Raw genomic sequence first — 144,179 nt, forward strand, 5'->3', positions numbered from 1 at the left:
ATATATATTCCACTGTGCCATAAATCCATGTTTGAATGATACTGTTTACAACAATAACAAAAATATGCAAATATTGATTTATGGGACAGTGGATATTTTTTTTTACAAAATTGAGTGCAGAGAAATCATTCAGAATGGGATTCTGATGTAATATGAGTTTAGAGTTTGTGTTTTCTAACATGCTTTAAACATTTTCATAACGCATTGTAGTCAAAGGCAAGTGATGACAACCAATTTTCTATGTAACAAAACAAAATACAAAAAAAACTACAAGGACAGAAGAGTGAAAATAAGTCCACAGGTAAAAAAAAAAAACGTTTAAATGAATTTTCCCCTTAAGTTGCAGTGTTGTGTTGTTCTTTGTAAGCATTTTCTTTCTGGTAAAACAGGAAGTGCAACTCCTTGAGAAATCAAAAACATCATCAGTGTCAAGTCAAAAATATTTATTTGTTTTGTTTAAAATACATTTTCAATAGAATTATGGAATACAGTACAATAGACACATAAAAAAATAAAGTTTATTAATACAAATTATTCAAAATATCATGTAATATAAAAAGACAATAGAATCTACTGGAATTGATATTCAATCAAAATGCTGGTGTCATTATCCAGTTACAGTATAGAGAAATTCTGTTTACAACAGATTCAATATGAAGTTATTTCAAGGGCCATACATACTGTACATAAAGCAAGGGCTTACGAAAATAACCCGATAACAATATTTTGGCCAGTATCCTTGTTCTAAACATGCAGTGACTGAGTACCAAAAATAGGAAATGGCAGTAGAGAACAACCCGTTGCAGAATCTCATAAATATACAGTAAGCCGATAAAGTGCTCATGAAGAAATCATTGCCAATCATGAAAGTTATGACGCTTTCTGTTTGGAAAAACTTTCACTTTTTGGTCTCACAATCAACGGTATTAGTTATCATCATGGTACATTCCAGACTGCAGTACATGTTCCCTATGGAAGGATGGCTCCTCAATGTGACATACATTAAGCTCTAGGACAGGAAGTGCTTGCAGAAAAACAATATAATGTTCTATTATTCTAATGTTCTAAAGAGCAAGGTAACCAGGATGTGTTTGCTATAGGATCCTGAGGGCCATGCTAGCATATCATACTGCAATGCAATATGGGGACTTTTGAACCATAGTCCAGGGTAGGGTAGGAAAGTCTACAGTACAGTATACACGGTTACTGCCAACCACACGCAAGATGCACACCAGTAACAAAGCAGCAAAGAGGTTTCAGCTTTAAACTTATCATAAACACACATTATACCCATTTAGTGTAAACATTATAGCACGAAAACAAAGATAGATACTTCATTTTCTTGAATGGATTAATCTAATTTACATCAGCCCTAAACTTTAGATTTTGGAAAATGCAAACTACAATGTGCCTTGGAACATGCACATGCTTGTTGACCTGTGTGCTTCATGGACCTTCACGTTCCCTGACACTGTGGCAATAGCTAAATGTTTGCTTGTACAGCTGAGTAATAACCTTGAGTTCATGCCGTCAAAGCCAGACTGTTGCCTAACTGACTATCTGAACAAATAATACAGTGCAGATGCTGATGAAACCATTTTTAACCTATCCACATCAGATATCTGCTCCTGTCTGGGTGGTTTCCCAGGAGTGAGATTTTTTAAAAGCTTTTACTGCTGTCTTGTGTTGTATAAATCATCAGAATTGCATGAGTCTCTAGAACGTAGCTCCTCTATGGCTCTCAAGACAGTTTAGAATTCAGAATCAGAACACCCAATTTGCCTTCTAAATTACAAAACAGTGGGGAAGTCCAAAATGCTCTACAATGTATGTAACTATACTTGTAATGGACTAGAAGGAGTTAGACAACTTTCAACTTAAGATTTGTATACTAGTGTATACAATGGCACTATATTATGATGGGCATTCTCAGTCGGATATGTACGTGGGATATGTGTGGAAATTGTCAATGCAACACACATCTTATTAGAAACAAAGAAAAAGAGTAAGCTCTACTCCATTTCCCTTAGGTCCAGGCACTGACTGCATAAATCTTACTGTCTTAGCTCACCTCACGCTCACCAGTAATACAAAAAAAAACAAAGTATAAAAGTAAATACAATAATAACAGCTCATAGTTTTACAGTAAATTAAAAAAGGAATGAAGGCGATACATGAATCTCTCTCCTCTTTCTGTCATGTGCTATCTGTGTATGACCAATTGACTGAACAAACCCCTTTGAGCACTCAGTACTATTCCCCATTGGCATTCAAAAACCCTCTATCGAATTGATGAAGACGGAATATCTTAAATTCTATACTACATGATCGTGAAGTATGTATGTATGTATGTGTTTGCATCTGTCTGTGCATGTGTGACACGTTCAATCTAGTCTTCTCAGACTAAAAGCATAACTAGCTGAATGTCTCGTCTTTCTCTTTCTTCCATTTCTTTACGTACAGCCGCAGGACTCTACGATCATGTCAGGGACGTCGGTCTTGACGATGCTGTGCTGTGAGTTGAAGTAGACCATAGACAGAGGCCTGCGCTGGATGGGCACACAGCAGGAAGACACTGCTGTATTGATGCCATTGGCTTTGAGCTGGCTGAAGACTGTAGCGTGGAAGGAAGACGCGATGCCTGGAGACCCAGCCAGGGCCTGGGGACACTGGCCCATACAGTAATTCATGTGGTACCCTTCTGGAGCTATTATCCAGTCCTGCCACTGGATATCCTTGAACTTCACGTAGAAGTCCTTCTTGCAGCAGACTGTAACATCATCTCCGCACTGCAGGGACCTCTTCTGGAGGATGTGTTTGGGGTCCTCGCGGAGCCGCACCTGGGCCACCATGAACGGCTGGTGGACCATGTCCACGGTCTTACCCAGCTCACACAGGTTCTGGCTAACGCCATTCTCCCCGGCTACCCCAGTCTCTGCGCAGGTGACTTCCAGCTGTAGCAGCCGCTGGCCCCCGTCCATGAACGCTTGCAGGGTGTGTGTAATGGGGAAGGTGTACCAGTTGCTCTTCTGCACATCCAGGATCTTCTCTAGGAGGAGGGTGCGGTTAGAGCAGCTTTCCCCAGGCCCGGAGAGGTAGATGTGGGCTGTGACGGTGGGGCGGGGCCCCGAGTTAGGGGCGTCAGAGGAGCGGACGTACAGCCACAGGGCTGACTGGAGCACCTGAATGCTGTGGCCTTGCTCCTGCAGGAACTGGAAGGTGAGGCGTGGCTGAGCACCAGTAGTGTCCATCTCATCTAGATCAAAGAGAGCAGATACAGAGTGTGAGGATTGGTTTGGCATTTTATCACAATAAACAGTATTACCTGTAGGTGTATATATAATTTACTGTAAATCACGTGTCAAACTCATTCCATGGAGGGCTGAGTGTCTGGGGTTTTCGCTCCTCCCTTGTACTTGATTGATGAATTAAGGTCACTAATTAGTAAGGAACTCCTCACATCTGGTTGTCTAGGGCTTAATTGAAAGGAAAAAACAAAAACAGGCAGAAACTAGGCCCTCCATGGAATGAGTTTGACAGCCCTGCTGTAACCCTGTACCAGTCTTTCAGGGTAGTTCTAAGTGATGCCAATATTTTTCATATAAGTTCACAAGTCAAAGTTACAGCATGTTATTTATTTAAGCAAAGATACAATCTCAAAATACGTAACATATCACACTAATTGAAGTGTCCTGGATTTACCTTACTATGTTACGTCATCCAGGTTCAAAATTGAAATCAAATCATTAATAGTTTCAATTGGAATGAGGTCAAATAGAAATGACATGAGCTAAAGCTCGAGGTACAGATGTCGGATCTTAATATTTAATCGCAGGAGGAAAATATTCCTGGAGGATTTTAATGGACATTTAATATTTAGAATTGCCGCCAGGGGGCAGCTGGAAGCAGTGTTTGGAGCTTATACAATTACTTAGACCGCAGGTTCACTGGGTGTCAGTTCAAGTAGCCTATGTAAGCTATGTGCAGGCTACAGCAGGTCTCATGTGAATTCTTATGTGGAATATAATAAATTGCCAATGTCTGTAGGGTGAAGATGTATTTTTCATTTGGGATAATCCGTTTTTTTAAAATAAATTGTTTTATTATATATTGAAGGCAAGTAATACGCGAGATAACCATTAATTTATCTTAGGTCCAGCGGGTACAGCCACTGACAATGGCACACATATGTAGGCATGGCTTCAAATCTGGCCCACTACTGCCCTTTAAATTGAAGGAACTAGTACTTTTCTAGTTACTCTCTGTAGGCTGTACTTTTACTCAAGTAATTTCTGAATGAAGCAACTTACATTTTACTCTGTTACATTATTTATACCAAATAACTTCAGTTACATAGTAATATAAATCTATATCGTCACTGTCAGATAACCTAACTCATTTTTTTTTTTTACACATTAATCGATACTATTGGTTCCCCTTTACGTCTGTATGAACGTTTCACAACCCCTTGACCGATGAAATGTATTCAAAATAGCTTGTCATCCAAACTCCTCAGTCCATTGGCTCTCCAAGTTGTCCGTTAAACCAAGTTTTATCTCCACCACCGCTCACTTCTCTCCTGAGGATATCTTTGTTCGTGGGTTCTTAGCCAGACTCAATCAGAGGAAAGTTACACTTTAATAATTACCTTCAGCGTTTGTAATATTATAGATTTCTGGAGTAAGATAAGTATTTATAAGATATATTTCTGCTATTGAAATTGTGTTTCGAGGACTAGTTAACTAGTTTTGGCTAATCCACAATCTGACAAAGTTTAATCTCCTGTTTTTAGCTCCCCATATGATCTGTTTGTTGGCCAACTAGTTATTGGCATAAAGAGTGAACAGATTAATCGAATGTGTGTGGCAATAGCTAACTAGCTATTACAGTAGGTTGCCAAGCTGACTAAGATGGCTAGCTGCAATGTCAACCATGTAGCTAGCTAAAAAAATATATCTATATCTACTTTTAACTTAAATTTAATTCCATGGTGAAACGTCTTTGATTTCCATATTAGTAACATGATTGAAAGTGACATTTCGGTATTGATTGTTTGACTGTTGTAACACTTGTAACAATTAAAACATCACACTTTAGTATGCATTCACCATCACATATACATGAAATCATATAGTGAACATTTTTTAATTAACGCTATTGAAATCGTAAAATTATTCCAATGTCTCGACTACCATATACAGTGCAAGTATTCAGACCCCTTGCCTTTTTTTTCGTTTTGTTACGTTACAGCCTTATTCTAAAATTGATTAAATAAATACAAATCCTCAATCTACACACAATACCCCATAATGACTTCTTTTAAAAATCCACATTTCCAGAAACAAGTCTCTCACCGTTGCCACTTGTTATAGACCACCGTCAGCCCCCAGCTGTGCCCTGGACACAATATGTGAATTGATCACCCCCAATCTATCTTCAGAGTGGTTCCTGTTAGGTGACCTAAACTGGGACTTGCTTAAAACCCCAGCCATCCTACAATCTAAGCTAGATGCCCTCAATCTCACAAATTATCAAGGAACCTACCAGGTACAACCCTAAATGCATAACCATGGACACCCTCTTAGAGATCATCCTGACCAGCTTGCCCTCTAAATACACATCTGCTGTCTTCAACCAGGATCTCAACGATCACTGCCTCATTGCATGCGTGGGTCAAATGCTCCCTAAAACACTTCAGCGGGCAAGCCTTTCTAACCAACCTGGCCTGGGTATCCTGGAAGGATATTGACCTCATCCCGTCAGTAGAGGATTCCTGGTTGCTCTTCAAAAGTGCTTTCCTATACATCTTAAATAAGCATGCCCCATTCAAAAAAATGTAGAACTAAGAGCAGATATAGCCCTTGGTTCACCCCACACTTGACTGCTCTTGAACAGCACAAAAACATCCTGTGGCGTTCTGCATTAGCATCGAATAGCCACCGCAAAATGCAACTCTTCAGGGAAGTCAAGAACCAATATACTCAGTCAGTTAGGAAAGCTAAGGCTAGCTTTTTGAAACCGAAATTTGCTTCCAGTAGCACTAATTCCAAAAAGTCATGGGACACTAAAGTCCATGGAGAATAAGAGCACCTCCTCCCAGCTGCCCACTGCACTGAGGATAGGAAACAATGTCACCACCGATAAATCTATGATAATCGATAATTTCAATAAGCATTTTATCCACGGCTGGCCATGCTTTCCACCTGGCAACCCCTACTCCGGCCTACACCTCAGCACCAACTGCAGCAACGTGCCCCCCATAACCGCCATCGATAAAAGACAGTACTGTGCAGCCGTATTCATCAACCTGGCCAAGGCTTTTGACTCTGCCAATCACAGCATTCCTATCGGCAGACTCAATAGCATTGGCTTCTCAAATGACTGTCTCGCCTGGTTAACCAACTACTTCTCAGACAGAGTTCAGTGTGTCAAATCGGAGGGCCTGTTGTCCGGACCTCTGGCAGTCTCTATGGGGGTGCCACAGGGCTCAATTCTCGGGCCGACTCTTTTCTCTGTATATATCAATGATGTCGCTCTTGCTGCTGGTGATTCTCTTATCCACCTCTACACAGACGACACCATTCTGTATACATCTGGCCCTTCTTTGGATACTGTGCTAACAAACCTCCGGGCGAGCTTCAACGCCACACAACACTCCTTCTGTGGCCTACAACTGCTTTTAAATGCTAGTAAAACTAAATGCATGCTTTTCAACCAATCGCTGCCCGAACCCGCCCGACCGACTAGCATCACTACTCTGGACGGTTCTGACTTAGAATATGTGGACAACTCCAAATACCTAGGTGTCTGGTTAGACTGTAAACTCTCCTTCCAGACTCACATTAAGCATCTCCAATCAGAAGTTAAGTCTAGAATCGCTTCCTATTTCGAAACTGAGCATCCTTCACTAATGCCGCCAAACATACCCTCGTAAAACTGACTATCCTACCAATCCTTGACTTTGGCGATGTTGTTTACAAAATAGCCCCCAACACTCTACTCAGCAAACTGGATGTAGTCTATCACAGTGCCATCCGTTTTGTCAACAAAGCACCATATACCACCCACCACTGTGACCTCTATGCTCTCATTGGCAGGCCATAACTACATATCCATCGCCAAACCCACTGGCTCCAGGTCATCTATAAGTCTTTGCTAGGTAAAGCCCCATCTTATCTCAGCTCACTGGTCACCATAGCAACACCCACTCATAGCACACCTCCAGCAGGTATATTGCACTGGTCATCCCCAAAGCCAACACTTCCTTTGGCTTTCTTTCCTTCCAGTTCTCTGCTGCCAACGACTGGAACGAATTGCAAAAATGTCTGAAGCTGGAGTCTTATATCTCCCTCTAACTTTAAGCATCAGCTGTCAGAGCAGCATACCGATCACTGTACCTGTACACAGACAATCTGTAAATAGCACACCCGACTACCTCAGCCCTGTGTTATTACTTACCCTTTTGCTCTTTTGCACCCCATTATCTCTACTTGCACATCGTCATCTGCATATCTATCACTCCAGTATTAATGCTAAATTGTAATTATTTTCGCCTCTATGGTCTATTTATTGCCTACCTCCCTACACTTCTACATTTGCACACACTTTATGTAGATCTTTCTATTTTTCATTTGTGTTATTGACTGTACATTTGTTCTGTAACTCTGTGTTGTTGTTGTTTTTGTCGCACTGCTATGCTTTATCTTGGCCAGGTCGCAGTTGTAAATGAGAACTTGTTCTCAACTAGCCTACCTGGTTAAATAAAAGGCAAAAATAACATAAAAAAATAAAATACAGAGATTTACAGAGGAGTATAGAGTGCAGTGATGTGTCCTTAAATTAGCATTGGTGGCAAATCTGATGGCGGAATATTAAAGAACATCTAGCAGCTCTACCTTACCTGCCGATGTATAATTTACATCTCTGAAATCTAGCATGGATAGGATGGCCATCTGATTAATAAATACAATAAGAAAGGTAGCTTATTAAACTAAATCGAGGGTCTTAAATTTAAATACAGAATAATACAAAATGTTCTGAGACCAGCTTGAATCACTAAGTTCATTTGAATTTCCTGAAGCATCTAGAAAAGTATTGCCAACAAAATAGTGATCAAGTTAAGATTAGACATCTGTAGGCCTACCTTGATATTCCCCAGTTATCTCAAGTCAGGGTTTCAATGTAAATGTCTGAGCTCAGTATTTTAATTGACCTGGCTTATTTCCAATTCTCCAAAAGCGCATTCGATTCAGTCAGTAGTCCACAATGGAGGTAATAACCAAACGCCCAATAAAGTCCATAAGAAAGTAAACAAAAGTGACACTAGTGTAGGCTACACTATAATGTTCAAAATAACTTAACTTACCCATTTCTGCGAAACTCACTATTTCATATCCCTGATCTTTTGTATCATTGATCTTCATTTCAAGTTCAATGGTGCCGTCCGGTCTGACTCGCCCCGCGTGCAGTTTGCGGAGAGCCGTGATAAGCGCAGCGCTGGGCACAGTCGAGGTGATGTTCGGTCTCTCTTTCAGGTGCAGCTTGTTCAAGATCTGTTGCTTGGCGATCTCAACCAGGAGCCTCTGCTCCGAATTCTTCTCCATCGGCGGAATGCCACAAGACGCGCAGCCAGACGTGGTCCCTGCGGTGGTCGCAGTCTCCAGTCCCTTCACCAGCAGAGACGTCATCAATGAAAACATTAGAAATGTGGAAGAAGAAAATAGCATGTTGGTGGGCTCTCTAGACACATGGATACTATGTATTTTAGAAGCAGGCGCAAGTTTAAGATCCGATAATATTAAAGAGAGCATGTTTGAAAAAGTTGTTCCCCGAGTTGCTTTGGATGTTGATCTATTTGCATTCATTCAGTTCCTGAACTGTTCCAGTCAGAGGGACCTTGTTCCTGCAGGTGGATACCTCGAAGACAAGGATGAGAGAGCGTGAGTGGTAATTCAACACCTAATGATGCTCCACAGAACTGGGGTAATCCACCAAAAGTTGTGACACGTTATAGGAACACACCAATGAGCGTATCAAGGAAATGACAGGCACTGTCTCTGACAACACACACACACACACACACAAAGCAGAGAGAGACGGCGGTTGAGCATGGCACATGCGCTTTAGCGCACAGTGATCAAATTGGCCACATTATTACGCACAGTGCTGTGAAGGACAAGAGAGGGTATATTATCGATCACAGTCATCACTACACTATATCACCGAATAATAAACTCCAGTTGCCAAACACTTGTGGCATGCCACGTAGCCCATAAGCGTAGGCAACTTTGACGCGTCATTATTTGAATAATGGCATGGAGCCAAGGTATTACTCAGCGCGACGCGTCACGAACTGTGAACTTTATCCCAGGTAGTTACCCCTCTTTTTACTCAAGCTCCATCTGGTCAGATAGCTTGATAATGTAAATCAGCACATGTAGGCCTACAATAAATATGATGCAATCAATTAGGCCTATTGCTCTGTCGGGAAGGTTTCTGCAGAGGGAGGGGCCAGTATTGATAACTGAAGTACTCTCTCAATTACAATTTGAAATTGTACTTATGTTAATCGAAGTCTTGTGTATTCTATTCTATGCTTTTTCTGTATCATGTATTTAACCATGTGAATCATTTGCTTTATCTTGGCAAGGTCACAGATGTAAATGAGAACTTGTTCTCAACTAGCCTACCTGGTTAAATAAAGGTGAACTAAAAATAAATAAAACCATTTTTGGCCTAATGCCTATTGCCAGGGTCTGAATTGGGTGGCCATTATTATGGGCTATGTGTACTGTAAAGCAAGGCTTGCGTTTTTAGCCAAAATGCAAAATGGTGTCCAATAAACTCACAATACACAGTTCAAAGTTATTAATGGCTCCATGGTGAACAAGCATTGCTGCAATTGGCTTGAAAGGGGATTGATAGAGATAAGCAGCTATTCATACAATGTTAGCACAATATTAGCCTGCATCTACAAGAAGAGATTATGAATAAAAGACAGATTTTGTACCAAGCATATTTCTGTGTATATAGGCCTTGGCCAATAGGCCTGCCTCTGCCTGCCCACTCACTGCACACTAACACATCTGAACCAGGTCAATGACATTCACAATAACAGCACAATAGAAGACACTCACATAGTGTAACCAATTATCCTAAATTGTAGGCCTATGTGAACCCTAGTGGAACCAGAGGTGTAGTTTTATAATAATTCACATGGTTATTTTATCACATCTCAATACTTGCCTTGCATGATTGCCATCTCTATTCAACTATTACATTCCACTCCTTGCCACTCCAGTCATTGGTCAAATGATTATTTGGCAAATGACAGGAATGGATTGGAGTGGAATGTTTGCTAAAAAGACTGGTACCCAGACTAGTACTTCCTCGCCACCATGTGGGGAGTTGTGGATACTAGAATGAAACTACAACAGGCATTGCAACACTAGAGGCTACAGTAAGGTGCACATTTTATTATTGTGGCTTGTGAAATGACATCTTTTGTTGCTCGCGCTAATCGGTCCGCTAATAGGTGACTAGTAAAGGCCTAGTGCAGAAGTGCACTAAGTTGTTGTCCTTTTTGTTTGCTGTCACAGTTTACCATAAGGTGTAAAACATTACCAAACTAAATATGTAACTAGTAGTTAAGTGGTTTTCTGACCGGGTACATTTTTGCTCTTACTTGAGTAGTTTAAGGCTATTTTACTTGAGTAAATTACAATCTAAGTCACTGCACTTTTACTTATAACTACACATTTTCAGTACTCTACCCACCTCTGCAAATTATTATTGGTCGGTCCCGCTCAGCTGCTCCCTAAATAAAGATGACTTCGGTGTTAGTCAGAGATATGTAAATAATGACGAGAAACTCATGTCTCCGCCCTAACAATGGAAGTCGTTCCAAAGGCAGTGAAGCAGGCAACAAGTTTAAGTTTGCATATTAAACGCATAGAAATGCATTGGTCTTATTTTGGTGAGAGTGAACCCTCTCGCTTCACTTCTTCCTCGTTGCTTTAGTCCTGCTTGCAACAAAAGTCTTTCAAGATATATTTACCCTCTGGTTGGTATCGTCATCGGAACAATTTAGTCCTTTTTTAACAGACTAAGGTTGATTGATCTATTTTACAAGCATGGCAAATCTACTGTGGCAATTTACCCAACACTTTGTATGAATGGAAACTGACATTGGTGTACTGTTATTTAATTTGTTTACTATTTATGTTTTCCAAAAGTGTATGGTATGATCATTTCTCAAAATTAGGGGTAAAATGACCTTGGACTGTCCTTCATTTTTAAAATGTGTAACTTTCTAGAGTCAATCGGGAGATTATGTTATTCCACTAGACCACGCCAAATCGTCCACCCATGACAGCAGAATCCTTGACAATGCTGGAAAGGGGGGCATATGAAGGCCACCTACTCGGTGACAATGGATATGCCTGTCGTGGGTACCTTATGACTCCCCTTTTAAAACCCCAGACATCTGAAGAGAGAGAATTACAACCCCTCTCATATCCTGGCAAGAAGTCTCATATAGAGAGTTTTTGGGAGTGTGGAAAAAAATGATTCCCCTGCCTAAAGGAGGGGCCCCGCACGAAGATGGACACTACCCTGACAATCATTATTGCAGTGGCGGTTCTGTATAACTTTGGCAAGAGACAAGGAGATGAGTCACCTGAGGAGGACCTACCTGAGGAGAATGAGGAAGATGGCCAGGTGCAAAATGCTGCCAATGCAAATGAGAATGCTGTGAGGAGAACCTTGATTGAGAACCATTTTGCAGCCAAAGGTGTGCATAATGTAACATTGGAAACATGTAAAAAGCAATATTATGTTTTGATCGAAACTCACAATTCCTAACTAGGCTATCTGTATTCAAATGTATTATTAAGACTTTGTTATTCTCAATACCATACAGGGTGGAACTGGAAGCACCAGAACACAAGAGTGGGGACAAGACTGGAGGACACAAAATTGCTTGGGAAAGCATTTGTTTTGATAAATTATTGTTTAAATAAATAAAAAGATCAGCATTCTTTACACAGTGGGCATGTGTTACTCTGCAGGAGTTTTTGTTTCTGAAATTGCAGTAGCTCTTTTTGTAAATTCAGGACCTCAATGTGCAGTAGAATTTTCTGTACATCTATCACTCCAGTGTTAATAATGCTAAATTGAAATTATTTCAGCTCTATGGCCTATTTATTGCCTTTCTTCCCTAATCTTACTACATTTGAACACACTGTATATATCTTTTTCTATTGTGTTTTTTTTTGTATTGTGTTTGTTTATCCCATGTGTAACTCTGTGTTGTTTGTGTCGCACTGCTTTGCTTCGTCTTGGCCAGGTCGCAGTTGTAAATGAAAACTTGTTCTCAACTGGCCTACCTGGTTAAATAAAGGTGAAATAAAATAAAATTAAAGATTGATCTCTCTCCAGCTCCAAAACTTCAATATGAGCACCTGTCTTGTGTTTTTGCTGCTGGCGCAATATCCAGGCACGGCTGTTTCTCCAGATCACAGGGTGTCGGCTCAACTAAAGGAAAGAAAATTAACTCATTTTTAGTAGGCAATTTACGTGCCAATTGTGTACAACAATTGAATTGGGGCTTATGATATGCCCAGCCTTGGTACGAATGATGATGTAACAGGCCTGATAACAGTCAGATTGTAGTAAAGTAGCATTAACGTTCATTATAGTCATTGATATTTACCAGTTCAATCAATCAATCAAATATATTTACAGTTGAAGTCAGAAGTTTACATACGAGTTTTAATGACTCCAACCGAAGTGTATTTCAACCACTCCACAAATGTCTTGTTAACAAACTATAGTTTTGGCAAGTCGGTTGGGACATCTACTTTGTGCATGACACAAGTAATTTTTCTAACAATTGTATACAGACAGATTATTTCACTTTTAATTCCCTGTATCACAATTCCAGTGGGTCAGAAGTTTACATCCACTAAGTTGACTGTGCCTTTAAACAGCTTGGAGAAATTCCAGAAAATTATGTCATGGCTTTAGAAGCTTCTGATAGACTAATTGACATAATTTGAGTAAATTGGAGGTGTACCTGTGGATGTATTTCAAGGCCTACCTTCAAACTCAGTGCCTCTTTGCTTGAAATCATGGGAAAATCAAAAGAAATCAGCTAAGACCTCAGAATTTCACAAATCTGGTTCATCCTTGGGAGCAATTTTCAAATGCCTGAAGGTACCACGTTCATCTGTACAAACAATAGTATGCAAGTAAAAACACCATGGGACCACGCAGTCGTCATACTGCTCAGGAAGGAAACGCGTTCTGTCTCCTAGAGATGAACGTACTTTGGTGCGAAAAGTGCAATTCAATTCCAGAACAACAGCAAAGGACCTTGTGAAGATGCTGGAGGAAACAGGTACAAAGTATCTATATCCACAGTGAAACGAGTCCTATATCGACATATCCTGAAAGGCCGCTCAACAAGGAAGAAGCCACTGCTCTAAAACTGCCATAAAAAAGACTACGGTTTGCAACTGCACATGGGGACAAAGATCGTACTTTTTTGAGAAATATCCTCTGGTCTGATGAAACAAAAATAGAACTGTTTGGCCATAATGACCATTGTTATGTTTGGAGGAAAAAGGGGGAGGCTTGCAAGCCAAAGAACACCATCCCAACTGTGAAGCATGGGATGGCAGCATCATGTTGTGGTGGTGCTTTGCTGCAGGAGGGACTGGTACACTTCACAAAATAGATGGCGTCATGAGGAAGAAAAATTATGTGGATATATTGAAGCAACATCTCAAGACATCAGTCAGGAAGTTAAAGCTTGGTCGCAAATGGGTCTTCCAAATGAACAATGACCCCAAGCATACTTCCAGAGTTGTGGAAAAATGGCTTAAGGACAACAAAGTCAAGTTATTGGAGTGGCCATCACAAAGCCCTCACCTCAATCATACAGAAAATGTGTGGGCAGAACTGAAAAAGTGTGTGCGAGCAAGGAGGCCTACAAACCTGACTCAGTTACACCAGCTCAGTCAGGAGGAATGGGTCAAAATTCACCCAACTTATTGCGGGAAGCTTGTGGAAGGCTACCCGAAATGTTTGATCCAAGTTAAACTATTTAAAGGCAATGCTACCAAATACTAATTGAGTGTATGTAAACTTCTGACCCACTGGGAATGTGATGAAAGAAATAAAAGCTTAAATAAATCACTCTCTACTATTATTCTGACATTTTTCATTCTTAAAATAAAGTGGTGATCCTAACTGACCAAAGACAGGGAGTTTTTACCAGAATTAAATGTCAGGAATTGTGAGCAATTGAGTTGAAATGTATTTGGCTAAGGTGTATGTAAACTTCCGACTTCAACTGTATAAAGCCCTTTTTACATCAGCCAATGTCACAAAGTGCTATACAGAAACCCCGCCTAAAACCCCAAACAGCAAGCAATGCAGATGTAGAAGCACGGTGGCTAGGAAAAACTCCCTAGAAAGGCAGGAACCTAGGAAAAAACATAGAGAGGAATCAGGCTCTGAGAGGTGGCCAGTCCTCTTCTGGCTGTGCCGGGTGGAGATTATAATAGTACATGACCAAGATGTTCAAACGTTCATAGATGACCAGCAGGGTTAAATAATAATAATCACAGTGGTTGTAGAGGGTGCAACAGGTCAGCACCTCAGGTGTAAATGTCAGTTGGCTTTTCATAGCCGATCATTCAGAGTTAGAGACAGCAGGTGCGGTAGAGTTATTTATGCTTACTAAGTATTGGTGGTTCTACAGTAGTTGTCTGCCGACATCATAGGGGTTAAGGAGAGGTGCAAACCGCTGGGGAATCATTTCACATATCTTCTGGGAGAGAGGATCAATTACCTTGGACGGAGCCCCCCCCCCCCCTCCGGTCTGAATTATCCCCCGCCTCTCCTCTGCCACATTCTTTTTGGCTTTCACTTTGAAGTTTTTCAAGCACATCTTCATCCGATTTGGGTCCATCTTCTCTTTAATCTGTGTCGATTCATTACATTTTCTTTATTTTTGACAGTTGTGTTGTCTGTCTTTTCATCCCCAAGTATGTTACTAAATTCCTCCATCAGCTCCGACAAGAGGTTTTTTTCATGAGCGGAGAAATGTGAACTTCTTTGACGTGCAATGATCAGGTGGCTAGCGGACAAATAATAAAATGCCTAAATAAAGTTAAGTAATGACAACAATAAATCATAAACTAGCTAGCTACAGTAGTTACCGTTAGCTAACAAATACATTTTTGGTCTAGTACAGGCAAATAACGGATTTTATTTCAAATCCGCCAACCCATGATAACCTTTCACGATGGAGTTGCAGTAGTTCTAACAACATTACATTGTTATTAATCACAGTTTAAAACCGTTAATCATATATTTACTAATCCAGATTTAAAATTAAGTGGTGCAACACATATCTGATTAATTATAAACCTAGATTTACAAAACCTAGATTAGCTCTAATCTTAGATTAATTTAAACCATGTTGGTGCAGCCCACCCAGAGTGTATGACATTTTCCTCTGATTTTCAAAACAGAATACATTTTAGCAATACCTTGTATCAATCAGTAGATAAATCTGTTTAATAACCCATTAACTGCTCTCTTTCTAGATTCAGCAAGTCATGTCAGAAACTAGCAGATTAACATTAGTTTACAGCTGTAAATTCCAATAAAACTACATCACGTTTTGAATTTCACATTCCTTGCGTTGTCTAACAACACTACCATGAATCTTGCAAATACGTTTTGTGGGTCAGAGTGCAGCATTTATTTAGTATTAAAGGCCAAAAATACTGTAAATTATCATGTTTCTTACACTTGCTTTAGCCATAGGGAGCAGTGTTGTCAAGACAATTGTTGCCTAGCAATGCTTGGGTCAGCAGGAGAGAACATTTTCATAGCTCGACAAAATCACATGATCGGTGAAACGGCTTTAGACCAAATAGCTATTGCAAAGATTTCGAATGCTTCCCCGGTCTGGATGACCTGGAATGATAAAGAGAAGATTTCTCATGCTCACTAGCTTAATCCTCCTTCTCAGGATCGTGCTCCGTGCTTTAAATAACTCAACTGTACCCCTCTGATTGGATAGAACGGATTAGGAATAGCTTCTACCAAAAAACAGTTACAGCTGTTTATCAGAGTTTAGAGTGACAAAAGTGGTTAGCTAACGTCTACTAACACCTCTCTGTGTCATCATTAATTAAGCAGCCCGAACAGAGCCGTTGCTATGGATACTCACAGACAGAGGGCAAAGATTATGACGAGGGTGAAGAGAGTGACCACAATCACACAACTACTGACCACACATCTAAATCACCACAACTACCTGGCCACAACACGACTGACCACAACCACAAAACTACTGGTCACAACAACAAACCTACTGACCACAACTACTGACCGCAATTACTGACCACAACCACACAACTACTTACCAAAACTACTGAACCACACACCTACTTACCAAAACTACTGACTACACAAATGCTGAACCACACAACTAAGGACCACAACCACATAATTATTGACCACAACAAAACAACTGACCACAACTACTGCTCAGCACTAGCTCTTGTCCAGCTCTGGTCCTGGGCATAGCTAGCTTACTCTGGCTCGCACTAGCTTTGGTCTAACTGGTTTGCACTATAAAATATAACTCGTTAATATGTATAAATTAGCATATAATACCTAACAATAATAATTGTAACTCTTGATTCGTTCAAGCTAGATACACCGATAAACTTTCATATTATTCATGCTATCCTAACTTTTCATGTACCTACTTTTTTAGCTATAACCAGTTACCACAATTACTACCGCAGACACTACCACTACTATAATGTTTTTCAAAACCATACATACTTTATTTTTTTGTTGCTTTAAATAGTAAAGTAAAAGGTTTTAAACTTCCACCACAAAAATAATTTTAAAGAGCTTTAGCAAGCCTCAAAACTTTACTTGTAAAAAGTTATTGTGAAGCTTGCAAATCAAAATCTCCAGCTTCAATCATTTGACATACCTCTTCTTCGTCTTCTTCTTCATATTTAGCACACTACTCCTCTTACACCGCTTAAGCTAGAAATGCAGCTCAAACTTTAAAATGTGCATAATGGTCACGCTTGAGTTGCTTGTATACAACTTTTTGAAATATTAAACTTTTTGTCCTTTTTGTCATCCATCAAAAAGGCATTATTGCAGGCCCTATTGTGACATTATCACTTCCAACTTCCATTTACTGTAAATGCAATAATGCAATTTTACACAATTCAGCTACTTTGAGCGCTTTGCAACAACGTAGACAAAATTTAGAGCGTTTACATCTTTGTTTACTTCTCTGTTACTCATATGGCGTTTCAACCCCCCAAAATATTCTGCTAAAACATTACAGCTGTTTTAGTAATCACATCAACAACATTTTCTGCAACGTTTTTGCAAACATCTGCCATTTTGACCACTACCCCAACAAGGCAGCAAAAAGAGAGCATTTGACATTTTAGGAATAGCTTGAATCAGATAGTAGATAGAGCTGTTTTAGTTAGCCATCAACTGCTCTTTTTCTAGATGCAGCAAGTCATGTCAACAACAGCTGCAACAACAGCTGCAAATTCCAATAAAACTACATCACACTTTGAAGGTCACTTTCGTTGCTTTGTCTAACAACAGTATCATGAATCTAACAAATACATTTTGTGCGTCAGAGTGCAGTATTTATTTAGTATTAAATCACAAACGTACTGTATGTTAGCATGTTTCTCACACTTGCTTTAGCCATAAGGGAGCAATGTTTCCAAGGCTACTGTTCCCTAGCAACGCTTTGCTCGGCAGGAGAGAATGTCTTCATAGCTCGACAAATTCCCATGATTTATGAATCTTTTTCAGACCGAACAGCTAGTGGTAAGATTTCAAATGCTTCCCGGGTCTGGACGACCTGGAATGATAAAGATAATATTTCTAAGGCTCAATTGCTTTGTCCTCCTTCTCAGGATCATGCATCAGCTCCATGCTCTATATAACCCAACTGGCTAGTTTACCTGTCTCTAAAGACACGGGTGGGCTGTACCCCTCTGATTGGATAGAGCGGATTAGGAATAGCTTCTAGGGTGACAAAAAGTGGCTAGTTAACATCTACTAACAGCTCTCTGTGTCATCATTGAGCAGCCTGAACCGAACCGTTACTATGGATACTCTATAGCCGCAGAAGGCAACAATAGCCGCAGAAGGCAACAATTATGATGAGGGTGAAGAGAGTGACCACAATTACTGACCACAACCACACAAATATTGACCACACAACTGCAGACTGCAGTCACACAACTACTCACCACAATTACTGAACACGTCCACACAACTACTGACCACTACTGACCACAGCCACAACTTCTGACCACATCAATACAAATACTGACCAGAACCACACAATGTCTGACCACAACCATACAACTACTGATGAAAACCACACAACTTCTGACCACATCTAGTGACCACAATCACATATCTCATCACCATAACCACTGATCACAACCACCTGGCCACATCTATTAACCACAATTAATACCACAACCACACAACTACTGATCACAACCACACAACTACTGATCATACACCTGCTTATATAAATTACTAACTGAACACTAACTGAACACAACTACTGACCACAACTAAACAATTACTGACCACAAAACTAAGGACCACAACCACTCAACTACTGACCACAACACTACTCAACACAATTACTGACAACTACTGAACACAACTACTGGTCATTTAGCTATTTGATTTGCAATTTTAGGACCCCTTTACATGCATCTCTAGGAGACAGAACGCATCTCCTTCCTGAGTGGTATTTATTATTTTGTATTTTTTTATTTAACCTTTATTTAACCAGGTAGGCTAGTTGAGAACAAGTTCTCATTTACAACTGCGACCTGGCCAAGATAAAGCAAATCAGTGCGACACAAACAACAACACAAAGTTACACATTAAATAAACAAGTGTACAGTCAATAACACAATAAAAAAAAGAAAGTCTATATACAGTGTGTGCAAATGGATTGAGCAGGTAAGGCAATAAATAGGCAAAAGTAGCAAAGTAATTAAAATTTAGCAAATTAACACTGGAGTGATAGATGTGCTGATGATGATGCTCAAGTAGAAATACTGGTGTGCAAAAGAGCAGAAAAAGTACATAAAAACAATATGGGGATGAGGTAGGTAGATTGGATGGGCTATTTACAGATAGACTATGTACAGCTGCAGCGATAGGTTTGCTGCTCAGATAGCTGATGTTTAAAGTTAGTAAAGGAAATATAAGTCTCCAGCTTCAGCGATTTTTGCAATTCGTTCCAGTAATTGGCAGCAGAGAACTGGAAGGAAAGGCGGCCAAATGAGGTGTTGGCTTTGGGGATGACCAGTGAGATATACCTGCTGGAGCGCGTGCTATGGGTGGGTGTTGTTATCGTGACCAGTGAGCTGAGATAAGGCGTAGCTTTACCTAGCAAAGACTTATAGATGACATGGAGCCAGTGGATCAGGCGACGAATATGTAGCGAGGGCCAGCCGACGAGAGCATACAGGTTGCAGTGGTGGGTGGTGTACGTGGTTTTGATGACAAAATGGCACTGTAATAGACTGCATCCAATTTGCTGAGTAGCGTGTTGGAGGCTATTTTGTAAATGACATCGCCAAAGTCAAGGATCGGTAGGATAGTCAGTTTTACGTGGGTATGTTTGGCGGCGTGAGTGAAGGAGGCTTTGTTGCGAAATAGGAAGCCGATTCTAGATGTAATTTTGGATTGGAGATGTTTAATATGAGTCTGGAAGGAGAGTTTACAGTCTAGCCAGACACAGGTATTTGTAGTTGTCCACATATTCTAAATCACAACCGTCCAGAGTAGTGATGATAGTCGGGCGGGCAGGTTCGGGCAGCGAACGGTTGAAAAGCATGCATTTCGTTTTACTAGCGTTTAAGAGCAGTTGGAGGCCACAGAAGGAGTGTTGTACGGCATTGAAGCTCGTTTGGAGGTTTGTTTAAACAGTGTCCAAAGAAGGGCCAGATGTATACAGAATGGTATCGTCTGCGTAGAGGTGGTTCAGGGAATCACCCGCAGCAAGAGCGACATCGTTGATGTATACAGAGAAAAGAGTCGGGCCGAGAATTGAACCCTGTGGCACCCCCATAGAGACTGCCAGAGGTTCAGACAACAGGCCCTCCTATTTGACACACTGAACTCTGTCTGAGAAGTAGTTGGTTAACCAGGCGAGGCAGTCATTTGTGAAACCAAGGCCGTTGAATCTGCCCATAAGATTACGGTGATTGACAGAGTCAAATGCCTTGGCCAGGTCGATGAAGATGGCTGCACAGTACTGTCTTTTATCGATGGCGTTTATGATATCGTTTAGTACCTTGAGCTTGGCTGAGGTGCACCCGTGACCAGCTCGGAAACCGGATTGCACAGCGGAGAAGGTAGGGTGGGATTCGAAATGGTCAGTGATCTGTTTATCAACTTGGCTTTCGAAGACTTTAGAAAGGCAGGGCAGGATGGATATAGGTCTGTAACAGTTTGGGTCTAGAGTGTCACCCCCTTTGAAGAGGGAAATGACTGCGGCAGTTTTCCAATCTTTAGAGATCTTGGACGATACGAAAGAGAGGTTGAACAGACTGGTAATAGGGGTTGCAACAATGGCAGTGGATAAATTTAGAAAGAGAGGGTCCAGATTGTCTAGCCCAGCTGATTTGTACGGGTCCAGGTTTTGCAGCTCTTTCAGAACATATGCTATCTGGATATGGGTGAAGGAGAAGCTGGGGAGGCTTGGGCAAGTAGCTGCGGACGGTGCGGAGCTATTGGCCAGGGTTGGGGTTGCCAGGAGGAAAGCATGGCCAGTCGTAGATAAATACTTATTGAAATTCTCGATTATCATGGATTTATCAGTGGTGACAGTGTTACCTAGCCTCAGTGCAGTGGGCAGCTGGGAGGAGGTGCTCTTATTCTCCATGGACTTTACAGTGTCCCAAAACTTTTGGGGAGTTAGAGTTATACATTTCTGTTTGAAAAAGCTAGCCTTTGTTTTCCTGACTGACTGCATGTATTGGTTCCTGACTTCCCTGAAAAGTTGCATATCGCGGGGACTATTCAATGCAAGTGCAGTCCGCCACAGGATGTTTTTGTGCTGGTCGAGGGCAGTCAGGTCTGCAGTGAACCAAGGGCTATATCTGTTCTTAGTTCTCCATTTTTTGAAAGGGGCATGCTTATTTAAGATGGCGAGGAAATTACTTTTAAAGAACAACCAGGCATCCTCGACTGACGGGATGAGGTCAATATCCTTCCAGGATACCTGGGCCAGGTCGACTAGAAAGCCTGCTCGCAGAAGAGTTTTAGAGAGCGTTTGACAGTGATGAGGGGTGGTTGTTTGACCGCGGACCCATAGCGGATGCAGGCAATGAGGCAATGATCGCGGAGATCCTGAATGAAAACATCAGAGGTGTATTTGGAGGGAAAGTTGGTCAGGATAATATATATGAGTGTGCCCATGTTTCCGGATTTAGGGTTGTACCTGGTGGGTTCCATGATAATTTGTGTGAGATTTAGGGCATCTAGCTTAGATTGTAGGACTGCCAGAGTGTTAAGCATATCCCAGTTTAGGTCACCTAACAGAACAAACTCTGAAGATAGCTGGGGGGGCAATCAATTCACATATGGTGTCCAGGGCACAGCTGGGAGCTGAGGGGGGTCTATAACAGGCGGCAACAGTGAGAGACTTATTTCTGGAGAGATTCATTTTTAAAAGAAGCTCGAACTGTTTGGGCATAGACCTGGAAAGGAAGACAGAAGTTTGCAGGCTAACTCCTCCCCCTTTGGCAGTTCTATCTTGACGGAGGTTGTGGACAGGTGTCTTTTATACTAATAACAAGTTCAAACAGGTGCCATTAATACAAGTAACGAGTGGAGGACAGAGGAGCCTCTTAAAGAAGAAGTTACAGGTCTGTGAGAGCCAGAAATCTTGCTTATTTGTAGGTGACCAAATACTTATTTTCCACCATAATTTTCAAATAAATTCATAAAAAATCCTACAATGTGATTTTCTGGATTTTTTTTCCAAATTTTGTCTGTCATAGTTGAAGTGTACCTATGATAAATTACAGGCCTCTCTCATCTTTTTAAGTGGGAGAACTTGCACAATTGGTGGCTGACTAAATACTTTTTTGCCCCACTGTATACTTGCGTACTATTGTTTGTACAGATGAACATGGTACCTTCAGGCGTTTATGAATGAACCAGACTTGTGGAGGTCTACATTTTTTTCTTAGGTATTTGCTGATTTCTTTTGATTTTCCCATGATGTCAAGCAAAGAGGCACTGAGTTTGAAGGTAGGCCTTGAAATACATCCACAGGAACACCACCAACTGTATGCGAACATGTTTACGCAGGGCCCAGCTGTAAAAGCCTCAGTGTTCCTTGTTGAAATGAAGGTATAATAATAATAAAAATCGACTCAAATGATGTCAATTAGCCTATCAGAAGCTTTTAAAGCCATGACATAATTTTCTGGAATTTTCCAAGCTGTTTAAAGGCACAGTCAACTTAGTGTATGTAAACTCCTGACCCACTGTAATTGTGATACTTTGAATTATAAGTGAAATAATCTGTCTGTAAACAATTGTTGGCAAAATGACTTTTGTCATGCACAAAGTAACAAAGATAACCGACTTGCCAAAACTTGTTAACAAGAGATTTGTGGAGTGGTTGAAAAACAAGTTTTAATGACTCCAACCTAAGTGTATGTAAACTTCAGACTTCAACTGTAGGTATATGAAAAGTTAGGATAGCCTGAACATACGAAAGTTGGTTTGGTGTCTCTAACTTGAATGGTTCAAGAGTTACTGTTTGTGGGTTATTTCATGCAGATGCATGCACATTTATTTAATGATAATTGATAAAAGTGTTAAAGAATTTGAAGTTAGGCTAGCCTGAACATGTGAAAGTTGGTTTTGTGTCTCTAGCTTGAACGGTTCAGGAGTTGGTTGGTTATTTTATGCGAATTTCTGCACATTTACACTACCGGTCAAAAGTTTGTTTTATTTTTTACTATTTTCTACATCGTAGAATAATAGTGAAGACATCAAAACTATGAAATAACACATATGGAATCATGTAACCAAAAAAGTTGAGTATGTATTTGAGATTCTTCAAATAGCCGCTCTTTGCCTTGATGACCGCTTGACACACTCTTGGTATTCTCTGATCTTGATACCTTTCAGTGTCCCTTGCTAGTTTCTGTCCCACAATCTTGTTGTGCTCCATAAGGTGTTTCCATTCCCTCATGCTTGTGTACACAAAATTCTGCCGCTCTGGGGTATTAAAACACATTAATCATTACTACCAACACACAAACAGCGAGTGAGTTAGCGGAATAGATGGGTACCAAATTGAATTACCAAATAAGAGTAACATGAGTTATCTGAAAAGATTTGGCATGGGTCCTCAGATCCTCAAAAATTTCTACAGCTACACCATTGAGAGCATCCTTGACCGGTTGCATCACTACCTGGTATGACAACTGCTCAGCCTCCGACCGCAAGGCGCTACAGAGGGTAGTGCATACGGCCCAGTACATCACTGGGGCAGAACTCCCTGCCATCCAGGACCTCTACATCAGTCAGTGTCAGAGGAAAGCCTTAAAAATTGCCAAAGACTACAGCCACATAGTCACTTTACCCCCACATTGACTCAGTACCGGCACCCCTGTATATTGCCTCTTTATTGTTATTTTATTGTTGCTCTTTTATTTGAAAATGTTTTACTTTAGTTGATTTAGTAAATATTTTGTTAATTCTTATTTTTCTTAAAACTGTATTGTTGGGCTTGTAAGTAAGCATTTCACGGTAAGGTCAACACCTGTTGTATTCGACGCATGTGACAAATGAAATTTGATTTAGGTGTCAAGCTTATGGTCATGTAGCAGCAGTGTGTAGGAGGGAGATTCCTAGATGTGAGAAGTGTGCAAGATGACATGAGACAAAGGAATGTATAGCATCGGTGGAAAAAGTGTGTGTAAACTGTAGGAGTAACCATGGTTCTGGAGATAAGCGGTGTCCGGTGAGAGAAAGGCTGGTTGATATTGCCAGGATCAGAGGAGTGTAGAATATGTTGTGTGCTGAGACAGTGATGAGAGTAGTAGAGAAAGTGCCAAGGCTCAGGAGAAGACCAAAGTTTATTACAGAAACAGCGGGGCAGGCAAATGACAGGTTAAGGGCAGGCAGAGGTCAGTAATCCAGAGCAGAGTCCGAAAGGTACAGAACGGCAGGAGGGCTCAGGGTCATGGCAGGCAGAGGTCAGTAGTCCAGTAGTCCAGAGTGGTGTGACAAGGCAGGCAGAATGGTCAAAAACCGGGAGAGCTAGAAATGAGGCGACTCCAGGATTCTGGTCTTCTAGGCAGAGTTGCAAAGAAAAAGGAATGTCTCATACTGGCCAATATAAAGAAATCTAAGAAGGGCAAAAGAACACAGACACAGGACAGAGGAACTCTGCCTAGAAGGCCAGCATCCCGGAGTCGCATCTTCACTGTTGATGTTGAGACTGGTGTTTTACGGGTACTATTTAATGAAGCTGCTAGTTGAGGACTTGTGAGGCATCTGTTTCTCAAACTAGACTTGTCCTCTTACTCAGTTGTGCACCGGGGCCTCCCACTCCTCTTTCTATTCTGGTTAGAGACAGTTTGCTCTGTTCTGTGAAGGGAGTAGTACACAGCGTTGAACGAGATCTTCAGTTTCTTGGCAATTTCTCTCATGGAATAGCCTTCATTTCTCAGAACAAGAATAGACTGACGCGTTTCAGAAGAAAGGTCTTTGTTTCTGGCCATTTTGAGCTTGTAATCAAACCCACAAATGCTGATGCTCCAGATACTCAACTAGTCTAAAGAAGGCCCGTTTTATTGCTCCTTCAGCTTCGTTTTCAGCTGTGCTAACATAATTGCAAAGGGTTTTCTAATGATCATTTAGCCTTTTAAAATGATAAACTTGGATTAGCTAACACAACGTGCCATTGGAACACAGGAGTGATGGTTTCTGATAATAGCCTACTATGTAGATATTCAATTTAAAAAAATCTGCCATTTCCAGCTGCAATATTAATTTACAACATTAACAACGTCTACACTGTATTTCTGATGTTAAAGGCGGTCAAGCAGGAACCAATTGGATGCTCGAGGGGGGGGGGGGGGGGGGGGGGCGTTCCTGCAGATGCAGGACTGCCCACATGCAGGAACACCCCGAATTGCGGGTCGCAATCACACAGTATTGGAAGCCGGAGCCGAAGGGAATCTCGTTTTTCTTTATTTTATCCAAAGTGTAAGGTTCTCGTTATTTTCATTTTAGAAGTTATTGGATGCGTTCTCTCTGATTTTATCTTCCACGTTCAATGTAGATACCTCTCACGTGTGTGCGGTTTTGAGTCGATTGCGTTTGACAGTGCAGTGGCTTTCACCGTGAGCCAACTCAGCGTTTGGTTAGCCATGGAGCCAACGTTACTAATTAGCTAGCGATTTATTCTTACCATTATTAGTTAGCATTGGGTAAACCATTCGGAGGGTGGTTGACAAGCGGTATCGCTAACTAACCGCATACATATCGGCATTTCTTCAATTGTCTCGTAACCCATGATCTTGTCATCGATATTTTTTTTAGTCGAATTTGTTACGTTAGCTAACGTTGAAGATAATTAGCTAGCTAAAAGGAGCAGGTGAGCTGACACCTTGTTTGACAGCTAAGTTAACGTTACTGTTAGCGCTAGATAATAAGAAAAGGCTAACTTGGTTGCTGCGTATTGTCAGTGTGAACTGTCCGTTTAGCTAGCTAACGTTAAACATTTGGGAACTCAGCACTGCACTAGCAGCTGCTAGCTTACCCTACACTAATGTTAGCCTGTCTGTGTACCAGCAGTAGCTAACGCGTTAGCAGCCTTCAACTCGAAAAAACACCTATCGAAGAAGCTTTCATTGAGAGAAGACTCATCTAAACGGTAAGCGAGAGTTTTTCAAATCTTCTACCAACCACTGTAAATTAGCTAACTAACTAGCTAGTCTACCTAATGTACTTGCCAGAATATACCGACCCTATCGTGAAGCTATTTTACACTGAGCTGCACTGAAGTCTGAACTCAATCATGGCTACATTAAGACACAATGGAGCTGGTGTGAGATATGGGTTGGAAAACGTACCTCAATGTAGGGATGGGATATGCCACTGTACTCCAAATCGTACCTTTTATCAACACTGCTCTTTAAATACTGCTAGTTTTCCCTGAAAACTGCCCTTTTTGTCCTCATGTTAACTAGCAGTAGCCAACAGCAGCCATTATGAAATTACATGTTGGGTTGAACAACAAATGAGCTGATTGGCTGACACTGCCATTCCAAAATGGTTGCGGTGGCTCCTGCTAGTTAGCATTATGACGAAAAGGGCAGTTTTCCTGGAAAACTAGCAGTATTTCAATCTTCTCGATGTGTCCGTGTGGATGAAGTTAACTTGGAGTACAGTGGCATATCCCATTCCTGCATTGAGGAAAGTTTTCTGACCCATATCTCCTGTCGGCTCCAGTGTATTTAATGTAAACATGATTGCACTCCGAACTCCGTGTATTGGCATGCGGCACTTGGGGTGGACACCCACCTCAATCAATGAGAGAAGATTTGAAATGGACAAGATGGTGGCGGAAACATTGGATTACTTCATGGAGCAAAACATTTATTTCATTTAATAACGTAGCATTTTTTTTCAATTCAAATTAATCCTCTGCAACAAGACATGGAAATTTAGAAGACGTGTTGTCTTCCAAGTCGCTGTGCTATGCTTTACACAAACTACCTTGTAACGGCTGTATGGAAGTGTAGCTATATTTTGTTATGGTCTCAACATATGCACAGTGCCAAGCACTGTGTGTGTGTGTGTGTGTGTTAGTCATTGCCCCTCTACCTGTATTTTTGGGAGAATTGTTGATTTCTGGATGCATTGTTGGATACCCTACATATCATACAGTTTACTAGGAACTGTGTTGTGGGATGGATTGAAAGCTTTACTGGAAATATAGCCTCAGCCTGAGCCTACATGTTTTGGGAAGCACTATTCAAATACTCTTAGTTGTAAAGGGGATCAAATACCCATCATAGACTATACAGCCTAAACTAACGGTACTCCACAATCTGGTTTGAATATCACAGAATAGCATGGTCTATTAGATTAGTTAATGTAGCCAACTTCAGTCCCCCCCCCCCCCCCCCAAACTCATCTTGCCTAATGAGCACATAAGAGATTGGATAGGAAAAGCATGTAGTGCAGATGAATGTACGCTGCTCACTCCCTGTGCAGCAGCAGCATATAGTAAATTGGTGTCAGAATGTTATGGGTGGGGCATGTGGTTTTTAGAGAGTAGCTTGTGTGGTTTTAGGGACAGGCTTGTCTTCAGAAGGTTAACCATTGATTCAACAGTCTGCTCCTAATGAAGCGGCAGTGTGGTGGGAGTTGCCTGCTGTGGCTGCCTGTCTCTGTCATCCACCTCAATTTGCTATTGCACTGGTGGCTGTACCCTAACTATCATTTGGTACATAAACACACGTAAATATGCAGTTTCCCTTATTTGAGCCTGTTTAGTTTAAATTTTTTTGTTGGAACATGAAAAGGCTCAAAAGAGACATCTGATTTTCTATCCTTAGTTTGTACCATGTGTTATCTAGCCACATTTAAAATGTTTATTTTAATTTATAGATGAACTGGTTTGACTAGATTAGACATACAATTGATAGGCCTATAGATGGAAGTTGTATATCATAAATATAATTCTTTGAGATGGTGATTTGATAGCCCTGAGTAATTGTGATTCAAAGTGATGAGTCATCTCATTCTGTTCTACCCTATTCAAAAACACTTACATATTGTGTCTTGCCTATTCTCCCTCTGAATGGCACACAATCCATGTCAAGGCTTAACAACTCTTCTTTAACCTGTCTCCTCCCCTTCATCTACACTGATTTGAAGTGGATTTAACAAGTGACATCAATAAGGGATCATAATATTCACCTGCTCAGTCTGTCATGGAAAGAGCATGTGTCCTAATGTTTTGTATCATATCTATCTGAGAACTAAAAATCACCTAAATTAAAGCTAGACAGGAAGATCTGAAAATACCCATATCAGTGTTAATTTTATGTTTGAGCAAAGAACACAGCATAAGCCATGGCAAAATTAATTGAATTCCATGAAACTTGCTTTAAAACTGCATTTTTCACTCAGCTGCATTGCAAAATGGGAGTAATTGCAGGAAATCAGCTTTAAAAACAGAAATAAAAAAAATCTTGGCTCCATGGATAAATTTGTAGAATTGCAGGAAGTTGGCTTAAAAATGCAACTGTTTCTATAACTTTTTGATCTGGATAAAATCCTGGGGTAGATTCACCGCCATAGAACCCTATCCCTACTCATCAGTTTGTCTACCTGAGATCTGCTTCTGTGTTTGCAGCAGCAGCGGCAGTGGAGATGGTGGCTTTTTCTAGAGAGACGTGAAGAGATATTTATAGATCTTTGCCTGAGCACAGATCTGGTGCTACTGCTGCTTCTCTCTTTCTCCTCCTCTTTCCCCCCTCTCTCTATTCATCCTCTCCCTCCCTCTCCTTCTATCTACCCCCTCGATTTATCTGTGTATCTCTCCTTCTCGCTGTCTTTCCCTCCACGCCTTGTTAGATGTATATAATCCTTCCACTGCTTGCTAGATGTAAATAATTGATCAGACCTGGAGGCTGGGAGGGAATAGGTGACTGGTTGCAGGGCTCTGGGTCCAGGTTTACATTGGGCGTGTGTGTGTTGGTTGCATGGCTGTGGGTCCAGACTGGATCAGACCTGCCATTGCTGTCAGTAGCTCGACTTCCATCCAATTGAGGACAAATTTGAATGCGAATATTCTAAAATCTGTATGAAAACAATATGCACATTGTCCCACAAGATGTTTCCATCAATTGTACTTTTTTGCGGATGAAAAGCTGTGCGTGATGATGTAGTGCACATGAAAATAACTTTTTAAATTCACATGTATGGAATTTACAAAATACAAGTTACTGGTTTTATCCCCAAAAAAGATTGTGTTATATAGCGACTGTTCCCACTCTGGTCTTGGCACGTGTGCTCTTGCCAACAGCTCCACAGATACAGTGCAGGTATAGCCTACATGATGACATTGTTATGGACAAAGTAGCAAGATCATTTTTTTTTGTCAAACTGCAGTCAAGAATCGATCATCATGTCACCAGAATAAGACCCTCAATATTTATTGGAAAGGAGCATCATCACTGTGCACTTTCACCACCCTGTGAAGTATATCACTTATTTAATCTGTAATTTTTAGCCTAATAAACTGCATGCTTTCCCAAATCGTAGGGGGAGGACCCCACAACATATGTTGGCATATGGCGTGACTCCAAGTTACTTTGGTATGATGGTTATTATATAAATATTTCACAAAATAATTTCTCACCGCCAATTCTAGCAATTCTATTTTACAGGCAGATTGTCTAGCATTGTCTAGCATATTTTATTTTGTCGACATTTGGTAAGTTTACAGACATTAGCTGTTTCAGTCAGGCCTGTCGTGACATTATTTTATTCAGTCAACATGTACTTTTATCGCAGAAAAAGGTTGGGGGGGGGGGGGGAACTGGTTTGTGCTGCAAAGGAGAGGATTGAGGCAGCAAACCACTCACTGGGAGAAGACATGAACCAGTATCGATGGGGAGAGAAACTGGATCATCAGTCATCACTATTAGAGCTGATATTTCAGTCACAAGATGTCCAAACAAAAGCACGCAATAAATCCATTGTTGTGAGATGTATACATTTGGGGCAGCAGGTTTTTTTTTTAATTTTGGAATATTGATAAGTGGCAGTTGATGTCAAGTGCGCGTTGTCTCTGCTAATTTAGGTTAAAACACTTAACAGACTAGATTGATCACTATTGAACACAAGGGCAAGTGGCAACTCGATAAAGGGGTTATGGGCCATGTGTTTGGTTTGAGATTCAGCCTGTGACTACATTTGATAGAACGTCATAGCCCCCTAGCGTTCATACGGAACTGGACTATCATACGCAATAGGACCAAAATCTGCACGTGGAGTTGTAATGTTTTGATTTTGTTTGAATTAAGCAACAATATTGTACATTTTAACTAGCCTAAAATTTGCCATATTTTTGTCATGAGAGCGTGTGCGCATGCATGCATACATAACGGTGTCTGCATGTGAGAGAGGTGCATGCAGTTCATACTAGAGGTCGACCGATTTAATCGGAATGGCTGAATAATTAGGGCCGATTTCAAGTTTTCAAAACAATCGGTAATCGGTATTTTTGGACACCGATTTGCCTTTTTTTATTTTATTATTATTATTATTATAATATATATATATTTTACACCTTTTATTTAACAAGGCAAGTCAGTTAAGAACATATTCTTATTTTCAATGACGGCCTAGGAACGGTGGGTTAACTGCCTCGTTCAGGGGCAGAACGACAGATTTTTACCATGTCAGCTCAGGGATTCGTTTTGCAACCTTCCGGTTACTAGTCCAACGCTCTAACCACCTGCCTTACATTGCACTCCACGAGGAGTCTGCGTGGCAGGCTTGATTACCTGTTACGCGAGGGCAGCAAGAAGCCAAGGTAAGTTGCTTGCTAGCATTAAACTTATCTTATAAAAAAACAATAAATCTTAACATAATCACTAGTTAACTACACATGGTTGATGATATTACTATGTTATCTAGCGTGTCCTGCGTTGCATATAATTGATGCAGAGCCTGTTAATTTCTCATTGAATCACAGCCTACTTCGACAAACGTGTGATGATTTAACAAGCGCGTTTGCGAAGAAAATCACTGTTGTTGCACCAACCATAAACATAAATGCCTTTCTTTAAAATCAATACACAAGTATATATTTTTTAACCTGCATATTTAGTTAATATTGCCTGCCAACATGAATTTCTTATAACTATGGAAATTGTCACTTCTCTTGCGTTCCGTGCAAGTATATGCAGCAGTTTGGGCAGCCTGGCTCATTGCGAACTGTGTGAAGTCCATTTATTCCTAACAAAGGCCATAATTATTTTGCCAGAATTGTACATAATTATGGCATAACAATGTAACAGCAATATTTAGACTTAGGGATGCCATCTGTTAGATAAAATATGGAACAATTCCGTATTTCACTGAAAGAATAAACGTTTTATTTTCAAAATGATAGTTTCCGGATTTGACCATATTAATGACCTAAGGCTCGTATTTCTGTGTGTTATGTTATAATTAAGTCTATGATTTGATAGAAGCATTCTGACTGAGCAGCGGCAGGCTCGTAAGCATTCATTCAAACAGCACTTTCGTGCGTTTGCCAGCAGCTCTTCGCAATGCTTCAAGCATTGCGCTGTTTATGACTTCAAGCCTATCAACTCCCGAGATTAGGCTGGTGTAACCGATGTGAAATGGCTATCTAGTTAGCGCTAATAGCATTTCAAACGTCACTTGCTCTGAGACTTGGAGTAGTTGTTCCCCTTGATCTGCAAGGGCCGCGGCTTTTGTGGAGCAATGGGTAACGATGCTTCGAGGGTGGCGGTTGTCGATGTGTTCCTGGTTCGAGCCCAGGTAGGGGCGAGGAGAGGGACGGAAGCTATACTGTTACACTGGCAATACTAAAGTGCCTATAAGAACATCCAATAGTCAAAGGTATATGAAATACAAATGGTATAGAGAGAAATATTCCTATAATAACTACAACCTAAAACTTCTTACCTGGGAATATTAAAGACTCATGTTAAAATGAACCACCAGCTTTCATATGTTCATAAGCTTTCATAGCTTTCTTACATGGCACATATTGCACTTTTACTTTGTTCTCCAACACTTTGTTTTTGCATTATTTAAACCAAATTGAACATGTTTCATTATTTATTTGAGGATAAATTGATTTGATGTATTATATTAAGTTAAAATAAGTGTTTGTTCAGTATTGTTGTAATTGTCATTATTACAAATAAATAAATACATTTAAAAAAGATAATCGGCTGAGTAATCGGTATTGGCTTTTTTGGCCCTCCAATAATTGGTATCGGTGTTGAAAAATCATAATCGGTCGACCTCTAGTTCATACCTGTGTGTGCGCGAGAGAGTGTTAGACCTGGGTGGTATCCAGATTGTCTTCCAACCGACCTTGTGCCATACCGGCATATTCGGTAATACCGGCACTGAACACAAGGGGTTCTTAAAAAAAAAAAACTGAGCCTTTGCTCCAAAGGTTAGCAGTGCTAACAAATGCATATAAAATGCAATAGAGCATGCTAACTAAATGCTAATGAGTGCATTGCAAACAATTTATATAGTGTCTGACCTAAAGTATTTGCAGGACAGACATCCCAGCTCATATTTATACAAGTAACCAAAAAATGATTTGCTGTTACCAAGCAATGCTTGGTTTTGGAAGAAGCCCACCACTAAATAGCATGTTATCAGCATGTTAAATGTGCAACTGTTGGGGAAAAAATTCTAGACCACCTTTACCTACATACCCCAACCAGAAGCCATGGATTACAGGCAACATCCACACTGAGCTAAAGGCTAGAGCTGCCACTTTCAAGGAGCGGGACTCTAACCCAGAAGCTTATAAGAAATCCTGCTATGCCCTTCGACGATCCATAAAACAGGCAAAGCATCAAAACAGGACTAAGATCGAATCATACTACATCGGCTCTGACGCTCGTCGAATGTGGCAGGGCCTGCAAGCCATTGCAGATTACAAAGGGAAGCACAGCCAAGAGCTGCCCAGTGACACATGCCAACAGACAAGCTAAACTACTTCTATGCTTGCTACGAGGCATGTAACACTGAAACATGCTTGGGAGCATCAGCTGGAAGACTGTGTGATCATTCTCTCCTCAGCCGATATAAGTAAGACCTTAAGACAGGTTAACATTCACAAGGCCGCAGGGCCAGACGGATTACCAGGACGTGAACTCCGAGCATGCGCTGACCAACTGGCAAGTCTCTTCACTGCCATTTTCAACCTCTCCCTGTCTGAGTCTGTAATACCAACATGTTTTTTAAGCAGACCACCATAGTGCCTGTGCCCAAGAACACTAAGGTAACCTGCCTAAATGACTACCGACCTGTAGCACTCACGTCTGTAGCCATGAAGTGCTTTGAAAGGCTGGTCATGGCTCACTTCAACACCATTATCCCAGAAACTGTAGACCCACTACAGTTTGCATACCGACCAACAGATCCACAGATGATGCAATCTCTATTGCACTCCGCACTGCCCTTTCCCACCTGGATAAAAGGAACACCTATGTGAGAATGCTATTCATTGACTACAGCTTAGCATTCAACACCATAGTGCCCTCAAAGCTTACCACTTTGTATGATATGTATGATTTTCTCCTTCCTTTTGAGCCCACGGCAAGAAGGCACCAGAGCCTACCGTTATAATGGGTTCTCTCTAGATAACACAGTACATGGAAAGCATGAGGTGTGGCTAACATTTGCAAGCTTGAGCTAGCATACACACTCCGTACCACAGAGTAGATCCTCCATATGACATTGAGAAATAGTGCATTGTAGGTAGTTTAGAAGATATCTGGAAATAAGTGAATAAATATGTAATAACGCAAAAACATAACTGTTTGTTCTACACTAACTTTTGTCTGAAAATTAAATGTACATTTTACTCTACTACGTTACCCACTCCAGTCAGCAGATGGCGGTGTGGGAATTTAAGGCAATGCTGTTGGTGTGATGTAAAATCTAGTGGACGGAACGCTTCTTTCAACAGCAGCAACAGTTTGTCCGCCACCTCGGTAGCTTGCTAGCCAAAATAGCCAAACCAATAAAGCTCTTTAGATGCTTTAGTGTATATTAGCCACGGTGTTTTAAACCCTCGTCTGTCGTCTAGTTAGTTATCCGATTTAAATTCATATTTACGGTGTTGTTGTTATTAGTCAGCTAGCGGGCTGGTTAAGTTAGCAATGACCTAGCTAGCTAACATCCTCGACCATGCGGTCACTAAACTACTCTCCTCCTGCTAAAGAAGAGGACGGAGGAAGAGGATATCACAGTAAAACAAGAAATAGAGTGAGGCTGTTACAGTTCAAAATTAAGACGCGTTGAGTGAAAGAAGGATTTTACTGTAAAAGAAGTGGAGGATGTAGTTTATGGAGTGAAAGAGGAGGAGGGGGAGATGATTGTTACATGGATAAAGGAGGAAGAAGAGGAGGAAACTGGATATCTGGGGCCCGTTTCCAAAACACATTTTAAGGCATCCAATGATGAACTTCGCCGTATGATGGTTTTGAGTACTGCACTTTGTGACATCAGATGATGTAAGAAGGGCTTTATAAATACACTGCTCAAAAAAATAAAGGGAACTCCAAGTCAATCACACTTCTGTGAAATCAAACTGTCCACTTAGGAAGCAACACTGATTGACAATAAATTTCACATGCTGTTGTGCAAATGGACTAGACAACAGGTGGAAATTATAGGCAATTAGCAAGACACCCCCAAAAAGGAGTGGTTCTGCAGGTGGTGACCACAGACCACTTCTCAGTTCCTATGCTTCCTGGCTGATGTTTTGGTCACTTTTGAATGCTGCCGGTGCTTTCACTCTAGTGGTAGCATGAGACGGAGTCTACAACCCACACAAGTGGCTCAGGTAGTGCAGCTCATCCAGGATGGCACATCAATGCGAGCTGTGGCAAGAAGGTTTGCTGTGTCTGTCAGCGTAGTGTCCAGAGCATGGAGGTGCTACCAGGAGACAGGCCAGTACATCAGGAGACATACACTTAGGTTGGAGTCATTAAAACTCCGACTTTGTGCAAGGAGGAGCAGGAGGAGCACTGCCAGAGCCCTGCAAAATGACCTCCAGCAGGCCACCAATGTGCATGTGTCTGCTCAAACGGTCAGAAACGGACTCCATGAGGGTGGTATGAGGGCCCGATGTCCACAGATGGGGGGTTGTGCTTACAGCCCAACACCGTGCAGGACGTTTGGCATTTGCCAGAGAACACCAAGATTGGCAAATTCGCCACTGGCGCCCTGTGCTCTTCACAGATGAAAGCAGGTTCACACTGAGCACATGTGAGAGACGTGACAGAGTCTGGAGACGCCGTGGAGAACGTTCTGCTGCCTGCAACATCCTCCAGCTTGCCGGTGGGTCAGTCATGGTGTCGGGTGGCATTTCTTTGGGGGGGCGCACAGCACTCCATGTGCTCGCCAGAGGTAGCCTGACTGCCATTAGGTACCGAGATGAGATCCTCAGACCCCTTGTGAGACCATATGCTGGTGCGGTTGGCCCTGGGTTCCTCCTAATGCAAGACCATGCAAGACCTCATGTGGCTGAAGTGTGTCAGCAGTTCCTGCAAGAGGAAGGCATTGATGCTATGGACTGGCCCGCCCGTTCCCCAGACCTGAATCCAATTGAGCACATCTGGGACATCATGTCTCGCTCCATCCACCAAAGCCACGTTGCACCACAGACTGTCCAGGAGTTGGCGGATGCTTTAGTCCAGGTCTGGGAGGAGATCCCCCAGGAGACCATCCGCCACCTCATCAGGAGCATGCCCAGGCGTTGTAGGGAGGTCATACAGGCACGGAGGCCACACACACTACTGAGCGTCATTTTGACTTGTTTGAAGGACATTACATCAAAGTTGGATCAGCCTGTAGTGTGGTTTTCCACTTTAATTTTGACTCCAAATCCAGACCTCCATGCGTTGATAAATTTGATTTCCATTGATAAGTTTTGTGTGATTTTGTTGTCAGCACATTACACTATGTAAAGAAAAAAGTATTTAATAAGAATATTTCATTCATTCTGATCTAGGATGTGTTATTTTAGTGTTCCCTTTATTTTTTTGAGCAGTGTACATTTGATTGATTGGTGAACAATCTAAGGACCCTGGGAGTAAACACCTCCCTCTGCAACTGGATCCTGGACTTCCTGACAGGCCACCCCCAGGTGGTAAGGGTAGTTAACAACACATCCGCAATGATGATCCTCAATAAGTGGGCCCCTCAGTTGGTGTGTGCTCAGTCCCTCTACTCCCTTTTCACTCATGACTGCACGACTCCAAGACCACCATTAAGTTAGCTGATGACACAACAGCTGTAGGCCTGATCACCGATAACGATGAGACAGCCTATAGGGAGGAGGTGTGAGACCTGACCGTGTGGTGCAAGGACAACAATCTCTCCCTCAACGTGACCAAGACAAAGGAGATGATTGTGGATTACAGTAAAGGGAGGACCGAGCACGCCCCCATTCTCATCGATGGGGCTGTAGTGGAGCAGGTTGAAAGCTTCTAGTTCCTTGGCGTCCACATCACCAACAAACTAACATGGTCCAAGCACTACAAGACAGTCGTGATGATGGCACGACAAAACGTATTCCCCCTCAGGAGACTGAAAATATTTGTCATGGGCTCTACAGCTGCACCATCGAGAGCATCCTGACAGGTTGCATCACTGCCTGGAATGGCAACTGCTCGGCCTCCAACCGCAAGGCACTACAGAGGGTGGTGCGTATTAGAGGTCGACTGATTATGATTTTTCAAAACCGATACCGATTATTGGAGTACCAAACAAAGCAGATACCGATTAATCTGCCGATTTTTATTTATTTGTATTAATGACAATTACAACAATACTGAATGAACACTTATTTTAACTTAATATAATACATCAATAAAATCAATTTAGCCTCAAATAATGAAACATGTTCAATTTGGTTTAAATAATGCAAAAACAAAGTGTTGGAGAAGAAAGTAAAAGTGCAATATTTGCCATGTAAGAAAGCTAACGTTTAAGTTCCTTGCGCAGAACATGAGAACATATGAAAGCTGGTGGTCCCTTTTAACATGAGTCTTCAATATTCCCTGGTAAGAAGTTTTAGGTTGTAGTTATTATCGTAATTATAGGACTATTTCTCTCTATACCATTTGTATTTCATTAACCTTTGACTATTGGATGTTCTTATAGGCACTTTAGTATTGCCAGTGTAACAGTATAGCTTCCGTCCCTATCCTCGCTCGAATCAGGAACACAACGACAACAGCCACCCTCGAAGCAGCGTTACCCATGCAGAGCAAGGGGAACAACCACTCCAAGGCTCAGAGCGAGCGAGTGACGTTTGAAACGCTATTAGCCCGCGCTAACTAGCCAGCCATTTCACTTCGGTTACACCAGCCTCATCTTGGGAGTTGATATGCTTGAAGTCATAAACAGCGCAATGCTTGACGCACAACGAAGAGCTGCTGGCAAAACGCACTAAAGTGCTGTTTGAAAGAATGTTTACGCGCCTGCTTCTGCCTACCACCACTCAGTCAGATACTTAGATACTTGTATGCTCACTCCGATTATACACGCTAGATAATATCTAGTAATATCATCAACCATGTGTAGTTAACTAGTGATTATGATTGATTGTTTTTTATAAGATAAGTTTAATGCTAGCTAGCAACTTACCTTGGCTTACTGCATCCACGTAATAGGCAGTCTCCTTGTGGAGCCGGGGCCGAGTTTCCTGCCTTCCAGGACCTCTATACTAGGCGGTGTCAGAGGAAGGTCCTAAAAATTGTCAGACTCCAGCCACCTTTGTCACTCCGTTTTCTCTGCTACCGCATGGCAAGCGGTACAGGAGTGCCAAGTCTAGGTCCAAATGGCTTCAAAACAACTTCCAAGCCATAAGACTCCTGAACATCTAATCAAATGGCTACCCAGACAATATTTTCATTGACCCTCCCCTCTGGAACGCTGCTGCTACTCTGTTATTATCTATGCATAGGCGCTTTAATACCTCTACCTACGTGTACTTATAACCTCGACACCCGCACATTGACTCTGTACTGGTACCCCCTGTATATAGCCCCGCTATTGTTATTAAATGCTGCTCTTTAATAATTTGTTATTCTTATCTGACTTTTGTTTGTTATTTTCTTAACTGCATTGTTGGTTAAGGGCTTGTAAGTAAGCATTGTATTCGGCGCATCTGACAAATACAATTAGATTTTATTTAAATTAGAAGAAATTTATGCACAACTGCAGAGAATTTAGCACATTTTATACAGTTAAAGTGGATCTGACAGCGTTTTAACTATGCAAATATTTAACAAACAGACAGCATGTAAGTAAAACATATCATATTCCCAGTTTATGCTACGAAACCAACTTTATAAGTGGTTTTAAAAATAGATTCTAATTGACTCAATTCCATGACGTACAGTAAGACATTGTTTGCAGAATAGGTAGATGCAGTTCAATGCATGAGTAATATAGTTCCCCAATACAATTCTTAGTAGTCCAAAAAATACTGCTATCAGGTTGTAAATCACAGCTGGCCTGGTGTATCGTTTGCTTCCTCCACCCATTCAGGATTCACTGTTTTAGTTTCAGTTTTCAGACAAGTGAAGAAGCCGAATGTGGAGGTCCTGGGCTGGCGTGGTTACACGTGGTCTGTGGTTGTGATGCCGGTTGGACGTGCTGCCAGGTTCTCTAAAACAATGTTGAATGCAGCTTATGGTAGAGAAATGAACATGCAATTCTCTGGCAACAGCTCTGGTGGACGTTTATTCATGCCAATTGCACCCTCCCTCAAAACTTGAGACATCTTTGGCATTGTTGAATGATAACTGCACTTTTTTAAAGTGGCCTTTTGTTGTCCCAAGCACAAGGTGCATCTGTGTAGTGTCCAGACTGTTTAATCCGCTCGTTGATATGCCAGTTGTTAGGTGGATGAATTATCGTTGCAAAGGAGAAATGCTCACTAAAAGGGTGTAAACAAATTTGTGCACATAGTATGAGGGGAAATAAGCTTTTTGTGCGTATGGAACATATTTGGTATTTTTTTTATTTCAGCTCATGAAACACTTTACATGTTGCTTTTATTTTTGTAGAAGGTAAATAAAAAATCCAAACTGTTCCATGAATCAATACCGGTATATAGTCAAATATGGTATATTGCCCAGCCCTATGTTACGCTGCATGTGGACATTGCACAAATATGGACAGCTTGAGTGTAGATGCATTTATTAACACAAGATTTTTGGGCCAAAGACAAAAAATGATGCTGTAAATTGGCTATCATAGTGATTTACAGCATGTTAACACTTCCCTAGAAAATCAAAATAAGTTGTTTGGAGTACAACCACAGAACAAGGAGAATAAATATCTTTGATACAACTTCAGCTGTCCCAGAACTAGTATGGCATTCTATTTTTATGGTCTATTAGGATTTGGCTGTCTAACCACACATTGACATACACAGCTCTCTGGGTGAGGTTCTGTCTTCTGTGCTCAAGTGGGTGATGAAGTCCATTCCTACTATTTAATGCAGAGGTCTCCAACCTTCTCTAGCTCTTTTCCATGTCCTTAGTGCACTACTTTCTCTTGTACACTCTTTTCTACCTAATATACCTGGGTAAAATAAAGATCAATAAACAACTCTGGAGGGGGGCAAAACAATTTGAATTCACACCCCCAAAATTGTTTTGTTTTCCCTGGTTTTAGACTTTTTTGTTAAATTACAATTGTTCATATAGACAATTGGATGTTCTGATTCCATGTCAATGCACAACTCAGACTACCAATTTTTTTTTTTTTTAGGTTTTCAAAGAAAACTAACATACAGTTGAAAGTCAGAAGTTTACATACGTTTTAAACTCAGTTTTTCACAATTCCTGACATTTAATCCTAGTAAAAATGCCCTGTCTGAGGTCAGTTAGGATCAACACCTTATTTTAAGGATGTGAAATGTCAAGGGGGTTGAGAACTTCCGCAAGCCACTGTACATACAGTTGAAGTTCACATACACTTAGGTTGGAGTCATTAAAACTAGTTTTTGAACCACTCCACAAATTTCTTGTTATCAAACTATACTTTTGGCAAGTCAGTTAGGACATCTACTTTGTGCATGACACGAGTAATATTTACAAAAATTGTTTACAGATGATTATTTCAGGTTTACCTGTGGTTCATCCTTGGGAGCAATTTTCAAATGCCTGAAGGTACCACGTTCATCTGTACAAACAATAGTATGCAAGTAAAAACACCATGGGACCACGCAGTCGTCATACTGCTCAGGAAGGAAACGCGTTCTGTCTCCTAGAGATGAATGTACTTTGGTGCGAAAAGTGCAATTCAATTCCAGAACAACAGCAAAGGACCTTGTGAAGATGCTGGAAGAAACAGGTACAAAGTATCTATATCCACAGTGAAACGAGTCCTATATAGACATATCCTGAAAGGCCGCTCAACAAGGAAGAAGCCACTGCTCTAAAACTGCCATAAAAAAGACTACGGTTTGCAACTGCACATGGGGACAAAGATCGTACTTTTTTGAGAAATAAAGAACACCATCCCAACTGTGAAGCACGGGGGTGGCAGCATCATGTTTTGTGGGTGCTTTGCTGCAGGAGGGACTGGTGCACTTAAAATAGATGCGATCATGAGGTAGGATAATTATGTGGATATATTGAAACAACATCCCGAAACATCAGTCAGGAAGTTAAAGCTTGGTCGCAAATGGGTCTTTCAAATGGACAATAACCCCAAACATACTTCCAAAGTTGTGGCAAAAGGGCTTAAGGACAACAAAGTCAAGGTATTGGAGTGGCCATAACAAACCCTGACCTCAATCCCTTAGAACATTTGTGGGCAGACCTGAAAAGGCGTGTGCGTGCAAGGAGGCCTACAAACCTGACTCAGGTACACCAGCTCTGTCAGGAGGAATGTGCCAAATTCACAACTTATTGTGGGAAGCTTGTGGAAGGCTTTTATTAGTGTATTGTCGTAGAAATTCTACACATGGACACTCAAAGTCAATCTTAAATGAATCATTGTTTATTAACAACAAGCTGGAGAGGTCACAGTCAAACTTAAATGCATAAAGTACCAGTCTGAAGTGAGCTCCCCCGGGGCAGTCCTGTTCTCTTTTATATACTGCTTACACATACGAGTTATATTTGCATGATTCATCGTTCTTAATTCATCATTATTGTTTGGTTCATGCATGTAACCGACCAATACTGGTTCATGCATGTGACAAACCAATACCTCACGAGGATTCTCCTCTCCAAGCTGAGACCTTGAAACTGAGATATACCTTTCCATTCTCAAAACAAAGATCTGGGCTTAATACTAAATTGAAACATACTGGTAGTGAGGATTCCTCCCAGGCACGTTCAATCAGTCACTTGCATGAACACAGAAATTGGTTATTAGAAAAGCACAAACATAACATTTTCCATCGCATTATTTTCATATCTGTTTTAGCACTTTGTATGTATATATTTTTCCACATGAGTATTTGGACAAATCCACTTACTGTATCAAAGTAGTCAAGAGTTTAGTATTTGGTTGCATATTCCTAGCACGCAATGATTACATCAAGCTTGTGACTCTACAAACTTGTTGGATGCCTTTGCAGTTACTTTTGGTTGTTTCAGATTGTTTTGCCCAATAGGAACAGAATAATTAATGTGTTGTCATTTGGAGTCACTTTTTATTGTAAATAAGAATGGGATCTTTTTCCACACTACATCTATGTGGATGCTACCATGATTATGGAGTATCATTAATGAATTGTGAATTATGATGAAAAATACCCCCAAAAGCTAACCTCTCCCCTTTGCCAACAACCAGGTGTATGATCTTTGTTCCTCTTTCTCACCGAAGCACAACCAAAACAAACTGTAAATGCATCCCAAAAATGTGTAGAGTCACACGCTTGATGTCAGGGGTCACGTTAATGCAGGATTCTGCATTTTTCACACAGAAAAGGAACGGAAATATCTTGCTGCTTTTTGTAAATGCAGATCTAAAATGCTTCTTATTTGTAAACTCTGCTCATGCTCAAAGGATTTAGCGCCAGATCATGTATGTAAAAGTGCAACTGAAGCATGAAATTAGGCCCATCTTTGCTCACATCATTGGATCACCAGACAGCGCTCTGAATGATGTGTAGGCTACTTTTCTCTGGTACTTTCCTCCATTGTAGTTTTTCTCCGGTAGCAAGTTAAATTGCAAAAATGTTAATGTAGCTGGCTACATTCTTTCAATGATCAACATTATAAATATGATGGCCATGCATCGTTTTTGCAAAAAACAACCTTGCTTTTTCGTTAGCTAGTTTACTTGTGACTGCTAGCCATATAGGCGGAGATGCAAAGAAAAAGCCATATCTCAGACTAGCCAATAAATATAAAAGACTAAGATGGGCAAAACAACACAGACACTGGACAGAGGAACTTTGCCTAGAAGGCCAGCATCCCAGAGTTGCCTCTTCACTGTTGACGTTGAGATTGGTGTTTTGCAGGTACTATTTAATGAAGCTGCCAGTTGAGGACTTGAGGCGTCTGTTTCTCAAACTAGACACTAATGTACTTGTCCTCTTGCTCAGTTGTGCACCGGGGCCTCCCACTCTTTCTATTCTGTTTAGAGACAGTTTGTGCTGTTCTGTGAAGGGAGTAGTACGTAGCGTTCTGCGAGATCTTCAGTTTTTTGGCACTTTCTCGCATGGAATAGCCTTCATTTCGCAGAACAAGCATAGACTGACGAGTTTCAGAAGAAAGGTCTTTGTTTCTGGCCATTTTGAGCCTGTAATCGAACCCACAAATGCTGATGCCCCAGATACTCAACTAGTCTGAAAAAGGCCAGATTTATTGCTTCTTTAATCAGAACAACAGTTTTCAGCTGTGCTAACATAATTGCAGAAGGGTTTTTCAAATGATCAACTTTCCTTTTATAATGATAAACTTGTTTTAATGATAAACTTGGATTAGCTAACACAACGTGCCATTGGAACACAGGAGTGATGGTTGTTGGTAATGGGCCTCTGTACGCCTACTATGTAGTATTTTCCATAAAATAATCTGCCGTTTCCAGCTATAATAGTCATTTACAACAATGTCTACACTGTATTTCTGATCAATTTGATGTTAATGGACAAAAAAATAAATAATAATGAGGACATTTCTAAGTGAACCCAAACGTTTGAACGGTAGGTTATATGGTTTAAAATGTGGTGCAATTTTGCCAGCCATTTCTGAAGTGCAAATTTCATCTCTAAGATGGTCCCTGCATTCAGTATAATGTTAAGTGGACATTCCTTCCCTTTCTCTTCATATTGGATATTTATCCAGCTCCTATGAACAGTTTGGATGTGTGTAAAACCCTCCAGTTTGTTGCCTTGTCTTTATTATTATGCGCCCACGGGGAGCAAATATGTTGCTTATAACTGTATTTAGACACAGCCTATTTAAAACAAGTTTTGTTTTTATTAGAATTATACTGTCTTTTTAGGTCTTATTTATAGCCTGGTGAATTGAATCTTGTTTATTGACTACGTTGGCAAATGTGGGACATTTAATGAACTAGGTTATTACGGACTAACAGATTTGAGAACGAAATGGGATGAAAGACCATAAATACGCAACTTGGAATAACCACATATTTAGCCATGGAGCATGTTCTGATTTGCCAGTGAGGGGGCAAGCTTTGACACACCCACCTCTTGTTTATAACCTCAACCCAGCCCTTTCGCGCCGCTACTGGTCCCGTAATTCCGGTGAAACATTTCATTTCAAATCCAAAATACTGGAGTGTCGAGCAAAATGTACAACTGATATCTTCACTGTCAAAAAATGTGTATGTTCTATGATATTTTTTTGTGCACACTTAATTCAGTGCATCGGTCTGATTATTTCTCAAGGTAAACTGAAATTCCAATTTTCTGAATTGACCCCAATCCTGCTGTTCTTCTGACCCTTTTCAAATCCAATCCAGCCTCTCTCTTTCTGATGCTGCTGAACTTTTGCCTGCCTTTACACATTCTGTGCTGCAGTGAGGGCTTGTTGCAGGCAGGGAGAACTAAGGAAGATGATTCAAATCCATTCATCCTGTCTAGGGAATGACCTTTTCCCCCTGCTAATGAGCTCTTTCTTGCAATCTTTTCTTTCTTTTTTTTCTTTATGCCCATCCATACCCCTGCAGTGCATTTCTTCTACCAACACCAGTTTGTTTTTCATCCAAACCCAAGGGCACTGAATGAGACTAGTGTAGCAGAGAATCTAGCGCTGTTGGTTGTAATTGAGGACTTGATGGTTAGAGATGGTCACATGGCTTGCTCTTGTGGATCTAGGTTATATGTGGCTTCCTATACATCAAGGAGGGATGCAATGCAAACCTTGAGTGGGTGAATGGAGGAATGAACATTTCATTGTCCGTTTCTCGTCATTGAAGTGTCTTGCCGTCGTGCTGCTCCCCCAGTGACATAGTCCTTTAAACAGCTGGGTTTCCTCACTAGCCCTGGGCTGCCTGTCAGCACAATTATATTGTTACTGAGAGAGAAAGGGAGAGGGAGTGCGAGGAAGGGAGGGTTGGTGAAGGAGTAGAGTAAGGCAGAGCAGTGTGCACATGATATAGTGAGAGGAGAGTGCTTGCTCGCTCTCTCGCTCACCGTCTCTGTGCTTGTACACTTCATTCAGAAAAAGGGGCAGTCAAAAGAGGGGTCCTTCCTTCCTCGTTTACAAAACCCTCGACATAGAATAGCTCCGACCATGTACAGCTAGCTAGAACGGACGGAGAGGACAGACCAGACCGTGTGTGCTCCCAGACCATAAAATAAGCTTTAGGCTAGATGACCGTGGGGGACGGATGGATTCTCCTCGGATACAGTCAGTTTTTATTGAGACTAAGGTTATGTCAGCGATCTACTAGCGTAGCGATATGTTGTAGCCTGTCGTTCCACCCGATCATTCATCCTGCAAAACCTCTGCATGGGAGCTGCAAATCTCTAAACACAGTAAGCAAGCGATGTGTGTTTGCGTGTGCGCCACTCTGTTTTGTATTATTCACATTTACCAGTTACGCCGGATGTGTCAAAGTTAAACTTCAAACTATTATTCAGTGGATTGCCTTAGCTTATCACCTCTTATCGGTCTCTGTTCATGTCCTGTCTTTTGTAACGTTGCTAAAGTATGATTTAGCTTCCTGCCTGGCTCTACGGTAGCTGACATCTATCTGGAGCTTAGAATAGCTTCTATAAAGTACAGTTTTCTAGGGCTGGGAATTGCCAGGCACCTCACAATACGATATTATCACGATACTTAGGTACCGGTTATGTATTTTTGATTCTGTGAATTCATTGTGATTCGATGTTCCAAACATATTGCTCACCATGTGTCTGCTGCAGGGAGATGAGAACATTAGAAAACAAGTTTTGATCAGTCAAGGAAATAAAAGTGCTGAAAACAAATTGGCTCCCTATTTTAAAAAGCTATTTTGGAAAATGTTGGTGCTGTTACAGCCAACTAGCGCAAAAAATATTATTACAATATTGTCAAAACGATAAGATATCATTAAAATAATATTCCGGTATGTAACTTTCCATTTGTCCCCATAACTACGGTTTTATAATTAATCTCTTTACCCTTCTGTAATCTGTTCACCTGCATTGGTTTTTAGATGGTTTGGATGTACTGGTTTTAATTGTGATGTTAATGAAATCACCGACTATCTATGGACTGTTACATTTTATTAGTGGTGCATGTAGGCTATGCTGCATAATTATGGCTTTATATATTGTGCTAGTGTGTGGATTGGCTAGTGTGAGAACACACACTTTGGTGAAGACGGTGCTGAGGTAATGAGGAATTCCCTGCTACTGTGTTGGCCTGCGGGTGGGAGGGAGGGGAGGCCGGGGCAGGGGTGGAGAGTTGACAGGAAGGGTCTGTCACTTTGGGACCTGTCATGGAGCAGAGAGGACGGAAGGGAGGTAGTAGAGGGAGGGATAACAGAGACTGAGCCAGGAGAGATGGAGACAGGGAGTGAAAGAAGTGGGGAGGAAGGGAGTGGGAGCGAGGTCACCCCATTGGTGGCTTAGTTGGTTTGTGCATCTACGCAGAGAAGAGGGGGGGGACACACAGACAGAATTCGTCATAAGGAGCCTGCTATCCATGGAGGTGTGTACTGTAGCTATATGTAACAGCAAATAGATGATTCTTACAAAACATTGGGTGGGAACATCTGGCTAACTGTTAAGACTAACACCGAACATAATGTGCTAGGAACAGAGAGAGGGGTGGAGAGATGGGGAGAAAGTGGGTGCAGGTGACAGAAGAAGAGAGGGTGGGTAGGAGATGGAGGGAGAAAAGAGTGTTTGCTAGAGGGAGACGGCGAGAGAGAAGAGCGCTTGCGAGAGAGGGGGAGAATCTCAATTGCGTACTCCCCGCATCCTTTCTCCTCGCCTCCTTCTCTCAAAACCTATTGGATGAGAAAGCCAGAGGTCCCTCCCCTGTGACCTTCTCCTACAATGGGTTTTGAGAAGGAGGTGAGGAGAGAGTATGCAATTGAGATCCTCCCTGAGACTGAGAAAGAGAGCGCAGCAGCAAAATCCTCTTGAATAAAAAAATGTGCTGCTATTTATAGCATAGTGTCTTCTCTCCTCCCTCACACCAATCGCTCTCTCTCTTGCGTCTCTTTCTGTCTCATTTGCTCTTTCAGGTGAATGCCTTCTTTACCCCGTAATGCTTGGTCTCGCCTCTTTATACTATAGCCATTTTACTGAGGCTTCTTTGTCAGCAGATGGTTTTTGTGACTGTCACTTTGTGTTACTGTCTGTTTCTATCTAATGTGGGGAGTGTTTAGCAAATCTATCTCTGGTGAGATATGTTGATGGGTGTGTATCAGATAGTATGGATTAAATAAGGTGTTGCCTAGGTTTTAGATGTCAATATCAGAGGCTTTTAAGCTGCTATTGATTTGCAATATGCACCCGAGAGCTTGACATTAACATTTTTAGCCACTTTGGACAAGTAGCAGGGCACTACGCTGACTTAAATGTTTAAAAAAAAATTTTTTACAAGGGGAGCACATGTGCACCTAAGTTGAATAATTTAGGCACACACAGATGTTTAGGAGCACAATGAAAACATTTTGAGGTAATAAAGCTAGAATCCTTAATTCTAGGTGCACTGGTGCTCCTAATTTAACATTCCCAGGTCACACATCAAAATATTTACTCGCACATTCGAGTAAAATGGTCGCAATGTAGAGCCCTGAGTATGCCAGATATAATTTAAATTTTTTACGTCTCCGAAAGCTAAAGTCACTTAAAAAGAATTGTCTGTAACACCATGGGCCAAAAGGGGGACTGTATGGTCGTTATCAAGACATGGCCAATGTTGAATAGAGGGAAATCCCAGTTTTCCAACGGTGTCAATTGTCCTCATATTGAGGATTTTACAACCAAAATATATAGGATTGTATAATTAACGCGCGTCAGTTCATCAACTGCGTGTTAGCCATTTGCGGTTATTCACGAGTGCCGACAGAGTTTTATCAGACATAACAATGACATTAATACATGCTATTAGCTAAATAGTTAAGTACCAACATAGCCAGCCCAGCTACACAATGTTTTAAATAGGGTATGTAGTAGACTATCCTTTAATTTATAAGAATACTGCTGCAATGTCTATCTCCTCGAGCCCACTGGCAGACATGCAGGTAATGCACACACCTTGACATTTCTAGGATTTTAATGACCGAACGAACCCTGTTTGCCTACCAAAAATGATATTGAGAAGGCACAACATGTCGTTTTCTTGTCACGGTTGGGCTATTGCAGCCGACGACCACACCGGGTTCCACTCCTATCAGATAAAAACAAGAAAAGGTGGCTCCAGTGGGCATACGATCACCAACAATGGACAACTGAAGAGCGCAAAAATCGGCGAATCCCGGTTCCTTTTGCATAATGCAGATGGCCATCAGGATTTGGCGTAAGCAGCATAAGTCCCCTTCCTGCTTGGTGTCAACGGTACAGGCTGGTGGTGTAATGGTGTGGGGAATGTTTTCCTGTCACATGTTTGGTCCCTTAATACCAATTGAGCATTTCCATCCCAGAAGAATTCCGGCTGTTCTGAAGGCAAAGCCTCAATTTCTCTGGGAATCGAATTCACAAGGTGTCAAGTATTCCACAGGGATACTGGCCCGTGTTGACTCATATGCTTTGAGTTGGCTGGATGTCCTTTGGGCCTTGGACCCTTCTTGATATACACAGGAAACTGTTGAGTGTGAAAAACCCAGCAGCGTTGCAGTTCTTGACCCAAACTGGTGTGCCTGTCGAGGGCTGTGGCGGTAATGAAATGTTGTCAGCCGGTTATTGTCATACACAATGCCACACATGTCTCAAGTTTTGAGGGAGCATGCAATTGGCATGCTGACTGCAGGAATGTTCACCAGAGCTTTTGCTGCTTGAGAATTGAATGTTCATTTCTCTACCATAAGCCGCCTACAACCTCATTTTAGGGAATTTGGCATTACGTCCAACCGGCCTCACAACCACCGCTCACGTGTTACCACGCTATCCCAGGACCTACACATCCGGCTTCTTCAACTACAGTGAGACCAGCCTCCCTGACTGCTGATGCAATTTAGGATTGTTTCTGTCTGTAATAAAGCCATTTTTATGGGGAAAAACTAATTCTGATTGGTTGGGCCTTGCTCCCATGTGGGTGCCCACCCTTGGCTGCGCCCCTGCCCAGTCATGTGAAATCCATAGATTAGGGCCTATTTATTTTATTTAAATTCAGATTTTCTACTATAAACTCAATAAAATCTTTAAATGTTGCATGTTGTGTTTCTATTTTTGTTCAATATATATTCCCGTCTCTTACATTGCGTGTTCTGATAGGGTTGATTCTCCAGGGGGCAGAGGGCTAGGCTGGTGGGAAGGGAGCAAAAGGAGTGGCTGAAGAACCTACAGGTTTATCTATGGGCTAGTGCTGAGCGATTAGTGTTTTTTGAGGTTGTTTCTGTTAGATAATACTCGTTGTTTTCCATTTTGGTTTTGATAACATTTTAAATGTGCGTTATGAAAAATGTACATTGAAATGATTTTACACCTTTTTAATTCAAAAACCCCAAATAGTGAAAATTAATTAATTTGCCAAAATATTCCATTTACTCTGTCAGGTCCACATTGTGTAGACATCAAATGAAAAATACTATAATATTTCAGTTGTGTATATTACTTAGTTTTTATTTGATGGCTTTATTATTATTATTATTATTATTATTTTAAACTCTGTTTATTAAGTTTTGAACATACACACACACACACACACACAGACGAGACAAAGCAATATAAATAATATACTCAACTAGAAAAAAAATACAAATACAAATAAAAATACAAATAAAAAAAAAATGCTTTAAAGATACCATACTTTAGACAAGTTAAACACACCAGGCAGAAGGCTACAGAGGTTAAAGGGCAATCTATAGTACAGGGACAGAGCAAACACCTCACCATTGTTCCTGTAAGCAGTCAAGGGATAAGGGTGGAGAAATGCAACCACTCACAGAGAGTCATGGCCACAGACCGACCATCCACTGGACAAAAAAAAAGTTTACAATGCTTTAAAATAAAAAAATAAAATGATTATTCATGTAGGCTTGAACAAAATGTAAAAATAACTGGGAAAAACAAGCTAACACTTCAGTCTCTGCCTGGGCAAGATGAACAAGGCATCTGCGGACCACAATCAATAATCACATGGACCTTAATACCCCCCCCCCCCCCAGCAAAAACACAGAGAGAAGCTCCTCCAACCCTTAAGTCAGACTTATTTTAGTATTAATTGGAATGCCATCAGAGGATGGACTGTTTAAAGTAAGACCGGAATGGAGCCCAAGCCTCATCAAACAGTTTGGGGTTCCCACGTGAATTTAATTTAATTTTTTCTAGTTTCAGAGAGCACAACACATCCCTCACCCAATATTTATAAGATGGGGGAGCTGCCATCTTCCAGTTCTGTAGTATTAGCCGTCTAGCTAAAAGAGTTGTATAAGCAACAGTGTCCGACTGGATTCTTGATAGGGGGGTACCCATGGGCAGTACTCCAAAAAGGGCTGTAAGGGGAGACGGATCTATAACAGTGTCATATATATCAGAGAAACATTTAAATATTAATTCCACACCTTTTGCCTAGGGACACTGGGAGAGACGAGCACAGCACAGAGGAAAGTGCTGCAGGTTTACACGATTCAGACTCCATCTGGGCCCAGAGTGGTCTAGGGCCAGTAGGATCAGTCTGCAGCCAGTACAGAACGGCTCTGAAATTTGCAGCCCAGTAGTATGTCTGAAAATTTGGTAAAGCTAAACCCCCCAATGACCTAGGCTTCTGTAAATGTTTTCTACCAATCCGTGGTACCTTGCCATTCCAAATAAAATGCATGAATGTTTGATCCAGTGAAATAAAAAAAGATTTTGGAATAAAAATGGGTAAACATTGAAATAAATATATAAATTTGGGCAACACATTCATTTTAATGACATTAATCCTTCCGATAAGAGAAAGGGGTAGCGAATTCCAAAAAGTAAAAGATTGTTTCAATCTGTCTGCTAGAGCAACAAAGTTTTCCTGAAACAAATTTGAATATTTCCTTGTCACTTTTACTCCCAAGTAAGTGAATTGATCCCGGACAATCCTAAACTGAGAACTTGTGAAAGAGCACTTTAAAGCAGCCTTGTTTACCGGAAAGAGCTCACTCTTGCCTAGATTCAGCTTGTACCCTGAGATTGATCCAAACTTTTTAAGAACAGATAGGGCACGTGGCAATGAGGTATCGGGGTTGGAGATAAACAAAAGGAGGTCGTCAGCATATAGCGAGACTTTCTGCTCCAAGCCCGCCCTGATTATGCCTTGAATGGCATCATTAGAGCGTAGTGCAATGGCGAGAGGCTCGATTGCCAAAGCAAACAACAAGGGGGAGAGTGGGCAACCCTGTCTGGATCCGCGGTGCAAGGGAAAATAGTCAGAGGACAAGTTATTGGTCCGTACCGAAGCCATGGGGGAAAAATAAAGAATCTTTATCCACGCAATGAATTTGGGGCCAAAGCCAAATCTATAAAGGGCAGCTGTTAGGTAATCCCACTCAACGCGGTCAAACGCTTTTTCGGCATCAAGTGAGACCACCACCTCCGGGTCCTCCGACGCTGGGGAGTACAGTATATTCATAAGGCGCCTAATATTGAAAAATAAATGCCTATTTCTCACAAAGCCAGTCTGGTCAGAGTGTATTACTTGGTGCAGCAAGCCTTCCATACGGATGGCTAAAAGCTTAGCTAGGATTTTGTAATCACAGTTTAAAAGCGAGATTGGGTGATAGGATCCACATTCCAGGGGGTCTTTGTTTTTCTTTAGTAGTAATGAAATTGAAGCCTGATAAAGACTAGGCGGCAGCTTTGAAGTATTGAGGCACTCTGCAAATAGTCGGGACAAGAATGGGCAAAGCAGACCAGAAAACGTCCTGTAAAATTTGGTTGGAAAACCGTCCGGACCTGGTGATTTACCACTTTTCATTGCAGACACTGCTGTTGCAATCTCCTCAAGCGTAAATTCTTCTTCTAGACAGTCATGGGAGTCTGTATCAATTGAAGGCATATTCAAGCCATTAAAGAAGGAGTCAATCAGCGAAGGGTCTTGAGGGGATTCAGAGGTGTATAGCGCAGAGTAAAATTGTTTAAATTGATCATTGATCTCTTTATGTATAACTGTGGTGGCACCAGACGGGGTCCTTATTTGTGGGATTAAACGTGAGGCCTCAGATTTACGGATCTGATGTGCAAGGAGTTTACTGGCCTTGTCGCCTTGTTCATAGACTTTGTATCGAGCTCGCAAGAGTAACTGTTCAGCTTGCCTGGTAGAAAGCTCATCAAATTCAGATTGGAGTAGTTGGCGCTCTTTATGCAGATCAGAGGAAGGATCCGTAGCATACTTCTCATCCAATGTGGCTATGGACTCGCTCAGGTCCCGAAGTCGCTGGGAGCGAACTCTGTTTTGGTTGGCTGTATAAGAAATAATTTGGCCACGTAGGTATGCTTTGAGAGACTCCCATATGGTAGAGCAGGACATACCTGGTGTTGAATTAATTTCTAGGAATAAGGTAATTTCAGAAGAAATGAAATTGACAAACTCCTTATCTGAGAGTAAAATGGGGTTGAGACGCCATTGATAACACCTAGGAGGTCGCTGGGGAAACTCTAGTTCAAGCACTAATGGTGAATGGTCAGAGATAACAATACTCTCGTAAGTACACTGCCGAAGGTTAGGCAGAAGTTTTTTGTCCAAAAATAAGTAATCAATCCGGGAGTATGTTTGATGAACATGAGAATAAAAGGAATTCTGTCTATCTGTAGGATGTAGGAAACGCCAGGCCTCAAACATAGCATATTTCTGAAGAAAGGATTGAATAAGTAGGGCACATTTAGATGGGCCTGTATTTGTTTGTGAGGACTTGTCAAGAACTGGGGACATTTTACAGTTGAAATCCCCCCCTAAAATCAACAAATGAGAATCTAAATTGGGAATAGCAGACAGAAAGGAAGAAATGAAACTTGTGTCATCCCAATTGGGAGCATAAACACTAGCCAAAACAAGAGGGGTAGAAAACAGTTCACCGGTTACTATGACGTATCGTCCCTTAGGATCAGCAATAACCTCAGAAGCTACAAAGGGAGTACCTTTATCAACCAGAATAGCAGCACCTCTTGATTTACTATGAACGTTTGAGTGGAACACTTGACCAACCCAGTCCTTAGGCATCCTAAAATGCTCACCAGTCCTCAAGTGAGTCTCTTGTAGAAATGCAATATTTGCATTCAAACCCTTTAAGTGTGTCAACACCCTCTTATGCTTCACCGGGTTGTTAACCCCTTTGGTATTCCAAGAAATGTACTTGATTGTATCATTTCGGCCCCTCTGGGCATTCCCGTTATTCAACCCTGTCATTAGAGCATAGAATGGAAAAGCAATGAGCGCCCAAAACCTCCAGAATAACTTGTCTCAGAGTAATAATGTACGGTGGTAAATGTTTGGAAAAAGTACAGAAAAAAAAACAGAAAAAAAAACTAAAAAGACAGAATGACAACATTAGAACTGAACAATTCAACCTGCCCCCCCACCCCTCCCCCCATCCCAGACAATACCTCCCCAAACGAGGTACAAGCCTAAATAGAACATGTTCTCTTCGCACAGTATGTCTGTGAGAGTGCGGTCTTAAACCTAAACCCACAGTCCCGCTCTTTAAAGTCGCGTTTTGTTAGTGGATCAAGCAGCAAAAAGAAAGATTTGTATGTATTTTTTTCAAATAAAAAAAAGGCGAATCCCCTGTGCAAACGGAATGACAAAAGCACCACTTGTAGATGTATATAATTGTATTCCCCGTCTTATAACAGGCATTGAGAGAAAATAAATAAAATGTATAAAGGCTCTCAGCCAAAAATCTAATTTGAAGTAAGGAAATCGTAGTAAGACAATCAAAAATAATAGTAATTATAATAGTAGTCTAATTGAAGCTGAGACAGCTTACAACCAATCCCCAAAAACTATGTCTGCGCATCGTTGAACGTTTGCTGGGCTTAAATGACGCTCAAAACTTTTAAAATTAAAGTGAGGCCCCAGAAACCGTGTAGCCTCGGGAGACATTTACTGTTTACTGGGTCAATGCAAACGGATGCAGTAAACAAATAACCAAAAATATTTTGAGTCACTGAGACAATGTGTAAACAAACTAAATAGGTGAGCGAGATAAGGCACGCACACTAGATGATCAAAACATTAGATCACATCAAATAAGCCTGAATAGTTTCACCAACTATACAAGACTAGCCTGTTATATCTAAACATAATTGTACCACAAGTGGGGTACTTACTATCCACAGTTCGCAAGCAACAGTTGCTAAACTGTGAGCATATTCAAGACTTCTTGATGTGACGTTGAATGTGAGCCATAGCCGCCTCTGGAGATTCAAATGTGTGGTCTTTACCCTCATGAGAGATCCATAAATGGGCCGGGAATCGCAGTCCATACTTCACACTTGGATGGTCCCGAAGTACTCGTTTGGCCTGTCCGAAAGCTGCGCGCTGCCTGGAAACAGTGGGGGAGTAGTCCTGGTATATGGAAAGCTCTGTCCTTGAAAGCTCAGAGTGGTATTGCGGGCTCGTCGGAGGATCTCCATCTTCTCATGAAAAAAGTGCACTCTAAGAATTATGTCACGGGGCCTCTCCCCATCCCGGGGCTTTGGGCGCAGCAACCGGTGGGCTCGATCAATCAGGGGCTTTTCATCTAAGGCAAGAACATCCTTCAGCAGCCCTGAAACGAAATCCGTGGCGCGATGCATTTCCGCGGACTCTGGGACTGATACAAGCCTCAGATTATTGCGGCGAGAGAATCCCTCTAAACTCACACAGCTCTCCCTCACCTTTTTCAAATCCGCAGCTAGGTGTTTAACTTCAGCCTCCAGGGATGTAGTTAAATCGGAGACATTAGTGGCGGAGGCCTCCAGTGCTGCAATTGTTGTAGTGTGTGACGCAGTTGTTGTTTTGAGTGATGTAATTGCCGGCACAGTCTCGTTCCGCAGGATGGTTAAATCTGCTTTTAAAGTATCAGAAACATCCTGTATTCTGGCCTCAATCGTAGCAACCACCTGTGTTTTCATTTCAACTATCTCAGAGCGTAGTAGTTTGATGGCCTCGAATGTTCATTTCAGCGCCGCCAGGCCAAGCCGCGCCCCCGGGTAAAGTGTGCGTCCCCGGGCCCTCAGACTCAGGAGAGGGCGGTGATGAGAGCGGGTCTTGTAGGCCGGGGTTTTCTCAAGGTCATGTTCTTGGCCTTATGTTTGGTCGACATGCTGACATTCGGAAGCAAAGTAGTCTTGTTTTTTACGGAAAGGGATCACCAAATTAATATTTGAAAATAAATACGGTTTTGCTGCAGAATTCACATAAACTTTAAGAATACCACGGGAGCAAACGGAAAACACGTCAGTCGCACATGGCGTCCCCTACCATCCCCGGCTTTATTATTTTTAACCTCATCTCATCTCTCCTTAGGGAGTGGCAGCCAGCCAGACAATGTTATCTCTGCTCAACGTACTGTCTTTAGTTATCCTATTTAGCTAGGCTAGCCTGCCTAAGTATGCAGCAGAGCTGTCTGACAATCATTTTACTAGTTCTTTAAAGTACACTGAACAAAAATGCTAATCATGGGCATTAATATGGAGTTGGTCACCCATTTTGTGCTGGAACAGCCTCTGCTATTCTGGGAATGCTTTCCACTAGATGTTGGAAGATTGCTGCCGGGACTTGCTGCCATTCTGCTACAAGCATTAGTGAGGTCGGGCACTGATGTTGGGAGATAAGGCCTGGCTTGCAGTCGGCGTTCCAGTTCATCCCAAAGGTGTTCGATGGGGTTGAGTTCAGGGCTCTGTGCAGGCCAGTCAAGTTCTTCCGCACCGATCTCGACAAACTATTTCTGTATGGGCCTCGATTTGTGCTCGGGGGCATTGTCATGCTGAAACAGGAAAGGGTCTTCCACAAAGTTAAAAGCACAGAATCGTCTAGAATGTCCTTTGTATGGTGTAGCGTTAAGATTTCCCGTTACTGGATTTAAGGGGCCTAGCCCAAACCATTATTCCTCCTCCACCAAACTTTACAGTTGGCAGTATGCATCGTGGCTGGTAGCGGTCTCCTGGCATCCTGGCATCATCACTCCAGAGAACACGTTTCCACTGCTCCAATGACTGCTAGCTTTATACTACTCCAGCCGACGCTTGGCATTGCGCATGGTGATTTTAGGCGCGTGTCCGTCTGCTAGGCCATGAAAACCCGTTTCATGAAGCTGCTGTCAAACAGTTATTGTGCGGACGTTACTTCTTCCAGAAGCAATTTGAAACTCTGAAGTAGAGCTGTGGCGGTCACAAAATGTAATCAGCCGGTGATTGTCAAGCGAATAACTTGGTCTCACGGTAATTGACCGTTAATTAACAAACACATTTAGCATCTCCTGTCTTCCGCGCATAGCCTACAAGCCACTGATGTAGACCTTTTTAGAACATCTACATTTAAAGTCTAATAAATAATATAGCCTACACTTTCACAATAAATCCATTATTTATTTTAGACAGGTCTAAAGAAACATAAGAAAATGTAGTCTATTTCAGAAGAATAGAATAGCATACTCTGCTTTGTCCTTATGTTTGATCCTGATCTGGCTATACTATATGGCTGTGAGCTATACCAGTTAATTTAGCAGACAAGATTTGGTTAGAATTACGTGGCATTATTGTATATGTTATAGTATGAAGAATACAATTGAACAAAGCTGAATAAAAGAGAGGATATTTTCTCCAAACGATTTGAGGGAGTGAGCACGTGGCTATTCTGTGTTCAGGGGTTAACAAAGAAATAGGTACTCCTATATGCCTTAGAGTTATTAATGTAACTTTAGTAAACTCAGCAAAAAAAGAAATGTCCTCTTATTTTTTAGCAAACTTAACTTGTGTAAATATTTGTATGAACATAACTGATACTTAAACTGAACAAGTTCCACAGACATGTGACTAACATAAATGGAATTTCTGTTTTTTTGTCCCTGAACAAAAGGGGGATCAAAATCAAAAGTAACAGTCAGTATCTGGAGTGGCCACCAGCTGCATTAAGTACTGCAGTTCATCTCCTCCTCATGGATTGCACTAGATTTGCCAGTTCTTGCTGTGAGATGTTACCCCACTCTTCCACCAAGGCAAGTTCCCAGACATTTCTGGGGGGAATGGCCCTAGCTCTCACCCTCCGATCCAACAGGTCCCAGACGTTAACTTTCACACATTAACAAGTCCAATACAGCAAATGAAAGATAAACATCTTGTTAATCTACCCATCGTGTCCGATTTTTAAAAATGTTTTACAGCGAAAACACAACATATATTTACGTAAAAAAAACACACAGCCATTTTTCCCAGCCAAAGATAGTAACAAAAGCGAATTAGAGATAAAATGAATCACTAACCTTTGATAATCTTCATCAGATGACACTCGTATGACATCATGTTACACAATACATTTGTTTTTTTTCGATAATATGCATATTTATATCCACAAATCTCGGTTTACATTGGCGCCATGTTCAGAAATGCCTCCAAAATATCCGGAGTAATTACAGAGAGCCACGTCAAATAACAGAAATACTCATCATAAACTTTGACGAAAGATACATGTTTTACATATAATTAAAGATACACTGGTTGTTAATGCAACCTCTGTGTCAGATTTTTTTTTTAAGTTTCGAAAAATGCATACCATGCAATAATCTGAGACGGCACTCAGAAGTAAATATATTTCTCCGCCAAGTTGGAGTCAACAGAAATACGAAATGACATCATAAATATTCCCTTACCTTTGATAATGTTTCATCAGAATGCAGTGCAAGGAATCCTAGTTCCGCAATAAATCATTGTTTTGTTCCATAATGTCCATTACTAGTGTCCAATTAGCTACTTTTGCTAGCACGTCTAGTTCACATGTTCAAAAGCTGGCGCTGGTCCAGGCGAACTCGGACAAAAACTTCAAAAAGTTATATTCCAGGTCGAATAAACTGGTCAAACTAAGTAGAGAATCAATCTTCAGGATGCTATTATCATATATATCCAATAACGTTCCAACCGGAGCATTCGTTTTTGTCTACAGAGTAATGGAACGCAAGGCGATATAATGACTACTGTGCATAACCAGGAACTGGCATTCTGCCAGACCAGATAGCTGCCATCCGGTCCCACATCACACTAGAGGCTTCATTCCACGTTCTACTGACTGTTGACATCTAATGGAAGGCGTAGGAAGTGTGAACAGATCCATATCTTATTTGGATGTGAATAGTCGATGAGTTGAAAATCAACCAACCCTAGAATTTCCACTTCCTGTTTGGAAGTTTGCCTGCCCTATGAGTTCTGTTATACTCACAGACATAAATCAAACAGTTTTAGAAACTTCAGAGTGTTTTCTATCCAATAGTAATAATAATATGCATATATTAGCATCTGGGACAGAGTAGGAGGCAGTTCACTATGGGCACGCAATTCATCCAAGGTGAAAATGCTGCCCCCTATCCCTAAAAGGTTGATGTTTATGGTTAGATGCATTCGTGCAACGATTGTGATTTTTTTTCTTCACAAATTCGCTTTTGTTAAATCATCGTTTGGCGAAGTTGGCTTTCTTTGTTAGGAAGAAATAGTCTTCACACAGTTCTCAACGAGCTAGGCGGCCCAAACTGCTGCATATACCCTGACTGTTGCACAGAATGCAAGAGAAGTGACACAATTTCCCTAGTTAAAAGAAATTCATGTTAGCAGACAATATTAACTAAATATGCAGGTTTAAAAATATATACACTTGTGTATTGATTTTAAGAAAGGTGTTGATGTTTATGGTTAGGTACACAATGGTGCAACGACAAGCGAATGCGCTTGTTAAATCACCCATTTGGCGAAGTAGGCTATGATTCAATGATAAATTAACAGGCATCGCATCGATTATATGCAACGCAGGACAAGCTTGATAACTACACATGGTTGATGATATTACTAATTTAACTAGTGATTATGTTAAGATTGATTGTTTTTTTTTGATAAGATACGTTTAATGCTAGGTAGCACCTTGGTTCCTTGCTGCACTCGCATAACAGGTGCCATGCAGTCTCCTCGCGGAGTGCAATGTAATCGGTGTCCAAAAATGCCGATTACCGATTGTTATGGAAACTTGAAATCGGTCCTAATTAATCGGCCATTCCGATGAATCGATCGACCTCCAGTTGTGATATAAACCTTATCAAAACATATAGGCCTATGGGCTAGGCTACATGAGGTGTGGGACTATGATTCCAAAAAGGCAATAAAAAAAATTGCATTGTACTTTGCCTTACATTGGGCATCATTCACAATTGATAATATATAATTTACTAGAGAGGCTAATATTGTCACCCATCAGGCTATTATTGATTTAATCTTGTCTTTACATATACTAAATGACGTGTGAAATTTGTTTTGATTGAATATGGACCATTATCATGCACCTGTCTCGAAATAGTGGTCGGTGAAAAAGAAATTGTCATCTATGCACTTAAATAGCGCATGGAAGACACTTTTTCAGTGGTTCATTTTCATGCCAGCCAGGTAGGCTGTACACCTGTTGTAATGAAGAGCAATGTGCTTAATATTAGGAAAGTTGAGGTATAAATATAGTAGGCCTAGAAAGCTGATGGCCTCTATTAAAAAGGGGATACCATCACTCTGTTTTGTCACGCAAATTGCATAGCCTATAGACACGTGCTACGTGTTTCGGCTGGCTGGTCTGATGATCCCGCAGGTGAAGAAGCCAAGGTGTGGAAGTCCTGAGCTGGGGTGGTTACACGTGGTCTGCGGTTTGAGACTGGTTAGACATACTGCCAAATTCTCTAAAATGACTTTGGAGAGGTGGGTTATGGAAGAGAAATTAACATTCAATTCTCTGGTACCAGCTCTGGTGGACATTCCTGTTGTGACACAACTGCACATTTTAATGGCTTTTTATTGTCCCCAGCAATAGCTGCACTTGTGTAACTATCATGCTGTTGAATCAGCTTCTTGGCAAAGGGGAAATGCTCACTAACAGGGATGTAAACAAATTTGTGCACAAAATTGACTTAGCCACAGAGGATCAATAAATAAAAATGGCTGTGAATTGTTTCAAATCAGATGCGTGTTGGCCTCTGCCTATTTTGGTAGCCCACAATATGTGCAGTGCATGTGGCAATATGTGTGAAGATGTCTGGAGTATAAAGGGAGGGGTGTTTGGCGCCGATATGGCGTGTTTCTCTCCAGAATGGGCAATATCGCAATATGATTTTTTGTGCAAGTTGTCTGTACCTTCACCAAAACTCCAGTATTTTTCCTGCGTTGCTTGTTCCCCATCTTTTAAATCAGGATGCCAATTTTGTTTTCAGCACTTTTGTTTGTGGCTGATCAACCCATTTTCTCCAGGCTGTCTTTTGTCCCTCTGCAGCAGACATATGGTGAGCGGTATGTTTTGACGATGGAGTCACAATACATATAGAATCGTTAGTATTGCAGTACATCTCGTATCGCCACCTATGATGATATCATATTGTGAGGTCCCTGGCAATTCCAAGCTCTACTGGACAGGTGTGCTGCCCAAGTCTGTAGCCCTATCTATTGTTGGATGTCTGGGGTTGAGAGGGAGGTAGCAGGGGGCCTGGCTGGATGGATGGATTGAGAAAGTGAAGGAGGATGGGAAGGGTGTGGCATGGTGCCTGGCTGGCTGAATGGTGTCCTCCATTCAAATCATCCCCTCTTTCCCTGGGGGCTGCAGTCTGGCTCAGGCATTCCTATAAAACCCCTGAATGGAAGGATGTGTAAAGGGAGGGAAGGAAGGAATTCCACACTGACCCCACACACTGAAGCCTACTGTATGAACTAACTTTGAGATAAATTATAAGGGCCATGTGTTTTAACTGGCAATGTTTGGAGAACTATAAGGTATTTATGAAACATTTGGTGAATGCTTTTGGCTACGTTGGCACAGTATGTGGAAAGTAGGGAATCAGCCTAATGATGTGTGGGGCTCAGGCTGGGCTGAGTAGGCTACTAGCTGTCCATATGCGAGTGCAGGACCCCGGAACAGGAAGTTCACCTCTCTATCTGTCGAGGTTTACTAGTTAGCTCTTCAGACCTCACTCCTTCTCCCTCTCTCTGTGTTTGTCTGCTCCTCAAATCTGCTAAGTTCAGGGTTCACTTGGAGCAGATCTGCTGCAGCCTGCACCAGTACGCTTATTCACCAACATAACACAGAACATAACAGAGCAGAGTGTGTGAGGGAGTCAACCATCTGTACCAGGATTTACATTAGCCGGTAATAGCCAGGTTTGGCCCAAAATAAATACTTTTTTTTTTAAATAGAAAAGACGATAAATGAAATTGGTGCCAGCCAATTGTCTGGGAGAAAAAGAAAAGGCTTTTAGCCTATTATTTGATGGAAATAGCAGTCTGTCAACACATTTGACTGGCCATGCTTATCAGTCTGTAGGTTAATTTGCATAGTTTAGTGGTATTAAATTGGCCTGTGTGTTCAGTATATTCGTTTATGTTTCTTATTTATCACACGAGTACAGATGGGGCCTTTGAGTGGGAAATCTGCCAGACAGCACGAGAGCTGCTGCTACAGCATCCCAAACACTAAATGCATAGGCAAATGGAAGGTAGGCTTCATCAGCACGTCACACACCACTTTGCAATGAGCTGGAGGCAGTATGCGTTTTCAAAACATATACTTAATTGTTTGAAACCTGCATTTTTTTTTTTACTTCATATTTTGAGGCATGTCTTACCTTGCTTCAAAGTAGCCTAGCCCAAATCAGACCAATTATTTGATATACACTTTCTTTCATTGTCCAGTAGCCAAACGCACAATCCTAGTCATATTAGCAACCCACGCTAGTTGTTTCATATTAGATCCCCTCTTCTTTCTAAATGTCGAAACGATATTTTACATCTGTCCCATGAAACTGTTCTCATGTGCTTTGTGGAACAAACATTTGCACTTGGCCTACTGCGTTTATAATGTGAATAAATATGTTTATCAACATTTTAAGCTAAACGTTCTGATCTGTTACGTCAGACTCTTGCTTTTTACTGTTTTTGGGCTGTAGCCTAGGCATACTGGTTGTATGAATGTGGGATCTATCATCCCACAACTGTAAATGTGGATAGAATAACTATCTTCAAAGTGCGCATGAGAATTTGGTAAAAAATGGGCTGCACATCGTTGCATCACCTTTTATGCCCTGTTAATATGAATTACCATAATCTAAAATGGGTTGATGTCATTCTGAGCACAGTGGGTGGACACTCTAATCAGGTTACGCACCCAATGCATATAAATGTCCGGTAAAATTAAAATGCGGCCTGTCAAATGTCCGGTGAAACCCTGATCTGTACATAAACCAGTGTGCGAAACCCTGATGTTTTTATCTCTCTCTGTGTGTGAGCTGAACTCCTTAAATGCACAGAGCCAGGTAATTGGGGAAGGAAGCAGGGTGATATAGCCTAAAAAGAGAGGTGTGTGTGTGTGTGTGTGTGTGGCAGGCAGGAAGGAAGGGGGTACGACAGAAAGTAGTCTTGGTGACAGAGCCTGTTGCCATGGAGCTGGGCCTCCCATTGGTGGAGGCATGGGCCAATCACACAGCAGCACAGTCCGTTTCATCATTGAGAAAAAAAAAATTCTGCTCTCTGCCATTTCTCTCTTTCTCCCTCTCATCACTGACTGCTCCTCCTTCCTGTACTATAAAAAGTGCTGAAATTACATAAGGTTTGTAATGGGAGCGGGACTAGCTTCTGATGTTTGTCTTGACACACATTTTGTGTGAGTGAATGAAAATGTAGCAACCGATCTGTTGCAGGCAGCATTTTTTGAATGAGGCTAATCAAGATACACACTCATTGGCACAGATTTATCCTAGATTTCAACACATGTAGCCTAGTCCTAACCTCATGCCTAACTCCAATGGGTGCAACTCCACTGGTATTTTAGTGTCTTGAATAATCTGCCCGTTTGTTAGGAAATGTGAATGTAAAGGCTTGTGGACATGAAAGGATGCTGCTGCATGGTGGAGTCCCCCTGTCTGTCCTCCGTGGGTAGCAGTGCTGAGAGGCGGTGACTCATACAGTTGTTTTTGGCTTAGGGTACATCCCGTCCCAGTAACACTCTTATGTGTACTTGTGACTTGCCCTTTCTCCTTATATTCTAATGGTGATGATGAATGATATTGACAAGTGTGGGTGAAAATAGTTGTGAGGTAGGCAATAGGCTAGTCGATTGTTAGTCATTCATAAAGAAATGCTCTCATGCTGTCTTGGCCTAAATAACCCCTGTCTTTCTCTCGCTCCCCCGCACACATTCCAGCACTCCTTCCCTTGTCAATAATGCATAGAAAGATCAGTATCCCCTCTTCCTTTCTTTCTCTCCTCTCTGTCATTCGTAATGAATGAGGGAGGTGTGACATCCTGGCCAACACCTTTTGCTCTCACGCACCATCTCTTCATATAACTCTCTCTCTTTCTCTCTCCCCCCCTCTCTCTCTCTCTCTCTCTCTCCTCTCTCCTCTCTCCTCTCTCCTCTCTCCTCTCTCCTCTCTCTCCTCTCTCTCCTCTCTCTCCTCTCTCTCCTCTCTCTCCTCTCTCTCCTCTCTCTCCTCTCTCTCCTCTCTCTCCTCTCTCTCCTCTCTCTCCTCTCTTCTCTCTCTCTCTCTCTCCTCTCTCTCCTCTCTCTCCTCTCTCTCCTCTCTCTCCTCTCTCTCCTCTCTCTCCTCTCTCTCCTCTCTCTCCTCTCTCTCCTCTCTCTCCTCTCTCTCCTCTCTCTCCTCTCTCTCCTCTCTCTCCTCTCTCTCCTCTCTCTCCTCTCTCTCCTCTCTCTCCTCTCTCTCCTCTCTCTTCTCTCTCTTCTCTCTCTTCTCTCTCTTCTCTCTTTCTCTCTCTCTCAATCCTGACCTGCCATACACTCTTTCCTCATATGTGTCATAGAGGATACCCCTGCTCTGTCCCTCCCCCTCTCTTTTCTCTGCAGTGTTCTTTTTTCCTCTTCCTCTTTTAATGTCTTCTTAAATTGTCAGCCTGCTGACGTCATCCTCCTCCTCTCTGCTCAGCCCACTCACTCCTGTGGGACACGCTCAGCTCTGACTCATTCACCCTCTTTCTCTCTCCCTCGCTCCATCACTCGCTCCCTCGCGCCATCACTCCACATAGCCTGGTTCCTCTCTAGGTTTCTTCCTAGGTTTTGGCCTTTCTAGGGAGTTTTTCCTAGCCACCGTGCTTCTTCACCTGCATTGCTTGCTGTTTGGGGTTTTAGGCTGGGTTTCTGTACAGCACTTTGAGATATCAGCTGATGTACGAAGGGCTATATAAAATAAATTTGATCACTCTCTTTCTATGAGACACACACACTCTCCAAACACTTTTTTCTATTACTCTTTCTCTTCTATTTTGTCAGACCAAGTCATTACACAATTAGACAGACATGAAAAACTACAAGCAATCTAGTAAAAACCATAGAAAACACAGGAGTTTAACTTAATCATAAAACGTCAAATTAAAAACGAGGCACAACAATAAATAACATCAGCATAACAGTGAAGTTACGTATTTTGCACATTTGTCTAAATTATTTATATAAATAGTGAATAAGATGGGACCATGTACAGAGCCCTGGGGCACACCATTAGACAGACAATTTAATATAACTCAGTGCACTCAATTATGGGCTATCAGACAGATAGTTAGCAAACGCAACTGCATGCTCCGAAAGACCTATGCTCGACAATCTCTGCCTCAGTATAGCATGATCAACTGTATCAAAAGCCTTAGAGATCAATACAAAGTGAGGCACAGTGCTGTTTTTTGTCAAGAGCTTCATTGTCAAAACCTTCATGGCTGCTGTAATTGTGCTATGCTTCTTCCTGAAGTCTGATTTGGTACATTGATAAAATAGTGTATAAAGTATAGTTGTTCACCTACAAGGGTTTCAAGTATTTTCGCCACGGGTGACGGCTTTGAGATTGGACTATAATTATTTAGGAGTTGGATCTCCCCCTTTTTGAAAGTGGTAGGACAAGTGCTGATTTCCAGATCCTTAGAATTTCATTACATTTCAGGGTTAGATTGAACAGATACATAAGTGTTTCAGCTATGACATCAGCAGCCAGTTTTAAAAAGCAAGGATCAGGAAATCTCTTATCTAAGGATTTCAGGGCTTTTTGTACCTCCTGCACTGAAAATGGCAAAAAAGCCAGAAGGCTGTATCACATCCGGCTGTGATTGGGAGTCCCATAGTGCGGTGCACAATTGGCCCAGCGTCGTCCGGGCCGTCATTGTAAATAAGAATTAGTTCTTAACTGACTTGCCTAGTTAAATAAAGGTTACACCACACTGACCAAAATGTTATTTTGTATGCATTTACGTATGTCCCCATTTCCAGTAAAACATAATCAAACCATATTTATTTCACTTTCTTGCTGTGCTGTTTCGTTGTTCATTTGTTTCCTTCTCAACCAGGACTTCTTTGGAATGCTGTTTTGGGTTTTTACGTGTCAAAAAAATAACAATCTGTTTCAGTAGCTGTAGTTAGCTAACTATATAGCTAAATGTAATCTAAAATTTCCCTAATTTATAAGACAGTTCTTATTTGATTAATGGTGGTCGGACCCATCTATGTGAAGCTTGCCACAATAGTGGATTTTGCGGTTAGCCTTCAAAATAAATGTTTGGCATAATTCTAATTTGTATTCATTTGCATCACTGTCAATGACATACTTTTATTTTGAAGCCAGTACGCAAATTCAACTTGTGCCTAATGCTTATTGTGGCTAGCTTCACAACACATAACCCGGTCTGGTCTAACCTCACTAGCAAGATTAAGCTAGCTGGCTGCTTATTACATTAGCTTTGGGCAACAGGGTTAAGTAGCTGGCTAGCTATTTATTTTCATTAACTGAAGTTCAATTTCAATAGACTAACAACAAGTGGCAACCTAGCTAATTCTTACAATGATTCCTAAATCATTGCTAAGAATAATGAAAATAACTGCAGTTTCTACTGGTCATTGTTTTCAGGCTGGTTGTCAAATCAAATTTTATTGGTCACATACACATGGTTAGCAGATGTTAATGCGAGTGTAGCAAAATGCTTGTGCTTCTACTTCCGACTATGCACTAATATCTAACAAGTAATCTAACAAATTCACAACTACCTTATACACACAAATGAAAAGGGATGAATAGAATATGTACATATAAATATATGGATGACTGATGGCGTGTGGCATAGGCAAGATGGTATAGAATACAGTATATACACATGAGATGAGTAATGTGGGATATGTAAACATTATTAAAGTGGTGTTATTTATTGAAGTGGCTAGAGATTGAGTCTATGTTGGCAGCAGCCTCTGTTAGTGATGGCTGTTTAACAGTCTGATGGCCTTGAGATAGAAGCTGTTTTTCAGTCTCTCGGTCCCAGCTTTGATGCACCTGTACTGACCTCGCCTTCTGGATGATAGCGGGGTGAACAAGCAGTGGCTCGGGTGGTTGTTGTCCTTGATCTTTTTGTCCTTCCTCTGACATCGGGTAATGTATTGGTGCTAGCTAGGTACCAAGCTAAAGCTGGCTACCCCAGAAGTTGCGGTCAAACAAATTACGCTTTATTACCAACGCAATATTGTAAACACATCGTTCGTGGCCGGCGTTTGCTTGTTTGCAGACTTCTTTGTACAGCTTTGACAGTGCAGCTGTATCTTTTTGGACACGCGAAGACCCAAACGGCTTTCCATAGTTTGTATGTCTTGGAAGCTAATAGCAGTGACGCTATTACTGTGTAACTCCGGTAGGGCAATGTCTGAAAAATAGTGCACTTGGTAGTGTGTACCGGTGCTCGACCAGTCGGCAAAAGCCAACATCACCCACGACAGAACGGTTGATTGTCAAGGGCAATGAATTCCATTATCTTGGCTTTAATGGATTTTGCCTTTTAGTTGTCTCACTGAAATGTTCTTACTCTTTCAAATGACTGCTCGACTCGTTGACTGCTCGATCCACACAGAAGACATTGTGGGCTAGGTTAGGAATGCTGTGTTGCATGTGTAGCGCAACATTTTACACTGCGTTATTATGTCACCTACCTTATATAGGTATGCACAGTAGCTTTGACATCGTTTTTTAACTAGACATATGATACCTGATACCGATGTTTGCATTTTTAGCTAATATCGTCCGATTCCGATATGTTCACCGCTATATCGTGCATCCCTAATGACCGGTTCATCCACACAGGGTTGTACAGAGCAGGGGTATGACAGGACATGTTGCTTGTTAACCCTTCTCCTACAATTTCCCAGGCCTTTGTAAATCGAATCAAAATCTGTCTAAAAAGCAAGATGTGTTTTATTTTGCATGGGTTGCGCATCTATGGTGAAAGGTGACAGAGCTAGAGCAGTGTTGGACCATAAGACATCCCGAAAATCTGTCTTCTTAGGACGCTTTAGACGTTATCGTCACAGTTTGGCCTACAAAACTATTGAGACTAAAGATGACTCACAAAGTCAGATATTAGCATTTTTCACACATGTTCAAATCATCTATGAGGGGCTTTTGAGCTTCACAATCAATTTGAGATACTTTCGGTTGATTTGGACATGCTAATATCGGTCCAGTGAATTGAATTGGATTTGTGTGACAAATGGAAACAAACGTTAGCGTGTGGGGATAGTGCCAGGGAAACGAAACCATAGAAAGGATTGTCCATAGACTGCTTGCAGGGTAAGGAAAATAATATAATTTAGGATTTTGAGTGAACTATCCCTTTAAAGGATGCTGTGTAGGCTTTTATTAACTATTGCAAATGTCTAGTGTTGACCATTGAGACCATTTCATGTGTCTTTCATTCGTTTTTAGAAAGCTGTTATGTGACGTTGATGATTCGGGTCTCTTCTTCCTGCTCTCCTCGGCTCCGTTTTCTCTAATCTACATATTTATTTCTAAAATCAATCTTCCTTTTGCTCTCTCCATCTCTCCCCCCCCCCCATACCAATGGCAGCAGCTGAGAATGACGTCACCGTCTCCCAGGCAACTCTGCCTGTGAAGAAGGGAGGAAAAAGCAAGTGGGAGAGCGAGGAAATGGTAGCTGAGAATAGGCTGGCAGGGGTAGCCCGTTTCATTCATAAGCACCTCAAATTCACACTCATTCAGTTTTTCTGGCAGAGAGAGACAAATAAGTGTTATTTTTAGCACAGCATGTCCCTCTCTTCTGCCCATTAGAGCCACAGTCTCTCAGCCATGTTATTCTCCAAACAAAAAATTACACATTTGTTCTGCTCAGACCTTTATCTAGTCATTCGATAATGTTGACGTGTGTGTGTTTGACTGTGTGAGAGTTTTGCAACGTGTCCGTGTCTCCCTGTCTTTATCTGCGTAGATATAAGGCTGTTCTGTGGATAAGCCGGGACTCCTCAGCGCCGAGTGTAGTTGGTTGGCGTTCATCCGTGTGCGTGCCCTGGTCATTGATGACGCTGTTGCTGTGCCTGGGTCTTCCCTTGCTGTGGGAATCCCTGCTTGCCATACTGCTGCAGCACCACACACACACACACACACACACACACACACACACACACATACTCTCCCAAACACGCACACACACTATCTCTCAAACACAGCCTCCTGATGATGTCAGAGGAAACTGTGTTAAAGCTGGAGTGTGTGTTTGTGGGACAGATGGTGCGTTTTTCTAAGCTTCTGGTATTAGTCTTCCTGTGTGTGTGTGTGTTGTTGAGTAGTGAGAGCGCTGCCTGTCCTGAAGATGTTAGCAGTATGTCGTCATGGTAATGTTTAATGGAGTGCTGTTTATGAGTGGGAGAGAGAAACACGCCATCTCACCTGTCAGTTTGTGTAAATTGGTTAAAAAAACAAATGTTTCTGAGCGAAAACCATACTTTTTTCAGCTCTGGTCTGCAAGTGGTCATTCATGCATTGGCTGAATTCCTACTTCCACAGCTAGCCCTATGGTTTACTCATCCCACGCTTTGAGCAGTGAGTCAGACTGGACCCAGTCAGAGAGCCAGTGTGTTGTAACTGTTAGTGAAGTCATTGTCTTCCTGTTATCCCCAGGGGTCGTGGCTGGTGGAACTATCTTCAACATGCTGCTTCACTGATACGCACAGACGGAAGGATCGACAGACAGACCCAGTCAGCGGGTGCAACCCCCTTCTTCCCTGTGTCAGCTGTTTCTCCCACCGGCTACCTCCCCCCTGTACAGAACTTGCTATGGAATGCCCTCACCTAGCGGACCAGCACAGTCCTCTTTAGGACCCTTTCCTGGGAACCCACTCCATAAGGAATCAGCATAGCTGATCTGTCTCAGGTACTGTTCACTGTATACATTAACCACATTGTCCGTGTCTCCTGATTCTTACCATGTTTAGGGTTTTCCTTGGCCCTGTACTGCATTTGAAACTCAGGACCATTTAATGGATCTATCCTCTCTCTCCCTCCTCATCTTGAAGTAGTCTCTGGATCCTCCTACCCTCCACCCTCCCCTGAGAAGATGTCTGTGAGCCTGGCTGGGGAGGATATCCAGACGGAGGGTGAGAGTGGAAGTAGTGGAGTGCTCCATGATGACTCCAGTAACAGAGGGAAGCTCTCCCCATCCCCCGAGCCCTGCCAGTGGAAAGAGGGCACTGGGACTGGAGGCACTGGGGAGGGCATGGAGGCAGAGGAGAGTGCCACACAGGACTCACAGGTAACTGACCTCCAGGCAACTTTGGATGTGTCCCAATAATCTCTCCTTTCTCCCGAAGTGTGAACTTGTTCACTTTTCTTCATAGGTTTGAAAAGGAAATGACTGGTATATGGAAACTCTAGTCCATGCCAACATTAATCCAATGCTTTTAAATGTGTGGGCTGTCGTGAACAGGTGCACACTTCTGGAGGAAAGAGAGATTATTGAGAAGCACCCTTTGTCTCCTCTGCACTGCACTCCAGTTCCAATTTCTGGAAAGGTTTTTAAGGAATACTACAGTCCAGAATTCAATGTCAGTGAATTTTGTGGCTATTTAGATTAGAACATATTCAGCCATTTATATTGTGATGACAAAGTATATTTTTGCAGACAAGGGTTTTTTCCTGCTCTGTTTGAACTGAATCTCCCATCATGCATTACGTAGTTGCTTATGGCCATGATGCGTATGTGCTGCAAGCTTGTGAAAGGAGTGTAGTGGGGGTGGGTTGGCAGGGATGGATGTCTTTACAGTTGAGACAAATTGAACCCTTCTTTGGAATGCCTGTCATTGAAACATTACAAACAAATTGAATGTTATCTTCATGCCTTGTTTGAATATTGAATTTGAAGCATAGGTGTCTATTTAGCTAGGTCGATTCACTGTAGGTAGCTGCTACCTGCTCTGTCTGGCTTGCTGACTAGCTAGCTAGTGACTATGCTGTTACCAGACAAGCACTCCAAACTAGTTAACAGGTTAGACTGCATAACTACATATTATGGCATGTCAGTCAGTTTGCAAGAGTATCTAGCTAGTTGTGTTTCTGCTTGCTTAATGCATGCAGCTGACTAGTACTACTAGCAAATTGTTACACTTGGTCCAGTCAAAGGTAGCTAGCTAGCTTGACTGTAGCTAGCTAGTAGAAACAGTAAAATATGTTGCTAGCTGTGCTTCTAGCTTCAAACACTATCTGCATCTTAATGGAGTAGAAATGTCAGGTGAACAGTACTTTATCAGCAACGTTATATTCCATCTTGTGCCAATCCAGTGGTTTCGCCTACCAGCTGTGCAGCGCGGGCTACACGGAGAAGCAGAACAATTGGTAGGCGGAAACCACTTGATTCGCACAAAATGGAATAGAAGCTTGCAGATAAAGTTCGTCATTACACAATTTCATGTTTACAACATCTAAAGACCCGCAGCACTACACTGAGAACTTCGCCATTTCTAAAAGGATGTATTTGGGTGTTTATTTATGTTTCTCCGGAGACCCCATACTGCAGAATGAGCAATGGGGAAGTATATTGCGGGTGCGGTTCGTGTTTGGACCCTTCCATAACATGCCATTTACATTAATAGAGATTTGGTTCTAAAATAGTGAACCAATCCTTTTAACTTTTTTCTCTCACTAAAATATGGTTTTCACAAACGTTATTTAACGTTGTAAATCTTAAGAAATTGTAATTTTGAGTGTAGCTAGTATTCTTAGTATTACCACGTTTTCTCCCCTTGCAGAGAAGGGCTCAGAACCACGGCCATGGGAGGAAAAGGGCCAGGGTAAGGACTGCATTATTCTGTCTGTTGCATTTAAGTTTGCATATCGTGATCCTAATCCAGGAACTTAAGTCCACCCGTTAGGACTAGTAGGACCCTTTCTATCATCCACAAAGTTCGCTCATGCTAGTTAGAAGGTTAGATAGACCAGGAGAAGTCGCAGAGGTGAGGCCCCCCAAGCCATGAGCTCAGCTTACCGAGTGTATTTATGGAAGTCGGCTTTTGTGTGTGTACTCACAATTTCCTTGCTAATAGGATAATACATGTTCTCTTCCCTTACATCTCATTTCTGTCTGTGCACACCACACACACACCACACTCAGACGCACACCCTCCTTGCAGCTGGGTTCGGTCTTTGCATCAAACCGCTTTCCCTCTGTCTGTCCCTACATTATTTCTAGTGTAGGCTTCATCATGACATCATCTGCTCTCTCACTAGATTGAGACGATGGGAAGTGGGTTAGCCCTTCCACCAAATGAAATCCTTCCCAACGTTTGGATTATGAAGGCTATACATCTCAAAAGGATCACATGCATGTCTGCTGGTGCTGAGCGATTAGTGGGTAGTTCTTCAAAGTAGATCAGGCATACTGCTCAATACAAGCGATCTATCAATTAGATGTATTGTCGGGTAGACACGATTGCATTCGTGAAGTATTCAGACCCCATCACTTTTTCCACGTTTTGTTACGTTAAGGCTTTTTTAATTAAATGGATTAAATCATTTTTTCCCCCACCTCATCAATCCACACAACCCCATAATGACAAAGCAAAAACAGTTTTTTAGAAAGCAATCGGGGGAGTAGTGCTTAGGTCAGGGAGGTGACCAAGAACCCAATGGTCACTTTGACAGAGCTCCAGAGTTCCTCTGTGGAGATGGGAGAACCTTCTAGAAGGACAACGATCTCTGCAGCACTCCACCAATCAGGCCTTGGTAGTGGCCAGAGGGAAGCCACTCCTCAGTAAAAGGCACATGACAGCCCGCTTGAGTTTGCCAAAAGGCACCTGAAGGACTCTGACCATGAGAAACAAGATTCTCTGCGGGGGGGTGGATGAATGTAGCAAAGTACAGAAAGATCATTGATGAAAACCTGCTCCAGAGCGCTCAGGACTTCAGACTGGGGAGAAGGTTCACAATTCCAACAAAGCTTGAGAGGGTCTGCAGAGAAGAATGGGAGATACTCCCCAAATACAGGTGTGCCAAAACTTGTAGCGTTATACCCAAGAAGACTCTGCTGTAATCGCTGCCAAAGGGGCTTCAACAAAGTACTGAGTAAAGGGTCTGAATATTTATATAAATGTGATATTTCCTTTTTTTTTAATGTGGGCTATTGTGTGTGGATTGATGAGGGGGAAAAATCTATTTAATCCATTTTAGAATAAGGCTGTAATGTAACAAAGTGGAAAAAGTGGAGCGGTCTGAATACTTTCCGAATGCACTGTACCTAAGCAACTGTCTATATCCCTCTCGTTCTTGAAGCATTCTGTCACTCCTTTCCTCGTCTGTCTGCCGGCCCCACAGGCTTGCCCGGGCAAGAACCCATGAGAACAGGCTAGGTGCAATGGATTCCCGTCATTGTAGTTAAGTGCAGAAAACGTGGTGATTAACTATGAATATTGGCCTGTTGAAGACAACACCTTCCTGCAACGTCACAGTTTATGCCTGATATGATTTCTCTCCACAGAAAAGGCGCATTGAGCTCACAAAAAAACACAAAAAGTAAATGGTTTTCATATAATTGAGCTAACGTAAATAAACTGACATTTCAGCTAATCGCTCAGCACTGCCGGCATGCAGCTTTTTTTCTCTCACATCAGTTAACTTTTACCTACTTTACACTACAACATTTAACATATGTTTAAAAATATTTACAGTGTGCAATGTTGTTTGGTCTATTTGTATCTAAGGACCACAGTACACTAAGTTTCTCCTATCTGGTTGTGTGTATGATAGTCCAATGCCAAGCTGAAGCTGGTGAGGAGCCTGGCGGTGTGTGAGGAGTCATCAGGTCCGTTCTGTACTGACGGACCTCCAGACCAGGACATCATCCAGCTACACATCAGCTGCCCATCAGACAAGGAGGAGGAGAAGTCCTCTAAGGATGAGTACGAGAACGAGGAGAAGAACAAGGACAAGACTCCACGCAAGATGCTTTCTCGAGGTAAGCTACCTACCTGAGGGAAAAAATGGTTGTCCTTACAATGAATATCAGTTCAGGAGTTAAGGTTTTTAAATGTAGCGCTGAAGAGGGTTATGCAGGGAGTGTTTTTATTATTATTATTATTATTATTATTAGGGAGAGTGTGTGTAAAAAAAGCTCTTCCATTCGTGTGTTCAGAAACAACACACTGTGAGCCAAGCAACTCTGACCGTGTGCGTGCACACGAGCGTAATGTATACGTTTGTGTTTGTGCGTAGCAGAAAATAGTTGACATGGAAACAATCCTCTAAGTGCGTTTTGAAACAACACCCTCTCTGACTCCTCTGACGCTTTGTGTGTGTGTAGATGCTCCTGATTGCATGCGTGCGGTTTGTAGATGGTGTGTGTGTGGTGTCATTTTTTTCTGTCTCTTTCCCCTCCAGACTCCAGCCAGGAGTACACAGACTCCACCGGCATCGACGTGCACGAGTTCCTGGTCAACACACTGAAAAACAACCCCAGGTAACACACATACACACACTTAAAAACAACCTGAGGCAGAGGAACCTTATCGATCTCCTATCACAGCCACATCACTAAATGGTATCTAGATGTAGTCTGTTGCCATATGAGCTTGCAGGTCCCCCTAGTAATGGAAATGGATTGAGAAATTCTGCTCTAAGGGCCGAATCGCAACAAGTTTTTTTCCACAAATCTATCATCAATGCATGACTGAAGTGAAAATCCAAGTTACGTGCACAGATCTCAAGTTGGGTTCCGGCTGTAAGCGAATGCTGCTGCAGTTGTAGTAATCCTGCGGTGGTCTGGACGCTACAGTAGCTGCCCAGCCTCAGTTTGCTGGAGTATTCACTGCGGTGAATGGAGCCTTTGCTCTTTGTATGAGTAGTTGCCACTCTCTCCGTCTCCCTCACTCTCCCTCTCTTTCTCCCCAACAGGGATCGAATGATGCTGCTGAAACTAGAACAAGATATCCTGGAGTTCATTAATGACGACGAGTGAGACACATTCCCTATATATATAGTACACTAAAGTAGCGCTCTAGATAGGGAACAGGATGCCATTTGGGATGCATACACATTCTCTACTGCAACTCAACTCACTCTACTTACATTTTAGCTTTCTATGCCTCTCCGTCACAGTATTTTTAGATGGTATATTGTACTGTAGTTGGTATATCAGCCTGGAAATCTGTGTCCTCCTGTCAATTGGATGGTATACAGGGTTGGAAATTAACACCCGCCAAATGTTGGGAGATTTGGTCATTGGAGGAATGTAAGAATGTATATTTTGTATATTGTATATTTTACCAGCCACATTGGCAGCTGGTCACACAGACCATTTGGGAACATTGTTTGTTTTTTTAAAATCTAAATGCCGCATGTAGAAGAAGTTGGTAAAATTGACAAGGAAGGCTACTAAAATGTGACTTTGTCCTCGTGTTTCATGGCCAGTTATATTGTTTTGTTCAATGCCACTAGGAAGACGGAATTCTTTCATCAGAGACAAGCGAGTACCCAAGTTACCATGGTAACTGCTCGTCCCTTAAGGGGGCAGCTTTACATTTTTGGTCTCACCTAAGGTTTGAGCATGGATCACTCCTAAAAACTTTTATTCATGAACTTTTAGTAATTTCTTATCATTAAAACACTCAAATACTTTTGTTCTCCTAGATGTATTTGTGTGCTGCTACATTTCTACTCGGGAGCACATCGTGAACTCCAGCGTGGTGCCCTGGGGCCGGATTCACAAAACCTTAAGAACAAATTTCTTAACGTCCATTTTTTCCCTAAACTATAGACAAAGTTGCTATTTCTCAGTAAAGTTATTGGAAATGTTCTTAATTTTTTCCCTATATTTCTTCCTAAGAGTATACGCAAGAAATTGGGTTCTTCTAAATAATGTTTTAGGTTTCTTCTTGGAAATGTACTTAACTTTAGGGCAGCTAAACCCTTGTCTTGAGACGAATGGATACTTTTGTAACCATTAACATTTTCTTGCGTCACAGACAGTTGGCTACCGGGTATTTAAGTACAGCAAGAAAACAAATTAAACGCACATTATCTAGCTAGCTAGAAATTAACAATATTCTAGACGTGTTTAATAGCTTGCGCTATCTCGTCAATTTGCAAAGAAACACTTGGCTAACTCGGCTTACGACGTTAACGTTAGCTATGTTGGCTATAAAGTTGTTACATGTGAGCTAACTTACTTACCGGTCGCGCAGTCCCTCTACCACCATCTCTTCTATCATGGATGACAATCTTCTCCTCCAGCTGCTCCACATGAATTGTCTCTCATCTTCCTTCTTCTTAGCAGCCGACTTGATGTTCGACCACTTCTTTTTTACGGCTTCACTGTCCCTTGCCATACGCCGGAATACAGAGTCAGACTCTGCCAATCTCGCCCATCCTCTCTTTTTTGGTCTCTGCAGTGACCCCGCAGTTATCAAGTCTCCCCAACAGCAACCTTTTCCTGGCTGCCATTTCCTCCACCGTCACTTCAAGCTCTTGTTTGCTGAAGTTTTTATTGCACTTTCCTTGATTATCCACTTTTGACTTTGATATAGCTAGTCTGATGCCTATAATGTGTGAAAAATAACAAAATAACAATCCTATCATTCCTGTCGCATAGGCTTATTAATTGGTTTCAAGCACGTCACGAATGTCAATGCCACATAAGATATTTACGAAGTTCCTTAGAAAATTTGAGGAACTGCATTTACGAAATATCTTATGAACTTCTTATTTTTTTCTTTAAAATACTTTATATATTTGTTCTGAAAAAACATTTTGTGAATCCGGACCCTGAACTTTTGTGCACTTTGTTTATTTTTGAAATTCAGTTGTAGAACTAAATGATTGTAGAACTAAATGATCTAAATTATTTATTTGTACCCCATTTACTTCTTACTAGTAATACATTTATTGTTTTAGAAAAACAGAAAGCACGGTCATCTGGATTTTTTTATATATAGAATATATATGACCTGTATTGCGGAAAACCTATTTTGGCAGGTAAAGAATCTTGAATGGCGGCTGGTGGACCAAAACGTTTATTTACCACACAGATGGTGTCTTTACTCTCATCTCGAGTTTATTTAGTCTTTTTTACAATTTTATCTAAGAAAGATGTGTAGAGACACTGTACTTCCACAAGGGTATCATTACTCAACTGATAGGATATCTGTGATGGACACCAACCTATTAAATTAGTTATAATATGTAGTTAATATAATATGTAGTTCTATGGTGTCATCTTCTCCTTTCCCATCCAGTAACCAGTACAAGAAGTTCCCCCAGATGACATCGTACCACCGCATGCTGCTGCACCGTGTAGCTGCCTATTTTGGCATGGACCACAACGTAGACCAGACTGGCAAGGCCGTCATCATCAACAAGACTGGCAACACACGCATGTGAGTGGGAGAATGGTAGAAGTTAGAAGACCATGAGTGGAACTTAAATGGCAATGAATAGAAGTTGGAGGACAATTAGTAGAACTTTGTAAGACAAAGAAACAAATAGCTTCCATTGTTCGACCAAGAGTTGCTGAATATGTTTTCTTCTTCAGCCCAGATCAAAGGTTCTCCGAGCACATCAAGGATGAAAGGAATTTGGACTTCCAGAAGAAGTTTATCCTCAAGAGAGACGATGTTAGTATGGACAAGGATGATAATCAGGTGATGATAGACACTACTTCAAGTGTAGCTTTTTATAATGTAGTGATTTTAAAATACTTTAATCATTTTAAAAAGTATTTCTTGCTCTCTTTAGCTTTGTTGATCTTTCTACAACACGAGATATGAGAAGGCTGAATATCATATATCCCATTGACTTTAGTATTGATAACAAATTGTTGAATAATAAATTGCATGTTTTTCCTCACACTTACTGTATTTTTGTGAAGATGCTCTGAAGAGTATTCAGTGAATACCACTTCTGTCCAATGAGGTTGCTGATCCCGCCCCTCTTTCCTCTTGTCCAATCGCAGATCCGTGTGCCGCTGCAGGATGGGCGGCGCAGCAAGTCAATAGAAGAGAGGGAGGAGGAGTATCAGAGGGTACGAGACCGGATCTTCGCCCGAGAAGTAAGTGGTGGGGCACACTCAACAGTGGAGATGGGCAGTTGGACTAACTTGTTAACTTGTCCCCCACTGTCTGTTCCACTAACCATTCCTCCCATTGTATAAACTAACAGCTAATTGTATTAACTTATGGGTGGAGAGAGAACGGCTTACTTCATACAGTAGAGTCTATTCAGGTGGAATAGAATTAGACGGGAGAGTAATAAGTGAAGTTAATATTTTTGGAGGTCATCGGTGAACCTTAGGTAACCTTAGCTTATACAGTACTTGACAGAATTGACATGAGTCAGTTTTCACTGTCCAGGCAGTTACTGTAAATGAGAATATGTTCTCAATAAACTACCCGGTCCAATTATTGCTAATAAATAAATATAGTTTTGGGATCGACTAGCTGTAGCTATTCGTAATGTACAGGTGTCTCTTCCTTTTCAGTCCTCTCAAAATGGATACATCAACGACAACAGGTAAGCTCACAGTAACAGTACAGTATGCATCACAATGGACAGCTTCATGTGTGCACTTGTAAAGGGAGTATGGAGTTAGTCCCCAGCCAGTTTACTCCCCTAGGTGGGTAGGAGAAGTAGTCAGGGGGTGGCCTGGTCACATCAGGGCTCCTAACCCTGTTCCAACCCCCCTGGCACCATCAAACTATGCCACCAAGTTACATTTAGGTGTATTTCAAGACATCAAGGTTCACATGCAATAATGCTGGCAATATAATCATGCTGGCAGTATGTTGAAGTTTCACGGACCAGGGTTAGGTTTTGTTGAGTTGGAATTAATGATGTGTATAAACCCTGGATTGCTGATGCTATGTATTGGCCATTGAGAGGCTTTGTAGCAACCAGTCGGCCATATTGGCACTCCCCAGTAGGTAACAGTCCTCCACAGGAACGAAAGGAATTTTATAGTATTTCAATGAAATGTTACAAGACAATTAAAGGTATTTTAGATATTTTGTTGTAGTGGGGACAGTAACATTAGTGATCTTTAAAAATGATACTTTAATGACATTTTTAAAATATTTTATTGCTAGCTCACATAATATAATTTAATAGTCTGAATTAAGGTGTCTGTAATAGAATAAATGTGGCAAAAATTAATTTAGACATTAATAAATGCATTTCTATAACTTCCTAAATATGTTTTACAACGGTGGGGGAGTTCCAAGATGGGAGCCATGGTAGCTTCAACACAGCGCTCCCTATCAGTCATCTAGTGTATAATTAATTGGTTGGAATGTGGGGTGAATTGATATTCATGTGTAGCTGAGAATAGTTTTCCAAATATATTCCAAACAAATAAGTACAGCTTTCAACCCCTCTCCCTTTCTGATAGACATGAACGATTATTAAACAGATGTACTGAGAGAAGGAAAGAAGTATGATAACTTTGTTCCTTGTTTTGAGCTGTCTACATTTTTGCTCTGTGTGCATTATTTCTCTGTCCTGGGGGTTAGATACAGTGCAGCACTGTTACCTACCTACCTACCTGGCCCCCTCTCCTATACCCACCCACTAACACCCGGCCTTGCCTTTCTCTCCTTCCACTATCACCCAACAGACTTTCCACTGAAGGCTACTCCTCTAGCTCTCAAAAGAGGAGACAGATCTTTAGGTACTGACACAACCTGGTGATGTGTGATTAGTAGCCTGTGATTGTGTTGCCATGCCCATCTACCCTCTATCTAGTGGTGATTTTATGACTGACTGGTTGCGTCCGGAATGGCACCTTATTCCCTAGATAGTGCACTACTTTTTGACCAGAGGTCTGGTCAAAAGTAGTGGACAATAAAGGGCATAGGGTGCCATTTCGGATGTAGCCACCGGGTGTTCTTGCTTGGCGTGGGGTTGGCACTGTGAGGTCCACTGCATGGCTGCTTTGTGGTTGGTTTTTCTGGGAGTGGGTACTACTTATTATCTACCTGTCATCACCACTACTACATATTTTATAGTACTGTACTACTGCATTGCATCCCCCTATTTTTTGTTGTTGATTTGGTGGTTGTTAATCTGGTTTGGTTTTGTAACCCCTTCATCTTTGCTCTACTACTTGCACAGCAGTTGTCTCTACTACTACTACTACTGTCTGTGGTATCCTAAGGAGAGATCTCTCTGTGTTTGGTTGTGATCTGCAGCAGTGAAACAATCATACTGAAACGTCTTTAGCCGACTTAGCTCAGTAATGTTGAAAAAGGGATTTGAGGTAGGTTGTAATTAGTTCCATAGACATTTGTGAAAGGAAGTTTGACTTTTTACTGACTCAGATCTTTTCACGTCGTTCAGTCAAAAAGAATGACTCTTCAACTCATTTTGTTAATTTGATTCAGTAATGCCCAGAGCTCACAGGCGAAAGACGAACTAAAAACTCTGAAATACTCATGATTCTACAAGCCTCTCGTTCACTATAGCGGGCTTATTGGAGCTGTTGTTTGTGACTGAGACACAAGTGTGCTTTAAACAATGTACTGTACAAATACGATTGTTTCTTGAAACGAGGTCTAGTTGTGGCCACAACCGGCCTAGATTGTAAACAACTTTTGGCGGAATGACTTGACTGCCGCGAACAGCAGGTGTTCTTAATGTTTGGTATTCTCAGTGTAGTTATGGTCTGATTTTCCAGAGGGAGGGCCTTGTATGCGTTTCTGTGTGTGGATGTGCATTTTCTTGTTTGCCTATGGCCCTATACAGCTCGTTGCGTGCGGTCTTAGTGCCAGCATTGATTTGTGGTGGTAAATGAACAGCTACAGTATAAAAATGTGTATTAACTATCTTGGTAAATAGTATGGTCTGCAGCTTATTGTATTCTGAAAAAAAACTTCAGTCTTCCTTAACATTAGAGATCGTGCACTAGCTGTTGTTAACAAAGGGGCACGCCCCTCCCTTCGTCTTACTCGAATCTGCCATCTGGTCTTGATGCATAGAAAAACCAGCAAGATGTATACTGAACAAAAATATAAACGGAACGTTCATTGATTTTACTGAGATACAGTTCATATGAGGGAATCAGTCATTTGAAATAAATTAATTATGCCCTAATCTATGAATTTCACATTACTTGGAATACAGATATGCATCTGTTGGTCACAGATATAGATACCGGTTGGGTGTACGGCCAAATTGATAAATTAACATTCAATTATCTGGCAACAGCTCTGGTGGACATTCCTGCAGTCAGCATGCCAATTGCATGCTCCTGTGGTATTGTGTTGTGACACAACTGCACATTTTAATGGCCTTTTATTGTCCCCAGCACAAGGTGCACCTGTGTAATGATCCCGCTGTTTAATCAGCTTCTTGATATGCCACATCTGTCAGGTGGATGGATTATCTTGGCAAAGGAGAAACCGGGATGTTAACAAATTTGTGCACAAAATTTGAGAGTTACTCATTTTGTGCATATGGATCATTTCTGGGATCTTTTATTTCAGCTCATGAAACATGGGACCAACACTTTACATGTAGCGTTTATATTTTTGCTCAATGTAAATGATCCATGTCCTCGTTCAGCCATGACTCTTGTCCCGTTGATAGAATAGTCTCGAATGGAGCTCATCCCGTTTTTCTCCAGTGACTGCATGCTTGCCAATTGAACAGAGGGCAACGGCGGTCTATTTTGTCAGCCGGTAATTGTCAAGCAAATTACTGCCGGTCTCACGATAATTGACCTTTTAATTAACATACACGTTTAGCATCTAATGGCTTCCACGGGTAACCTACAAGCTACTGATGCAAACGTTTTGTAACATCTACATTTTAAAAAGTCTAAAAAAATCTGTTTTAATATAGCCTATACCTTCACAATAAATGCATTATTTATTTTAGACAGGTCTAAAGAAACACGATATGAAGAAAATGTAGTCTCTTTCAGAAGAACAGAATAGCATACTGAGTCTTTGTTAGGTCCTGATCTGGCTGTGCCATATGGATGTGGGCTGCGCTCATATTTTATAGTATGAAGAATACAATTGAACAAAGCTTAAAAAAAATAAAGGATATTTTCTCCAAACAATTTGAGGGCTTGCTATTCTATGTTGAGCGGTTAACAAAGAAACAGGTACTCCTATATGCTTAATTTAGAGTTATTAATGTAACTTTAGTTGTGATACAAACGTTGGGCTATATGTTTAGATTTTTTAAATACATTCTCAGGCTGTGTTATGTGACTAATGATGATTTTAAAAAAGTTGTATGAAAGGCTTGAGCCCTGCTTGGTTTTTGTGCAGGCTGTACACACTTCATCAGTCTCTCATTTACAATTTCACAAGCACTTAATAATGCCTCAAATTTCCCAGCGGCATCCCCTTTGTGTGGCCGTAATGCCCCCTAAAAGAATCCATACCTTTGGTGGCCATTGTGCCCTTGGGCTGAATATAACTTTAATTCCCTTCTTTCTTCGTGCTCCGACATACCTCTCACTCACATGGCTGTCCGTCATGTGATCGGATCTTTCTCACAGGCTACAAGTGAAGACGAGACACATTGGGGACGCAACTGCGCACATCCTTATCCAATTCCGAGGTGCCCATTGATGATATTGGAAGAACTGTCCACATACTTTTCAACAGCCAACAAGAGGCCTAACGAACATCAAAAGCACTAGCCTATGTCAATCCACTATCCCCCATAATACAAAATTTGACCTATTCTGTGCGAGAAATAAATATTCCAAACATAGTCTGGGACAGTTGTGGGATGTGATAGATTAATACAACCACATTTTTATCTCTTCATTCATAGACTCAATTATGGACACTCTTACTGACAGTTGTGGCTGCTTGGTCGTTATGTATTATTGCCTCTACCCTCTTGCCCTTTGTGCTGTTGTCTGTGCCCGATAATGTTTGTACCATGTTTTGTGCTGTTGCCATGTTCTGTTGCTACCATGCTGTGTTGTCGTAGGTCTCTCCTTGTGTAGTGTTGTGGTCTCTCGTCATGATGTGTGTTTTTGTCCTATATTTAAAAATAAAAAAAAATATCCCAGCCCTCGTCCCCGCAGGAGGTCTTTTGGTAGGCTGTCATTGTAAATAAGAATTTGTTCTTAACTGACTTGCCTACTTAAATAAAAAACTCACATGCTGCTTATGTATGCCAGTTAGGCTCTACACCAATTGTAAAGCGGATTAATGCTTTGTTTTAAGATTTTTGGGGGGGCCATTTTAGTTGTGATACAAACCTTATCAAAACATATAGGCCTATGGGCTAGGCTACATGAGGTGTGGGACTGATTTTAAAAAGTCACCAAAAAATATGTATGCTTTCTTTCCTTACACTGGGCATCATTCACAAGTGATATTATATAAATCACAGGTGATAGGCTAATATTGTCACCCATTAGACTATTCTTGATTTAATCTGGGCTTTACATACACAAAATAGAATGTGTCTAATTTGTTTTAATTTAGAATGGACCATTAACATGCAGCTGTATCAATAAGGGGTAGAAGGGGGGGGGGGCATGTCATCTATGCACTTAAATAACAAATGGAGGACGCTTTTCCCGTGGTCCATTTTATGCCAGCCAAGTAGGCAATACTGTTGTAAAGACGAGCAATGTGCTTAATACTAGGAAAGTTGATAAATATAGTAGGCCTAGCCTATAGATAGCTGATGGGATCCTCTTTCTAATAGAGGCCATCACAGTTTTCGCACATAATTTCATAGTCTATAGAAATGCTGTGCAACATGGGCTCTCGTGAAGTGTTTGATTAGATTTTTGCCTACATTTGCATTGACGTCAGAGTGATTAGAGGGACAATAGTGCTGAGTACCAGGCATTTAGCAAGTTTACTAATGACCATCAGCAGTTTCAGAGCTTGGAGAAAGCTAATTACTGTGACTAAACGTCATGTGAAATTTGACTTCTTTCATGACTCGTGACCGCCGGTGTGGCGGTAATGCGGTCACCGTAACAGCCCTGGTCCGGAGTAAGCAGAACATCCAGAGCTGCAGACTCTTTGAAGTAGACATTTTCTTCCCAAATCAAGGTTGGTGATCGCTGTTCCGATGTCCAGAAGCTGTTTTAGGTTATAGGAAATGATGGCAGAGACAAAGTTCAAATCCGCTTTAGGATACCTCAGTCATTTCTCAGAATATCTGGCACAGACGAGTTTAGCAGACTTGGCCGTTTTGCCTGCCAGCGATGTCTTGTGGTGGTATAGCTTGTTATTGTTCTGTGGATATTCCCCTCCAATAGGGTACCACAGTATGTGCAGTCATCGCACCCCACTGTATTTCAGTTGAGTTTAATTTTCTATTGTTAGTCAAAAATCCAAGCATTTGTTGTCAGCATTTTAGGTGATGAGTCTGAATGCTCAAACACTGTCATCAAGTTACTGTCCCGAACTTGCATTTGTCAAATTTGATTGAAATGCAATAAAATCCATATTAGATTAAGATAGAAGTAAGAAAAGGTAAGCCGTAGAACGTAAACATAGCGACAGTGAGCCGATGTTGGGGTAGGACAGTAGGTTATGACAAGTTGATAGCGTCCTGGTCGTCGCTGGATGCATTCTAATAATGCCAAATGTGATTGATAATCTTGGCAGCAGCCCTCATCCAGGGTGACAGCACCTTATGAATATTGCAATGAGACGGTGTGTTTCTATCATAGACATTAAGACCCGGTAGATGGTGATAGCGCTGACATATTCCTATTGGGGAAACTCCCGACGGCGCATGAAGGTGGAAGAATTTGAAGCGCACCATATTGATGAGTGGGGCTGAATGGCACCAGGAAAAGCACTAAGGATCACGCCGAACGGGTGATGGAGGCCAAAACTAGCAAAGGATCATTGTCGATGTAGTAGTTTTCATCCTAGTCTGAGAGATCCTTGATGTCTATGGCATGAGGGCGTGAGCCTCTTCGTAGCTTGCCGGCCCGCGATTGGTCGGTGTCAGCACGTGGAACTTTGCAATGGATCGCTATTTAATTAAAATAGGCATCACTAGGTTGCTACACAGTAGCCGACCAGCAGCGCTTGTGACTTCACGCTTCAGACCGCACCCGCGGGGGGCCTGGTTTCTATATATATATATGTGTCTGTGTGTGTGTGTGTGTCTATGCGCAGGCGTGTTTTGTCCATTGGCCTTATTGTATTTGTAGTGGTGTGTCAGGTGTGAGTTATGGACCTTGTCTCACACCCTCATTCTGCTGTCCTTATGTCTTCTTCTCGTCCTTTGTTCTTTCACCTTGGTGTTGATTGGATAAAGCATCAGTCACCTGCATGTGGTTCTCTGTGTTGGTTTTTGTTGTGTGTGTGCTGGTTGGGGGAGGGTGCACTACAGTGTGTGGTGGTAACTGTGTGGTTTGTTGCCTGAATTTTGGTTTCACCAGCCAGTCGACGTCTTTATTGCATTTGCATTTTGGTTTGTTGAATGCTGTGCGGTTTACTGATGTCAACGTTGTGAACGGAGAGTGCCCCATGGAGGCGGTGGGGTTATAGCGTTCTCACGCCCTGTCAACGTGCATGCTCTTAACCTGTTGCTGATCACCCTGTGCCTCTTTACCCTGTTTCTCTCTCCTTCCCTCTTTCTCGCCACCTCTCTGTTCCTCTCTTTCTCATCTACCCTACCCCCTCATCTTCCCCTTTCTCCCTCTGTCCTTCTCTACGCTGCCCCTTTCACTCTTTCTCTTCCCCTTCACTTCCCTCTCTCCTCTCTCCCCTTTCTAGGGGTAACCGTGAGAGCTCCAGTCGTGCTTCCAGCAGCCGCCAGAGCAGTACGGACAGTGAAATGAAGTGCCTGGAGCCAAGGCCCTGGAGCAGTACAGACTCAGACAGCTCCAATAGGACCCTGCGGCCCCCGGTCACAAAGGCATCCAGCTTCTCTGGCATCTCCATTCTGACCAGAGGAGATAGTCTGGGCAGCAACAAGAGCTCACAGGGTTCCTGCAGGGGCTCACGCACTGGTGCGTATTTTACGCTGCGTGCGCACACACATACATTTCCATACTGAACAGAGGAGACAGTCTGGGGAGTAACGACAGCTCACAAGTTGTAGAGGAAAGAAATGCTGAAGAGAGTGCGGAAATGTTGAGGAAGCAGACAGTGCGGTTTCTGTGTTTTGACTTTAATCTCCTGCAGGTCTGCCCCTGGTGAGTCCAGATGGGTGTCCTCAGCCCCCGGCCCCCCAGCCTGGCCCCTGCCCTGGGGGTCGCAGCCTGCTGCCCTGCCCCTCCCAACAGGTCCAGACCCAGCCTCCCCAGACCGCCCTGCTGCCCACCCCTCTGCAACACCCCTTGGGCAACCACAACCATAATCACAACCACATGATGGCTCAGGTGAGGGAGAAGCTCATGGCATGAACTTAATTTACATTTTTTGTAGAAAAATGTAACTGGAAATTAGTATATTCTTGCATTTTTCCTCTTCTTTTGCCCAATAACTGCCCTCTGTGTCCTTACCTGAACTCTGTCTGCGTCTCCTCCTCTCCTTCTCCCTCCATCTCTCCCTCTGTTCGCCGGTGGGGTCTCTGCAGCCAGCTCAGCCTGTGTCCTACTCCTCATCCTCCTGTCCCCAGGTTCTGCTGCCTGTCTCTCCTCCCCAGCAGTACATGGTACTACTACCATCCTGCCTCACCACATGCACTAACAGATACACAATGAACACAGGCTGTTTGTAAGGCCGTTGGTGTAAATGGGGAATTATCATGTTACCATGTCATTCGTCTAATGACTAATAGTGATTTGTTTGTGAGACTGAGAGAGAGAAAGGCAAGGTATGGGAGGCTCACTAGCAGTGGAGTGTACTGTAGCCATTATATACTTACCGTTCAGTTTTAGGTACAGCACCCCATTCACAAATGCATGAGTCACATGGCTTGTCACATAAAGCAGGCAGAATGCATCGAGGCATTAGAATGGGCAAAACGAGTCACCTAAGAGACTTTGAGCGTGGTATGATTGTTGGTGTCAGGCGCGCCGGATCCAGCATCTCAGAAACGTCCTCCTTCCTGGGATTTTCACGCAAGACAGTGTTTAGGGTTTACTGAGAATGGTGCGACCAAACAAAAAAACATCCAGTCAGTGGCAGGGCTGTTGTCGAAAACAGCTCGTTGATGAGAGAGGTCGAAGGAGAATGGCAAGAGTCGTGCAAGCTAACAGGCGAGCCACAAACAGACAAATAACGATGTAGTACAACAGTGGGGTGCAGAACGGCATCTCGGAATGCCCTTTTTGTTAGGGGGCATGCACATTCGCTAGACCCTCAACCCAAAAGCACATTTTAGCACGAGATGGAGAACTGTCTGTTCACAGCATGAACGTACCGCTGTCCAAGCTGCAGCAACTGCGTGATGAATGAACTAACATCCCTGTGGAACGCTTCCGACACCTTGTAGAATGCCCCGAATAATTCGGGCTGTTCTGGAGGCAAAGGGGGGTCCGAACCAGTACTAGGTGGGTGTACATAATAAACTGGCCGGTGAGTGTATATACTGTTATACAGTGGGGTTCAAAATTATTGACACCCTCGATAAGGATGATCAAAAAAAAATGTAATATACTGAACAGCGTAGCCTAGTGGTTAGAGCGTTGGATTAGTAACTGAAAGGTTTCAATCAAATTCAAATCCCTGAGCTGACAAGGTACAAATCTGTCGTTCTGCCCCTGAACAAGGCAGTTAACCCACCGCTCCTAGGCCGCCATTGAAAATAAGAATTTGTTCTTAACTGACTTCCCTATTTAAATAAAGCTAAATAAAATAATAATAATTCTATGCGCACTTTTTTATTGTATTATTTTATACTACTACTCATAGAAAGTAATACAAATAATTCTCTAAAGGCTAGGGGTCAATTGACGCCCCTCTTTTCAATACCACACCTTGCGAGGATAGGTAATTTTCTAAAACATTTTATGAGATTGGAGAACACGTTGGGAGGGATTTTAGATAGGATTCCATACAGAATCCTTCCAGATCCTTGATATCCCTTGTGAACTTTACCCAGTATGTTTACGGTTTTCAACCCACTAGTAACCCTCGTCTCTCTCTCAGGGTGAGGAACTGGCTCCCCAGTTCAGCCAGATGACTCTGAGTAGACAGGGTTCCAGCGAGGCCCCGGAGCCCCCCACTATGTACCAGACCCAGGGGCCCACTGTCCTCACCCAACACCCTCCACCCCAGACTGGCTACATCATGGCCACCACAAGCCAGCCCCTGGCCCCTCCGTCTGGCTACCAGCCTAACACTGGACACCCCCACCCCCCTCCTCTTCCACCACCTCCCTCCCAGACCGTCATGCAGCCCCCTCCACCGCCACAGGGATACATGCAGACACCTCCCCCGCAACAGGTATTATATCGTTTTTTTGTTGATGCAATCAGATGTTTGTCAAGCCCTTTTTACATCAGCAGCTGTGCACAAATATAATGAACACAGAGCTGAAGTTGGAATATAAGTTGACCGAAAGTACACACACAGCTTGAGAAGCTAGAGCGAGTCAAACACTTTTTGTTAGACAACTTTACCATCAAATGTAAGAAAGTGTCAATGGTGTGATTCCTGTGAAATCGCAGCTGGATTCACACACGGCGACGGTGTGACAGTGTCTCTCTCCCACTCAGTGCTGTGTGACTGGCTGTGAAGTCTGCGCTCTCTCTGTGCTATCTTTTCTCTACCTCTATCTCTCTCTACACATCTCTACCTCTACCCCTCGCTATATGTCTCTCTACGTCTCCCTGCCTCCACCGCTGCGTCTCCCTGCCTCCACCGCTGCGTCTCCCTGCCTCCACCGCTGCGTCTCCCTGCCTCCACCGCTGCGTCTCCCTGCCTCCACCGCTGCGTCTCCCTGCCTCCACCGCTGCGTCTCCCTGCCTCCACCGCTGCGTCTCTCTCGGTCTATCTCTCCCTGCCTCTACCTCTCTCTTCTCATCACACTGCCCTCCAGCCAAGTCAGTAACGAGGCGTTTGGATCCATAAAATATATTCTGGAGGACAAAACCTCCACGTCATTGATCCTACACTGGGGTTCCTACAATGCCCAAGTAGGAATTTGGCAAATAGCTGCACTGATGTCTCGTGCTGGCTTCATGAGGAAGTGGCAGTTCTTTCAGCAGTTTGTAAGGTAGCTAGTAGCAGTGCTTTCACAGTAAGGAGAATACCATGGGTAGAGTGAGATTTCTCTAGAGTGTTAGTAGTGCACTAGTAGTTCCTGTAGTGTGCCCTTCATGACAGCCACTAAAGCTTTAAGGCAGCATGGCTCACAGCTTACAGATCTGTCTCTCTCGCAGAACTAAACAATAGGGAGCTAACTCCGACGGAGTCAAGCTCGTAGGGTGGAAAGCAAACACCCTGCACTGCCTGGGATAGTTTGTTGGATGTGCAATAGTTGATTTCTAGTTTTCTTCTCTATTTATGCACCTTGGTTGGAATATTTTCTTTTAAAACTGAACTGTGTATTTCTCCCTCCCTCCCTCTACCAAACCCCTCCGCAGATTCATGTGTCGTATTACCCACCAGGGCAGTACCCCAACACGGGGCAGCAGTACCGGCCTGGACCCATGTCTCACCAGGTGTCCTACCCTGCCCATACCCAGCACTCCCAGCCGATACCCCAGCCCACACAGCAGTCAGGTCAATATAATTTCCATCCCTCTCATCTACCTATCTGACTGTCTTTAAAGTGCTGTGCAGTTTAAATTACATCCGACCACATCCTTGTTCACACACCAATTTAGATTAATCTACTTGCATGGGGGTACCGAATACAGCTGTTTTTGAGAACCAATTACCAGATTTTAAACAGGATCATTAGCATGTCAAATTCTGGGTTTTGGGGGGCCAAACGCCAACTACATTTCTACACTTCATATTAAAATGAAGATGCACAGTTGCGTGAGAATCTTGCTTAGATCCAGTAGTGTGGGTGAACAGTAAGCAAGACTGGGGAAAGCCAGGACTCCTGTACACTGTGTTTTTCCTGAATAAACATTTATCAACAGTGTGTTGCGTTTTAGGCATTAAAACCTTCATCAAGGCGTTGATGACCGAAACGCTGCCTACCTGATTCGGCAACACTGTATACGGGAGTCCGTTCGGCCACCCAGTCAACACGATCAACAGAAACACCACCAATAAGGTTCAGATATCTAAAATATTTCAAAACAAATGTTATTTGACACATGCGCCAAATACAACAGGTGTTGACTTTACAGTGAAATGCTTACTTACGGGCCCTTTCTCAAAAATGCAGTTAAAAAGAAAGACAATGTATAAAAAAGAGGAAATGGTAACAAAAAAAAACCTAAAAACAATAACTAGCCGATATACAAGGAGTACCGGTACTAAGTCAAAGTGCGGAGGCACCGGTTAGTTGAGGTAATATGTACACGTAGGTAAAGTTACAACTGAAAGTAGCAGTGGTGTAAAAGGGGGTTTCAAGTAGTCTGGGTAGCCATTTGATTAGATGTTCAGGAGTTTTATGGCACAAGGGTAGAAGCTGTTGAGAAGCCTCTTGGACCTAGACTTGGTGCTCCGGTACCACTTGCCATGCGATAGCAGAGAGAACAGTCTATGACTAGGGTGGCTGGAATCTTTGACAAATTTTAGGGCCTTCCTCTGACACCTCCTGGTATAGAGGTCCTGGATGGCAGGAAGCTTGGCCCCAGTGATGTGCTGGCCCGTTCACACTACCCTCTGTAGTGCTTTGCGGTTGGAGGCCGAGCAATTGCCATACCAGGCAGTGATGCTCTCATTGAGGAGGACCTGGGGACCCATAACAAATCTTTTCAGTCTCCTGAGGGGGAATAGGTTTTGTCGTGCCCTCTTCACGACTGTCTTGGTGTGTTTGGACCATGTTAGTTTGTTGGTGATGTGGACACCAAGGAACTTGAAGCTCTCAACCTGCTCTGCTGCAGCCCCGTCGATGAGAGCCACATGGCCACGATGGCACCACATGGCCAGGTCTCCGACCTCCTCCCTATAGGCTGTCTCGTCGTTCTCGGTGATCAGGCCTACCACTATTGTGTCATTGGCAAACTTAAAGATGGTGTTAGAGTCGTGCCTGGCCGTGCAGTCATGAGTGAACAGGGAGTACAGGAGGGGACTGAGCACGCACCCCTGAGGGGCCCCTGAGTTGAGGATCACACATGGCGTATGTGTTGTTACCTACCTTTAGCACCTGGGGGTGGCCCTGTCAGGAAGTCCAGGATCCAGTTGCATAATGAGGTGTTTAGTCCCAGGGTCCTTAGCTTATTGATGAGCTTTGAGGGCACTATGGTGTTGAACGCGACGCTGTAGTCAATGAATAGCATTCTCACATAGGTGTTCCTTTTGTCCGGGTGGGAAAGGGCAGTGTGGAGTGCGTCTTCTGTGGATTTGTTGGGGTGGTATGCAAATTGGAGTGGGTCTAGGCTTTCTGGGATAATGGTGTTGATGTGAGCCATGACCAGCCTTTCAAAGCACTTCATGGCTACAGACGTGAGTGTTACGGGTCAGTAGTCATTTAGGCAGTTTAGCTTAGTGTTCTTGGGCACAGACACTGGTGGTCTGCTTAAAACATGTTGGTATAACAGACTTCACAGGGAGAGGTTGAAAATGTCAGTGAAGACACTTTCCAGTTGGTCAGCTGATGCTCGTAGTACACGTCCTGGTAATCCGTCTGGCCCTGCGGCCTTGTGAATGTTGACCTGTCTAAAGGTCTTACTCACATTGGCTGCGGAGAGCGTGATCAGTCTTCTGGAACAGATGGTGCTCTCATGCATGTTTCAGTGTTATTTTCCTTGAAGCGAGCATAGAAGTAGTTTAGCTCATCTGCTAGGCTCGTGTCACTGGGCAGCTCTCGGCTGTGCTTCCCTTTGTAGTCTGTAATGGTTTGCAAACCCTGCCACATCTGACGAGCGTCAGAACTGATGTAGTACGATTCGATCTTCGTCCTGTATTGATGCTTTGCCTGTTTGATGGTTCGTCAGAGGGCATACTGGGATTTCTTCTAAGCTTCTTGGTTGGAGTCCCGCTCCTTGAAAGCGGAAGCTCTAGCCTAGTGAGGCTGTTGCCTGTAATCCATGGCTTATGGTTGGGGTATGTATGGTCATTGTGGGGATGACGTCATCGACGCACTTATTGATGACGCCAGTGACTGATGTTGTGTACTCCTCAGTGCCATCGGCGGGATACTGGAACATATTATAGTCTGTGCTAGCAAAACAGTCATGTAGCTTAGCAAAAGGTGGTCCAATGTCTCCCCCCGGTTGTACATTTTAAAATGCTGATAGAAATTTGGTAAAACTGATTTTAATCACCCTGCATTAAAGTCCCTGGCTACTAGGCGTGCCGCCTCTGCGTGAGCGTTTTATTGTTTGCTTATGGCGGAATACATCTTATTCGATGCTGTCTTCGTGCCAGCCTCAGTCTGTGGTGGTATGTAGACGACTACAAAAAATACAGATGGAAACTCTCTAGGTAGATAGTGTGGTCTACAGCTTATCATGCGATACTCTAGCTCATGCGAGCAATACCTTGATACCTCCTTAGATATCGTGCACCAGCTGTTATTTACAAAAATGCGTAGTCCGCCACCCCTTGTCTTACCAGACACCACTGTTCTATCCTGCCGGTACAGCGTATAATCAGACAGCTGTATGATGATAGTGTCGTTGTTCAGCCACGACTCTGTGAAGCATAAGATATTCGTTTTTAGTTTAGTTTAATCTTCTGCGTAGGTCATCGATTTTATTCTCCAAAAGTTGCATGTTTGCTTGCAGAATGGAAGGAGGTGGGGGTTTATTTGATCGCCTACAAATTCTCAGGAGACAGCCCGCCCTCTGGCCCCTTTTTCTCCGCCGCCTCATGTTAATCACGGGGATCTGGGCTTGTTCCTAAGAAAGCAGTATATCATTCACGTCGGGCTCGTCAGACTCGTTAAAGGAAAAATAAAGATTCTGCCAGTCCGTGGTGAGTAATCGCTCTCCTGATGTCCAGATGTTATTTTCGGTCATAAGAGACTGTAGCGGCAACATTATGTACAAAATACGTTTTTTAAAAACAATCAGTTGGGGAACACGTAAAACGTCAGCCACCTTCTCCGGCGCTGTTTTAATTGGGTTGAGGTCGGCTGATTGTGAAGGCCAGGTCATCTGATGCAGTACCCTATCACTCTCCTTCTTGGTCACATAACACTTACACAGCCTGGAGGTGTGTTGGGTCATTGTCCCAACTAATGATAATTCCATTAAGTGCAAACCAGATAGGATAGTGTATCGCTGCAGAATGCTGTTGTAGCCATGATGGTTAACTGTGTCTTGAATTCAAAATAAACAGTGTCACCAGCAAAGAACCTCTACACCATCAAACACCACCACCTCCATGCTGCACGGTGGGAACTACGCATGTGGAGATTATCCATTCTCCTACTCTGCGTCTCAAAGACACGACGGTTAGAATCAAAAATCTCAAATCAGACCAAAGGACAGATTTCCACCAGTCTAATGTCCATTGCTCGTGTTTCTTGGCCCAAGCAAGTGTCTTCTTATTGGTGACCTTTAATAGTGGTTTCTTTGCAGCAATTTGACCATGGAGGCCTGATTCACTCAGTCTCCTTGAACAGTTGATGTTGAATGTCTGTTGCTTGAACTCTGTGAAGCATTTCTTTGGGCTGCAATTTCTGAGGCTGATAACTTGAATGAGCTTATCCTCTGCCATTCCTGTGGTGGTCCTCATGAGATCCAGTTTCATCATAGCGCTTGATGGTTTTTGCATTTTAAGAAACTTTCAAAGTGCTTGGCAGTGTTCCGGATTAACTGACCTTCATGTCTTAAAGTAAAGATGGACTGTCATTTCTCTTAGCTTATTTGAGCTGTTCTTGCTATTATATGGACTTGGTCTTTTGCCAAATAGGGCTATATTCTGTATACCCCCCTACCTTGTCACAACACAACTGATTGGCTCAAACGCATTAAGAAGGAAAGAAATTCCACAAATGATATTTTAACAAGGCACACCTATTAATTAAAATGCATTCCAGGTGACTACCTCATGAAGCTGGTTGAGAGACTGCCAACCGCATGCAAAGCTGTCGTCAAGGCAAAGGATGGACACTTGGAAGAATCTCAAATATAAAATATATTTTGATTTAACACTTTTTTTAGTTACTACATGATTCCATATGTTTCATTGTTTTGATGTCTTCCCTATTATTCTACAATGTAGAAAATTAGTTGAAAAAAAGAAACCCTTGAATGAGCAGGTGTGCCCAAACCTTTGCCTGGTACTGTAAGCGGGGGTAAACGTGACTAGGCAGTCAGGATAGATAATAAACAGATTAGCAGCAGGGTGAAAGTGTGTGTAGTGTGTGTATGAGTTTGTAGGTAGAGTCCAGTGAGTGTGCATAGAGCCAGTGCAAAAAAAGTAACAGGGTCAATGCAAATTGTCCAGGTAGCCATTTGATTAACTGTTCAGCGGTCTTACGGCTTGGGGGTAGAAGCTGTTCAGGAGCCTTTTGGTCCCAAACATGGCGCTACGGTACAGCTTGCCTTGTGGTAAGCAGAGAGAACAGTCTGTGACTTGGGTGGCTGGAGTCTTTGGCATTTTTTAGGGCCTTCCTCTGACACCGCCTGGTATAGAGGTCCTGGATGGCAGGGAGCTTGGCCCCAGTGATGTACTGGGCCTTACGCACTACCCTCTAGCGCCTTGCGGTCAGATGCCAAGCAGTTGCCATGCCAAGCGGTGGTGCAGCCAGTCAAGATGCGCTAAATGGTGCAACTGTAGGACTTTTTGATATCTCTTTACACAATGATCAAGGTCAGCTAAATAATGGTCACCATGATTAAATGGCTATTTTAGTTACCACATTGTGTAATTGGGGAGAACAGTACTGATGCAATGATTTCCTGATTATACTCGTAGGACCCTGAGCATTAAGGCTGCAACAAGCCCTGCTATACTGTCCTTGGCAACTTTTTACGCTCCAGACCCGGGTCTTCCTTGGCTTTAGGTGTACATTCCTTTCTTTCTAGACAGCTTGTGTTAACATAACATAACCATGACGTGATATGGTCGTCACCAGTAGGTACAGGGGTAATAGGAGTGCAACATTCCCAGAATACACTCTCTCACACACACACACACACACACACACACACACACACACACACACACACACACACACACACACACACACACACACACACCTGTATTAACACACTGCATGTTGTCTCCAGCAGGTCTCCAGACCATGATGCCCAGCCAGCAGCCCCAGTACCAGGGGATGATAGGAGTACCTCAGCAGCCCCAGAACCAGGCCCTCATCACTTCCCAGAGGCAGGGCATACAAGGACAGATGACAGGGATGATGGTCCAGTACCCACAAATGTCCTCATATCCGGTACAGTAGGCCCTCAAGTCAATTCAATGAAACTCTATTTATTCCCTCAGGGGCAATTAAGGCAAATTGCCTGTCTTACATGTAGGTGTATTGAATTGACTTGAATTCCATGCATGATGATGTACACTTTGCGTGATTTAAGAATGCACATGAACGTTTCAGAGTTCCTCAAGGCTCTGTTTTTATTGAGTATGCCACCTCTGTGATGGTATTCCTAGTGTTTTACTGCCATGTCGACGATGAACAGCTGTACATTTCAATGCAACATGGTAAAATAACTACAACCCTTTTCTTGATAAAAGTCTTAACCGGTTTGTGACTCTTGTGTCTTTAAGACGTGGATCTAAAGAGGAGCCAGACAACTTCTCTCTTCGATTAGGGATATTTATGAATGTGTTGTTTAGTTCAAAAACAAACCCCAGAACATAAATGAACCCCAATAACCTTTCCCAAGTCAAGTATTCCACAGTGTCATTAGTTTACGACCTTCTACATTTCCCATCAGGTGCCGGTGGCCAATGAGTCTCAGCAGGTGGTACAGCAGCAGTACCAACAGCAAGTCATGGTGCCAGTCAGCCAGTCTCTCCAGACTGTCCAGGGGGTACAGGGACCCATGCCAGGCCAAGGAATGCCCATATACTACAGCGTCATCACCCCCACACAACAGAACAGCACAAGGTAGATGGGTAAAATAAGATTTATTAAATAAGTGCTTGATATTGTATAGGAAAAAAATCCACTACTCCCAACATGTCACACACACCCGGGTGATGCCACAGCAGACATTTTGAGCTCGAACACTAGATAACATGTTCTTAATAAGTATTAGTTACAGCTCACTTGTAGAACTCACAGAATTGTAATAAAGTACGCTTAATAAGAAAACAAAAGCATTGCATAGAATTTGTCTGAACTCCAGAAGCAGAGTAATGGTCTGAATCCATCCAGGTATGAATTAAGTTGTTTAACACTATCTGTGACAAGACGTGTTCTGCCAGTGCGTCTATCTGTAACACGTTCTCCTGCTGACACGTCAACAGCTTGAATGCACTCTTAAGTGTTTGACACTGAGGTCATTACAAACTATTGAATAGGATAGAAACTCACAAGACTGGAATCAATAAGCAACCTCTTGAACACTTGAATATGTATTTTCTGTGACACTCTCTCTCACACACACACACACACACACTTGCTGCTTTCAGATTCCTTCTACACGCTTGCTAAACAAAATATTTGCATTGTAATTGAAGTCTAGCAGACCGCAGCTTGTCGGTGTGATATGCCTACCGTCTGTGCATGTGGCGGGCTGCCAAGTGCTTACACAGTGTGTGTGTGTGTGTGTGTGTGTGTGTGTGTGTGTCTGTCGCTGTGTGTGTGTCTCTCCCAGCCCATCAGTGGGGTACCTGCAGCCCAACTCAGAGCAGTACCAGATAAGCCAGTCTCCATCCCCTTGCAACCCTCAGCAGATGCAGCAGCAATATTCAGGTGACTGTTCATCTGGTTCACAAAGAGATGTTTTCGGACTTGGTTGATTACGTCAATCGGCTGTGTTCGTACTGGCCTTGACATATAAGCCTAGACATATAAGCCTAGACCAGCGTTGCGTTTAGGAGGTTGCAACATACTGTACATGGGCCATTGCAAATAGAAATGCCCCAAAGAGAGCTAACATTATTCTTAACTCTACGGAAAGTGTGTTCTCCACTATATATTTTTCAGGACACTTGACAACATTGTGTCATACTAAATGTGGCCTTGCCTGGATTGAAGAACACTGCTGCACTGTGTAACTTCATTCAACTTTGTCTGTGTGCTACAGGAGTGCCACCCCCAGGCCCCGGGGTGATGGTCATGCAGCTTAGCGTCCCCAACGGACCACAGCCTACCCAGAACCCTCCTCTGGTACAGTGGAACCCCTGCAAATACTACAGCCTAGAGCAGAGGCCCAGCAAGCCTGGAGAACTCTACAAACCTGACAACACACAACAGGTACACTAAACTCATACCTCTCTCACTCACATTCACTCACTCACATACATGCAATACAGCATACACGTACTGTATAGCATTCATGTAAAGGATCCTGGCAGAGTTCTGACCCCCCCCTTTCCTTTCCAGGCCAGTACTCAGATGAGCAGTCCCCTGGCCTCCCCTACCCAGTCCCCCACTCTCTCCCCCTCAGGCAGCGTGAGCAGCGTCTGTCCTGGCCTCGGCCCCCTGCCCCTACTGTCACAGTTCCCCCGGCCCGGACCAGGGCCTGCGCAAGGTAACAACACACGGGCACACGCACACACAGGTGTGCAGTCACACAGTCACGCTTGTGCACACACATATACAATGCATTCAGAAAGTTTTCAGACACCTTGACCTTTTCCATATTTTATGTTATAGCCTTATTCTAAAATTGACAATTTTTTTCCCCCTTATCAATCTACACACAATACCCCATAATGACAGCAAATACAGGTTTTTATAAATTGTTGCACATTTATTAAAAAATACATTTAAATCACTTATTTAAGTTAAGTATTCAGGACCTTTGCTATGAGACTCAAAATTGAGCTCAGGTGCATCCTGTTCCCATTGATCATCCTTGATGTTTCTACAATTTGGAGTCCACCTGTGGTTAATTCAATTGATTGGACATGATTTGGAAAGGCACGCACCTGTCTATATAACGTCCCACAGTTGACAGTGCATGTCAGAGCAAAAACCAGGCCATGAGGTCGAAGGAATTGTCTTCAGAGCTCAGAGACAGGATTTTGTCGAGGCACGAATCTGGAGAAGGGTACCAAAACAGTTCTGCAGCATTGAAGGTCCCCAAGAACACAGTGGCCTTGATAATTCTTAAAAGGAAGAAGTTTGGGACTAACAAGACCCTTCCTACAGCTGGCTGCCTGGCCAAACTGAGCAATCAGGGAAAAGGGCCTTGGTCAAGGAGGTGACCAAGAACCTGATGGTCACTCTGACCGAGCTCCAGAGTTCCCCTGTGCAGATGGGAGAAACTTCCTGAAGGACAACCATCTCAGCACTCCACCAATAAAGCCTTTATGGTAGCCAGACTGAAGCCACTCCTCAGTAAAAGGCACATGACAGCCTGCTTGGAGTTTGCCAAAAGGCACCTGAAGGACTTTCAGACCATGAGAAACAAGATTATCTGGTCTGATGAAACCCAGATTGAACTCTTTGGCCTGAAAGCCAAGCGTCATGTCTGGAGGAAACCTGTCACCATCTCTACGGTGAAGCATGATGGTGGCAGCATCATGCTGTGGGGATATTTTTTCAGGGACTGGGAGACTAGTCAGAATCGAGGGAAAGACGAATGGCGCAAAGTACAGAGAGATCCTTGATGAAAACCTGCTCCATTGTGCTCAGGACCTCAGACTGTTGCGAAGGTTTACCTTCCAACAGGACAAGGACCCTAAGCACATAGCCAAGACCACGCAGGAGTGGCTTTGGGTCAAGTCTCAATGTCCTTGAGTGGCCCAGCTAGAGTCTGGACTTGAGCACGATCAAACATCTCTGGAGAGACCTGAAAATAGCTGTGCAGCGACTCTGCCCATCCAACCTGACAGGATCTGCAGAGACGAATGGGAGAAACTCCCCAAATACAGGTGTGCCAAGCTTGTAGTGTCATACCCAAGAAGACTTGAGGCTGTAATCGCTGCAAAAGGTGCTTCAACAAAGTACTTTCTACATTTATTTATCCTTTTGAAAAAAAAAAAAAAAACTTTTTGCTTTGTCGTTATAGGTGTGTATTGTGTGTAGATTGAGAGAGAAACGATTTAATCATTTTTAGAATAAGGCTGTAACATAACAAAGTGGAAAACATCAAGGGGTCTGAATACTTTCTGAATATACTGTACACTGAGTGTACACAACATTAAGAACACCTACGCTTTCCATGAGACTGACCAGGTGAAAGCTATGAACCCTTATTGATGTCACTTGTTAAATCCACTTCAATCGGTGTAGATGAAGGGGAGGAGATAGGTTAAATAATGATTTTTAAGTCTTGAGACAGCTGGGACATGGATTGTGTACAGGGTATGGTAGTAACTCAATATTTGGAAGATAAACCAATTTTATTGGTCACATACACATGGTTAGCAGATGTTATTGTGAGTGTAGCGAAATGCTTATGCTTCGAGATTCAAAAGTGCAGCAGTATCTAACAGGTAATATCTAACAATTCTACAACAAACCCTAATACACACAATCTAGTAAAGGAATGGGATGAAAATATATAAGTATAAAATATATGGATGAGCAGTGACAGAGTGGCTAAGATGCAATAGATGTTAAAGAATAGATAGTGAAGGATACATTGCAGTTGAAGTCGGAAGTTTACATACACCTTAACCAAATACATTTAAACTTACATTTAAAGTTTTTCACAATTCCTGACATTTTAGTCAGAGTAAAAAGTTAGGATCACCACTTTTATTTTAAGAATGTGAAATGTCAGCATAATAATAGTGATTTATTTCAGCTTGTATTTCTTTCATTACATTCCCAGTGGGTCAATTAGTATTTGGTAGCATTGCCTTTAAGTTGTTTAACTTGGGTCAAACATTTTGGGTAGCCTTCCACAAGCTTACCACAATAAGTTGGGTGAAATTTGGCTCATTCCTCCTGACAGAGCTGGTGTAACTGAGTCAGGTTTGTAGGCCTCCTTACACACTTTTTCAGTTCAGCCCACAAATTTTCTAGAGGATTGAGGTCAGGGCTTTGTGACGTCCTCTCCAATACCTTGACTTTGTTGTCCTTAAGCCATTTTGCCACAACTTGGAAGTGTGCTTGGGGTCATTGTCCATTTGGGAAGACCCGTTTGCGACCAAGCGTTAACATCCTGACTAATGTTTTGAGATGCTGCTTCAATATGTCCACATAATTTTCCTTCCTCATGACCCCATCTATTTTGTGAAGCGCACCAGTCCCTCCTGCAGCAAAGCACCCCCACAACATGATGCTGCCACCCCTGTGCTTCACGGTTCGGATGGTGTTCTTCGGCCTTTTTCCTGCAAACATAACGATGGTCATTATGGCCAAACAGTTCTATTTTTGTTTCATCAGACCAGAGGACATTTCTCCAAAAAGTACGATCTTTCTCCCCATGTGCAGTAGCAAACCATAGTCTGGCTTTTTTATGGCAGTTTTGGAGCAGTGGCTTCTTCCTTGCTGAGCGGCTTTTCAGGTTATGTCGATACAGGACTCGTTTCATTGTGAATATAGATACTTTTGTACCTGTTGTTCTGGGATTGATTTGCACTTTTCGCACCAAAGTACTTTCATCTCTAGGAGACAGAACGTGTCTCCTACCTGAGCAGTATGGTGGCAGCATGGTCCCATGGTGTTTATACTTGCGTACTATTGTTTGTACAGATGAAGTGGTACCTTCAGGTGTTTGGAAATTTCCCCTGAAGGATGAACCAGATTTTTTTTTTCCTGAGGTCTTGGCTGATTTCTTTAGATTTGTTTTTTCCCATTTCACGCAAAGAGGCACTGAGTTTGAAGGAAGACCTTGAAATACATTCACAGGTACACCAACACCTCCAATTGACTCAAATAATGTCAATTAGCCTATCAAAAGCTTCTAAAGCCATGACATACTTTTCTGGAATTTTCCAAGCTGTTTAAAGGCACAGTCAACTTAGTGTATGTAAACTTCTGACCCACTGGAATTGTGATACAGTGAATTATAAGTTAAATAATCTGTCTGTAAGCAATTGTTGGAAAAATGACTTGTGTCATGCACAAAGTAGGTGCAGTAGGTCATGCACAAGACATTTGTGGAGTGGTTGAAACACTTCGTTGGAGTCAATAAAACTTGTTTATGTGAACTTCCAACTTCAACTGTATGAAAGCCTTCAGACAGATTTAAACAAGTTTAAATGAGTTTCCCCACAGAAGAGATATGAGAGCATTCAAGTTTCCCCACGACTGCGCCACCAGCGCACATGCGTTGTTCCCCCAGCGAATCGCGCAGACCAAAGAGCCGGTGATGAAAGAGTTTGCTTCTGCTGCAGCCTTTTTCGCTGTCAAATATAACACGGCCCCTCGGTTAAGATAAAACCCTGGTCCTTTATCTTTCACCCACTTCCACTATGACCCGTTCATGACCTTTCCATCTCATCTTTGGCCAGCCACTAATAGGCCCCGAGAACCTGACTTTGCATTACTCACCTTACCCTTATGGCTGGCACTGACCCACACACACACACACACACACACACACACACACACACACACACACATACCCATCTCATGTATAACATGCCCTCTCACTAGTGCTGAGCAATTAGTGCTTTTTGAGGTCGATTACGGTGCAATTTTCCTTTTAAAACGTTAAATGCACTATGTATTATGTGGGTAGAATGCTGTAACACAGAATAAAACAATTAAAGTCACATGATGGTTATGACTGCCCATTACTGCTTATCACTTAATAACCATCATTTATTTACTTGAATACAATATTTCATATGTGTATATTACGTTTGTTTTATTAGATGACTGTTTCATTCCAGGTATTTTAATATCTATAGAGCTGCTACTTATGCGGTCTGAAGAACTACTAAAATAGTGATTTTGTCAGAGTAAATGAGGTTTACTTTTGACTGACTGCTGAACACAAACTATCAATCACTTACATCATGCGCGCAATGGGTTAAGGTCATAGTTTATCGCAAAAAAAATGTTGTAATTAACCATGTGGAATATTGGCCTGTTGGAAACTGCAACTCCCTACTACATTGCACAGTTCAGGTTTTATCTGGTTTACCTCTTGCTCACAGAGGAAGAACAAAAACTAAATGGAATTCAAATAATTGAACTGACATTAGTCAATTTGTATTTTAGCATGTGTATGTTTGTGTTGTGTCCCGTGTGTGTGCAGGTGATGGGCGCTACTCTCTTTTGGGCCAGCCTCTCCAGTATAGCCTATGTCCCCCTCTCATGCACAGCCAGACCAACTACAGCTCGCATCAGGTACTACTTCTCTCCATCCCTCCCTTCTCACCCCCCTTGAAGCGCACTGCCGCTACCCCTCATCCATCCATCTCTCCACTCCATTCCTGCATATCTACTAGCCTGTAACCTTGTTGACACTTTAGCTATTGGTGTGTTGCAGAGCCAAGTAGGAATGAAGCATGGTGCAAGAGGGAAGAGGCAGACACTGAAGTCTCAATCTACAGACCTGGGCACCACTGACGTAGGTAAGACAACAGACACAGGCGTCTTCATTACGGTCGATGTGGTATATCTGCAGTATATTTTGTACTTTCAAGATCCAGATGACCTCGACTCAAGGTTTGTGCCTACGATTCAATACACTTGACTTACGTCCTACACACACACACACACACACACACACACACACACACACACACACACACGCACATCCAAAACACAAATTCTTGGTTTTTGTATTAACTAATTTATTTAATTTTACCAGGCAGGTCAATTAATAAACACTTCTTGTTTACAATAAATGGCCTGGATGAATACAGTAGTTGTATTAGTGTCTGATCTTTCTCCTTCCTGTCTCCAGTGGTGAGTCGGGTGCTGGAGGTGACCGATCTCCCGGAGGGCATTAGTCGTCCAGAAGCTGAGAAGCTCTTCAACCAGCTTTCCATGTGTGGTGCCAAAATCCAGTGGCTCAAGGACCCGGTGGCAGGGGGCCATGGAGGTTATGGTGGCCCGGGAGTGCATCACGGCGCTGGGCATTGTCCTGGGGCTGGAGGGGGGAAGGGTGATGGCCCCGGCAGTGACCCAGCTCACCTCTACACGGTGGTGGCTGTGTTCCCCTCCACCATGGCTGCACAGAGTGCTTCTTTTAAACTCAACAACAGTGGGGTCAGCCTCTTCAAACTGAGGGCAGCCAAAAAGAACTATGACCTGAGAGTACTGGAGAGGGCCAGCTCCCAGTGAAAAGAGAGGGGGGTGAAGAAAAATACTTTTGGAAATGAGGAGTGGAAAGGAGTTGGACTGAGGGGACTGGACAAGACGTCACACATTAAAGGGATGGGGTGAACACAGAACACAAATGGAGAGAATGGTGTTTGCAAATGATAAAATAATTGTTTTTGTTTTTGATTGTTTTTTAAAATATTATTGATACCTGAAGAGCACATAAGACACGTGAGCATGTGGATCACTGTTGCCATAAATGGGTGCCATCACACACACACACACACACACACTCTTATGTACAGACAGGCAACAGGATCACGTAGCACACACCTGAACACACTGGACAGTTCAACCTCAGTCCATCCTTCCCCTGCTCTCCTCCAGCCTTCCTCCTTTTTCTGTCTACTTTCTCTTTCCTCCTCCTCGCTCTCCCTCCCATCGCTCCGCTCTTAGGCGCACATATTTATGCACAGTCACTCTTTCTATTTTTTTCTATTACTCTCTCTTACCCTCTCGCCACTTGTCTCATACTCTTTCATGCTCTCTTTCTCTGCTTACCCCCACTCACTCCTCTCTCTCCTCTGGCTTTCTGTTTGCCTTATACTGCTGTTGTGGGTTCCTGTATTGCGCTATTTTTCTCAGAAGAGTATTGTTCTTTTGCGGTTCGATATATTTATATAAGTGATGTAAGGAATAAATCTATATATTCAGTGATTTTTTTTTTTTCTTCAGTGGGTAAGTTTAGGATCCCCTTTATGATACCCTCTCAACCTGTTCCTTCTGCCCCTTTTTCTCCTACCTCACGACTCCAACTTATCCCTTACCCCTCTTACCCCGTTCTATCCTACCCCCACTACCATATCCTCCTCTACCCTTACTCTCCCAACCTACCCCATTGTCCAAATGTACCCTGTGCTCCCCCTACCCTGTTACTTCTTACCCATTTTCCCCCACCCCACTCCCCATAATTACCCATTTCCACTGCCCCACTATCCCTAATTACCCCATATACCCCTACCTTACGACCCCAATTTACCCCATGTGTCCCCCACCCAAACTACCTCTCTCTCCCCTACCCCTCTTAACCCAATATACCCCACAACTTACCTCATTCTCCTGTTGACCCTCTCATCCTCATTGTGCTTGTGTTTTTCAGATGAAATAGTTAAAAGTGCACAATGATTGCATAATGTCTGCTGTAAATTTTATTTAATGTTATTTTTTTGTTTGTTTTTAAAAATATAAAAGCAAAAAAAAGTATTTGTTGTCATTGTTTAAACAGATCTGGGTGGAATCTTTGCTGTTAGATTTATTTTAGCAATATGAATCATGAGATTGAGGTGTGTTTTTCAGTTTATGGAACACAGACTTTCTTCTATCCAAAGAATTTAAGAAGTTCTGGGGGTATCAAGAAGCATCTGACAGTTGCTCCTTTTTAAATTCCTTTCTTCTGTCCCATGGAATTAAATAGAACACTGTGTATTATACATTCAGTGGCCAGTTTATTAGGTACACCCATCTAGTACCAGATCAGTACTTTGCCTCCTGAACAGCCTGAATTCTTCGGGGCATAGCGTTAAAAAGCCGCTCAGTTGGTTTCAAATAAAATGTTATTTGTCACATGCGCCGTATACAACTGGTGTAGATCTTACAGTGAAATGCTTACCCAGCCCTTAATCATGGACACGCATCAAGACCCTAACGTGTGCCAGGATACATACCCCACACCAGGACACCACTGCCACCAGCTTGTACTGTTGACACCAGGCAGGATGGGACCATGGTCTCATGCTGCTTACGCCAAATCCTGACTGCCATTGTAACAGTATAACTTTAGACCGTCCCCTCGCCCCGACCTGGGCGCGAACCAGGGACCCTCTGCACACGTCAACAGTCACCCTCGAAGCACCGTTACCCATCGCTCCACAAAAGCCGCGGCCCTTGCAGAGCAAGGGGAACCACTACTTCAAGGTCTCAGAGCAAGTGACGTCACCGATTTGAAATGCTAGTAGCGCGCACCACCGCTAACTAGCTAGCCATTTCACATCCGTTACACCATCAGCATGATGCAACAAGAACTTAGATTCGTCGGACCAGTCAATGTTTTTCCACTCAATTGTCCAGTGTTGGTGATCGCGTGCCCACTGGAGACACTTGTTTTTAGCTGATAGGAGTGGAACCCTGTGCCTGCTACAATAGCCCATCCGCGAAAAGGATCGACGAGTTGTTCAATACCCAGGAGGCCAGCCGTTTCTGAGATACTGGATCTGGCACGCATGGCACCAAAGATCATACCATGCTCAAAGTTGCATAGGTTACTCATTTTGCCCATTCTAACGTTATATTGAACAGTAACTTCATGCCTGTCTGCCTGCTTTATATAGCAAGTCACTGCCACATCGCTCAGTGTATATTTTCGTGAATGTGGTAGTGTACCAGCTCAACTGGCCACTGAGTGTATACAGTGCATTCGGAAAGTATTCAGACCCCCTTTTCCACATTTTGTTACGTTAAAGCCTTGTTCTACAATGGAAAAAAGGAAAGCTGGCACCATCTAAATAGTGAAGCATGTGGCAGCACCATGCTGTGGGGATGTTTTTCAGTTGCAGGGACTGGGAGACTAGACTGGATCAAGAAAAAGATGAATGGAGCAAAGTACAGAGAGATCCTTGGTGAAGACCTGCTCTATAGTGCTCAGGACCTCACTGGGGCGAATGTTCACCTTCCAACAGGATAATGACCCTAAGCACACAACCAAGACAATGCAGGTGTGGCTTCGGGACAAGTCTCAATGTCCTTGAGTGGCCTAGCCAGAGGCCGGACTTGAACCCAATCAAACATCTCTGGAGAGATTTGAAAATAGCTGTGCAGAGACACCATACAACCTGACCGAGCTTGAAAGGATCTGCAGAGAAGAATGGAAGAAATTTCCCAAATATAGTTGTGCCAAGCTTATATATAGCGTCATACCCAAGAAGACTCAAGGCTATAATCGCTGCTAAAGGGGCTTCAACAAAGTACTGAGTAAAGGGTCTGAATGCTTATGTAAATGTGATATTTCAGTTTTTATTATTATTTTTTATACATTTGCAAACATTTCTACAAACCTGTTTTTGCTTTGTCATTATGAGGTATTGTGTGTAGTTTGAGGAAAACAATTTAATCCATTTTAGAATAAGGCTGTAACGTTAAAAAAAGTTTAAAAAAGTGTGAAATCATTGGGTCTGAAAACTTCCCAATGCGCTCTAGCTCTATGTTCTATCCCCTCTAGAATCCTGAAGTGAGTCACCTGTTGACGTCAACATCACTGGACAGATGTAATGACTTTGTACACTTTAGAGATGGGTCAATCAATCTCACTGTCCAGTTCACTGTTGAAGGTACAACAACGCAGTTTGAGTTCGGGGACATCCATACTGATTTATTAACAATGTTTACCATATGACGCAAGGCCCTAGGTGAGGTATTAGGCCTTAATGCAAACACTCAACACTTGACTTCTAAATTACCAGATGGTCACCAATGTCATTGATTGGAAATTCACATTCTAAGATTGTGAGTCATGTAATATATACTTTGGTAAAGCAAAGGTTTCTCCTGTATTTTCTGCTACTCTGCTGTCTGACACATGCACATGCCCTCTTACATGCCCACACAAATTCCACAATAAACAGGGTTTGGCTACACCATTACTCACTCAATCTCCCACCTGTTGAACCCCATTTGGACAGTTGACTCTGTGTCCCAAATGGCACCCTGTTCCCTACATAGTGCACTACTGGGTCCTGGTCAAAAGTAGTGCACTATGTAGGAAATAGTAAACTTCTCAAATGCCACCCTTTGTAAAGACCCAAACGAAGGACCTATTATGCCACCCATGTTTTTATAGGACAGAGCTTGAGTTGAGTGGACCGTTCTGGCTGGATGCGGACCTCTTCAGCTGCTGAGGAACTTTCAGAAGCGAGGTGATCCCACCCCATTGTCAAAAGGAAGTTGAGTATTTAGGATGCCTTTATGCAGTAATATATCACTTGTAATAAGAATATATACAATTCATTTTGTACATGATGTATGTCATTACCCTTGATGTACCCCGTTCTGTTGTCCACTTGTGTACTAAATTGACTGTAAAATAGTCTATAATAAGTACCATGATCATAGATTTATAGAACTACTTTGGCTACAGCAAATGCCAAGGTAGCTAGCTACATGTCCTAATAAAAGGACATGGGAACATGGTAAATACACAGTAGTTACAAGTGAATGTATTTGTTGTATGGCACAGTAGTCACAAGAGCAGCAGAAGCAGCTTTACCAGTGGCTTGTTTGTCTCGACAGCATCTTACAGCTCCCTCTGCTGTTCCACAGACGCCAGGACTTGACCAAAGAGCATAGCGACACAGTGGCTACGTTTGACACTTTAATATCCTCTTCAACAGATTTGTTTTTAAATCCAGAGAGATTACGATTGGGACTATTTGTCTCATATTTTTCACTTATTTGTTGTCCACATAATATATTTGTTGCAAATATTTTGTCCTTGACATGTATTGTTCAGTCCGACCTTCCAAATTGGACGATAAGGGCTCACTCTGGATATCCATGACAACCCTCCAGCCCCTCAGAACTTAGTCAGAGGAGGCGGGAAACACAGTGGGACCTGCACTGTTGGAGCTGTGAGGACCACTGTGTGTCAGACTGACAGAAGTAGTGCACTATATAGGGAATAGGGTGCCATTTGAGATGCGGTGTTGAGTGTTCTCAGTCAGTCTGACACAGTGGTCCCCACATTCCCCAACTAGCTAACACACCAAATAATGTGTGAAAAATAGGCAGGTATTAAACAGTTTGTGAGAATCGAGCTACTCAATTGAGCTCCTGGCAACAGTTTTAATCCTGGTTGTGTGGGGGGCGTTGGGCTTTCAGTGTGTGTTTGTCAAGTTTATTTAGGAACAATGTCACTCTCCATTAATAGCAAATGGCATTTCTCTGTATCTCTATTGAAGGTTATTTTTGGAGCCCCCCCCCCCACCACTAATTCCCCAAATGAAATCAAATATTTTAGCAGATGTTTTTGCGGGTGTAGTGAAATGCTTGTGTTCCTAGCTCCAACAGTGCAGTAGTATCTAACAATTCACAAGAATATACAAAGCGTAAAGTAAAATAATGTAATTTATAAATATTAGGACGAGGAATGTCAGAGGCATTGACTAAATACAGTAGAATGTAATACAGTATATACATGAGATGAGTAAAGCAGTACGTAAACATTATTAAAGTGACAAGTGATTCCATGGCGTTGAGATAGAAGCTGTTTTTCATTCTCTCTGTCCCAGATTTGATTCACTTGTACTGACCTCACCTTCTGGATGAAAGCGGGGTGAACAGGCTGTGGCTGGGGTGGTTGGTCCTTAATGATCTTTTTTTATTCATTTAACCCTTTATTTAACCAGGTAGGCTAGTTGAGAACAAGTTCTCATTTACAACTGCAACCTGGCCAAGATAACGCAAAGCAGTGCGCCACAAACATCAACACAGTTACACATGGAATAAACAAACATACAGTCAATAACACAACAGAAAGAGTCTATATACAGTGTGTTCAAATGAGGTAAGATAAGGGAGGTAAGGTAATAAATAGGCCACAGTGGTGCAATAATTACAATTTAGCAATTTAACACTGGAGTGATAGATGTGCAGGAGATGAATGTGCAAGTAGAGATACTGGGGTGCAAATGAGCAAAAAATAAATAACAGTATGGGGATGAGGTAGTTGGATGGGCTATTTACAGATGTCTATGTATAGGTGCAGTAATCTGTGAGCTACTCTGACAGCTAGTGCTTAAAGTTAGTGAGGGAGATATGAGTCTCCAGCTTCAGTGATTTTTGCAATTAGTTCCAGTCATTGGCAACAGAGAACTGGAAGGAAAGGCGGCCAAAGGAGGAATTGGCTTTGGGGGTGACCAGTGAAACATACCTGCTGGAGCGCGTGCTTCGGATGGGTGCTGCTATGGTGACCAGTGAGCTGAGATAAGGCGGGGCTTTACCTAGCAAAAACTTATAGATGACCTGGAGCCAGTGGGTTTGGCAACGGATATGAAGCGAGGGCCAGCCAACGAGAGCATACAGGTCACAGTGGTGGGTAGTATATGGGGCTTTGGTGACAAAACGGATGGTACTGTGATAGACTGAATCTAATTTGCTTAGTGGCGTGTTCGAGGCTATTTTGTAAATGACATCGTCGAAGTCAAGGATAGGCAGGATAGTCAGTTTTTCGAGGGTATGTTTGGCAGCATGAGTGAAGGATGCTTTGTTACGAAATAGGAAGCCGATTCTAGATTTAATTTTGGATTGGACATGCTTAATGTGAGTCTGGAAGGAGAGTTTACAGTCTAACCAGACACCTAGGTATTTTTAGTTGTCCACATATTCTAAGTCGGAACCGTCCAGAGTAGGTGTGGGCAGCGATCGGTTGAAGCATTTAGTGCATTTGGTGCGAAGAACAGCATCCCAACCGTGAAGCATGGGGGTGCCAGCATCATGTTGTGGGGGTGCTTTGCTGCAGGAGGGACTGGTGCTCTTAAAAAAAATAGATGGCATCATAAGTCAAGAAAATTATGTGGATATATTGAAGCTACATCTCAAGACATCCGTCAGAAAGTTAAAGCTTGGTCACAAATGGGTCTTCCAAATGGACAATGACCCTAAGCATACTTCCAAAGTTGTGGCAAAATGGCTTAAGGACAACCAAGTCAAGGAATTGGAGTGGCCATCACAAAAATTGTGGGCAGAACTGAAAAAGGATGTGCGAGCAAGGAGGCCTACAAACCTGACTCAGTTACTTCAGCTCTGTCAGGAGGAATGGGCCAAAATTCACCCAAGTTATTCTGGGAAGCTTGTGGAAGGCTACCCAAAATGTTTGACCCAAGTTAAAACCTGTTAGGGCGAGGGGAAAAAACCCTGAATTTCCGGATGACTGACGTGCCCAAAGTAAACTGCCTGTTACTCAGGCCCATAAGCATATTCTTTGGATAGAAAACACTATGAAGTTTCTAAAACTGTTAAAATAATGTCTGAGTATAACAGAACTGATATGGCATGCGAAGACCTGAGGAAAATGTATTTTTATTTTTTATTTTAGGTCACAGGCCTTTTCAATGCAGGCCTATGGGAATAGCTCCCAGATTGCAGTTCCTATGGCTTCCAGTAGATGTCAACTGTCTTTAGACACGGTTTCAGGCTTGTTTCTTGAAAAACAAACAAGTAGTTGTAGTTTATCCAAGGTGTTCTCATCAGGGCAGGTTGACTTTTGGCGCGTGAACGAGGGTGCGCTCTTCATTATTTTCCTTTTCTATTGAACACCGTTCTTTCCGCCTGAAATATGATTGTTTATTTACATATTAGGGTACCTGAGGATTGATTAGAAACATTTTTTGACTTGTTTGGACAAAGTTTATGCATGTTGTATGCATGTTGAAGGAGTGGATTACTGAAATCAATGGCACCAACTAAACAGACTTTCTGGCTATAAAGAAGGACTTGATCGAACAAAACGACCATTCATTGTGTAGCTGGGACTCTTGGGATTGCAAACAGAGGAAGATCTTTAAAAGTAAGTGATTTATTTTATCGCTATTTGTGATTTTTATGAAGCCGGTGCTGGTTGAAAAAGTATTTCGATGTGGGGCGCTGTCCTCAGATAATCGCATGGTATGCTTTCACCGTGAAGTCTTTTTGAATTCGGACAACGCGATTGGATTAACAAGTTAAACTTTTAAATGATGTAAGACACTTGTATATTCATGAATGTTTAATATTACAATTTCGTCATTTGAATATGGCGCGCCCCAGCTTCACCAGATGTTGTCGGTTTTGATCCTGCTAGCGGGATCCGAGCTGTAAGAAACAATTTAAAGGCAATGCTACCAAACACTAATTGAGTGTATGTAAACTTCTGACCCACTGGGAATGTGATGAAAGAAATAAAAGCTGAAATAAATCATTCTCTCTACTATTATTCTGACATTTCACATTCTTAAAATAAAGTGGTGATCCAAACTGACCTAAAACAGGGAATTTTTACTAGGATTAAATGTCAGGAATTGTGAAAAACTGAGTTTAAATATATTTGGCTAAAGTGTATGTAAACTTCTGACTTCAACTGTACATGTAGGCAGGGATTAAGAGAAAGTGACTGGTAGCAGGATAAATAGTAATCATTTTTATTTTATTGAACCTTTTATTGAACTAGGCAAGTCAGTTAAGAACATATTCTTATTTTACAATGACAGCCTACCCCGGACAAACCCTACCCTAACCCGGACAATGCTGGGCCAATTGTGCACCGCCCAATGGGACTCCAGATCCCGGGCCAGATGTGATACAGCCCCGGATCGAACCAGGGTTGTAGTGACGCCTCTAGCACTGATGTAGTGCCTTAGACCGCTGCGCCACTCGGGTGCCAATAATAGTAAACATTACAGCAGTCTATGTAAGTGTAATTGTGTGTGTGTGTTCAAGAGTGTCAGTATAAGTGTGATATGCGAATATGCATGTTCACAAACAGGGTTGAAAAGTGACTGGTAGCAGTAATATGTAAATACTTATGGTAATAAAAATGATTAGTGGTGACCATTAGCAGGATAAATTGATAGATAGTAATGCCAATCAATGAACAGCAGTGTAGTGGTAATAATGAATCTAATCAATAATTATTTTTGCTGCAATGTATGTGTGGGGGGGAGCAGTAGCTTATGACCAGGGGATAGAAGCTGTTTAAGAGTCTGTTGGTCTGAGCCTTGATACACCGGTACCTCCTGCCAGATGGGACCATACAGAACAGTCTGGGGTGGCTGGAATCTTTGGCAATTTTTGGGGTCTTTCTCACCCGCCCATCAGGGTGGTGAGTACTAGGAGGAAGAGGGAGTAGGAGGATGGGGAGGAGATGGTGGTGAGTCAGACTACAGTCTTGTCTAACTCCATTCAGAGTTCCATCTCTGCTCACACACTCTTAGATACCTCAGCGGCACAGCTGGCATACCTCACACAGCATGCTAACAGAGGATAAACAGGTGCCAGTGCTAAGCTTTTACAAGTGTTTGTTTGTTCTGATAGGGAGCAGTGCTTGTATGACTATACATGGGATTGTTAAAGATGGGTGTGGCTGACATTGTGTGTGTTGTGTGACATTTCACAAAGCAAACTGGGAGGGAAACAAGAAAGGAGACAGCTGTCGCAGATGACAAGGTAAGAGAGAGTGATAATGATAATGATAGTGAGTGACTGCCTGCTGTGTGTTGTCAGAATAAGAAGCCTCAGCCAGAGGGGAAGCTCGGTTTATTCTCTGCCTCACTAATACCTGGCACTGTATTGCATCAAGGCTGTGGAGAAAGAGGACCCGGAGTCATCACTGCCTAATAATTATACTGTAGCCTATAGTAATTCATACTTCATGTTCACCTAACTCCATGCACTGATTCACTCTCTCGCTGTCCTGATGTCTCTCCATCTTGATCTTCATGTCAATCTTGATCTGTGTGTTTGTTGTAGTGCAGGGGGACTGGATCACAGTGATAGATGACCCCAATGAGGGTGGAGGGTCTGAATGACAAATCGATCCCTAACCCGTACTACATTTAATGTAGATCTAAAAGGATTGGATAGGTTTCAGGGGTGAAAAAAAGGTAGTAGATCCAGTGGTGTGTATACATGGATGCCAAGGGAAGCCAGGCTTCCCCAAATAATTGACCAATAAATAAATTATTACATCAAAATGACATCTCTTTCTGTGTTTTGATAAAGGGGCTGAATCTCCCCTGAGAAAGGATCCAAGCGAGGGAAACAGTGCCCCATCTGCCTCAGTATGTGTAGCCCATGTATCTGATGCAGTCCAGACCAATAAAGTATAACATGTTGCCACCGTAGCATTTGGTTGATTGTTACGGCCGCAAAGCTGTCATCAAGGCAAAGGGTGGCTACTTTGAATTTTTTTAACACTTTTTGGTTACTATATGATTCCATATGTGTTATTTTATAGTTTTGATGTCTCCACTATTATTCTACAATGTAGAAAATATAAACAATTAAGAAAAACCCTGGAATGAGTAGATGTGTTAACTTTTGACTGGTACTGTATGTGTAGTTTAATTTACAGTTGTATTTTGTTGTCACGGCCTTATTATATATCACGGTGGTGTATAAAAGAATGGGTTATAGAGCAAACAACCCAATTATCACACCATAGGTTGCAATATGTTTTTTTTACTGACTTGGCTTGGCTTCCTCAGTGACTTTACCCATGCACCGCTACTGTGTAGATCCAGCATGCCTTATCATACGTAGACAATTTGGTATTGCTTATACCTTTTAAGAAGTGCACAGGCTTTAGGGGCTAGGGGTTGATCTGGAACTCGTCAGTAGGCAAATCTCACAGGACACTGCTAGCCCTTCTTACTTAGCACATAAGATGGGAAGTGAATGTTGTATCACTTCAACTCGCTCCCTACCTGTGTTTCAGGGTAAGATTGCGAAGAGGGCTGGCTTCCTGTCAGCTAACTACATCATTAGGGTACGTTTCGGGAAGCTGTGCAAGGTGACACGTTCCTTCATAGGCAACCAAGTGCAATGCCTGAGCTTCACTGGGAGGATTCGACACTATCCACTCCCCATCCCGCCGGGATCCAGCAGATTCTGGGGCATCCGCTGGGCTACGTGTCAAACTCCTCCCTACAACACTACAATCCATATTCCATCCCCGAAGATCCTTACCAACCTGGAAGGTCTACCACGCTCTGTGCCCCCACGCTACGAGGCCTACGAGAGCTACTACATCAAGATACGCTGCCAGGTTGAGCAACACGTGAGCCGCCTTTGTCGGAGCGTAACCCTCCTGTGCAAAGACATGGAAGATGCCATGTGCTCTCGTCAGCCCTCCGACGAAGGACACCACCTCCCATACCCAGAGGTGACCAGCCCTCAGCACTACTACTCGTACCCTGAGCCTGAAAGCACTCTACCGCTCTCTGAGCATGGCTTCCCATTAGAACGCCAGACAACTGTGTGGCCTCCCCCATGGTTCTCCAGAAGCCTACGTCCTCTGAGCCGAGCCTCTGCCTTGGAATCCAGCCCACAAGGAGTCCATGGACACACAAGCCCTACCTCAGTCTGCTCTACACCATGTGCCTCATCCTGGTCCCCAGCCCGCTCCACAGCCTCCCAGCCAGCCACGGAGTGACACCAGCTTAGAACCATCCTTCTCCTTACTCGCACATCCATGCAGCCCGTCATGGAAGAGTTTCTGCTTACGCCGCCCTGGAGCTCATCACTCAGCCAGTTGCCACCATGGAACTCGTCACGACCTCCGCCATGGAGCCTCAGTCGGACGCTGTTAACCTGCTGTCTTAGGAGCCTTGCGAGTTGCCATCCAGGAGTCACCTGTCACTCCTCCTGACCAAGTTTGGTCCCCTCCATCGTGCCTCAGTTATCACTGACACTGGGGACCCATGTACCTGTCCAGGTGACTTTGCTTGCTCTGCTAAGGCCACAGTCAGCTCAGCCTGCTCTGCGTAACCTACAAAAGCCACAGTTGACTTTGCCTGTCCTACCAGAGCCACAGCCATCCTACCAGCCAAAGCTACAAACAGCTCTACAATGAGCTCAACCAAAGTTGCAGCCCAAACTCCTACCAGCTTCACAGTACAAGCCGCAGCCAGTTCTGTCTGCTCTACCGGGGCCAAAGCTGACTTCGCCTGCCCAGTCTGAGCCTCAGCCAGCTCCACAGCTCAAGCCCCAGCTGGTCTTAGAACCTGCTGTATAGGAATACAGCCCATGCCGCAGCCATCTACTCAGCCTGTGATGCATCAAGCTCCTCCATTGGAGCGTTTGACTTGTAACGCATCAGTTTTCCAGTCTGGGGCTTTACCTCCTACCACTGATATCTAGCTTTATTTTTCTTCTCTCCCTACAGTTCCTTACATAAGTCTGGGGTCCAGTTCTCTTCTCCGTGTGCCCGTATCAGTCCCTGTCAAGCTTCATGGTCCCGGGTTCCTCGCCTGCTCATGGTGGTGCCTGTCCAGAGCCACGCTGCTCACTGTCCCTTTTATATATATATTTTTTTTTTAACTAGGCAAGCCCGTTATGAACAAATTCTCTGGGTCTATACAGCTCGCCATCCTCGGGTCCTCAATGCTGCTCCCTGGGTCGACGCAGCACTTAATTATGGCATTTAATATATGCATAATGTTTGTACAGGATTAAGCATATGTACACTACCGGTCAAAAGTTTTAGCCCACCAACTCATTCAAGGGTTTTTCTTTATTTTGACTATATTCTACATTGTAGAATAATAGTGAAGACATCAAAACTATAAAATAACACATAGTAACCAAAAAAGTGTGAAACAAATCAATATATATTTTATACTTGAGATTCTTCAAATAGTTACCCTTTGCCTTGATGACAGATTTGCAAGCTCTTGGCATTCTCTCAACCAGCTTCCTGAGGTAGTCACCTGGAATGCATTTCAATTAACAGGTATTCCTTCTTAAAAGTTCATTTGTGGGATTCCTTTCCTTCTTAATGCGTTTGAGCCAATCAGTTGTGTTGTGACAAGGTAGGGGGGTATATAGAAGATTTGGTAAAAGACCAAGCCCATATTATGTCAATAACAGCTCAAATAAGCAAAGAGAAACGACAATCCATCATTATTTTAGGACATGACGGTTAGTCAATACGAAAAATGTCAAGTTTCTTCAAGTGCAGTCACGAAAACCATCAAGCCCAATGATGAAACTGGCTCTCACAAGGACCTCCACAGGAAAAAAAGACCCAGAGTTACCTCTGCTGCAGAGGATAAGTTCATTAGAGTTACCAGCCTCAGAATTTGCAGACCAAATAAATGCTTCACAGAGTTCAATTAACAGACGCATCTCAACATCAACTGTTCAGAGGAGACTGTGTGAATCAGGCATTCATGGTCAAATTGCTGCAAAGAAACCACTACTAAAGGACACCAATAAGAAGAGACTTGCTTTGGCCAAGAAACACGAGCAATGGACATTAGACCGGTGGAAGTTTGTCATTTGGCCTGGAGTCCAAATTGGAGAATTTTGGTTCCAACAGTGTGTCTTTGAAACGCTGTGTGAGTGAACGGATGATCTCCACATGCATGTTTATTTTCCACCGTAAAGCATGGAGGAGGAGGTGTGATGGTATAGAGGTGCTTTGCTGGTGACACTGTCTGACATTTATTTTGAATTCAAGACACCCTTAACCAGCATTGCTACCACAGCATTCTGCAGTGATACGCCATCCCATTTGGTCTGGGCTAAGTGGGACTGTCATTTGTTTTTCAACAGGACAATGACCCAACACACCTCCAGGCTGTGTGAGGGCTATTTGACCAAGAAGGAGAGTGATGGAGTGCTGCATCGGATGACCTGGCCTCCTCAATCCCCTGACCTCAACCAAATTGAGATGATTTTGGATGAGTTGGACCGCAGAATGAAGGAAAATCAGCCAACAAGTGCTCAGCATATGTGGAAATTCCTTCAAGTATTCCAGGTGAAGCTGGTTGAAAGAATGCCAAGAGTGTGCAAAGCTGTCAAGGCAAAGGGTGGCTATTTGAACAATCTCAAATATAACATATATTTTGATTTGTTTAACACTTTTTTGGTTAATACAAGATTTCATATCTGTTATTTCATAGTTGTGATGTCTTCAATATTCTACAATGTAGAAAACCGTAAAAATAAAGAGAACCCTTGAATGAGTAGGTGTTCTAAAACTTTTGACCGTATATATTCCAGTCACATATGTATGCATATTCCTATAATGGCTACTGTTATTTGGGTGTACATATTCCATGTTATTATGTATATTCTTGCTGCTATATTTATGCATATTCCCATTGTACAATAAAACATAATAAAAGTAAGTTTCAATGACACGGAGGGGCAGTTTTTACAGCTAATTACGGTTTGCCAGAAGCTGATGCCATGCAGGTGTTTGTTCACATGCATATACACACGCTCTCATTCAAATACACGCATACATGTAATGGTGCCAGACACCCACACAAACATATACAGCTGGCATTGTTGTTATGATTTTAGTTGTCCTTGATGTGCTTTTGTTTTATTGGCAGGGAGGGGTAGCGGGTTGCATTGTTGTCTGCTGTTTTCTTCTGTCTTTCTTTTTTATCTTTAGTTAATTTTCTTGGTTGTTGGTGTATTGGGGGGGTTTTGGGGTGGGGAATGGAATGAATTGTATTTTTATTTTATTTTTCTTCTTGGGGGTGTGGACTGTGGGAGCGGTCTCGGATGGTTGAGGGACAGCTATTGGGGAACTGTGGGGGAATTTTGGAGGTTTCGGATTCACGTTTTTTTGACCTGGTGGGAGATCTGTCAATGTGCCCTTAAGCAGGGCATTGACCTTGGATGCTTCTGTGTGCCGCTCTGAATGGGAGTCTGTTGGAAGACTGGTGTGGTGTAGTTATTGAGCGGCTTCACTGCAAGTATATTGTATGTTTTGGAGATTCAATCAACAACAAAAAAATATACTTTGTACATCATATTTATGCGTGTTTTTACAGGTGGGCCTAATCCTGAATGCTGATTGGTCAAAAGTTACCACTGGCTAAATATACAGTGGGGAGAACAAGTATTTGATACACTGCTGATTTTGCAGGTTTTCCTACTTACAAAGCACGCAGAGGTCTGTAATTGTTATCATAGGTACACTTCAACTGTGAGAGACGGAATCTAAAACAAAAATCCAGAAAATCACATTGTATGATTTTTAAGTAATTAATTAGCATTTTATTGCATGACATACAGTGCCTTGCGAAAGTATTCGGCCCCCTTGAACTTTGCGACCTTTTGCCACATTTCAGGCTTCAAACATAAAGATATAAAACTGTATTTTTTTGTGAAGAATCAACAACAAGTGGGACACAATCATGAAGTGGAACGACATTTATTGGATATTTCAAACTTTTTTAACAAATCAAAAACTGAAAAATTGGGCGTGACTTCATGATTGTGTCCCACTTGTTGTTGATTCTTCACCAAAAAATACAGTTTTATATCTTTATGTTTGAAGCCTGAAATGTGGCAAAAGGTCGCAAAGTTCAAGGGGGCCGAATACTTTCGCAAGGCACTGTAAGTATTTGATCACCTACCAACCAGTAAGAATTCCGGCTCTCACAGACCAGTTAGTTTTTCTTTAAGAATCCCTCCTGTTCTCCACTCATTACCTGTATTAACTGCACCTGTTTGAACTCGCTACCTGTATAAAAGACACCTATCCACACACTCAATCAAACAGACTCCAACCTCTCCACAATGGCCAAGACTAGAGAACTGTGTAAGGACATCCGGGATCAAATTGTAGACCTGCACAAGGCTGGGATGGGCTACAGGACAATAGGCAAGCAGCTTGTTGAGAAGGCAACAACTGTTGGCGCAATTATTAGAAAATGGAAGAAGTTCACGATGACGGTCAATCACCCTCGGTCTGGGGCTCCATGCAAGATCTCACCTCGTGGGGCATCAATGATCATGAGGGATCAGCCCAGAACTACACGGCAGGACCTGGTCAATGACCTGAAGAGAGCTGGGACCACAGTCTCAAAGAAAACCATTTGTAACACACTACGCCGTCATGGATTAAAATCCTGCAGCGCACGCAAGGTCCCCCTGCTCAAGCCAGCGCATGTCCAGGCCCGTCTAAAGTTTGCCAATGACCATCTGGATGATCCAGAGGAGGAATGGGAGAAGGTGTTCTGATGAGACAAAAATAGAGCTTTTTGGTCTAAACTCCACTCGCCGTGTTTGGAGGAAGAAGAAGGATGAGTACAACCCCAAGAACACCATCCTAACCGTGAAGCATCGAGGTGGAAACATCATTCTTTGGGGATGCTTTTCTGCAAAGGGGACAGGACGACTGCACCGTATTGAGGGGAGGATGGATGGGGCCATGTATCGCGAGATCTTGGCCAACAACCTCCTTCCCTCAGTAAGAGCATTGAAGATGGGTCGTGGCTGGGTCTTCCAAAATAACAATGACCCGAAACACACAGCCAGGGCAACTAAGGAGTGGCTCCGTAAGAAGCATCTCAAGGTTCTAGAGTGGCCTAGCCAGTCTCCAGACCTGAACCCAATAGAAAATCTTTGGAGGGAGCTGAAAGTCTGTATTGCCCAGCGACAGCCCCGAAACCTGAAGGGATCTGGAGGTCTGTATGGAGGAGTGGGCCAAAATCCCTGCTGCAGTGTGTGCAAACCTGGTCAAGAACTACAGGAAACGTATGATCTCTGCAATTGCAATCAAAGGTTTCTGTACCAAATATTAAGTTTTGCTTTTCTGATGTATCAAACACTTATGTCATGCAATACAATGCAAAATAATTACTTAAAAATCAAACAATATGATTTTCTGGATTTTTGTTTTAGATTCCGTCTCTCACAGTTGAAGTGTACCTATGATAAAAATTACAGACCTCTACATGCTTTGTAAGTAGGAAACACTGCCGATTTGGCAGGTTATCACATACTTGTTCTCCCCACTATATGACTTTTAAATGCCTATTTACTCTGTTCCATCGGACTGCGCAATCCACTGTTGTATCAGCCCAGACATCTCAACTGTAAAAAGCATCTAGACATTCTCACATTTCTTTTAGACTTAGTTCTCAACAACGGAGATTTGTATAAACTTTACTGTCTGTCTCTGACATTTGCAACATTGTTTCAATATTCAAACCCAATCTTCATCTGTCTTACATTAATGTAATGAACGTGTAGGGGTCGGGACGAGAGAGAAGAGAGGCAGCCAGCGTTTCTCAGCCAATTGAAATTATGAATCAGCTAGCATAAATTTTATGGATATATATACAAAGAAATGTCAATTGAAGGAAGGTGAAACGAAACGAAGTGCAGCTCGTTTGCAGTCTTTCCAGTTTCAGTTTGAAGTTATTGTGTTAGCTGTGTTGTTTGCTAGCTCCTCTGAACAACAGTGTCCTAACGAGAGAGCACATTTTCTATGCCAAGCGAAATCGTGCCTCCAATAGCTCATTGTCATGGATGTATCCAATGTAAATGTCATTAGAAAACCGTTTTAACAAATGCAGCTACTGTTGTTATTCTGTCTGCACTGTTTTACGTGACTACAAGTTAGCCGTAGTTGGCTAGCTAGCAAGCAAGGGGTAAGACCGTTGCCAGTCAATATGGCAATGGAACATTTAGAACGAACTACTGGGTCACGTCTATAGATACAGAATAAAAAGAACGAACAACTGGGTCCCGCCCATAGATACAGAATAAATAGAACGAACGACTGGGTCACGTTCATAGATACAGAATCAATATAATGAATGACTGGGTCGTGTCTCTAGCAACCCTAGATGTGTGTCGGGACTATATGTTGTGGAAGGATGAAATGTTACGAATACATTAATCAATATAAAAATATGTAAATATGTCGACAATTATTTGATTATGTTGGTAACCTGTTGTATAAAAGTGATAATGTCCTCGAAGCCCGTGTTTGTTGGATATATTAGCACGGTTTGCTTCCCCGAGACCAAACAACACCCGTGCCAATATATCCACAAAACACCGGCTTCTCGGGCATTACACACACACATATTGAGCTAATCTGTATCATTCTTCAGGCTACATTGGTATTAAAGAGTTAACAGTAAATCCATCTTCCAGTGTCTTTCTGCCATAAAACACAAGCTAGAGTTGCACATAACGCACATAGTATTCTACAATTATGGATATGTTGCCATTAATTTGTAATTAATTTGTAACATTGCAAGTTCTACTGTAGTCTTCGATCTTGGTCTGCCTGGCTCGCATTTGGATCAATGAATGCTGAATTATGTATTAATTATTTTTAAGGTCAGCACACTTTGGCACAAGTCTACAGTATATATGTCTGTTGGTTGGAGTCACCATGGATTGTGTTATCTGAGTCTTAGTTAAAGACCAATCCAGACCCCCAATACCAGACCCAAAACACTGACCAGGCAGTTTTGAATCACTGTAGCCTGTCCAAGGCTGCTACTCCTTCTAAATATATTCAGGGAATTGATTTGGCGTATGCATGAGGTTAAAGACACATGCTGAGTCTATACTACTGAATTATATATTAAATCAATTATAGATGTGGATTTCTGTAGTTCCTCTAGTCCAGGTCCCTTATTCACAAGGTCTCAGCATAGGAGTGCTGATATAGGATCAGATATGCCTTTTAGATCCGAATGTATACGATTTTATGGACGGGATCCTAGATCAGCACTCCTCCTCCTGTCTGTTTTCCCAGATTTTAGTGAAGAAAGGAGAGGAGGTGAATGGGTATCTGAAAGTCAACACTGTATGGAAGCTGGGGTTATTCCCTGCCAATCTTCTGGAGATCTGAGGCCCCCTAGAGCAGAGGTTCCCAAACTTTTTCACTCAGGGCCCCCCTTACATTATTGTGGAACATCCCGCGCCATACGTCTATTTCTAAGAGCACAAGCACCGTTCACACTGCTCTTGTTAGTGGAGAGAATATGTTGCCAGTTTAAAGCATATTTTCTTGCAATTCTATACATCTTGCCATGTCTAATGTGTATTCATCAGTGGAGGCTCCTCAGAGGATGAAGGGGAGGACCATCCTCCTCAGTGAATTTCATACAAATTAAAAAAGTTATCATTTTTTAGATAAAACTATACTAAATATATTCACTTCACCAAATAATTAAAACACTGTTTTGCAATGTTCTACAGTAGCCTCAACAGCACTCATTAGGGTAGCACTGTGGTGTAGCCAGAAGACAGCTAGCTTCCGTCCTCCTCTGAGTACATTGACTTCAATACAAAACCTAGGAGGCTCATGGTTCTCACCCCCTTACATAGACATACACAGTAATTATGACAACTTCTGGAGGACGTTCTCCAACCTAGCAGAGATCTTGCCACATTAATTGACATGTTGTCCACCCAATCAAAGGATCAGATAATGGATCTAGTACTGAAAGCATAAGCTACAGCTAGCTAGCACTGCAGTGCATTACATGTGTTGAGTAGTTGACTCAAAGAGAGAGAGAGACAATAGTTGAACAATTTTGAAAAAAGTAATTTCTTCAAAAATGAAGGAGAATCAAGATAGAGATGTCATCTTTTTTTTCACTCTCAGTTAACTAGCATATGCATCTATCTTGTTTAGCCTACTCAAACACCTGGCTCAAACAGAGGGATGCTACATTAGCTAACTGGCTATGACTAACAAACACAACACTGGAACTCTTTCAAGTCAAGGTAAGCTTTTGGTTTTACGAATGTATTGCCACCGGGGCCCACCAATGTAACTGCTTGCTGACTGTACACTGTACTGCGTGATTGTAGAAGGTTTACTAACGCGTTTCTGTACATTGCGCTGTAATGTACAATTGACCTTATTTTAGCACCCAAGAAATGTAATACTTCCAGGTCAACTGTAATATTGAAAACCATTGAAAAGCACAATTTCTCCCCTTTCCTGCAAAATCAATGACGAGACCTTTATGGTCTCTGCATGTTTGAAGAAGGCAATGAGCTCTGTCGTGTCTTTAAAAAAATGACAGGTAGGGAAGCGAAACCTACTGCGGGAAAGAGGGAGATGAGCTGTGTGGGCAAACATCTTTTTTCACCTGATCTGTCCAAAAATGTAAATAAAACGTAAATGAAACACTGTGACATTACAGACCTATTTGAAGGTTTGTGTCGAATTTGAATCCGTTTTTTAGGGCGGCGCTAAAGTTACCTTTAGATGTGAACATCGGCTTTCTTGGCTTTTGAGAGTCATGATGGCTCGCAGTGATGACACAAAAAATGAATGCATTCTGTTGTACAATTGACTAGGTATCCCCCTCACCCTGTCCCTGTCTCTTTCTTATTTTAAAACTGCGAGAGAAGCGCTACACCTGGTGGAGTGAGGCTGTACGACACAGAATGAGTTTCTTTATGCGTGCTGTACGTTACATCATGACATGTCACAATTTAATGTACAGCGCCAGAGGTCAGTTTTTTTTCAACTTTTCTCCAATACTATCGGGCCATTACCATGTCAATCGACGCTTGAATAGAAACGTAGTTCACACCGCAGATTTTGATGCCAACACAGTCCCATTAGTTTTCATTGCAGCCTCGTTTGAATGCCGCGGTTACGCAAATTTGTTCGGAATGGGGTTAGTCAACAGTAGTTCTATCAGCTGTGTTGACTATGATGTCACTTTAGCTAATGTGGTGACAATGAAGTAGGCTGTGTGTAGTGGTTATGACATGGTTTGTCTTGGAAAGTTTTTTTTGCCTTGTCACATAGCTTATGCATTTTGCATTGAAGTCCACAAGAAGGAAAAAGGTGAGGATGTAGTTAACCCAAATTTGTCCAGTAGAAACTCTTGTTTGTAACTGTTGGACTAATGATTATACCCTAGATCAGCTAGATGCAGGCAAGAGTGTGCAAGCCGGTATTGAATGTGTCACTGTCACCTCACATTTTTCGAACTACGTTGTAAACTTTTTTTCATGGGCTAGGTTGTAGCAACCTCAGGATGGGTATAAGAAAAATTGGAGTATCATGTAGTAGCCTAAACCTATCACTGTTACATTGAACTGGGTGAATATGAATGACAGCCATCCAATATGCTTTAATAGAAAAAAGGCCATGCTCATAAAAAAATATATATTGCCCTCCGTCATCTTAAACGACACAGACTGACACTGGCATTCCTGTGATATTTGAGTGACTCAAACATGAAACATAAAAACATTAACTGACATGGACTAGTTGATCTGGACATTTCATACAAGTCATGAATAGCTCTCTAAGGTATGTAATGACTGACACGACAAGTGGACAACTGATGATGCACTACTATTACAACTTTCAAGATAAATTGCAGACTGAGTTCCGGATTTAAGAAAAACCATTTAAAAACATAGAAATACAGAACCACTGGACTGGAGCACAGTTTGAGAATGTTGTTGAGGCACTTTTTTTTCTCACATAACATAGCTTTATGTCACTGCACACTGAGGCACTGTAATAAACAGATTTGTATTTGGCTTTTTGTATAAAATACAGAGACAGAGGCTAACCACACCCAATACTGTAGGTCAAGCTTTTAGCTTTGCTTACCATGACTTCTGAAGTTACTAGCATCCTTACTGTGATTTGTCCTATGGGATCAGACTTGTGATAATGGTGCTCATGTTTTTATGAAGAATGCGCTTACTACTTGGCACCATGTGTAAAGTATGATCATTTATTTCCTGTGGATTTTGCGAAGGACAGATGTGTGTGTTATACCAATATCAAACTGCTTTCACCAAAGTCTTTGGAGTATCCTATACTTTTAAATACATGTGACACAGTACATGTAAGAGTGCCTTTTAAAATAAACGATTGGCCACCCCTGAGTTAAAAGAAACAGTAGTGAAAGTTGTGTGGTTTTTGAGTCAGAGGATGATCATTTTGGGAATGCCAGCTCTGTCTCCCATTGGGCATAATATTCAGTCTGAGTGACGGGCACAGAGAGACAGACAGGGACAGGTTGGCATGCCACCTCTAGTCCCCCCCCCCTCTCTCTCTCTCTTCTCTCTTCTCTCTCTCTCTCTCTCTCTCTCTCTCTCTCTCTCTCTCTCTCTCTCTCTCTCTCTCTCTCTCTCTCTCTCTCTCTCTCTCTCTCTCTCTCTCTCTCTCTCTCTCTTTCTTCTCCCCCCCCCCCCCCCCTTGTCGTTGTAATGTAAACTACTATGCCTAATTAGATTAGCTTCAGCACTCGGTAATACTCAGACGCACATACACACAGAGAGAATGGCTTGTTGTGTCACGCCTCCCCTCAGAGAGAGAGACCTATCTGACACAGGTAGCCGTCGCTAGGCTTGAGCAGCCTTCTGATTGGACGACAGAGGAACCCTTCAGACACGGGTCACTTCCCCTTAGAAACAGCCACGTTTCTCGTTGCCGAGACGCCAGGATGGGGAGACTTGACATCACATCTGTCATGTCATCTCTGACCTCTAACCCCTGCCACACTAGACAGACAGGCAGCAAGAAAAGAGGCAGGCAGGAGCATGGCAATAGGCCATCACACAATGACATGGCTGTGAGTTGAGGTCTATGCAGTTGTGTGGAAGAATCATAGGACAAAATGTTTTTATCCATCTCCGTGTGAGTGGGTTCTTGCTGTGTTGTTGAAAGTGTGCCACACAACTCAATGTTTCATAGGGGGTCAAATTCATTTGAAACATTTGAAAAATAAGTTTTATGATAATTCAGTATTATAACATTCCCTGCTGGCACAAATGTTCTGAGAGCCATATGTTTCTTAGAGCTTGGTGAGAACGTAGTTGTCCTATGGTTATTTTGCATTCAACTTTCCCACAACATTCAGAGAATGGTGCAGGATACCCAGTTAGCACATACCATTTAGAGAACTATAATATTTTTCTTAGGTGGGAAATTCATCACTTCAGCATACAATGTTTCGATTGTAAAAGTAATGTTCTTAATTGGTTCCAAGAACGTAAAGAACCAACATTCTTCTGTGAGAATTTCAGTAATTCAACATAACATTTTTTGTAGGTTTCCTCATGGTTCTATTTCAAATTATTTTAAAGTCATGTTTTCAGAACGTTCAGAGAAAGTTAAGAAACAAAATTATTCTGTGGAAATTTCATTATTTCAGCATAATGTTTTCTACAGATATTCTCATGTTTTTATTTAAAGTCATGTTCTCAAAGCTTTGAAAACATTCCAAGAAAGCATTAGTAATGTTAACATTAGTTATTTATTAACATACAGTGCATTCGGAAAGTATTCAGACGCCTTGACTTTTTTCACATTTTGTCACGTTCGAAAGTCGGCACACAATACCCCATAATGACAAAGAAAAAACTATAGATATATTTTTTGAAAAAGTATTCAAAAATAAAAACTGAAATATTACATTTACATTGGCATTCAGACCCTTTACTCCGTACTTTGCTGAAGCATCTTTGACAGCGATTATAGCCTTGAGTCTTCCTGGGTATGACGCTACAAGCTTGGCACACCTGTATTTGGGGAGTTTCTCCCATTCTTCCCTACAGATCCTATCAAACTCTGTCAGGTTGGATGGGGAGCATCGCTGCACAGCTATTGTCAAGTCTCCAGAGATGTTCGATCAGGTTCAAGTCTGGACTCTAGCTGGGTCACTCATGGACATTCAGAGACTTGTCCCAAAGCCACCTCTGCATTGTCTTGGCTGTGTGCTTAGGTTCATTGTCCTGTTGGAAGGTGAACCTTCGCCTCAATCTGAGGTCCTGAGTGCTCTGGAGCAGGTGTTCATTAAGGATCTCTCTGTACTTTGCTCCGTTCGTGTTTCTCTCGATCCTGACTAGTCTCCCAGTTCCTGCTGGGTACTAAGGAGATCCTGAGGGAAATCGATGAGGACCAACAGCTTTACGCTATGGAGGAACAACATACTCCATCATGGAAAGATCCGACAACCTCACAAAATAACTTTAACTTTAACCCAACAAAAAAAAGAAAAACAGATTAATCTACAGACACAGACGATTTACTTACCGTTGAAGTAGAGGCTAGTGCTCTGGCTGGAATCCATGCAACACTTGAAAAGTTGTGTGAGGAGGTAGCAGGGCCGAGGGGGAGTTTGGAAATTAGCCTGAGTGAAATTCTCACACTCCAAGGAGGGAACAAGTCACTCACAGCCAAGGTTAAAATCTACAATTCCAACATGGGTTGTCTACTCAGGGAAAACAGGGTGATGGAGTCGCTACTAGACATACAAAGTTGTAGCATACGTGAAAATCATTTTTTTTCTGGGATTCCTGAGGACGCATCCAATAATCCGGAGGTGCGCATTCATAGAATTCATGCAATCCGCCTTGAAACTTCCTATAGAGGCTGTAAACAAGATGGCTTTCCACCGAGTTCACAGACTTTGAGCTCAGAGCGACAAGACCAAAAGTCCCCGACCAATAATCGCAAAATTTGAACACTACCAACAAAAGGAGCTGATCAAAAGCAGGGAAGGCAGCTTAAAGGGACCAAATTCGGTCTCAAAGACCAATTTCCAAGGGAGATAAACAAACGTCGTAAGAAACTGTATCCGGTACAGAGGCAACAGAGGGAGAAGGTAAGTGTGCCTTTCTCATTGTGGACAAACTCTTTTATAGATGAACAGCTATTCTGAGACAGCTCCCTAACACCATGGCTGTACTAAAAAAAGTATGGGAACTGTAAAAATATCTTAACATTATGAAGTGGATATGAACACACAAGTACTCAATTACATGCTCACTTACACATACGGACTTATACATACACACACACCTGATCTCACTCTCTCTCTCTTTTCTTCCTCTCTCACCTCTATTGTCGAACTTTTTAATAATTTAATATGTCTCTTGTTTGTCTGTCTTTTTTAATGCATTTGTATAGATGTTTACAACAAGCAAGGGGAAGATATCAGAATAGGGGCATTGGGGAATAACATAGTGTAACATAGTGTACACTACAGTTGTACTGTAGTGAAGCCGTCTCTAGAGTAATGCAAAGTCTTTCATGATCATGTGAAACGTCAATTGCTGTGGAAATGCTGGGATGTGTTTTTCAAGTATGTTAAAGGTAATGATGATGCAACTATGACGGTGATACGATATGGATTACAATTATCATCATGAATATTAAGGCTATTCGCACTACATGTTACACACATAGAGACTCAACCACGCAAATTGGTGGAGTTATTATTTATTTGGACAGCACACATTATAGTCTTACTCTTATACAGACATTGTACATACTCTCACTAAATCACATCCAATATCATACACATCAACCTACTCAGATTTACTACACAAATAACATCTGTGGCATTGGCTCACAGGCAAACAGGCAAGGGAATAAAACAAATATTGCTAGAACCTATTTCTTGAGTTCTTAACATCAGACCTTTGGAAGCTCTAGTTTTGACCTTCATAATACCTCTGATGGCAGTAACGTTAAAGCACTAATTATGGTCAATTTAGACTGAGAATAGTATCTAGTTATGGTAATAGGTGAAATAAGTATAGCCAGTTATAATTGTAACGGTTTAGCAGATTATAAAAAAGATCAGACTTTAGGAAAAAGAGATTTGGCTCATTAGTCTATGGTCCAAATCAGGAGGATCCATACTTCTTCGGAAATATTTATACTAATTTATTAAACTTACAAATGATCAAATCATTATGGTAGGAGGCTATAACACAGTGTTAAGTACCTCAATGGACTGTAAATGTAATCACTCTCAAACTCATCACCATGCCCTTAAGGAAATCACAAATACTATGGACAACCCCGACCTAGTGAGATATGCATGGAGGAGACTTAATCAAGCTTGTCATCTTGACTACTTTCTTGTCTCTTTCTCTCTTGCATCAAAGGTAAAAAAAAAAGTTTTAATAGGACGTCTAATTTGCTGTTAGGGTTCATTCCTTTTGTCCTTCCTTGTCAATCATTGGTCCATTGGTGAAATTAACATTATGACGATATCTGACGATATCGATAAGTGGAACAACATTTATTGGATATTTCAAACTTTTTTAACAAATCAAAAACTGAAAAATTGGGCGTGCAAAATTATTCAGCCCCTTTACTTTCAGTGCAGCAAACTCTCTCCAGAAGTTCAGTGAGGATCTCTGAATGATCCAATGTTGACCTAAATGACTAATGATGATAAATACAATCCACCTGTGTGTAATCAAGTCTCCGTATAAATGCACCTGCACTGTGATAGTCTCAGAGGTCCGTTAAAAGCGCAGAGAGCATCATGAAGAATAAGGAACACACCAGGCAGGTCCGAGATACTGTTGTGAAGAAGTTTAAAGCCGGATTTGGATACAAAAAGATTTCCCAAGCTTTAAACATCCCAAGGAGCACTGTGCAAGCGATAATATTGAAATGGAAGGAGTATCAGACCACTGCAAATCTACCAAGACCTGGCCGTCCCTCTAAACTTTCAGCTCATACAAGGAGAAGACTGATCAGAGATGCAGCCAAGAGGCCCACGATCACTCTGGATGAACTGCAGAGATCTACAGCTGAGGTGGGAGACTCTGTCCATAGGACAACAATCAGTCATATATTGCACAAATCTGGCCTTTATGGAAGAGTGGCAAGAAGAAAGCCATTTCTTAAAGATATCCATAAAAAGTGTTGTTTAAAGTTTGCCACAAGCCACCTGGGAGACACACCAAACATGTGGAAGAAGGTGCTCTGGTCAGATGAAACCAAAATTGAACTTTTTGGCTACAATGCAAAACGTTATGTTTGGCGTAAAAGCAACACAGCTGAACACACCATCCCCACTGTCAAACATGGTGGTGGCAGCATCATGGTTTGGGCCTGCTTTTCTTCAGCAGGGACAGGGAAGATGGTTCAAATTGATGGGAAGATGGATGGAGCCAAATACAGGACCATTCTGGAAGAAAACCTGATGGAGTCTGCAAAAGACCTGAGACTGGGACGGAGATTTGTCTTCCAACAAGACAATGATCCAAAACATAAAGCAAAATCTACAATGGAATGGTTCAAAAATAAACATATCCAGGTGTTAGAATGGCCAAGTCAAAGTCCAGACCTGAATCCAATCGAGAATCTGTGGAAAGAACTGAAAACTGCTGTTCACAAATGCTCTCCATCCAACCTCACTGAGCTCGAGCTGTTTTGCAAGGAGGAATGGGAAAAAATTTCAGTCTCTCGATGTGCAAAACTGATAGAGACATACCCCAAGCGACTTACAGCTGTAATCGCAGCAAAAGGTGGCGCTACAAAGTATTAACTTAAGGGGGCTGAATAATTTTGCGCGCCCAATTTTTCAGTTTTTGATTTGTTAAAAAAGTTTGAAATATCCAATAAATGTCGTTCCACTTCAAGATTGTGTCCCACTTGTTGTTGATTCTTCACAAAAAAATACAGTTTTATATCTTTGTTTGAAGCCTGAAATGTGGCAAAAGGTCGCAAAGTTCAAGGGGGCCGAATACTTTCGCAAGGCACTGTGTATATATGTATGTGTGTGTGTGTATATATATATTTTGTTAATCTGTAGTCTAGGACCCTATCAAAGAAAGGAGGGAGGGGTCTTGTAACCCCTCCCCTTCTATTAATTTCACATAAGCATAATCAATTATTCTAATACATCAAACACTTGTACAGCCCCAAATCATGACCCCTAGGTAAATCCTGACAATACGTTTTTAAATGTACGTTCAGAGGTCATTCAATTCAATATTCATCAATAATAAGAAAACAGTTTCAGGCTAGAGACAAGACTAACAAGGGAAATACTTGAACTAATAGTACAGGTAGATAGCAATAAAAACAATACTACAGAGATTAAGGAAAAACAAAAAGAACTTGAACTTATTCAAGAACGATCTAATGCAATCTATTACTAAACTGGATGGAACATGGAGAAGAATGCACAGGATTCTTCCTGAATCTCCAATACAGGAACGCTAACAAAAAGAATGTCTAGAAACTTCTTACTGAAGACGGAGACATCTATGATTCTCCGAATTTGAAAGAGGAAGCTAAATATTTTAGGCAGATGTTCTCTTTTCCGTTTCATCCTCTCCCACTGAATGAAGATTACGGTAAGGAATTCTTTCCAAATAATATAAAAATGGAACATTAACAAATGTACAGAAAGATCAGTACGTAGGCCTAATTACAGAGGAATAACTTTGAGGCTATTAAATCCTTTCAGTCTGGAAAAACCCAGGGCTTGATGGCATACTGGTAGAGGTATATCAAGCCTTTTTTGACATACTAAAAGCTCCATTGTTAGATTGTTTTAACTACTCCTATAGAAATGGTCGTCTGTCAGGTTCTCATCAGGAAGGTCTGCTTTCTCTATTATTAAAACAAGACCCAGATGGCAAATATAAAGATCCAGTCTATCTAAAAAACTGGAGGCCCCTTACCTTTCAATGTTGTGATGCAAAAATACTAGCGAATGCATAGCACTCAGAATTAAAATGGTTTTACCAGGTATTGTTCATCCTGATCAGACAGGTTTTTTACATGGATGATACATTAGAGATAATATATGACAACTACAAGAAATAATAGAACATCATGAAACATCCAAGAAGCCATGCCTGGTATTCATAGTGGATGTTGAAAAGGCATTTGATAAAAAAATAGATTTTATTTATAAATGCTTGCATTTTTCAAATGTCGGTGTGTGCGTTCCCTGTAACGCACAGCATTGAGATTGCCTGCAATGACAAGTTCAGTCCGATGATGCTGTGACACACCGCCCCAGACCATCACGGACGGCCTCGGTGTAACCATGACGGCCTCGGTGTAACGCTCATTCCTTCGACAATAAACACGAGTCGAACAATCACCCCTGGTGAGACAAAACCACGACTCGTCAGTGAAGAGCAGTCCTGTCTGGTCCAGCAATGGTGGATTTGTGGCCATAGGCGACGTTGTTGTCGGTGATGTCTGGTGAGGACCTGTCTTACAACAGGCCTACAAGCCCTCAGTCCAGCCTCTCTCAGCCTATTGCGGACAGTTTGAGCACTGATGGAGGGATTGTGCGTTCCTGGTGTAACTCGGGCAGTTGTTGCCATCCTGTTCCTGTCCCGCAGGTGTGATGTTCGTATGTACCGTTCCTGTGCAGTTGTTTTACACGTGGTCTGCCACTGCGAGGACCATCAGCTGTCCATCCTGTCTCCCTATAGCGCTGTCTTAGGCGTCTCACTACTGAATTTGCAATATATTGCCCTGGCCACATTTGCAGTCCTCATGCCTCCTTGCAGCATGCCTAAGGCATGTTCATGCAGATGAGCAGGGACCCCGGGCATCTTTCTTTTGGTGTTTTTCATAGTCAGTAGAAAGGCCTCTTTAGTGTCCTAAGTTTTCATAACTGTGATCTTAATTGCCTACCTGTTAGTGTCTTGATGACCGCTCCACAGGTGCATTAATTGTTCATTAATTGTTTATGGTTCAATGAACAAGCATGGTAAACCGTGTTTAAACCCTTTTACAATGAAGATCTGTGAAGTTATTTCGATTTCCATGAATTATCCTGAAAAATACATTTTATTTTTTTGCTGAATTAAAATAATGAATATGAATTGGGTGGGTTGAGATTTTTAAATATAAAAGCAGTAAACCTCTCTAAAAGCTTTACTAATTCAACATTTTTACTTAAACCCTAAATGGTTCTCAAGTAGATTACTAGAAAAGCTTATCCATTGTTTTAAAAATGACCTTATTGCCTTGGTACAGATTGCCCTGTCTCATTTTTGATTTAATTGAAAATTATACTTTTTTCAAAGTATCTCTCTTTTTCAAACAAGCATTGCAGAGCTGGCTACAATTTCAATTTCATCCCCCTGAAAAGATTGAAGAAATATTACAACAAATATTATGACTGAACTCAAATGTTCTGGTTGATACCAGTATTTATGGGAAAGATGTTTGAAAAGGTTATTTTTTTCCTTAAATTATATTGTAAATTGGAATGGTAGAGTTATTTCCTTCATGTAGTTATCAGAATTGTACGGGAAGGTCTGATCAATCCTAGAATACAACCAATTGATTACAGCATTACCCCAAAAATGGAGGAGGTGGCAGCGGGAAGATGCCCAATATAAACGATCAAAACTGGCGGTGGAATGAAAATAGCATAAATAGGAAGGTATTACCAGTTTATTTTGAGGACCAGGATGTTGACAACTGTGCCATGCAGATTGCAAAATAGTTGGGAAGAGATTTTTGATGTACCGATTCCATGGTTGATATATAAAACAACACAAGATTCAAGACTTCGTGCTTTTCATCTAAAATGATTGTATAGAATTCTTGCCACCAATAAAATGTTGAATATTTAGGGCATAGAATCATCGAAGCTCTGCAGATTTTGTTGTGAGGATACAGAATCAATAGACCATTTATTATGGTATTGCCCTCAGGTAGCCTGTTTCTGGTCTCAGGTTCAAGAATGGCTGAAAATGGTTAGCATTGATCTAAAATTGACCATAGAAATGGTACCGTCAGGAAATCTGGGGAGACCGGGGTCAGTCAATTACAAATATATTAATACTCTTAGCAGAAGTATTTATCTTCAACTTGCAATATGTGGATTCTATTCAATTAGATAGATTGAGTTGTACGCTAAACATCCCAGCATAGTTGAAAGATATATGTTGCTTAGAAATCCAAAGAGGGTGGCCAGTGGGTTGAAGGAAGCTGAGGGTTGAGATGTGGAATTGGAGACAAGTGGGAGCGGCGTTGCTGTGCGGGAGATAGAATGATGTTCAAAGATAAAAAAAAGTAAAAGTAAAAAAGAAAAAACAATAAAAAAGTTTGTTTGAATGACACTAAGGGGCAGTGTTTTCACAGCTAATGAGGCTGATGTCGTGCAGGTGTTTGTACACATGCATATACACACACACTCTCATTCATAATACACACATATATATACACACACACACACACACACACACGTAATAGTGCCAGACATGCACACAAACATATACAGTTGGTATTGCTGTTATGATTTTAGTTGTCCTTGATGTCTTTGTTAAATGTTGTTTTTTTTGCATTGTTGTTTGCTATTTTCTTCCGTCTTTCTTTTTTCTATTTCGTTCATTTTCTTGGTTGTTGGTTGCATTGGTGGGTTCTTGGTGGTGGGGAATGGAATTAATTGTATTTTTATATATATATATATATATATATATATATATATATATATTATTTATCTTCTTGGGGGTGTGGACTGTGGGAGGGGTCTCGAATGGTTGAGGGACAGCTATTGGGGGACTGTGGGGGGATCTTTGAGGTTTCGGGTTCAGGTTTTTTTTGTCAACGTGCCCTTAAGCAGGGCATTGGCCCTGGATGCTTCTGTGTGTTGCTCAGAATGTGAATCTATTGGAAGACTGGTGTGGTGTAGTTGTTGAGCGGCTTCACTGCAAGTATATTGTATGTTTCGGATATTCAATCAAAATAAAATGGAAAAATGAAACAAAAAACACTTTGACCTCATGGCTTGGTTTTTGCTCTGACATCAACTGTAGGACCCTATATAGACAGATGTGTGCCTTTCCAAATCATGTCCAATCAATTGAATTTACCACATGTAGACTCCAATCAAGTTGTAGAAACATCTCAAGGATGATCAATGGAAACAGGATGCACCTGAGCTCAATTTCGAGTCTCATAGCAAAGGGTCTGAATACTTAAGTAAACAAGGTATTTCTGTTTTTTATTTGTAATAATTTTGCAAAAAAAAAATCTAAAAACCTGTTTGCTCTTTGTCATTATGTTGTATTGTCTGTAGATAAGGAACATGTTTAATTTAATACATTTTAGAATAAGGCTGTAACATAACATGTGGAAAAAGGGTAGGGGTCTGAAAACCTTCCTAATGCAATGTATACATTCTGTTCTCAGTGTCAACAAAACTCCCTCAATCTTGTTAAGTCTATTCAGGTGTGATGGCTGCACCCATTAATTGACCACACCTTTTCCTTTGAAATGGGATCTGTTTGAAGAGCTTTGTATGAGTTCAAAAGACATGGCATGCTAGCTCCATCCTGGTGGCGCAGTGGACTAATTCCATGGGTAGAGAACAGAAGAACATAGGTTGGCCGGGGTATCCTGGAAGGATATTGATCTCATCCCGTCAGTAGAGGATGCCTGGATATTTTTTTTAAATGCCTTCCTAACCATCTTAAATAAACATGCCCCATTCTAAAAATTTAGAACCAGGAACAGATATAGCCCTTGGTTCTCCCCAGACCTGACTGCCCTTAACCAACACAAAAACATCCTATGGCGTTCTGTATTAGCATTGAACAGCCCCCGTGATATGCAGCTGTTCAGGGAAGCTAGAAACCATTATACACAGGCAGTTAGAAAAGCCAAGGCTAGCTTTTTCAAGCAGAAATTTGCTTCCTGCAACACTAACTCAAAAAAGTTCTGGGACACTGTAAAGTCCATGGAGAATAAGAACACCTCCTCCCAGCTGCCCACTGCACTGAAGATAGGAAACACTGTCACCACTGATAAATCCACCACAATTGAGAATTTCAATAAGCATTTTTCTACGGCTGGCCATGCTTTCCACCTGGCTACTCCTACCCCGGTCAACAGCACTGCACCCCCAACAGCAACTCGCCCAAGCCTTCCCCATTTCTCCTTCTCCCAAATCCATTCAGCTGATGTTCTGAAAGAGCTGCAAAATCTGGACCCCTACAAATCAGCCGGGCTAGACAATCTGGACCCTTTCTTTCTAAAATTATCTGCCGAAATTGTTGCCACCCCTATTACTAGCCTGTTGAACCTCTCTTTCGTGTCGTCTGAGATTCCCAAAGATTGGAAAGCAGCTGCGGTCATCCCCCTCTTCAAAGGGGGGGACACTCTTGACCCAAACTGCTACAGACCTATATCTATCCTACCATGCCTTTCTAAGGTCTTCGAAAGCCAAGTCAACAAACAGATTACCGACCATTTCGAATCTCACCATACCTTCTCTGCTATGCAATCTGGTTTCAGAGCTGGTCATGGGTGCACCTCAGCCACGCTCAAGGTCCTAAACGATATCTTAACCGCCATCGATAAGAAACATTACTGTGCAGCCGTATTCACTGATCTGGCCAAGGCTTTCGACTCTGTCAATCACCACATCCTCATCGGCAGACTCGACAGCCTTGGTTTCTCAAATGATTGCCTCACCTGGTTCACCAACTACTTCTCTGATAGAGTTCAGTGTGTCAAATCGGAGGGTCTGTTGTCCGGACCTCTGGCAGTCTCTATGGGGGTGCCACAGGGTTCAATTCTTGGACCGACTCTCTTCTCTGTATACATCAATGAGGTCGCTCTTGCTGCTGGTGAGTCTCTGATCCACCTCTATGCAGACGACACCATTCTGTATATTTCCGGCCCTTCTTTGGACACTGTGTTAACAACCCTCCAGGCAAGCTTCAATGCCATACAACTCTCCTTCCGTGGCCTCCAATTGCTCTTAAATACAAGTAAAACTAAATGCATGCTCTTCAACCGATCGCTACCTGCACCTACCCGCCTGTCCAACATCACTACTCTGGACGGCTCTGACTTAGAATACGTGGACAAGTACAAATACTTAGGTGTCTGGTTAGACTTTAAACTCTCCTTCCAGACCCATATCAAACATCTCCAATCCAAAGTTAAATCTAGAATTGGCTTCCTTTTTCGCAACAAAGCATCCTTCACTCATGCTGCCAAACATACCCTTGTAAAACTGACCATCCTACCAATCCTCGACTTTGGCGATGTCATTTACAAAATAGCCTCCAATACCCTACTCAACAAATTGGATGCAGTCTATCACAGTGCAATCCGTTTTGTCACCAAAGCCCCATATACTACCCACCATTGCGACCTGTACGCTCTCGTTGGCTGGCCCTCGCTTCATACTCGTCGCCAAACCCACTGGCTCCATGTCATCTACAAGACCCTGCTAGGTAAAGTCCCCCCTTATCTCAGCTCGCTGGTCACCATAGCATCTCCCACCTGTAGCACACGCTCCAGCAGGTATATCTCTCTAGTCACCCCCAAAACCAATTCTTTCTTTGGCCGCCTCTCCTTCCAGTTCTCTGCTGCCAATGACTGGAACGAACTACAAAAATCTCTGAAACTGGAAACACTTATCTCCCTCACTAGCTTTAAGCACCAACTGTCAGAGCAGCTCACAGATTACTGCACCTGTACATAGCCCACCTATAATTTAGCCCAAACAACTACCTCTTTCCCAACTGTATTTAATTAATTTATTTTGCTCCTTTGCACCCCATTATTTTTATTTCTACTTTGCACATTCTTCCATTGCAAAACTACCATTCCAGTGTTTTACTTGCTATATTGTATTTACTTTGCCACCATGACCTTTTTTGCCTTTACCTCCCTTCTCACCTCATTTGCTCACATTGTATATAGACTTGTTTATACTGTATTATTGACTGTATGTTTGTTTTACTCCATGTGTAACTCTGTGTCGTTGTATCTGTCGAACTGCTTTGCTTTATCTTGGCCAGGTCGCAATTGTAAATGAGAACTTGTTCTCAACTTGCCTACCTGGTTAAATAAAGGTAAATAAATAAATAAATAAAAAAATAATCTCACTGACGCTGTGCAACAATAAAGACGCGTTTGCAAAGTTAATGCCTAACAGTTAAGCTAGCAGTGTTGTCTTATTCAAACATGTTCTCAGAATGTTATTTAATTTCCTTCAAATAATCTGTAATTTTACATTCTCAGAACGTTAATAGAACCTTCCAGGAAAACTTTCTCAGAAACATAGTAAAATGTTCAGAACATTCAAGTAACCTCAATGTCCTTTCCCTGAACATTTTTTTAAAGTTATGTTTTTACCGGTCAGGAAAAGCATGGTTTCATTCCCAAAAATGTACGTTCCCACAACTGCCAAGGAACCGAGCTAGGGGATGTTCAGTTACACATCTTCATGACTTGAAATTAGAGACGACCACACAGTGACTGTACGTAGGGTGATTTCAGAAAGTATTCATACCACTTGACTTATTCCACAATTTGTGTTACAGCCGGAAAACCAAAGTACTTTCCCCCCCACCCATATACACACAATGACAGTGAAAACATGTTTTTAGACATTTTTGCTAGATTATTGAAAATGAAATGGAGAAATCTGATATAAGTATTCACACACCTGATACACTACATGTTAGAATACCCTTTCGGCAGCAATTCCAGCTGTGAGTCTTTCTGGGTAAGTCTCTAAGAGCTTTGCACACCTGAATTCTACAATATTTGCACGTTATTCATTCATCTTCAAGCTCTGTCATGTTGGTTGTTCATTATTGCTCGACAGCCAAGTCTTGCCACTCAGGAACATTCAATGTCCTCTTGGTAAGCAACTCCTGTGTATATTTGGCCATGTGTTTTAGGCTATTGTCCTGCTAAAATGTGAATTTCTCTCCCAGTGTCTGTTGGAAAGCAGACTGAACCAGGTCTTCCTCTAGGAAATTGCGTGCGCTTAGTTCTCTTTACTCTTTTCTTTTATCCCCCCAAAAACTCCCTTGCCGATGACGAGCACACCCATAACATGATGCAGCCACCACCATGCTTGAAAATATGAAGAGTGGTACTCAGTGAAGTGTTGTGTTCGATTTTCCCCGAACATAACGCTTTGTATTCAGCACATGTCATTTCATTGCCACATTTCTTGCACTTTTACTTTGGTGCCTTGTTTAGAAACAGGATGCATGTTTTGGAATAATTTTACTCTGTACAGTCTTCTTTCTTTTCACTCTGTCAGTTTAGTATTGTGGCATAACTAGAATGTTGTTTCTTATCACAAACATTAAACTCTGTAACTGTTTTAAAGTCACTGGCAAGTTAGGAAGGACACCTGTATCTTTGTATTGACTGGGTGTATTGATTCACCATCCAACGTGTAATTAATAACTTCCCCATGCTCAAAGGGATATTCAATGTCTGCTTTTTTTTTTACCCACTTACCTATAGGTGCCCTTTGCAAAGTATTGGAAAACCTCCCTGGTCTTTGTGGTCGACTCTGTGTTTGAAATTCACTGCTCAACTGAGGGACCTTGCAGATAATTAATAGCATGGGGTACAGGGATGAAGTAGTCATTCAAAAGTAATTAAAAAAAACATTATTGCACAAAGAGTGAGTCCATGCAACTTATCATGTGACTTAATAATCATTTTTTTCCTCCTGAACTTATTTAGGCTTGCCATAACAAAGGGCTTGAATACTTATTGACTCAAGACATTAACTGCTTTTCATTTGTGATCAATTTGTAAAACTTTTTAAAAGCATAATTCCACATTATGGGGTATTATGTGTAGGCCAGAACACAAAATCTCAATTTAATACATAATAAATTCAACCAATCACTAAAAGCTTCACGCATACATAAGTTATACTTGAACCCAAAATGGTTCTCCAGTATATTATCAAGGAAGGCTTTTCCTTTGTTAAAAAATGTACTTTTTGACTTTATACAGATTACGACTTGAAATGTTGTTTAAAGTATAGTATTTTCTTAAACAAGCCACATAAAGTTGGTTACCATTTCAGTTTTATTCTCCAGAAAATATTGAATCGAATCAAATTTTAATGGTCACATACACATATTTAGCAGATGTTGTGATCTTCCTGTCTGGATGGCACCCCCCTTGGGTTGTGCCGTGGCGGAGATCTTTGTGGGCTATACTCGGCCTTGTCTCAGGATGGTACGTTGGTGGTTGAAGATATCCCTCTAGTGGTGTGGTGGTTGTGCTTTGGCAAAGTGGGTGGGTTTATATCCTTCCTGTTTGGCCCTGTCCAGGGGTATCATCGGATGGGGCCACAGTGTCTCCTGACCCCTCCTGTCTCAGCCTCCAGTATTTATGCTGCAGTAGTTTGTGTCGGGGGGCTAGGGTCAGTTTGTTATATCTGGAGTACTTCTCCTGTCTTATCTGGTGTCCTGTGTGAATTTAAGTATGCTCTCTCTAATTCTCTCTTTCTTTCTATCTCTCGGAGGACCTGAGCCCTAGGTCCATGCCTCAGGACTACCTGGCATGATGACTCCATGCTGTCCCCAGTCCACCTGGCCGTGCTGCTGCTTCAGTTTCAACTGTTCTGCCTGCGGCTATGGAATCCTGACCTTTTCACCGGACATGCTACCTGTCCCAGACCTATTATTTGACCATGCTGGTAATTTATGAACATTTGAACATCTTGGCCATGTTCTATTGTAATCTCAACCCAGCACAGCCAGAAGAGGACTGGCCACCCCTCATAGCCTGGTTCCTCTCTAGGTTTCTTCCTAGGTTTTGGCCTTTCTAGGGAGTTTTTCCTAGCCAATGTGCTTCAACACCTGCATTGCTTGCTGTTTGTGGTTTTAGGCTGGGTTTCTGTACAGCACTTTGAGATATCAGCTGATGTACGAAGGGCTATATAAATGCATTTGATTTGATTTGTTGTGTTCCTAGATTCAACAGTGCAATAGCATCTAACAATTCATAACAATACACATAAATCTAAAAGTAAAAGAATGGAATTAAGAAATATGTAAATTACTAAAATACAGTAGAATATAATACAGTATATACATATGAGATGAGTAAAACATCAGGTAAACATTATTAAAGTGACTAGTGATTTCAAGTCTATGTATATAGGGCAGCAGGGTTGCGTAAATGGGTGGGTGACGGCTAGTGATGGCTATTTAACTGTCTGATGGTCTTGTAATAGAAGCTCTTGGTGCCAGCATTGATACACCTGTACTGACCTTGCCTTCTGGATGATAGCGGGGTGAACAGGCCGTGGCTTGGGTGGTTGATGTCCTTAATTATCTTTTTTGCCTTCCTGGGACCCCTGTGTTGAGGTTCAGTGAAGTAGAGGTGTTGTTTCCTACCTTCACCACTTAGGGCGGCCCGTCAGGAAGTCCAGGACACAGTTGCACAGGGCGTGGTTCAGACCGAGGGCCCCAAGCTTGATTATGAGCTTGGAGGGTGCTATAGTTTTGAACGCTGAGATATAGTCAAAGAACAACATTCTTACGTACTTTAGGGTATTCCTTTTGTCCAGATGGGATAGGGCCATGTGCAGTGTGATGGCGATTGCATTGTCTGTGGACCTATTGGGGCAGTAAGCAAATTGAAGTGAGTCTACGGTATCAGGTAAGGTCTTCGAAAGCCAAGTTAACAAACATATCACCGACCATTTCGAATCCCACCGTACCTTCTCCGCTATGCAATCTGGTTTCCGAGCTGGTCATGGGTGCACCTCAGCCACGATCAAGGTCCTAAACAATATCATAATCGCCATCGAATGATTGTAACAAACTGCAAAAATCACTGACTGCACCACTAACTGCATGAGCTGTCAGAGCAGCTCACAGATCACTGCACCTGTACATAGCTCATCTGTAAATAGCCCATCCAACTACATCATCCCCATACTCTTTTTTATTGTATTTATTTAGCTCCTTTGCACCCCAGTATCTCTACTTGCACATTCATCTTCTACACATCTATCACTCCTGTGTTTAATTTCTTATATTGTCATTATTTTGCCACTATGGCCTGTGTATTGCCTTACCTCCCTTATCCTACCTAATTTGCACACACTGTATATAGACTTTTTCTACTGTATTATTGACTGTATGTTTGTTTATCCCATGTGTAACTCTGTGTTGTTGTTTGTGTCGCACTGCTTTGCTTTATCTTGGCCAGGCCGCAGTTTAAATGAGAACTTGTTCTCAACTAGCCTACCTGGTTAAACACAGGTGAAATATATATTTTTAAAGGTAGTGGTGATATGATCCTTAACTAGCCTCTCATGAGGACTTCATGAGAGGCCTCACAAGCACTTCATGATGACACGTGAGTGCTACGGTGCGATAGTTACTTAGTTTAGTTACCTTTGCTGTCTTGGGTACAGGAACAACGGTGGAAGTCTTGAAGCAAGTGGGAACAGCAGACTGGGATAGGGGAAGATTGAATATGTCCATAAACTCTCCAGCCGGCTGTTCTGCGCATGCTCAGGGGAAGCGGCTAGGGATGCCGTCTGGGCCGGCAGCCTTGCCAGGGGTAACACGCTTAAATGTCTTCTTCAGTTGGTCACTGAGAAGGAGAGCCCACAGTCCTTGGTAGCAGGCCGAATTGGGGGAACTGTGTTAACCTCAAAGCGGGAGAAGAAGGTGTTTAGTTTGTCCAGAAGCAAGACGTCGGTGTCCGCGTGGCTGGTTTTCCCTTTGTAGTCTGTGATTGTCTGTAGGCCCTGACACATATGTCTCATGTCTGAGCCATTGAATTTTGAACGTTTTGCCTGTTTGATTGCTTTACAGAGGGAATAACTACGTTGTTTGTATTCAGCCATTTTCCCAGTCACCTTGCCATGGTTAAGTGTGGTGGTTCGCACTTTCAGTTTTGCGCAAATGCTGCCATCTGTCCATGGTTTCTGGTTTGGGTAGGTTTTAATATTCACAGTGGGTATAACATCTCCTATACACTTCCTGATGAACTCAGTCACTGTATCCGTGTATTCGTCTATGTTATTCTCAGAGGCTACCCGGAACAATTCCCAGTCCTCTTGATCAAAACAATTTTGAAACATGGATTCCGATTGGTCAGACCAGCATTGAATAGACCTGTGTTTCCTGTAGAACATATATTACAACAAACATTATGGTTAAACTCAAATATACTGATTAATGAAAAAAAAGGTATTATATTTATTATAATAGCACTTTTAGTGCTTAATAGAAACGGTGGCGTTATGTCACATATGCAGCTATCGAAAATACATGGTAATGTCTGCTCAATCCAAACTTGTAACCAACTGATTGCTTCATTACCACAAAAATGGAGGAGGCAAGTGGAAGATGGAGAAGGTAGGGAACTTGTTTGCCTGCCATATATTAAAGATACAAATTGACTGAAAAGAATTGTCATAAATAGACAAATATACCAGTTTCATATGAGGGCAAATATGTTGACTGCTCCGCCATACCGGTTGCAAAATAAATGGGAAGAGGTTTTTGATGCATTGACGTCATGGCACATGGTTTGTGAACTGATACAAAAAACAACACTTGATTCAACACTTAGAGTTTTTCAATTTAAATAATTATACAAAATTCTTACCACCAACAGAATGCTATATATATGGGGCATACAACAATTTCAGCTCTGTAGATTTTTTTGCAAAGAGATGGAATCTCTAGATCATTTATTCTGGTATTTCCCCTCTGTAGTTTGTTTCTGGTCACAGGTTCAGGAATGGTTAAAAAATCACAAGAGTATTCAAAGCTGTCATCAAGGCAAAGGGTGGCTATTTGAAGAATCTGAAATGTAAAATATATTTTGATTTGTTTAACACTTTTTTGTTACTACATGATTCCATATGTGTTATTTCATAGTTTTGATGTCTTCACTATTATTCTACAATGTAGAAAATAGTAAAAAGAAAGAAAAACCCTTGAATGAGTTGTTGTTCGAAAACTTTTGACCAGTAGTGTGTAATTAAAAAAAAAAAAAAAATGTATGTGTCCTCTGAAGAGGGTGGGTAAAAAAACACACACAAAAAACAGATCCAGAGATGACGCAATCACTATTGCACTCCACACTGAACTCACCCACCAGGACAAAAGGAATGTCTATGCAAGATTGCTGTTCATTCATTACAGCTCAGCATTCAACACCTCCAAGCTCATCACCAAGCTCAGGACCCTTGGACTGAACACCTCCCTCTGCAACTGGATCCTGGAATTCCTGACGGGCCGCTTGGGGTTAGGCACCAACACATCCGCCACGCTGACCATCAACACGGGGGCCCCTCAGGGGTGTGTGCTTAGTCCCCTCCTGTACTCCCTGTTCACCCATGACTGTGTGGCCATTAACAGCTCCAACGCCATCATCAGGTTTGCTGATGAAACAACGGTGAGGCAGCCTATAGGGAGGAGGCCAGAGACCTGGCAGTGTGGTGTCAGGACAACAACCTCTCAGCAAGACAAAGGAGCTGATCGTGGACTACTATCCTCATTCATGGGGCTGTAGTGGAGCAGATCGAGTTCCTCCGTGTCCACATCACTAAGGAATCCACTAAGGTCCACACACACCCACACAGTTGAGAAGAGGGCATAATGGCACATTATTTTCTTCAGGAATGTAGTGAAGTAAATTAAAAGTTGACATGAATATAAATAGTATAGTAAAGTACAGATACCCCAAAAAACAACTTAAGTAGTACTTTAAAGTATTTTTACTTAATTATTTTACACCACTGCTCTATACCAGGCGGTCAGAGGAAGGCCCAAAAAATTGTCAAAAACTCCAGCCACCCAAGCCATAGACTGTTTTCTTCGGCTAAAGTATGGCACGCGGTTCCAGTGCACCAAGTCTGGATCCAACAGGACCCTGAACAACCCCCAATCAATAAGACTGCTAAACAGCTAATAAAATGGCTACCCGGACTACCTGCATTGACCTTTTTTGCACTAACTCTTGAACCGACTATACACACACAAACACACACACACACACACTACATCTGCCCCCACACACATAACATGCGCACACATGATGACACACACACTTTCACACTCACCCCATACGCTGCTGCTACTGTCTATCTATCCTGTTGCCGAGTCGCTTTAACCCTACCTATATGTACATAGCTACCTCGTACCCCCGATGCCGTACTGGTACTCCCTGTATATAGCCATGTTATTTTTACTCGTTATTTACTGTGTATTCATCCTTTGTGTCATATATATATATATAAAAAAAGTATATGTATCTTTATATTTAACCCATAAGTAAGCATTTCACTATTAGTCTACACCTGTTGTTTACGAAGCATGTGGCAAATATGAGTTGATCTGAAACACTCACACTGACGCTACAGAGATTGCTACAGAGATTGCTGTGATAACTTTTTCCACCAGAGGATGCTGTTATACCTATAAATTCAGATATTCATCCAACCCAGCATCACACAGTAATATAGAGGATGTATACAGTAATAAGAGGATGGATCTGTCTGTCTATAGAATTTCATCCATTAGTGAAAACACTGAGAACCCACATGGTAACCTTGATATAGAATTTGACTGATACCTATCCAGGTCAGAAAGGACATTGCTGAATCATCCCCCCTTGGCTCTCCTCCACCAAACTGGTCTTGCGAAGGGCCCTTTTTGACTTCAACCGGTTGGTGAACTAAGCCTGGGCTGACATTTAAAATTATGTGGTGGCTTTTTTTAGTCCTTGGTTTCTTGTGGTCATTTATTTTTTATTTGGTCTTGAGCAATGTTTTTCATAAAGAATATTACCAGATGCATAAAAAAGC

General features: G+C 42.1%; 2 protein-coding genes across 51 annotated transcripts; one reads left to right on the plus strand and one right to left on the minus strand.

The window, feature by feature from the left end:
- Window positions 1–428: 428 nt before the first annotated feature.
- LOC110527696 (inhibin beta B chain) lies at window positions 429–9,223 on the minus strand. Its single transcript, XM_021609137.3, has 2 exons — window positions 8,366–9,223; window positions 429–3,256 (listed from the first exon to the last, which is right to left on the minus strand). Exons 1-2 carry the CDS (start codon window positions 8,862–8,864, stop codon window positions 2,454–2,456), a joined length of 1,302 nt encoding a protein of 433 aa, XP_021464812.1. The 5' UTR covers window positions 8,865–9,223; the 3' UTR covers window positions 429–2,453.
- Window positions 9,224–25,243: 16,020 nt separating this feature from the next.
- LOC110527697 (R3H domain-containing protein 2) lies at window positions 25,244–105,856 on the plus strand. Of its 50 annotated transcripts, none has more exons than XM_021609142.3 (26): window positions 25,244–25,353; window positions 25,945–26,023; window positions 68,626–68,878; window positions 69,021–69,256; window positions 70,749–70,790; window positions 72,742–72,949; window positions 73,372–73,450; window positions 73,885–73,944; window positions 76,224–76,364; window positions 76,520–76,628; window positions 76,940–77,035; window positions 77,447–77,496; window positions 78,596–78,649; window positions 84,705–84,940; window positions 85,116–85,312; window positions 85,510–85,587; window positions 87,027–87,323; window positions 88,466–88,604; window positions 94,187–94,350; window positions 94,856–95,028; window positions 95,741–95,838; window positions 96,173–96,342; window positions 96,472–96,619; window positions 101,252–101,343; window positions 101,486–101,570; window positions 101,906–105,856. In XM_021609142.3, exons 4-26 carry the CDS (start codon window positions 69,062–69,064, stop codon window positions 102,283–102,285), a joined length of 3,291 nt encoding a protein of 1,096 aa, XP_021464817.1. In that variant the 5' UTR covers window positions 25,244–25,353; window positions 25,945–26,023; window positions 68,626–68,878; window positions 69,021–69,061; the 3' UTR covers window positions 102,286–105,856. The 50 variants fall into 50 exon arrangements, with proteins under 50 accessions (XP_021464817.1, XP_090096803.1, XP_090096808.1 ...); XM_090240677.1 differs by having other exon boundaries at window positions 77,465–77,496; XM_090240682.1 differs by having other exon boundaries at window positions 77,465–77,496; window positions 94,190–94,350.
- The last annotated feature ends 38,323 nt before the right edge of the window (window positions 105,857–144,179 follow it).

Source organism: Oncorhynchus mykiss, chromosome 7 (assembly GCF_057628025.1).
Source record: "Oncorhynchus mykiss isolate SJ-2025 chromosome 7, ASM5762802v1, whole genome shotgun sequence".
Taxonomy (NCBI): Eukaryota; Metazoa; Chordata; class Actinopteri; order Salmoniformes; family Salmonidae; genus Oncorhynchus; species Oncorhynchus mykiss.

Bases quoted from the DNA above. Each gene is read 5' to 3' on its own strand.
- LOC110527696 (XM_021609137.3), bottom strand. From the start codon at position 8,864: ATGAATGCAAATAGATCAACATCCAAAGCAACTCGGGGAACAACTTTT. The intron at 3,257-8,365 runs GTAAGTTAAGTT...TCTTTGATCTAG, and splicing joins AGTGAGTTTCGCAGAAATGG to ATGAGATGGACACTACTGGT.
- LOC110527697 (XM_021609142.3), top strand. From the start codon at position 69,062: ATGTCTGTGAGCCTGGCTGGGGAGGATATCCAGACGGAGGGTGAGAGT. The intron at 78,650-84,704 runs GTACTGACACAA...TCCCCTTTCTAG, and splicing joins AAGAGGAGACAGATCTTTAG to GGGTAACCGTGAGAGCTCCA. The intron at 88,605-94,186 runs GTCAATATAATT...TGTTGTCTCCAG, and splicing joins CCAGCCCACACAGCAGTCAG to CAGGTCTCCAGACCATGATG.